General features: G+C 45.5%; 3 protein-coding genes across 6 annotated transcripts; 2 read left to right on the top strand and 1 right to left on the bottom strand.

Annotated features, from left to right (window-relative positions):
* Positions 1-1561: 1561 nt before the first annotated feature.
* On the bottom strand, positions 1562-3607 carry LOC118089149 (leucine-rich repeat-containing protein 52-like). The gene is made up of 2 exons (XM_035123566.1): positions 2968-3607; positions 1562-1818 (listed from the first exon to the last, which is right to left on the bottom strand). Exons 1-2 carry the CDS (start codon positions 3605-3607, stop codon positions 1562-1564), a joined length of 897 nt encoding a protein of 298 aa, XP_034979457.1.
* Positions 3608-6519: 2912 nt separating this feature from the next.
* Positions 6520-71382, top strand: ADCY10 (adenylate cyclase 10). The gene is made up of 31 exons (XM_035123567.3): positions 6520-6722; positions 7267-7371; positions 8865-8903; positions 10201-10344; positions 12056-12261; positions 15065-15161; positions 17678-17766; positions 20106-20297; positions 22760-22881; positions 25508-25584; positions 27491-27680; positions 30526-30581; positions 32206-32359; positions 32660-32852; positions 33653-33739; positions 34152-34435; positions 36712-36848; positions 38968-39084; positions 42081-42362; positions 45133-45511; positions 53061-53292; positions 55056-55163; positions 57334-57509; positions 58930-59089; positions 60718-60922; positions 61001-61097; positions 62691-62806; positions 65236-65353; positions 67917-68112; positions 68977-69165; positions 71054-71382. The coding sequence occupies exons 1-31, from the start codon at positions 6572-6574 to the stop codon at positions 71246-71248; spliced, it is 4893 nt and encodes a 1630-aa protein (XP_034979458.2). The 5' UTR covers positions 6520-6571; the 3' UTR covers positions 71249-71382.
* A 1994-nt stretch (positions 71383-73376) lies between these two features.
* NUF2 (NUF2 component of NDC80 kinetochore complex) lies at positions 73377-92540 on the top strand. Of its 4 annotated transcripts, none has more exons than XM_035122535.3 (14): positions 73377-73960; positions 75268-75408; positions 76784-76858; positions 78792-78868; positions 80151-80212; positions 80880-80977; positions 83116-83189; positions 84762-84858; positions 85626-85688; positions 86614-86751; positions 87193-87333; positions 89756-89931; positions 91218-91356; positions 91992-92540. In XM_035122535.3, exons 2-14 carry the CDS (start codon positions 75286-75288, stop codon positions 92109-92111), a joined length of 1383 nt encoding a protein of 460 aa, XP_034978426.1. In that variant the 5' UTR covers positions 73377-73960; positions 75268-75285; the 3' UTR covers positions 92112-92540. The 4 variants fall into 4 exon arrangements, with proteins under 4 accessions (XP_034978426.1, XP_034978425.1, XP_060132624.1 ...); XM_035122534.3 differs by having other exon boundaries at positions 73407-74006; XM_060276641.2 differs by having other exon boundaries at positions 73759-74006; positions 75273-75408.
* The last annotated feature ends 10892 nt before the right edge of the window (positions 92541-103432 follow it).

Here is a 103432-nt window from a genome sequence, read left to right as displayed (position 1 = left end):
GTGAGAGCCCAGGGGTCTGAAAACTCACCCCCCACCACCACTTTCTGAACACGGCCCAGGAGGAAGGAGCGGAACCACTGTATAACAGTGCCCCCAGCTCCCAAACCCTCTAGACGGTCCAGAAGGATGTTATGGTCGATGGTGTCAAAAGCCGCTGAGAGATCCAGCAGGACTAGGAAACAGCTCTCACCTTTGTCTCTAGCCCGCCGGAGATCATCAACCAGTGCAACCAAGGCAGTTTCAGTCCCATGATGAGGCCTGAACCCTGACTGGAAGGGATCCAAATGGTCTGCTTCTTCCAGGCGTGCCTGGAGTTGTTCAGCAACCACTCGCTCAATCACCTTGCCCAAGAATGGAAGATTTGAGACTGGGCGATAGTAAACTTTAGAGAGTCCAAGACTGAGAAGGCAGGCAGGCCTTGTGTGCGGGAGCTTAATTCAGACGTCTAACCCCCCCCCCAATCTTTTAGAGTCCATTACATTCTTCATTAAATTATCTTTCCATTGATATATAATTTTATGGTATTACTCCCCCCAAAAGTGGTGTTGTGAGCCATCAAACCTCGGAAATACACTTCCCCCAAAAGGTTTCCACAATTTTGGCCACTAGTGTACAATGGAATGGTCTCGGTGGTGGGGAGCACATTTTTATTCTGATTATGACTTTGTCAAAATAAAATAAAAATAATAAAACACACAAGCACATGAGTTTGTGACCTGTTTACATCTGCAAGAGCTCTTCGAAGCACCGAATAGGCAACTTTCAATCTTTCTCCATTTTGGGGAGTTTTCTTGCTGAATGGACAGGATCCCGCCCATTTTCCACCACTATGGTTAGTTTGAGTACTCTCTCTATTTCAGGAATTTATTGGTTTAGTTTAGGACTGTGAATGTAGCAGGTATTAGGGGAAAGGCACTCATGATTTGGTTTCAATTCTTCACCCCATTGATTAACAGGATTCTCCCCTCTCCCTCCCCTGTAAGGAAAGCCATTTAAATTCATGCTCTTGTTGTGGGTATGATTTTCTGGTTTTGGAGCTCTTTTGGACATTTCCCCCCCCCAGCATGGTGGGCAGTTGACCCACATAAAAGATTCCCTTCGTGCAAGTATGTTTGAAGGTCATGCGTGAAGCGCACACAGGTTCCCGGAGACAAATTCAATATCTGACCCCACTCCTCTAAACCAATGGCCTCAGTTATCCTTTGCTTAGGGGCCCTTTCAGAAATGTCCTCAGCTCTTACTGAGCATGTGGGCCACCAAGTGTTGCCTATCACACTCGCCCTCCAGGAACCTCCTTCCCACTTGACTCCTTTGATGCTTCGTGGGCCGAGACTTGCACCTTGGAAGCATCCAATCTCCCATGTCCTTTGCCCTGGCGCTGACACCTGGCAGAGTCAGGCCCCGTTCTATACCGCAAGGTTATACTCGGGCACACACAGGTGGGGGAAAGTGAGACCTTCCTCGGAAGGTGGGGAAACGCCCGCAAATGGATTTTGCAGTGAAACAGAAGGGCTACAAGGCATTAGCCATTGACACTTCTCAGAGCTCCAAAACAGCAGGTCTAAATCGGGCTGTATTCCTCCTCCTCCAATTCCTCGTCCACCTTCGTTACGGGGTGGTAATATATCACTGCGAATACACCAACCAGCCAGGCCACCAGAGTTCCTCCAAAAAAGATGAAGATGGCAAGCAGACCCAAGAAGGCAAAATCTTGGAAGTCTAAATGCACAAGGCAGTGGTAGTGGAGCTTCGTTTCGGCCACATTGATTGTCAGACCCTTGAGAAGTTCTGGTTTGTTGCAAATCATTTCCTCAGCGTCTGAAGGAGGGGGAAAAACAAACAAATTTAAGAGGAGTTACAGTCAGTATTTTAAATTGTGGCTGGTAAATGTATAATAGGACTACACCTTAACAGACCAAGGACAAGCAAAAAACGAATATTTGCGGCAAGAATGTTACTTGCCCAAAAATGGAAATAAAAAGTCCCAGCAAAGGAAGAAGGATACAAAAATGTATGTAACTGCAGAAAGAGGGGGAAAGAAGTCAGGTTTTAAAATGTCAAAAAGATTGTAAAATCAGTGAAATGTATAATGTGGTTCCCTAAATTTATTTTTAATATTTTCTGAATAACCAAAATAACTTAATTTGCTCATTTATTCATCTACTTTAAATATATACTCTTATGAAGTGGCAGGTTATTACAATAATCCTGCCAATATTCCTGTCTTTTTACAATTTATCTGTAAATATTCAATAAACCATTTCCATTCTTTTATAAAAAGTTTGTTATCTTGATTTCTTATTCTTCCGGTAAGTTTTGCCATTTCTGCATATTCCATAAGTTTTTGTATCCATTCTTCCTTTGTTGGGACTTCTGCTTCATTCCATTTTGGGGAGAAAAACATTCTTGCTGCTGTAGTAGCATACATTAATAAATTTCTATAGTTTAGGTAGTTCTGTCCCTATAATTCCCAAAAGAAAAGTTTCTGGGTTGTTTTTTTTTTACAAACGTTATTTTAAACATCCTTTTCAATTCATTATATATCATTTCCCAGTAAGCTTTAACCTTACTACAAAATCACCAAATATGATGAAAAGAACTTTCTTTCTCTTTACATTTCCAACACTTATTTGATTTAGACTTATACATTTTGGCCAATTTACTCGGTGTTAGATACCATCAATATATTATTTTCATATCATTTTCTCTTAGACCATAACATGCTGTAATTTTATATCCCACAATCGTTCCCATGCTTCCATGTCTATATTATGACCAATATCTATTGTCCAATGTATCATTGAGTATTTTACTTGCTCATCCTTTGTCTCCCATTTTCCCATGCTTAGCTTCCTCTTCCTCCTTGGTATCGCTTCTCGGGGTGCCTCGTCCTCGGTGGGCCGGCCCTGAGTGCCTGCAAAGAGGAGAAGGCGCCCCACAGAATTCACACCTGGGGAAAGGTCTCACCTGGATACACAACATCAGTTTTCTTCAACCAGTTGCAAAACTCCAAGAAACTGCAGTCGCAATTCCAGGGGTTCCCCTTCAGTTTCAAAGTATGAAGGTTGCGCAGATCTCTGAATAATTCGCCGCCAATGTACGTCAAGCCACAGTCGCTCATATCCACGAATCTCAGAAGGGGGTTGCTGTCAAAGGATCTGTCCTTCACTTCCACCAACAACGGGTTGTTTGAGAGATTCAGCAGCACCAGTCTGTTGAGTTGCGAGAAAGTGTGAGGGGTTACAAAAGAGATTCTATTGAAACTGAGGTCTAGGTATGTCAACTTGACTATACCAGGGAAGGTGAAATCCAGGCCCATTTCTAACAGGTTGTGGCTGCAGTCCAGATAGACCAGTTCGTTCAGATAGCTCATCTCTAATATTGGCAACGTGACGAGTTTGTTGTCGGACAGAATCAACTCCCTGGTGGTCAGCGGAATTGAGACCGGAACTTTGTCTAAAGACTTCCTGCTGCAGTCCACTGAGTTTTCTACACAGCTGCACGTTGCTGGACAGCTAAGGCCCTTTCCTGTCCATTTTATTACAATGAGAACGGCTATCCACAAGGGTGTGGAAGCACCGAAAGATGGCAGAAGAAGACGGCCCATCCTATGCACCTTAAACGGAAGAAGGGTTTCCCTTCAGCACTAAAGGAGAAGTGCTTCCTGCTGCTGGAGCAGCTCCCCTGTCATCCCAGTTGGTACCAGTTGTCTTTATGACATCACCAGTTTGGCCCACAAATCTGGAGTTATGATGTATCAAGGAGTTACTGCCTAGGTCATATATTCTTGTTTTTTTTTTAAATTGCATTTTCAAAAACAGGAACAAAGAGCATATTTAACCCCCTCCCCTCCCCCTGTCCCACTTACAACGTCATACCAAATACGGCATGTATACATATACCACAGGCATGTCCAACAGGTAGATCGTGATCTACTGGTAGATCACTGGATGTCTGTGGTAGATCACTGTCTCCCCCCAAAGCAGCTCAGCAACTTTGGCTCCCTCTACATCTTTGCCCTGAAGCTCCCAAAACAGGGCTTTCCTTCCTTAAAAAAAAGAGCTCAACTTTGACCCGAACCCCACAAAACATGGATGTCTTTCCTTCCTAAAAAAAAGCTCAACAACCTCGACCTGAACCCCTCCAAAAGGGGGTAGATCACTGCCAGTTTTTAACTCTGTGAGTAGATCACAGTCTCTTGGAAGTTGGCCACCCCTTGTATACCGTATGACTTCCCTTCCATCCTTTTCCTGGTTCCTTTTGCTTTTCTACTGCTCCACGTAATCCACAACTTTTTAATCATCCAATTTGTTATCTATAAAAAACTCTACCTGCTGGATTCAGGTAGGTAGTACTGTTGGTGTGATGCAGTCGAAATATATAAAAAAAATAAAAAAATTGTCCAGTAGCACCTTAGAGACCAACTAAGTATGAGCTTTCGTGTGCATGCACACTTCTTCAGATACACTGAAACAGAAATCACCAGACCCTTATATATAGGGGGAGGGTGGGGTGGGGTTTTTCTCAGGAAGGTAGTAGGAGATGGGTGATTGACTCAATGGGTATGGTAAACCTGTTGACGACTGTTAACAACTGCAATTAGTCCTACAGGAAAAAACAAGGGATAGTATGCAGATGATTAGCATATGTAATGAGACAGGAATCTAATATTCAGACCAGGTCTCTCTATAGTTTTCAGTTTAGTGATAAGTTGTACGGTAATTCAGCAACTTCTCTTTCAAGTCTGTTTCTGAAATTCTTTTGCAATATATATATATATATATATATATATATATATATATATATGTGTGTGTGTGTGTGTGTGTGTGTGTGTCTGGTGACTTCTGTTTCAGTGTATCTACACCATAAGCCAATATTCTTGTCTACACCATAAGCCAATATTGGTCTTATGCAAGTTTACCCAGCAAGGCTTCCCACCAAATATCCCAGGAATTCTAACTGGGGTGTGGGGCATGAGGCATCCCTCCAGAGCGCCAGTTCCCAAGTTTCCTGGGGAGAGGGAAGGACAGTAAAGCTACTTTAAGTCTGTGCTATAGATTTGCCCTTGGAAGGGTAAAAGGGTGAAATAGTATTGGGAAATGATCTATAATGAATTGGAAAAAAATGTTTAAAATACTTCACCCCCCCCCCCAAAAAAAAACCCAGAGTCCTTTCTGTTGGGGATAATTCAGACTGAAATTCCCAGGTGTCAAGAAAGGTTATATATGTATGTCACTACTGCGGCCCGTGTTTTGTTAGCCCCCAAATGGAAAATGAGCAAGGTCCCAACTAAAGAAGAATGGCAACTTAAGTTGACAGAATATGCGCAGCTTGCAGAGTTAACATACAGAATAAGAGATCAAGAAGAACATACGTTTAGAGAAGATTGGAAAACGTTTATTCTATATATGGGAAATCATTGTGTACAGCTGAAAACGCTGGCAGCATTAAGATAAATTCAATAGTTCTGATGGATGTAATGATGGAATACTGAATGGGTATAGTCTCCGTGAAATATGCAGGGATTTATGATATGTAAAATGAACCATGGAAAGAGAAGAACGGAAGTCATTGCTACTTTAAGGATGTAAAATGGTTTCTTCCTGCCCTGCCTAGAGGGAGGGAGGGGGCTGGGCTGAGCTGGCTGAGTGCCATTTTGGGCAGCCCCTCTCCAGACCCATCCCTTTTGCACCATTCATTTTCCCTCCGCCACCGCCATCACCACCCTGGTGCTCCTGTGGGCCAGAGAGCAGTGTGGATGAGCTCGCTTTGCCTACCCATGAGAAGCAGCGGTGGCGGTGGTGGCAGCCCCTGGGAAGCTAAGTGGCCAGCACCGAGGGCCTTCTGGCGGTTCCCTCATTGCGAGAAGTGAGGTTACAGGGAACCAGACAGAGGGCCTTCTTGGTAGTGGCACCCGTCCTGTGGAACGCCCTCCCAGCAGATGTCAAGGCAATAAGTAACTATTTTACTTTTAGAAGACAACTGAAGGCGGCCCTGTTTAGGGAAGTTTTTAATGTTTAATGCTGTACTGTTTTAATATTCAGTTGGAAGCCGCCCAGAGTGGCTGGGGAAACCCAGCCAGATGGGCGGGGTATAAATAATAAATTAATAATATTATTATTATAGTGGAGCGGTTGCGGCTGGGGGTTGGGGGTTGGAGAGGAGGACTACTTGCCCCCCTCGTCTCTTCTTCCAGCTCCCCCCCCCCGAGTGCTGCTTCTCCGTCCCGCCACAGGGTCTGAGGGACAGTGGACTGGCCAGCGGCTAAAAAGATTTGCCGACCCCTGAGCTGGGTGGGGGCATGCAGTGGCCCTTGGCCCAGTAGGTTCCTTGGCAAAATGAGTACGTTTAGCCTAGCAACCGTTGTTAGGAAGGAAACACCTTTAAGTAACTGCTATTGGAGAAGAGCCCGCTGTCACTTCATTGTGACATGCGGCTGACCCAAGAGATGCTGCTGACGACGCAGGTGTGGGAAGGAGCCACCCCTCCCGGTCCCAAGGCGCCAGGGAAGAAGTCCTAATGCCTCTCTTCGCCAGCTCTGAGACAGAGTCTCCATAAATGCTCAGCAAGAATGACCAGTGACGACAAGAAGCAGATTGAGATCTCAAACCTCGGCAAAGTAGCTGCTCATGTCCCCGACCTCATAGTGTATGGCGATTTCTCCCAGGAAGTGCCTTTCATCGAGAGCTTCGATGGCGTGCTGCTCTTTGTGGACATTTCAGGTAGGCCAAGGGAGATCGGGGTCAGGAGTCAGGGGAGCAGATTTTGGAGGCACCTCAAAGAAAGAAAGAAAGAAAGAAAGAAAGAAAGAGTTGAGAGACTTCAAATTGTTGTCCCGATGGGTAAAGGATGCGCAACCCCCTCCGTACTGAAAATAAATCCAGCTTCTCAGGCATTCATATCATTTCATGCCACCCCAATCTCCTCAGCAGGGCGAGAATCCAGGGGTTCCAGTGCTTACGCAGAGTTTGGAAAGGCGGCACAGCAGAGACTGTGGTGTCTTTATGACATATGGGTGATTTACACAGAGCCTGATGGGGAGGAGTTCAAAGCCTTGCACCCCGAGAGGGTCTCTCGCTTCTCTCATAGGTTTGGATCCAAAACAGAAACCAGCATAATAAAATATTGGGGGGGGGGAAGAGAAGGAAGGAAAGAAACCCTCTCCCAAAGTGATGTGAAACCTTCCGCCTGCCTTTCCCACTTCCATACTCTTGGCTGTAACTCAAGATGTGTCTGGTTAATAGCAAGTGCTTACATATCTTACAGGATTCACGGCGCTGACTGAAAAGTTCAGCATGACCACCAACCTCGACCGCAGTGCCGATGAGCTAACACTGGCCCTTAATAACTATGTGGGAGACATTGTGGAAGGTAAGTAGGGCAACTTGAGTGCCAAGACCCCATAACCCCGCAGTTCCTTAGTAGATAATGAGCACACGTACACCATTATTTTGGTTTATGGGTTGAAATAGGCCACAACCTTATTGGTTACAGATGCAAGTGGTTTGGTGAAGCCAGGCTATATCTGGACTCCTGCCCATCTGCAGGGCGTCCAACTAAGGGTAAACCACCAATAGAGCCCTATGACTTACATCAAATAGGGGCACCCCGAGGGGTCCCCGTTGGGGTTGTGGCATGGCCCAAGCCATACCTGCCAAGTTGCTGTCGGAGAAATAAGGGACTGGGCAGAAAGTAGCAGACTGGAAGTAGTGCTGCCGCCATTTTGGAACTGGGCGGAGCATGCTCAGAAGTGACTTTTGATGCTGCTTTGCCCAGTTCCAAAATGGCCACCGCGCCAGAAGTCGCACTGCAGCCATTTTGGAACTGGGCAGAGCAGCATCAAAATTGCTTCTGAGCATGCTCCGCCCAGTTCCAAAATGGCCGCCACGCCAGAATAAACCGGGGGAAAACAAAAAAAACCATTTTTTCAGCTAGGAACAGCTGGAAAAACTGGGATTTCCCGGGGAATACGGGAGACTTGGCAGCTATGGCCCAAGCCCATGTCTGGGCATCAGACAGGATCCACACCCCTGAATCCCTTGAACAGGATACCTTTGACAAGGAGGGGCAGGCGGAGGCTACAACCTCCCCTCATAGCCCTTGCATTGGTTCCAGAGATATTCTATCATCCCGACACTCAGACAGTGCCGGGAAGTGCCGGGCGAACCATGCAAGGGCTAAAATATGACCAGGACCAATTTTGAGCTGACCTAAGTCCTAGGTAGAAAATGAAAGATCAGAGGTTGGAATGGGCTTCAGTCGCTGCCACCTTTGTTCAAAGGATTTATGATGGCAGGGCTAGAAGAGACTCCGGCCGAAATGGATGGGGCTTTGTTGACGCTGTCAGTCACGATAGGCAGTCGAGGGCCAGATGGACCAAGAGCTGGACTCCAGGAGTCCAGAAATGGGGGAGCAAGTGGAGGGCACCCCCTTTTGGCACTGCCCCGTGGCTAAGCCCAAGTTCAGAGCACTCTCTTGATTGGATCAAGGTTCAAATCTCAGATCATCTTGAACTCTCCTGAGGGCTCAAGCCTGGATTTTAAACCGGGAATTGTGGCGCACCAGCACTCACAGTTGCTATAAGGGCGATTGATACCGGTGGACTAAAGTAACAGCCTTTAATTAATGTCCACAGAGAGGAAAAGCAGCAGAAAGTGGCAGTGCCCTTTCTGAGTTCTAACTGTAGCTTTCTTTCCTTTTTCCTCCTGGTAGGGGCTGAGGTGTTGAAGTAAATGACCCCAGTTTAAAACTTTATACCCTTGCCTGTCTTCCTAAGGTATTTAGAGCACACAGAGAGTTAGAAGAACTGTGGAAGCAGTGGAAGATTCTTCTGTAACCCTTCTCCCTTTCTCTTTCCCTTGCAGAGGTGTTGGTGTTCGGAGGAGATGTCTTGAAATTTGCAGGTAGGACCCTTCTGTGGGTGGGCGTCGCACCTGTGTGTGTATGTGTGTGTGCTTTCAATTGTATGTTCCACAAATCCAAGTCTTTCTTCTTTTTTTGTATATAATTTTTAATAAATTTTCTGTTTTACGATTTAAAACACCCTTAAGATATCAATGATTTCCTTTCTTCCCTTTCCATGGTTCATTTGACATATCATAAATCCCTGCATATTTTCAAAAAACTATACCATTCAGTATTCCATTACTGCTTCCATCAAACTTATTTACACTTTTGAATTCCTCTTAATGCTGCCAGCGTTTTTAACTGTACACAACTTAATATATTCGCTCGTTTTCCATTTGGGGGCTAACGAAACACGGGCCGCAGTAGTGGCATACATAAATAACCTTTCCTGACACCTGGGAATTTCAGTAACAAATCCAAGTCTTTCTGAAGGAACATCTCCACCCTCATCGTTCTGCCTGGACACTGAGGTCCAGCTCCGAGGGCCTTCTGGCAGTTCCCTCACTGCGAGAAGTGAGGTTACAGGGAACCAGGCAGAGGGCCTTCTCGGTAGTGGCGCCCGCCCTGTGGAATGCCCTCCTGTGAGGGATAAGAGATACCGGGAGCCCCCTCCCATCCTGAATACCAGCTCCTCCCCCAGTGGGGAGGGGGAGACTTCGAGTGGCGATTCAGGAAGTGGAAACAGGAGCTCGAGTACCTTAGCGGAGCACAGGCACCAGCAGGGAAAGGAACAGGGAAGCAGGGAGACGGTGGGAAGGAGGCCGATCCCAGCTACTCCGGAATTGCGTAAAAAGCGCAGGGGGCGGAGATTCAGCATGCCTAGATTACTTTGCTGGGGGAAAACGCGCGAATCGCCATTCGGAGGTACTGTGGAAGACTGACAGGATGTACCACTATCTGTAAATAACACTGCTTTCAGCACTGTAAATACACAGCACCAATAAAAGGATAAAATGCAGAGCTGTGTGGAGTCGTTACTCTGAAGTAGCCCACCCAGGCCACTGTGACAGCTCCCATCCGATGTCAAGGAAATAATCTGAATTTTATAAGACATCTGAAGGCAGCCCTGTTGAGGAAAGTTTTTAATGTTTGGTGTTTTATTGTTTATTGTTTATTATTATTATTATTATTATTATTATTATTATTATTATTATTAATGTTCTGTTGGGAGCTGCCCAGAGTGGCTGAGGAAACCCAGCCAGATGGGTAGGATATAAATAAATATATTATTATTATTATTATTATTATTATTATTATTATTATTATTACTATTACTATCTCTGGCTTCTGTAGGGGATGCATTGCTGGCACTCTGGAAGGTGGAGCGATGCCATATAAATGATATCATCACTCTGGCTCTGAAATGTAGCTTCAGCATCCAGCAAGAGTACGGGGTTCGCGATACGGAGGTGGGACTGGAGCTGCGCGTTAAGATAGGTACTGCATCCTCCCCTACCTGGAGCTCAGAGCCGGTGATGCGTGGAAAGTCAAAATGTGTGCCTGTGCCTGAGAGAGACCAGAGGACAGGCTGGCACAGCAAGGCAGGAACACACTCAGGGTCCTTGCTATAATTCCCCCCCTGGTTCTTCTTCTTTAGCGATCACTCGTAGCCAAGTAAGATTGTCTTCCATGAACATGGTCTTAACAGTGAGTCCATAAGTGACCGTGGAGGCCAATTCTGGATCCACACGTCCTTCCACAGTGGGGACATAGGTTTCTGGGTGGGAGTTGATCATGGTGAGGGTTTGCCAAGCATGCCTTCCTCTTAGCACATTTCGCCCTTTCATCCCGAGTTCGAGCGCTTTCACAGTCCATCGCACCTTTGGTAAAGGCTGTTCTCCAATTGGAGCACTCGCAGTCCAGTGTTTCCCAGTTGTCGGCGTTTATACTACATTTTTTAAAGATTTGCTTTGAGAGAGTCTTTAAACCCTTCTGTTGACCACCAGCATTACGCTTTCCATTTTAAAGTTTGGAATAGAGTAGCTGCTTTGGAAGACGATAACCAGGCATCCGCACAACATGACCAGTCCAACGAAGTTGATGTTGAAGAATCATTGCTTTGACACTGGGGATCTTTGCTTCTTCCCTAACCCTAACCCTAACCCTAACCCTGTCTTCCCAAGGGATGCGTAAAATTTTTCAGAGACACCGTTGATGGAATTAACCCCTTGTTCTAGCCAGCAGGCAATCCCTCTCACTTAACAGCCATGCATTACACAATCTCTTCTATTCCTCCCATGGTCTGCCAGGGCTCATCCACAGTCCTGCTTGTCCTGCTGCTTGCCCCCAGGAAAACCAGCTCTTTCCTGCGGAATCAGAGCAAACATCCGTCAGGTTTCCCACACATTGGCATGGGCTCCAATTCAGTGCTACGGAGTGGCTTTCCCCAGGGAAAGAGGCAGGGCAAAGTCAAAACTGCACGGGGCACGTAGAAAACCTCATGGACCCCTGCAAGGTGTCGATGAGCCCTTAGTTAACTGTTCCTTTCACAAAGTAGCTCCTTGTTCTCCCCAACTGTAAGGAGATAAAAGGAGGAAACGGTGGGCTCCCATACTTCTGGAATTTCCCAGACATACCTGGGAATTGGCCGTTGGAAACAGTGTCTGGGCGGTAATCGCTGAAATGTCTAGGAGAATCCGGACATATGACAGCCCATGTCAGGAATGTAGATTCTCGGGTGAATGTCCTTAAAATTGCTCAACAACTTTTATTTCCGGATTTTCACTTTTTGAAATATGGCAAGCCTAAGGGAAGGGCCAAGTCAGAAAAGAGACAATAGTTTGATAGACTTAAATACCCCTTACCCTTAAGACCATTAAGTCCCAGCTTAACAACCGACTAGAGGGTATGCTATGGTCCTGGATATGGTGGGAATTATTTCCATGCAAAATGAGAACTATTGAATTCATTTCCATTGCCATGTATGATTTCATGTTATACCTGGGATGCTTAACAAACGTCTTTTGCTTCAGCAAATATTATTTCAATCCCCAACTACTAAATAAATGCTCTTGGACAATTAATCAGGAATCTTGCCTGATTTTTGTTTTGTTTATATGTTTTCATTCATTCATGCATTCTCTCCTTTGTTAATCTAGCCATTTCTGTGATGTGTTCAAATGGATTACGATGTTGTACCTTTCTCCAGGACTATCTGCAGGTCACATCTCAAAAGTTGTGGTCGGAGACAACAGGCACCAGTATTTCCTGGTAATCGGTCGGGCAGTGGATGAAGTGCGGTTGGCCCAGAACTTGGCGAAAGCAAGTGAAATTATCCTGTCGCCAAACTGCTGGGAGCTCTGCGACCGGAAATTAATTGAGGTGGAAAAAATCAAAGATGAGCGAGCTGTCAAGGTGGGTAGGTGCCGGTGGTGGACGACACGCTTGCTGCTGCCTGTTGTGGCATCCTTTCTCTCTACCCAAAGTTTAAACTTCTGGTGGAGGAAATAGAACATGGCTGAGTTCAAGATCCTTGACCCTCCTAGGTTAGCACTGTTTGCTAGAAAAGGCAGCTGCTCTCTGTGGTCTTGGGGTTTATCGACACTTAGTTTTGGCTCCACTCTTTCCAGGCAGAGGTCCACACTTTAATACTCTGTGACCAAGCATTTGTTGTTGTTGTTGTTGTTGTTGTTGTTGTTGTTGTTGTTGTTGTTGCTGCTGCTGCTTGCCCTGAGCTTTTCCTGCACAATCCCGTTCTTTAAAGCTGAATCGGAACAAATGTCAAGTCGGGTTTCCCACAGATTGCTGTTTGCTCCGTTTGTGCTTTAAAGAGCAGATTATCATGGGGGAAGATCCAGAGCAGAAAAAGGGCACTTAGACACGGAGCTTTAAATCACAGAGCATGCCTGGAAAGAGCAGAGGAAAGGTTAGTGTGGGTAAGCCCTTCGTCTAGGGTCTTTCCCACACCAATGAAGCTGGAGAGTGAACCCGGGACCTTCTGGATTCAGGGCATTGTGCTCTTCCGCATATATGGGGAATGACTTCTCTGCTGAATGCAACTCTTGAAAAAATGGAGGATTCCATGCACAGAATCAGAAGGAGAATTTTTCACTAGCAGTAGCAATTCCTCCCATCACAGTGTAATGTTTTATTTCTGTGTGCAACTGGGGGAGGAGAATGTATTGCGTGGACAGGCGGAGTCCCCCAAACCCCCAGGTGACCCCCTGAGCAGAATAAAGACGCAGGACAACATGCTATGGGATTCAAATTGGCCACAACTTTATTAAGATTCAGATGTAGGGAGACCTTGGCTCAGGCATTGGGCGTTATCCTTCCCAGTCCCCAGCCGGGGTTCTGGGAGGCTTCGGGGTTATCCACATGTATGGGGGTTGGGGCTGGCTCTGGAGAACATATGTTCAAGCAGAGAGAGCCCGCCCCCTGTTCACTGCCGCTGGAAGGGGGAAGTGAAGACGCCTATTGGCATGGTCAAGGCTTCCCCCAATACCCTGATCTTGTTGCCGCAAAAGGTTAGCCTGCAAAAGAACTTGAATGAGGGTGTGGAGGGTGGGAGAAGCTCTGGAACCAACTGGTGCTTGGAGGTAAGATTCAAATTCTATTGTGTGAGCTGGACAGTCCCTCCCTTTACCTGGCCATCCCCTGGTAACACCTTCCCAGGCAGGATTGGATGCTGGGCTTGGGTAGGCGGAGACCCCTGGCATCCTACCTGGGAAGGCGGTGCCAGCCCCAAACTACCAGGGAGTCGCCTCCGGGATCAGGGGGCTGCGCACGACCACGCAAAAGTCGCCCCCCATTGATGTGTGGAGTGGTCATTCTCCAGGGAGGGATGAAAAGAGGTCAGGATTTATAGCATCACCGTGGTCAGCCTTGCAAGGCTACCCAGAGAGTTGATGGTCCTGGTGCAGGTGTGATGTTGAAGCTCTGCAATTCCTCACCTGTTCTTCCTCCTAGCCCTGGGATCAAGAAGAACCATAGAGGGCGCTTCATACAGGAACAGGGATTGTGTTGTCCTTCTCCCAATCCCAACCCCCTCCTGGCAGAGCTTATTTCTGCTCCCCAGGGCTCAGCCTCGCGAGTCTTCTGGTTGTGGCTTTCCCCACTAACTCAGAAGGGAAGTATTCATCCCTTAGCTAGGGTTGCCACCTCTGGTCAGGCAAGATAGAGGACAGGTTGGGCAAAATATGGGACAGGTCTGTGGGGGAAATTGGGGGGCTGGAATTACTTTACGTGGTGCAGAAATGACGTCAAAGCAATGCATTACAGTGACACACAAAGTTTGCAGTGATTTATTCAAGGGGAAAAAACCACCAAAAGCATTTATGATTTGCAACTGTAAGAAAAATACTGCCTATTACATGTTTTTTAAAAAAAGGTAAAGGACCCCTGACAGTTAAGTCCAGCGGCGAATGACTCTGGCGTTGTGGCGCTCATCTCGCTTTACTGGCCGAGGGAGCTGACGTTTCTCCGCAGACAGTTTTTCCCGGGTCATTTTGCCAGCGTGACTAAGCCGCTTCTGGTGAAACCAGAGCAGTGCATGGAAATGTCATTTACCTTCCCGCCGGAGTGGTACCTATTTATCTACAGTGGTACCTCTACTTACGAATTTAATGCGTTCCGAACACACATTTGTAAGTCGAAAAAAATTGTAAGTCGAATCCCATAGGAATGCATTGGGAGAAAAAATTCGTAAGTAGAAGCAACCCTATCTAAAAATTCGTAAGTAGAAAAAATCCTATCTAAACTGCATCCAAGATGGCGGACGGAGCTCCATCCGTAAGTAGAAACATTCGTAAGTAGAGTTATTCGTAAGTAGAGGTACCACTGTACTTGCCATTTGACGTGCTTTCAAACTGCTAGGTTGGCAGGAGCTGGGACCAAGCAACGGGAGCTCACCCTGTCGCGGGGATTCGAACCACCGACCTTGTGATCGGCAAGCCCTAGGCTCAGTGATTTCGACCACAGCGCCACCCGCGTTCCTATTACGTGTATAGCTGGGTTTAAAAATCATACTGGTGCTGAACAGGGCTGGGACATGAGGAGACAGATAAGGGGGAAATGTGATGGCAATTTGCATCCAAGGAAATGTGCTTGGGGTGTCGTGGTGGGGGGAGAGATTAACATTGGGAAGTTGACTGACAAAGGTCATATCTGGCAGAAACAGGGGCGAAGATGGCTAAACAGCTGTAATTCTCTTTGCCAGTTTCGATACATTAGAAATACCCTGGATTTTGACGCTGAGGAGTTCTTTGATAGATGCACACAGCACCTGTACCAAAATCGCATCTGTGACAATTTTGGTGAGTTCTTTGGCTATTCTAAGATGTCTAGAAAGAGGTCCATAGATGTCCCTTGAAGAGGTACTGGGCTGGGGCAAGTCATATGGTAGAGGTTCCCCTTCTCCTTTTCTACGGGTGAATTCTGCCTCCCAATGTGAACCAGAAGGCAAAGGCACCAATAATAGGGAAGAGCCCTAAAATACTTTAAATAAGTGCTACGGAGCGAACCTGAAACTATATGCACACAAAGCACATGTCATATCATTGTCAAGTACTTTTAAAATCTGCATACATCACACGCACACAAAACCATTAGGATGTTTCGGATTGCATTATTCCCGCTGTTTCTAAGGGTTTATCCACCCTTCAGGATTATCCACACCTCTTTCCCCCGGGGAAAACTGTTCTTTTAGGGCTCAATCGAAGCAAATAGCAAATTGGGTTTTCTGCAGATTGATTTAAAGCTAAAGAGCGGGGCTTTAGGGGGGAAACTGCTTGGACTCATGCCTAGAAAGTGTGGGCCAATCTGAAAACTGCTTGAAACTGTGCTTCCTAGGCATGGGAACAGAAGCAGAAGTGTAGACGAGCCGTAAGGCAAGACAGAACTATTGTCCCATTTTGTTCTGCCTGTTACACAGAATCTGGGAAAGGCCTTCCTTGTCTATGTGTTCATAAATCCTCTGCAGTACCAAACAGTACTACCGGTATTCACACACGGTAAAACTCAGACCAGGCTATCTAACTACCTAACATTTAGAAGACATCTGAAGGCAGCCCTGTTCAGGGACGTTTTTAATGTGTGACATTTTAATGTATTTTAATTTTTTGTTGGAAGCCGCCCAGAGTGGCTGGGGAAACCCAGCCAGATGGGCGGGGTATAAATATATTATTATTATTATTATTATTATTATTATTATTATTATTATTATTATCATCATCATCATCATTATCTGAGGGCACAGCTCAAAAGTGCCCACAGCTACCCCGATGACAAGAGCACAACATATAAAGGATGTCTGTAGGGCCCTCCACCCTACAAATATTATTATTATTATTTACAGGTAGGTAGCCGTGTTGGTCTGACGTAGTCGAAACAAAATAAAAAAATTCCTTCCAGCAGCACCTTAAAGACCAACTAAGTTTTTATTTTGGTATGAGTTTTCGTGTGCATGCACACTTCTTCAGATACCTTCTGGTCTTTAAGGTGCTTCTGGAAGGAATATTATTACATTATTATTATTATTATTATTATTATTATTATTATTATTATTATTATTATTTACCTGCACTACAAATAACAAAGGCAGCAAATGGCCTTCATAAAGAGCAGAACTATCAAGCAAGGAGCCAAGCCACAGGTTCAAGTCATACCACCCATCAAATGCCTCATGCAATAAATTGCAAATGTAGAAGATTTCCTAGGAAACACATGCCCGGTTTTGAGATAGGGGTACAAAGTACCAGTGCTTGAAAGATGGCAACACAGAGAGCCTCTTTCTTTCACACGCACAGACGGAGCTCATGCAATATTTTTTGCCCTTGTCAAGGAAAAGAAAGGGCCTCCCACCATAAGGAAGCCCTAAGGCATTCTCCTAAAAAACTAAATCTCCTCAAACACACTCAGACCCAGGGGTGGAGGAAGGGGGTGCGGTGGGGGCAGTCTGCCCTGGGTGTCACCACTGAGGGGGTGACAAAATGCTGGGCGGCACTCCCACATCCTGGGAGTGACACGGTGGCTTGGGTGCCCGCAGGCTCCGCGCTGCCCCAAACGGTCCGCCCGCTGCCTCCCCCCAGCTGTAGCGTGGCTGAGTGGGAGGAGGCAGGCAGATTCCTCGGAGGCACCGTGGAGCGTCCTGCCCTGGCTTGCCCCGCCCCATGGGTGGCTGGCCCCACCCTTGGGCGCAGGGAACGTGTACCACCCCAGGTGCCCGATCAGCTTGCTCCGCCGCTGCTCAGACAGACCAAGAAACTCTTAACTCACTCACTTCTTCCATGTGTTCACAGAACAACTCATTTAGTCCAAGATATTGCAGAGGGACCCAGGTGGTGCTGTGGGTTAAACCACTGAGCCTAGGGCTTGCTGATCAGAAGGTCAGCGGTTCAAATCCCTGTGACGGGGTGAGCTCCCGTTACTCAGTCCCAGCTCCTGCCAACCTAGCAGTTCGAAAGCACGTCAAGATGCAAGTAGATAAATAGGAACCGCTACAGCGGGAAGGTAAACAGCGTTTCCATGTGCTGCTCTGGTTTGCCAGAAGCAGCTTAGTCTTGCTGCCCACATGACCTGGAAACTGTACGCCGGCTCCCTCGGCCAATAATGCGAGATGAGCGCGCAACCCCAGAGTCGGTCACGACTGGACCTAATGGTCAGGGGTCCCTTTACCTTTAACTGGCCCCCATACATTTTGCGCAGCCCTGCACAAATACACAAGTGGGTGCATGGGTGCTGCGCATATCAGGAGAAGCTTCCGTCCTGTTCTAAACTTTCCTAATCACGTCTTTCTTTCCTCAATGAAAATGCTCTCACCTTCCCTCCCTAGAGATTTTGAGAAACGCCTCTGTCTTGCCTCCAAATGACAAACTTGAGAAGTGTTTGAGAAAATACGTGATGAGGAATATCCTAAAGAAGGTACTGCAGTGCTTGACCATTGCCTTCTGATTACCGTACTGTTACGTGGCGTGTAGTGCTAGTCATTCTCTGTGTTCGTTTGTTTTTAAAAATTAAGGTAATGTGCGTGTTTCATTCATGTATGAAGCCTCCCGAGTCACTGAACAAAGGAACTTCAAAGGGAGTCTCCAACACAAAACCGCTAAATTGCACCTCATCCTTACCTTCCAAGTCCCGGACTGCAGAATCCGGTACTGGCAGCCATGTGACACCGGAAGTTGCGTCGATGTAACTTCCGGTGTCGCTTTGCCCTTCTATGGGCACCAAAAATGGCCGCCACCGGCTTCGAAAGTCGCTTGTAAGCATGTCAGGAAGTGCGTCAACGCAACTTCCGGTGTCGCTCCGCCCATCTATGGGCACCAAAAATGGCTGCCGCCGACACCGGAAGTCTCGTCTATGCACTGCCGGACATGCGTACAAGCGACTTTCGAAGCCAGCGGCGGCCATTTTTGGTGCCCATAGGAGGGCAAATCAGGAAGAAAAAAAATGGCCGCCGGCAGGAGAAAATAACAGAGAAAAACGGGAGACGAAGTGATATGGGGGACCACTGGGAAAAGGTAAGTAAAATCGGGGTTTTCCCTGAGAATACGGGGTACTTGGCAGCTATGACCTCATCAATAAGTCCAGTTCTATCCCAATGGTCTGAATTGAGATAATGTCTATCATCAGCTTATCAATTCTGTGTTGTTTGTGTTATCACCAGCCTGGTTAGTGAAGGATCACTGGGGCAATTTTACATATTGTTCAACACCACCCTGATCTCTGAGCCATGTAAGATTCCAGGGGTTTTTTTGTGCTTCCCAGGGTTGGGTTTCCTCAGACTGGGGCACAGAGGAGACTTTGGTGTCTTCAGGATACATGGTTTATTTACACATATATGCAACCTGAGCCTACGATGGAGGGGTTCACAGCATCAGCACCGCAAGAGGGTCTTGCTTCTCTCATAGCCACAGCCTCGGATTCCAAAAGAAATCAAGCATGGCTCTGTCACTCAGCTGCCCAGCTTCTAACTCCTAGCCTAAACTCTGCCTTTTTGTCTTTCTAACTAACAGGCAGTTGAGGGAGGGCCCCCCCCTGCTCATTTGTCATCCGGCACAGAGCCACTTCCTTCCTTTTTGTCTTCTGATATTTTATTAATTTATTTATACTTTTCAAGTTTATACATTTCACTAATTTTACACATTTCACTGATTTTACAATCATTTTGACATTTCATAACGTGACTTCCTTTCCCCTCTTTCTGCGGTTCCTTAAATTTGTTTTTAATATCTTCTTTTGCATATCCAAATTAACTTAATTTGCTCATTTATTCATTTTTAAATATATTCTCACAACACGGCGGGTTATTACAATAATCCTGCCAATGTTCTCATTATTGATTTCTTATTCTTCCAGTAAGTTTCACCATTACTGCATATTTCATAAGTTTTTGCATCCATTCTTCCTTTGTTGGGACTTCTTCTTCTTTCCATTTTTGGGCAAGTAACATTTCTGCCGCTGTAGTAGCATACATGAATAAGTTTCTATACATTTTAGGTAGTTCTGCCCTTATAATTCCCAAAAGGAAAGCATCAAACTCATCAAAATAAAAATTCCATCAAAGAAGTATATACAGTGGTACCTTGACTTACGAAGACGATCCGTTCCGCGGCTGTCTCCGTAAGTCGAAGTCTTTGGTTGTCGAAGCGCCGCTTTTGCACATGCACGAAGCGCGATTTTGTGCTTCTGCGTGTGCGCTGACCGCGTGCGCCGCTTCGCACAGGTGCAGAATGCGCACGCGAAAATACTTCCGGGGTTGTCAACTTTGGAAGTCGAAACCTTCGGAAGTTGAATCGTTTGGATGTCGAGGTACCACTGTATCTTCATAAATCTGATTTCCCGTCCTTCTCAACATCTTTTCACTCTAATAAACCTATTACCTAAGTTTATCAGCAAAATCATAATAAAATACGAATATGCATCTATGTATCTATTTTAACCCATTTAACCTTTATTTACAGAGCTTATTCAAAAGCTGCTACCGAATTCAGATTGCAACACTTACTTTTAAAGTTCTGTAACTCTTTAGAGATTTCCAGTTATCAACGAACTCTTTTAACTCGGGGTCTCAAATTTCAGTTGTGACACCAAAATCCAGCACCTCCCATGCTCCGTTCTAAATCATGGTTGTGGCATCCCCTGTGGCTCCACACCCAGAGCGACCCAACCCAAATGGTCTTGCTCCCTTAGATCTGCTTCTGCCTCCCCCGCATCACTTACAACTTCATGGAAAAGTCATCGCAGTCCGTCCTGTTTTTCAGATTGATGACAACCAGCCCCTGGAATACTTATCAGAGCTTCGACCCGTGACGATCGTCTTTGTGAATTTGCAGTTTGACGAAAGCGCCAACACTCACCATCTCTGTAAGGCCATCCAGGATGCCAACACGAAGATTGCGGCGATCATATACCCGCTCAGTGGCAAGATTAACAAGGTCTTCATGTTTGACAAAGTGAGTCTCCTGCAGGCATGGTCCTTATCAGCAAAGCATGGCAAGAGTTGGGGTTGGCACGGGTCACTGTAGGATGAAGGGTCCTACAGACATCCTTTATATGATGTGCTCATGTCACCGGGGTAGCTGTGGGCACTTTTGAGCTGTGCCCTCAAATAATAATAATAATAATAATAATAATAATAATAATAATAATAATAACAATATATTTATACCCCGCCCATCTGGATGGGTTTCCCCAGCCACTCTGGGCGGCTCCCGATAGAATATTAAAAACACAATAAAACATCAAACATTAACAACTTCTCTAAACAGGGCTGCCTTCAGATGTCTTCTAAAAGTCAGGTAGTTGTTTATTTCCTCGACATCTGATGGGAGGGCGTTCCACAGGGTGGACGCGACTACCGAGAAGGTCCTCTGCCTGGTTCCCTGTAACCTCATTTTACGCAGTGAGGGAACTGCCAGGAGGCCCTCGGAACTGGACCTCAGTGTCCGGGCTGAATGATGGGGGTGGAGACGCTCCTTCAGGTATACTGGACCGAGGCTGTTTAAGGCTTCAAAGGTCAGCACCAGCACTTTGAATTGTGCTTGGAAACGTACTGAGAGCCAGTGTAGGTCTTTCAGAAATTTTGTTGCAGTCATGTGGTGTGAGTAGCAGGTGATGAAAGGTGGCAACCCGGTGGGTGCACCTCCTGCCCCCAACACGGACACAGTAGCTAAAGTTACACCTGGAATTATGAGAGATCTTGCAAGCGCACAAGATCGTGTGTAATTTGGGCATGCGGCAATATTGGCAGCATTTCTCTGCCAGCGGCAAAGGCGGCAGAGCAGGAGGAGAAGTGGCGCTGGTGGCAACAGATAGGGTGGCAGCGGCGGGGGAAGTGGTACTTCCTGTATCGTCCAAGCAGTGAAACAGGATGCCCCAACTCTGCTTCTGGGGGTGGCAGAGGTGTCAATGGCAATCCTAACCAAATGTGCCTCAGATTCACTCCCTGCTCCAGATTCTGCAACGGTTAACAGTGCATTGTTGTTGTTGTTGTTGCTGCTGCTGCTGTTGTTGTTATATTTGTATATTTTATTTATGATTTTCAATTGTATACATTTCAATAATTTTACAATCCTTTTAACATTTCAAAACTCGACTTCCTTCCCCCACTTTCTGCGGTTCCTTAAATTTATTTTTAATATCTTCTGTTTATGTAAATTAACTTAATTTGCTCATTTATTGATCTACTTTAAATATATATCATAAGAGTATATTTTTAAAGTAGATGAATAAATGAGCAAATTAAGTTAATTTTATAAAACTGCAGGTTATTACAAATAATCCCTCCAATGTTCTTATCTATTTACAGTTTGTTTGCAAACATTCAATAAACCATTATCATTCTTTTATAAAAAGTTTGCTATCTTGATTTCTTATTTTTTCCAGTAAGTTTCGCCATTTCTGCATATTCCCTAAGTTTTTTTATCCGTTCTTCCTTTGCTGGGACGACTTCTTTTCATTTTTGGGCAAGTACGGTAACATTCTTGCCGCTGTAGTCGCAGACATGAATATATTTTTATACAGTACAGTTTGGGTAGTTCTGTCCCTATAATTCCCAAAAGGAATTAATACAGTGCAGTATTAATTAACACATTTACTAACCCACTTTTCTTCCAAGAAAATAAGAACCACCTTTCTTCCTCCCTCTCAGTTTATCCTCCCCAAAACTCTACAAGGTAGGCTGAGAGGCAGCGATTGGCCAACATTACCCAGTGAGCTCCACGAATGAGCCAGGATTTAAATCGTGGCAACATCTCCCTCAGACCTGGACGATGGCCAGTCGGCGTTAAGACATCCTCACTGCAAACCCTCTCTGTCAGAACAACAACAACAACAACAACAACAACAACAACAACAACAATTTATTATTTATACCCCACCCATCTGGCTGAGTTTCCCCAGCCACTCTGGGCAGCTCACAATCGAGTGTTAAAAACAATACAGCACTAAATATTAAAAACTTCCCTAAACAGCCTTCAGATGTCTTTTAAAAATAGGATAGATGCTTATTTCCTTGATGGGAGGGTGTGGCATAGGGAGGGCGCCACTACCGAGAAGGCCCTCTGCCTGGTTCCCTGTAACCTTGCTATGAGGGAAAGAATCACCCGAAGGCCCTTGGCACTTGATCTCAGTGATGGGGGGTGGAACTAAACGCCAGTGCTGAAAACATAGTGTTCTTCTATTTTATTGTCTGGTTTCCTTGACTTTTAGGGTTTCCTACTCCTTAGCTTTGTTCCATGTATTATTTTCATGGGACAATTATTTTAGAATTTTATATGGCTGGTTTGGGAGACCATAGCCTGAAAATCTGCACACAGAAACCCTACATGCATACAGTAAATATCTTCATTTTGCAAATGGCAATAAGTTGCTCTTATAACAACTTCTCCGATATTCTTGCCTCTACCCCCATAAGGGTTGCACGTTGCTTTGCATCTTTGGCCTCCCTGGGGATAAACAGTCTGACGAAGGTGCAAATGCCCTGGACAGTGCCAATAAAATCCATGCTTTCTGTTCCACGGCACTCATGAAAGTAAGGTAAGTGACTGAGTGGGCCGGGGATGATGATGATGATAATAATAATAATAATAATTTATTATTTATACCCCGCCCATCTGGCTGGGTTTCCCCAGCCACTCTGGGCGGCTTCCAACAGAAATATTAAAATACACTAATTTCTTAAAGATTAAAAGCTTCCCTAAACAGGGCTGCCTTCAGATGTCCTCTAAAAGTCTGGTAGTTGTTTTTCTTTTTGACATCTGGTGGGAGGGCGTTCCACAGGGCGGGTGCCACTACCGAGAAGGCCCTCTGCCTGGTTCCCTGTAACTTGGCTTCTCGCAGCGAGGGAACAGCCAGAAGGCCCTTGGCACCGGACCTCAGTGTCCGGGCAGAGCGATGGAGGTAGAGACGCTCCTTCAGGTATACTGGACCGAGGCCGTTTAGGGCTTTAAAGGTCAACACCAACACTTTTAATTGTGCTCGGAAACGTACTGGGAGCCAATGCAGGTCTTTCAAGACTGGTGTTATGTGGTCCCGGCGGCCGCTCCCAGTCACCAGTCTAGCTGCCGCATTCTGGATTAATTGTAGTTTCCGGGTCACCTTCAAAGGTAGCCCCACATAGAGCGCATTGCAGTAGTCCAAGCGAGAGATAACTAGAGCATGCACCACTCTGGCGAGACAGTCCGCAGGCAGGTAGGGTTTCAGCCTGCGTACCAGATGGATATGTCTTTGGCAAGGTTATAGCTGCTGCTCACAACAGAATCACCACCCAACGGGACTGTCGAAAGTCCCACCCTTTTACTGCTTCCTGGCAATGCTTGTGCCTCAGCCCTCGTTGAGCATTGTAAGAAACATGGTGGCTGGGGTGTGGGTTCAATGCAACAGAGAAAGGTACTGGGAAATTAAGGCCCATCCAGTTTTGTGGAAGTGTCTGGCATGTCCACCTTCTACCATGCCCTAGATGGCAGCGGGCAGTGGGTGCCCCTTGTCTCCCACTCCTCTATCACAGTACTATTTGCTTCTAGTGGAAAGAGGTGGAAGTGTAGATGTGGGTGAGGAGGAGAGGCCCCAGCCCTCAGCCCAGTCATGTCACTCAGTGCTGGGGGGGGGGGGGAGAACTGTGCTAGGGGAAGGGACGCAAACCAGCTGAGCAGCCCTGAGGAGTTTTGGCGGTTGGGTGTGGGTGGCCGGTCTCTTTCCGCTCCAAAGGGAAGGGGACTGTCTGTTTTCCAAAAGGCATTCCAATGAGGAGCATGACAACATCGCTGGATCCTGGTGTAAGCTTAAAGGTAAAGGTAAAGGAGCCCCTGACCATCAGGTCCAGTCATGTCCGACTCTGGGGTTGCGGCGCTCACCTCGCTCTATAGGCCAAGGGAGCCGGTGTTTGTCCGCAGACAGCTTCTGGGTCATGTGGCCAGCATGACAAAGCTGCTTCTGGTGAACCAGAGCTGCACACGGAAATGCCGTTTACCTTCCCACTGGAGCAGTCCCTATTTATCTACTTGCACTTTGATGTGCTTTTGAACTGCTAGGTGGGCAGGAGCCGGGACCGAGCAATGGGAGCTCACCCCGTTGCAGGGATTCGAACTGCCGGCCTTCTGATCAGCAAGCCCTAGACTCTGTCAGCAAGACGACTATGCCGGCCTTCTGATCAGCAAGCCCTAGACCCACAGCGCCACCTGGATCCTTGGTGTAAGCTTAGTTGGATATAATAGGAAGCCAGTATACGGTAATAAGGCATACAGCCAAAATTGCCAGTTGACTCTTGAAACTGATTTTTGCCAATTCCCCCACCCCACCCCACCCCAATGATGCTTGTAATTGCTGAGCCAGTTCCAAACCGAGTTTCTGTTATGATTTAAGAAAAAGTGGGTCTCAGAGGTCCAGGAAAGGTGTTGGCTCTCTGATACCATAGCCCGCAGGGTCAACTCTAATCCTGTCTTTAGAATTTGAAAAAGCTAAAGGTGGGAGTCAACATCACACTGTTACGAATGTTTCATCTATGTAATTGTATTCATTCGCCCAGATAGCAAGAAGGCAGAGGACAAGACCTGCTCTGGACAGGTAGAGATGGTTTCATTGGGGGAGGTTCTTGGGGTTCCTGGCTTTACGCAGTTTTGCATTTCTGTGTGGACCCCCCAGAAATTGAACCCTTGCACATAAGCTGCAAGTTCTCTGTAGGTGCAATCATGCATACTGCAGGAATGCTAAGCACTCGCCAGAGACAAAAGCTTCGCACAATGCTACAGAACTGGGCTGGGGAGCACATCACACAGGTGGACGCGGGTGGCGCTGTGGTCTAAACCACTGAGCCTCTTGGGCTTGCCAATCAGAAGGTCGGAGGTTCGAATCCCTGCAACGGAGTGAGCTCCCGTTGCTCTGTCCCAGCTCCTGCCAACCTAGCAGTTGGAAAGCACACCAGTGCAAGTAGATAAATAGATAAACGGCGTTTCCGTGCGCTGCTCTGGTTTCCTTCATGGTGTCCTGTTGTGCCAGAAGCGGTTTAGTCCTGCTGGCCACATGATCCGGAAAGCTGTCTGTGGACAAATGCCGGCTCCCTCGGCCTGAAAGCGAGATGAGCGCCGCAACCCCATAGTCGCCTTTGACTGGACTTAACCGCCCAGGGCTCCTTTACCTCACCTTTTGCTCTCTCTTGTGCTTTCAGGCTTGTCTCCATTGGAGTCACCAGTGGGCCTGTTTTCTGTGGGGTAGTTGGCCATCGTTTGAGACATGAATACACAGGTATTGTGACTGTAGTCTCTTGTACCTTCCCTGTGTTCAAGGCCAGTTTTATGAATGTGGGCAGTAAGTGAAAGATTCACTCCCACCTCAGTGCTTTCCAGCAGTGCCTCCTTGTTTGCCCCTTCATGTCCTGTGCTTTGGCAAACTCCCAGCACTGGCTTCCTTCACCTGCAAACTCCTGCTCCTTTTCCCGCTGCCTGGAGCCTTTGCCTTGCTGCTCAACCCAACTATTGTTCCATCTCTTGGTGGGTTGCCTTCTCCAGGTTGCTGCTTCTAAGGATTCTCCCGTACCACACAACTGGGCAGAAATCTTGCTGCTTACGATGGGGTGGAAAGTTCGCATGCTATGAAGGACTTGCTCACAGATTAATTGACAGCTACATGAATTATGATAGCTAGGAAGTGGAAGGGGCTAGCAGAATATAAAATGGAAGAATGGTCTAAAGAGGTGTGGGATATAGTTATTAATGATAAATTAACTTGTTCCATTAAGGTAAAACAGTGATTATGCAGGAGAAATGATTTTGAAGGGTATTTGTACTGTTAAAATGGAAAGGGGTCAAACCATGGTAAGAGGTGCTGCAATTTTGGGAGGTTGGATAGTTACAATGGAATTGTCTTGGGGGTGGGGTGCATATTTTATTCTTATTTATGTATGATTATTACTTTGTCAAAATAATATATATAAATTAATAATAATAATAATTAAAAAACTGCTGAAATCCTTTTGGCTTATAGCATTGGCTTTTCCCATGTTGTCCTTATCCATTTATGCAAATGTTTAAGCCTCCAAAGTAGCTTACATTAAAAGAAACATATCGTAGCAACAAAACAGTTCAATAATAATAATAATAAACCAAATAAGGTGTTAGAATGCACAGCAACATTGAAGAAACAACAAGATACAGTGCTCATCCACACTTCTGTTCACCCTGCTGCTTCCTCCTGGGTAAATCTCGTGGTTTAGCACTGAATTTAGGCAAACAGCAACTGGGTTTTCCACAAATTGCCATTTGCTCTGATTTAGTGCTAAAGAGTGGTGGGTTTTCTGTGGGGAAGCTGCGTCGCAAAGGCAAAACTACTACTGGAAAAGCTGGAAATCACTTGGCCCCTGTGCTTTCTAAGCAAGGGACACACAGAAGAATCATACCTGCCAAGTTGCTGTCAGAGAAATAAGGGACCGGGCCGGAAATAGCAGACCGGAAGTAGCGCTGCCGCCATTTTGGAACTGGGCGGAGCATGCTCAGAAGTGACTTTTGATGCTGCTTTGCCCAGTTCTAAAATGGTCGCTGCACCAGAAGTCACACTGCAGCCATTTTGGAACTGGGCAGAGCAGCATCAAAAGTTGCTTCTGAGCATGCTCCGCCCAGTTCCAAAATGTGCTGTCACGCCAGAATAAACCGGGGGGGGGGGGGAATCCATTTTTTCAGCTAGGAAAAGCTGGAAAAACGGGGATTTCCTGGGGAAAACGGGAGACTTGGCAGCTATGACAGAAGTATGGGCGAGCCCTGAGACACCCTGAGTAGGCAGCCACAAGTAAAGATACTCGGTGCCCTATCAGCCAGACCACACCTCTAAATCGCCCTGCTGCCACTTCTACACAGATTGTTTGGCACTACAGACACTCCCCCCCAGAGAGAGTCCCCCATCAGGTCTTGTTGAGACCTGGTGCTGTGAACGGAGGGAATCAAGCAAGTTTCCATGAGATGGGCCTGGGGGTCATTTATTTGCCCGCTGCTGCTGTGCCACAGGAAGTTCCATCTTTTGGCCTGGCGGAAGTGTTGTCCGGCGCAAGGTGGTGCTTGAGGTGGCCCAGACGTAACACCGCTCCTGTTTCTCTCTGTTAAGAGACCAGCTAGAAGAAAGACAAAGTATGTTTTGTCGTCGTTTTTTCCCCATGACACAGTCATCGGCCGGAAAGTGAACCTTGCGGCCCGGATGATGATGTATTATCCCGGGGTAGTGACCTGCGATGCCGTCACTTGCGTCAAATCCAAGTTGCCATCCTATTTCTTTGAAGAGCTCCCGTTAATTGAGATGAAAGGTGTTCTGAACCCTGGAACAGTCTATAAATTTCTTGGGGTCACGGAGAAAACGTAAGTATTTCCTCCATGTGCAGCTGGGCAATAAAAAGGTTTGGTTTTTTGTCACAATGGGCTACTAAAACCTTGGCGTGGGACACTTTTGAATGAAGAATGGGCTCAGGGAACGAAAGCCACTCCCAATAGATTCCACTCCTCATGCTCAACAGGTAAAAAAAAAGTAAAGGTAAAGGACCCCAGGACGATTAAGTCCAGTCAAAGGCGACTATGGAGTGCAGCGCTCATCTCGCTTTCAGGCCGAGGGAGCTGGCGTTTGTCCACAGACAGCTTTCTGGGTCATGTGGCCAGCAGGACTAAACTGCTTCTGGTGCAACATGACGGAAACCAGAGCGCACAGTTTACCTTCCTGCTGCAGCGGTACCTATTTATCTACTTGCACTCGTGTGCTTTTGAACTGCTAGGTTGGCAGGAGCTGGGACAGAGAGCAATGGGAGCTCACCCTGTTGTGGGGATTCAAACCGCCAACCTTCTCATTGGCAAGCCCAAGAGGCTCAGTGGTTTAGCCCACAGGTTTAGCCCACAGTGCCACCCGCCACCTTTACCTTCATACTCAGCACAGCTGTCTCAGCAACGGAGGCAGCTGGAACCTTGCACTGCTTGGGCCCATTCTGATGGAGTGCTGCTCATCTCTTTTCCTGAAAAGTAAAGACAGGATGCTTGCTTCAGTGACTGCCTCTAAAGCAGGCATCCCCAAACTTCGGCCCTCCAGATGTTTTGGACTACAATTCCCATCTTCCCCGACCACTGGTCCTGTTAGCTAGGGATCATGGGAGTTGTAGGCCAAAACATCTGGAGGGCCGCAGTTTGGGGATGCCTTCTCTAAAGACTATGTTGGTTACACCAAAGAGGATTGTGAGTTTTCGTTGTTCTCCCTCTCAGGCCCAGCAAACCTGCCCAAAATCCAATAGGCTAGATCATGGGTAGGCAACTTAAGGCCCGGGGGCTGGATCCAGCCCCATTGCCTTTTAAATCTGGCCCACGGACAGTCCAGGAATCAGAGTGTTTTTACAGGAGTAGATTGTGTCCTTTTATTTAGAATGCATCTCTGGGTTATTTGTGGGGCCTGCCTGGCATTTTTTTTACATAAGTAGAATGTGTGCTTTTATTCAAAATGCACCTCTGAGTTATTTGTGGGGCATAGGAATTCGTTCATATTTTTTTCCATCAAAATATAGTCCGGCCCCCCACAAGGTCTGAGGGACAGTGGACCAGCCCCCTGCTTAAAAAGTTTGCTGACCCCTGGGTTAGATATTAGACACAACACAATTAATAAGAAAGAACAGCCAGCATCTTATTGAAGCAAACAGCATATCTTTTTTCCTTTGAACAACACAAGAACCCTCCATTTTGCCTCCAAATGCAGCCGTTCATTCTGCATGTATATGGTTTTCAGGTATGACAGGAAACCTACAGTTTGAGCCGATATAATAAGCCCACACTGGTGGCGCTGTGGGTTAAACCACAGAGCCTAGGGCTTGCCAATCAGAAGGTCGGCAGTTCGAATCCCACGGTCCCTGCTCCTGCCAACCTAGCAGTTTGAAAGCATGCAGTGCAAGTAGATAAATAGGTACTGCTCCAGCGGGAAGGTAAATGGCATTTCCATGAGCTGCTCTGGTTTCGCCAGAAGCGGCTTAGTCATGTTGGCCACATGACCCGGAGGCTGTCTGCGGACAAACGCTGGCTCCCTCAGACAGTAAAGCGAGATGAGCGCCACAACCCCAGAGTCGTCTGCAACTGGACCTAAAGGTCAGAGGTCCCTTTACCTTTAATAAGCTAAAAGCAAATGTCATCTACTTATCTCCATCCAAAGACTCCCCAAAGACTTTGGTACTTTTCTCTCTCCAGTTTTCCTTCAAATAATACTTAATAATTATTTTATGATTTGTACCCTGCCCATCGGACTGGGTTGCCCTAGCTCTTGGCGCTGGACCTCAGTGTCCGGGCTGGACGATGGAGGTGGAGACGTATAGTGGGCTGAGACTGTTTAGGGCTTTAAAGGTCAGCACCAACACTTTGAATTGTGCTTGGGAACGTATTGGGAGCCAATGTAGGTATTTCCGGACCGGTGCTATATCGTCTCGGCAGATGTTCACCGTCACCAGCCTATTGAATCTAAGCAATATATTTGTGGCTTACATGAACTAAATTTGCTGCTAGGACTTTAACATGCCAGTTCCTTGCAAGTTCCCCTTTGTGCTCACCTCTCTGGCTTCGGGCTTCCTAAGAACAGCCAGTACAGCAACACCCATGGGAGCTAGAAGGGCCCCTAGATCTCATCTTGCCAGTATTTATTTCTCTGTAGAGCCTGTTATCGCTACCTATCTGGCTCATAGAGGGAATATTTTTCTTTGGATATTTGAGCATCATCATATGGTACTTGCAGTCGTCTAATTGTCCTTGAGAGTCCCATGGGCTGCAAGAAGATCAAACCTATCCATTCTGAAGGAAATCAGCTCTGAGTGAGTGCTCACTGGAAGGACAGATCCTGAATCTGAGGCTCCAATACTTTGTCCACATGAGAAGAGAAGACTTCCTGGAAAAGACCCTGATGTTGGGAAAGATGGAGGGCACTAGGAGAAGGGGATGACAGAGGACGAGATGGTTGGACAGTGTTCTCGGAGCTACCAACATGAGTGTAACCAAACTGCGGGAGGCAGTGGAAGACTGGCGTGCTCTGGTCCATGGAGTCACGAAGACTCGGACACGACTAAATGACTAAACAACAACAACAAATTCTCCTTTTGTCTCTTTGTCTGGCTCACAGTTGTATGTGATTGCGAATAGATGATTTGAGTTGAAGAACTTACGAGGTTTCCTTTTCTTGTCCTCATTCCTTTAGAATGATTTACAAAGCATATCTGAGCAGAGAGAGATGTGAATATTACCCTTTGCTAGGTAGGTGACATATCCTTCATTCAGTGACATTGATGATGATCATTTATTGGAGCAAGAGAGAGAAAATGCTATGGATCTGTGGCATTCAAATGCTTACGTATTATAATCAGCTTTATTATTGATGTTCAGGTGCAATTGTGTTGCCTTTGTAGCCCAAAGAGCACCACCCATGCAGAAAGAGATACCAGTAGGGTTGAGGTGGGGACCCAAGGTTTGCAGACATAACCCCTCTCCCCCCCAAAGAAATCTTAAGAGGGGAACTTTCAAAAGCCGCAACGCCCTAGAGCAGCGATGGCCAAACTTGGCCCTCCAGCTGTTTTGGGACTACAACTCCCATCATCCCTAGCTAACAGGACCAGTGGTCAGGGATGATGGGAATTGTAGTCCAAAAACAGCTGGAGGGCCAAGTTTGGCCATCACTGCCCTAGAGGATCAAATTATATCATTGAGTACCAAGAATACAATCCAGCCAGATTTCAGAGAGGGAGCCATGAACCTGTAGAAACCAGACCAGACCAGACCAGACCAGACCAGACCAGATCAGACCAGACCAGAGACATCTTAATCAAGTGAGAGTTAAAAGATTTTAAAACCCCACTATGCTTAACTCTCCCACTGAGTAAAGGGGCTGCCACATGCTTAAACCTTGGCTTGATTATGTCTTTCATGTAAAACGGCTTATTTTTAAAATCTGGCAGCATTTATTTATATACAGTATGCTCGCATCTTATGTGGGACTTTCGTTCTGGGGATAGCATGTTGAAATAGCGTGTCATCAGAAAACCAGGAAAAGGTCCATAAAGAACAGACTTCATAATATCCTGCCACGTCCTCAGCATATTTTTCTCTGCCTCTCTGCTCTCCACCCTCCCATCTCCTTTCTCGGCTCCTGGGTCCTTCCCAACACAAGCTTCTTAAAGCACAGACTTGCAGCTAACAGCACATAAGAAGTGGGTTATGGGTTTAACAAACAAACAAACAAACAAACAAACAAACAAACAAACAAACAGAATTTTCTGTTTCAGAAATAGACTGGAAAGAGAAGTTGCTGAATTACAACTTATCACCAAGCTCAAAACCATGGAGGGACCTGGTTTGAACAGAGATATCGGATTCTTATCTCATTATACATGATAAGCGATCTTCAGCCATCTCAACCCTTGCTTTTTCATGCAAAACCATTTGCAGTCGTTTTCGGTCATCAACAGCTATCAGTCAGTCAATCACCCACTTCCACCACCCTTCTGAGTGATCCCCCCCTCCCCTCCCCCTCCCCACCCCTCCCCACCCCTTCTCTACATAAGTGCCTGGGGACTTCTATTTCACTGTATCTGAAGAAGTGTGCATGCACACGAAAGCTCATACCAAAATAAAAACTTAGTTGGTCTTTAAGGTGCTACTGAAGGAATTTTTTTATTAAACAAACAAACAAACACTCAACAACTCAGGTGTAGGATAGCACTGAAATGTTAGCACTGGTGGAAGTTTTTTGCATCCAGAACACAAATGTAAGTTTTGAATTCAAAATCTGAACAATTTTATGAATATTTGTTTGAGTTGTGCGAGGCTTCCTCTTCCTCTTTTGAAGACGTCCCGCCCCAGCGGTTTTATTTGCTTCCCCTAGGCCGCAAGAAGGAGACGGACCTCTTTGAAAACTTGCTGGACGATTTTAAAGTCAAGAGGAAAAGCCATATTATCATCTATGAAGGCCTCATGGGATATGGAAAAAGCCAGCTGTTGGCTGAGATTGCCTTCTTAGGACAGGAAGCAGGCCACAGGTTAATGCTTTTAACCGTACTTTGCTGTAGATTCCCAGCTCTCTTGGCTCAAGGCTGGGCAGCAAGAGTCTTTCACCCCAGAAACACTTCCCTGTCCCTCGTGTTAGCAGGATCCATTCCAGAAGCCCTTCCCAGATGTTCTGGTGGGCAACAGCTACCTGTGCCCTTGTACGTTAGGGCAGAGGAGGCTACCCCCCCCCCCAGATCAAGGGTCTTCCCCCACCCAGCAGCAAATGTTTCTCCATCGGTCGTGGAAGAGGCAGTGAAACCTTTTCACCAATAGTTCTTTTCATCAAGCAGGGTTGTGGCGATGGAGCTCACAAAGATCAATGTGTGGCAGAACTTCTTTGTCATCCGGACCCTCATGGCTATGTTTCTGGGGATTGATACTTGCAAGACCTACGATGCGAGACAGTATATCCTTGTGACCAAAATCCGAGGAATAGTTAAGGAAGAGTATTTCTGCCTTCTCAACAATCTCTATCACGTTAAGGTAAAGATGCAAGCAGGCAAGACCTTTATCTCTTCTGAATTCATTTTCCTGGTGCTTGGTGGTTTGTTTGTTTGTTTGTTTTACGGATTCCAATAGCACAACTAATATAAAATACATTGACATAGCGTAAAAAAAGTTGCAAAAATGTATCTAAGCTAAAGAATCCAGAACAGATGCCCATGGAAACTGAAATCCTAGGTCATTTACCTTCCCGCCACAGCGGTACCTATTTATCTACTTGCACTGGCGTGCTTTCGAACTGGTAGGTTGGCAGGAGCTGGGACAGAGCAACGGGAGCTCACCCCATTGCATGGATTCGAACCGCCAACCTTCCGATCGGCAAACCCAAGAGGCTCGGCAGTTTAGACCACAGCGCCGCCAGCATCCCAAAAACGGTAAACGGCGTTTCCGTGTGCTCTGGTTTCCACCACGGTGTCCCGTTGCGCCAGAAGCGGTTTATTCATGCTGGCCACATGACCCGGAAAGCTGTCTGTGGACAAACGCTGGCTCCCTTGGCCTGAAAGTGAGATGAGCGCCACAACCCCATAGTCACCTTTGATTGGACTTAACCTTCCAGGGGTCGTTTACCTTTACCTATGTTGCGTATACAACACATACAAAATGCTTTTTCTTTATCGGTCTGGCTGAGTCCCAAGTTCACAGGGTGGGAAACCAACACCTTGAGGTTTCAAATGAATTTCAGGTTGCTTCTTACCATAGGCACTTCTGGCAAGGAATGTAGAGCTCTCTGTTGCTAACAAAAGCACTGTGTGATTTCTTTGTTTGGTTTCTCTGGTCAGTTCCCCACATCAGAAGAGGTTTCCAAAATGAGCAATGACACAAAGAATGAAAAGCTGGAAGAAATTCTCTTCAAGATTCTAAAGAATGTAAGTGATACTTTTCATCACACAGTACTGCAGGGTGGGCAGTAGTTATTATGTTCTTAGCAGCTCCCAATAAACTGGCTGGGTGATATGCAACTAGGTCCTACTCAAAGTAGGCTCAATGAAATCAATGGGCCTAAGTATGTCCATTGATTTCATTGGGTCTGCTCCAAGAATGACTAACACCCATTGCAGGGTTTCCCAAACTCGGGTCTCCAGCTGTTTTGGGACTGCCATTCCCATCATCCCTGAACACTGGTCCTGCTAGCTAGGGATGATGGTAGTTGTAGTCCAAAAACAGCTGGCGACCCAAGTTCAGGTAAGGCTGAGGTCCCAACCAAAGAAGAGTTAAAAAGTATAGCGCCCTGCAGGAGGTATCACTTCATTTTTTGTGTGGGGTTTGTTGTCATTTTAGGGAGTGATGAAAGAAGTTCTCATTTTTGTCATTGATGAAGCTCAGTTCATGGATCCGGCCTCGTGGGACTTCCTGGAGAACTTGCTAAGGAATATCGGTATCTTTGTGGTCATGTCGCTGTCTCCAACAACCCGCAGGGGGAGACTGCCTTGCGCTGCCGCAGCGCGGCTCATGAGCAGCGAAGACACCACCTACGTTCAGCTAAGGGAGTTGACTCCTTCAGTCATTGTTCAGAAGGCCTGCCAAGATCTTGGGGTGGTCAGCATTGCCAGGGAGCTTGAGACGTAAGTGGGAAGTCCTTGTCCAGTGGATCTTTTCCTCTTAAAGTTAAACCATAGTAAAGGTAAAGGGACGCCTGGCCATTAGGTCCAGTCGTGACCGACTCTGGGGTTGCGGCGCTCATCTCGCATTATTGGCCGAGGGAGCCGGCGTACAGCTTCCAGGTCATGTGGCCAGCATGACAAAGCCACTTTTGGCGAACCAGAGCAGCACACGGAAACGCCGTTTACCTTCCCGCTGTAGCGGTCCCTATTTATCTACTTGCACTTGACGTGCTTTCGAACTGCTAGGTTGGCAGGAGCTGGGACCGAGCAATGGGAGCTCACCCCATCGCAGGGATTCGAACCGCCGACCTTCTGATCAGCAAGCCCTAGGCTCTGTGGTTTAACCCACAGCGCCACCTGCGTCCCTAAAGTTTAACCATAACATGCTGTAAATTATATATCCATATTCCATAGTCGTTCTCATGCTTCCATATATAGATGTGTCATGATTGAACCCAGGGGTTGTCAACCTGGTCCCTCCCGCCCACTAGTGGGCGTTTCAGGATTCTAGATGGGCAGTAGGGGGTTCTATGGCACAAGCTGAATCCTCCTTCCATCGAGCACTGGTGGGCGATAAGGAAATTTTACAATCAAGAAAGATGCATTAGTGGGCGGTAGGTATAAAAAGGTTGACTATCCCTGATCTAACCCTTGCTTGCAAACCTAAGGAGAAAGTCTGTAGTCCTACAGCCTATTAAGGATTCCTATCTACAGCAGTAAATACGGTAAGTGCTTTTCACAGATATCTGTGCAGAACAATGTGGAGAAGTGGCTTTGTGGATTATAACCTTTGTGCTTTACATGTGTAAGCTGTTCTGAGTCGCTGTGATGATATTTCAATAATCTTTCCTTTCCAGCTATTGTCTACAAGGGATAACAATTAGAAAGGGGCTATGATCTGAAATATTGGGACAGATTGCACAGTAACACTAGTTATTAACCAATTAATTTCTGGCGACACTGCTGCAAATGAACTGGCTCGTGTGTTGGGGGGGGGAATAAAAGACCGCTCTCGTTTTCAAATTGAAGATTATGGTCTAGTCAAAGCTGTTCTCTAAGACATAGCATGAGTTTATGCCTTCAAATGTTCTCAAATATCTGTCACAGTCATTTTACAATGAAGCTTTCCTGTGCTGTTATATAACAATACAGTGGTACCTTGGTTCTCGAATGGCTTGGCTCCCAAACAAATCAGCTCCCAAACGCCGCAAACCGGGAAGTAAATGTCCCGGTTTGCGAACTTTTTTTTGGAAGCTGAACATCCAATCTGGCTTCCGCTTGAGTGCAGGAAGCTCCTGCAGCCAATCGGAAGCCGCGCCTTGCTTTTTGAACTGTTTCAGGAGTTGAATGGACTCCCGGAACGGATTAAGTTTGACAACCAAGGTACCACAGTACATTAATAAAATGTGTGGCGATTCAAAAAGAAGAAGCCCCAGCTGTCCGCCCAGGGGTGGAGGAAGGGGGTGTGGTGGGGGCGGATCGCCCCAGGTGTCTTCACTGAGGGGGGTGACATTTGGCGCGCCGCCTGCCTGAGACTCCCAAGCCTACCCCGAGCCGTCGGGGGAAGGGGGGAGCTCGCCACTTTGCCGGCAGCATTCCCCCCCCCTTCATTTTGACAGCTGGGGGAGGCTTAGGAGTTGCAGGTGAGCAGTGTGCCGAATGTCCGCCATCAGCGGCTTGCTCTGCCCCCGTGGGTGGCTCGCTCCACCCCCATCTGCAAGGCGCACACACTGCTCCATGCATCTGAGTGGCTATCCCACGCCTGGGAGGGCACCCTCCACGCCCCGCCCCCCTTGGGAGCGCGCCCGCCCTGGGCAGCATGGGCATATGCTCTGCCCCTGTGTCCGCCAGGCGCCGAACCATTTTAAATTGGCTCTGGTGCACCGACAAACTTTCTGCTTTCTGCTGCACTGACAAACACTGCAGCACTACAGCAGCCAGTCAAACATCAGGAAGCTGCAAGTGAATGTGGTCTTCAAGAAAAAATGCATGGAGCAGCGGACACTTCTCAACAGCCACTGCCAAGAGCAGTCTTCATATTTCCTGGCCCAACTCTGGGCGCTCCTGGCTTGTGCACATCTGGTCAGAGACAGTAGCGTTGCCAGATGTTGCACAGCTACTGAGCTGTAGATTTTCCTGGAGCCCAAGCATGCCTGGAGTGTGCTACGAATCAACACAATGTTGTCCACAAGTTGCGCCTTAAATCTTGGCATTCCCTTGTGACTCTCTGCCCCCAGGTTCTTAATACAAAGAAGCCACGGGAACCCATTGTACTGCGAGGAGCTTCTGCGCAACCTCCACTTAAACAACGTGCTTCAGTTCCACATGCTAGAGGATGACGAAGAGAGAGAAGACGAGTGGGACAACCTTTTCAGTAAGCGGACGCTCATTAACTGCCGTGGGTTTCTGTGCCACGTCTTCTGTAGGACGACCTGCGCCCGGCGCTAGCGATGGCTCTCCCATTTTGGCATCTCCTTTACGAAAGGCTCAGTGACACACAGCTGGCCTGCAACGGCAGCAGGAGCCGGCCGTGCGACAAGACACAGACCAGCAGATTTTGCAGGGGTCACTGTCATCCCAGAGGCAGGAAGGTCTAGCTTCCCATTTTAGGGAAGTTTTTAATGTTTGGTGTTTTACCGTGTTTTTAATACTGTATTCTGTTGGGAGCTGCCCAGAGTGGCTGGGGAAACCCAGGCAGATGGGCGGGGTATAAATAATAAAATTATTATTACAGTGGTACCTCTGGGTACGAACTCAATTAGTTCTGGAGGTCTGTTCTTAACCTGAAACTGTTCTTAACCTGAGGTACCACTTTAGCTAATGGGGCCTCCCGCCGCCGCCATGCCGCCGCAGCACGATTTCTGTTCTCATCCTGAGGCAAAGTTCTTAACCCGAAGTACTACTTCCAGATTAGCGGAGTCTGTAACCCAAAGTGTTTGTAACCTGAGGTGTTTGTAACCCTAGGTACCACTGAAATAATAATAATAATAATAATAATAATAATAATAATAATAATAATAATAATAATAATAAAAAATACCCTGCTTAGTCGTGACAAAGCTTTTATATCCATTCTTCCTTTGCTGGGACTTCTGCTTCTTTCCATTTTGGGGAGAGTAACATTCTTGCCGCTGTAGTCACATACATGAATAAGTTTCTTTAGGTAGCTCTGTCCCTATAATTCCCAGTAGAAAAGCTTCTAGTTTTTTTTTACAAACGTTAATTTAAACATCCTTTTCAATCTATATATATAAAAATGTAAACTGGGTATGTTCCTTCGTCTCCAATGTTCAACAAAACCACTTGACCGATAGCGTTGAAATTTGAACACAAAGTCAAATGTGACTACGCGAGTGACCCCATACCGTTTTTAAAGACAGATGTCACACCTGTGCAACGTAAAAAAAAACCAAATCCTGTGTTTCAGAACACACTGATCAGATAAAAGTGCATGCTGGGAAATAGAAAGGAGAAGCAGTGTCTCCATTGGCATACAATCGGTGGCAGACAAAATTCCACGGCAACCAACTGAAAATAGGCCTTTTGCAGCAACAAGACCCATCATTGCCCAACTGATTGACTAGGCCGCAGCATTGCCCAACTGGGAGAACTGACTAGGCCGCAGCATTGCCCAGCCAGGAGAACTGACTAGACCGCAGGCCACAACCATTTGAATATGGGCCTTTTACAGGGCTGTGCCTTTGAGTAGGATAAATGTGTCAGGGTGGGGTGGGGGGATTTCACACAACACGCGTGGGTAGTACCCTGGTACTGCACCTATAAAACCTTCCCTCTCAACAGCACCTTGGCTCCCATTTACTAGGCTGAAGCCTTTACAGACTAAGCCAAATGGAGGTACTGACTTGCCTGGGTGGGGGTGGGGGGGAGGAGGGGATGGAATAGGTCAGGACATGGTGGGGCCACTCACAGGGATGAGCCGGGGGCTGGGGGGAGAAGGGGGCATGATACGTCATGGGTCGGGACAGAGGGGGGGAATCACAGGGATAAGCCACAGCAATGCGTGGCAGGGCCAGCTAGTTCATTATATATCATTTCCCGGTAAGCTTTAACCTTACTATAAGACCACCCCATATGCTAAAAAGAACCTTCTTTCTCTTTAAATTTCCAACACTTATTTGATTGAGATTTATACATATTTGCTCATTTACTTGGTGTTGGATACCATCGATATATCATTTTCATATATATATATATTCTTAGATTGTAATATGCTATAAATTTTATATCCCTATTCCACAACCGTCCCCATGCTTCTATGTCTATATTATGACCAATATTTTATTGCCCAATGTTTCATTGAGGATTTTACTTGCTCATCCTTTGTCTCCCATTCCCATAATATTTTACACATTTTAGGCAGCACTTTTACATTACATTCCAACAGGTCTCTCTCCGGTCGTGATATTTGTTCCCCAAATCCTCAAAAACATGGTATTTAAACCCTGCTATCTCGTTGTTCTTTCTCCGTGTAGCTGTTACTGCTCTCAAGACTCAAACCTCCAAAACCTCCAGGGAGTCGGATTCGTACATTTGCACCATCACACAGAACGTGAAGATGCACAATATAATGCTCCCTCCGACATTAAAAGGTGAGGCATTGGGCCTGTGTCTGTGAAATCCTTCCTCCTGAAGTACAGCCATAGCTGCCAAGTTTCCCGTTTCCCCCGGGAAATCCCCGTTTTTCCAGCTGTTCTTAGCTGAAAAAAACGGATTTTTTTGTTTTTCCCTGGTTTATTCTGGCGCGGTGGCCATTTTGGAACTGGGCGGAGCAGCATCAAAAGTCACTTCTGAGCATGCTCCGCCCAGTTCCAAAATGGCGGCAGCGCTACTCCTGGTCTGCTACTTCCAGCCCGGTCCCTTATTTCTCGGACAGCAACTTGGCAGGTATGTGTCACGCATGAAACTTAGAATGGCGTATTATCGGCAGTAAGTACAGAAGCAGAATCTCCTTCACTTGGAAGTGTTCACCCCTCCCAGCATTCTTATATTTTGCATATAGGTCACATGTGAATGTAGTTCCTTCTTGATTGATTGATTGATTCTTGACCCCTTTCTTGGTTGATTCTTGATTGATTCTTAACCCCTTTCCATGGAGGTGCAGGTTGCAGCAACAGCCAAGTCGACATTTCTCCATCTTCACCTATCAAGCAGTTGGTCCTTTACCTTTCCCACTCCGACCTGGCCACAGTGATCCATGCGACGGTCACCTCCAGGCTTGACTACTGTAACTCGCTCTATGTGGGGCTGCTCTTGAAACTGTATCAGAAACTCCAGCGGGTGCAGAATGCTGCAGCGAGGCTCCTCACGGGATCCTTGCCATGGAAGAATATTCACCCAGTGTTCTACCAGCTGCACTGGCTCCCAGTGGAGTTTAGGGTCAGGTTTAAGGTGCTGGTTTTGACCTTTAAAGCCCTGTGCAGCCTAGGACGCTCATACTTATGGGACCACCTCTCCTGGTATGTCCCGCAGAGGACCATAAGGTCCATGAATAATAATAGCTTAAAGGTCCCAGGCCCTAAGGAAGCCAGACTATCCTCCACCAGGGCCAGGGCCTTTTCAGTGACGGCTCTGACCTGGTGGAATGCTCTGTCCCATGAAACTAGAGCCCTGCAGGACTTGATTTCCTTCCGCAGGGCCTGTAAGACAGAGCTATTCCGCCTGGCTTTAAATTTGAATTAGCCTGATCCTCTATTCCAGGCTTTCCCAAACTACGGCCCGAGGCTCATTTATGTGGCCCGTGATGACGCCCGCTGCCGCCGCCCATACCGGTGCAGTGCAGCACGGCTGCCCACTTCCGGGTCAGAAAAGCACCGGAAATAGCTTCCGCACATGCTATCAGGAGGCCAGTGTGCATGCGCACAAGCTATTTCCGTCACTTTTCTGACCTGGAAGTGCGCCGGAAATAGCGTGTGCGCATTCACATGGGTGCGTGCCTGCGCGCTCCCCCGCCCTCCAGCCCGCCGTGCGATCGGCACAGTGGGACCTGCCCAAAGTTGGGTAGGTTTGGGGACCCCTGCTCTATTCCCTTTTCCCTTTCTTCTTTCCCTGATGTTGGGAAAGATTGAGGGCACAAGGAGAAGGGGATGACAGAGGATGAGATGGTTGGACAGTGTTCTCAAAGCTACCAACATGAGTTTGACCAAACTGCAGGAGGCAGTGGAGGACAGGAGTGCCTGGCGTGCTATGGTCCATGGGGTCACAAAGAGTCGACACGACTAAACAACTAAACAACAACAAATTGTTAATCATTTCTCCCTACCTGTTTTATGATAATCCAAAACCTTTTACCTCTCCACAGTGTCCGAAATTCACCATTAAACTACAGGTGATATTTCAATCCTACTAATTGTAAACATTGTGTGCACATGTCGTTTCTCAGAAAGTCCAAGATAGTCGGAGGACCCAACCTCAGTTATAATAAAGTGACACATCCCTAACCATTATTACCTCTCACTTGGGCACGCCCCATAGTTTGACAAGCAGAGAGATAACGTTAAAAATAAGAATGCTAGCAAGCTCATGGCAGTAGGATTACTCGTGAAACAGTATAAGGAAGCTCTCTATGTTGCATTGTTTCTTTAGCAAAAATCATTTCAGGACTGGGGATTAGGAAAGGGAGAGCAGATGTGTCGGACAGGGGCGGACGAAGGCGTTGTGACACCCAGGGTGGGGCGTCGCTATGTAAGGCGCATGCACATGCACTGCACATGCGCTGTACATAGTGGTTTGCTGCCTCTCCAGCACCATATGGACGGTGCCAGGATCCTCTGCTTGCGGCTGTAGCGGCGATGGAGGGATCCCACCGCCGTCCGTACAGCGCTCAAGCGATGCCGGCAGCAAACTGCTATGTACAGCGCATGTGCGCCGCCGTTATGTACAGCGCATGCGTGTGACGCAGCACATGTGCTGTACATAATTGTTTGCTGCCAGTGCCGGGATCTTACCTTCCAAGTCCCGGACTGCAGAACCCGGGACCGGCAGCCGTGTGACACTGGAAGTTGCGTTGACGTAACTTCCGGTGTCGCTTCGCCCTTCTATGGGCACCAAAAATGGCCGCTGCCGGCTTCGAAAGTCGCTTGTATGCACGTCAGGAAGTGCATCGACGCAACTTCCGGTGTCGCTCCGCCCATCTATGGGCACCAAAAATGGCCGCCGCCGACACCGGAAGTCGTGTCTATGCACTTCCGGACATGGGTAGATGTGACTTTTGAAGCTGGCGGCGGCCATTTTTGGTGCCCATAGAAGGGCAAATCGGAAAGAAAAAAATGGCCGCCGGCAGGAGAAAAACGGGAGACGAAGTGATACGGGGGACCACCGAGAAAAGGTAAGTAAAATCGGGGTTTTCCCGGAGAAAACGGGGTACTTGGCAGCTATGGCCGGGATCCTCCACATGCGGCTGTGGCTGCGTGATGGCTGTTTGCGCCGCTGCAAGCCCCCGTGGCGTACCTTCTTGTCACCCCCCCAGAAGATCCAGCTTTCCTCTCTGATAAAGCTGACATTTGATTGTGCTATTCCTCCTTCGGTGGCATTTTTAATGTTGACCTGTTTTATCACTTCATGACTTAATTTTTTTTTTCCTGTCTAGGGATTGCTCTGGCTGAGTTGGACAACATGAACCCTTCTGAGCAGATGGTGGTGAAATGTGCAGCTATTATTGGTGCGACCTTCTCTACAGAGTTGCTGTTTCACATCCTCCCTGAATGGACCAAAATGAAGATGAACCAGACCTTGGCAGCCCTGGTGGAATCTCACATCTTCAAGTGTTTTGATGAAAGGAAAGAAATGAACGCTAACCAAATTCAGGACGATCTTTCCAATGAGCTCTGCCTCTCCATCAAAGCTGTGAAATCAATGGGACAAGAGTCCGGTAAGCACATTCCTAGGAAACTGATGCTATCCAGAATTGGTTACTCAAAAGGAAAAGGATGATTTCGCAAGATCTTGGGTGTTTCTTTATGTGTATTTCATGTCCAACTGGTAATGTATATGTATTTAAGGAGTCCTAAGCTCTGTATGTATTAGTGGCTTAAAACACAGTGAGGTTGCTTTCCCTTGCTGTGTTTCAAAATGCATTTTCCTGTTGCAGCATACACCAGAGAGGGAGCAGAAATGAGAGCAGGGATGTCTTCACAATACCTGATTCTCTGAACCTGAAAGACACACTCACACAGACAATTCCTATTCTGTGAACCTGCTGTATGCTAAATGATTTAGATTTATACATTTTTTTGCCAATTTACTCGGTGTTAGATACCAGCTTTTAATATCTTAATCAATCATGGGTTTAGCTGGTCCTGTTGAAATTCTAGCTGCGGCAGTTTTGTGTGGAAGGGATTCTGTGCTTTGATAAGAGCTGAGAGCACATGGAACCTTTGTTGTTGTTTAGTCGTTTAGTCGTGTCCGACTCCTCATGACCCCATGGACCAGAGCACGCCAGGCACTCCTGTCTTCCACTGCCTCCCACAGTTTGGTCAAACTCATGTTTGTAGCTTCGAGAACACTGTCTAACCATCTCATCTTCTGTCATCCTCTTCTCCTTGTGCCCTCAGTCTTTCCCAACATCAGGGTCTTTTCCAGGAAGTCTTCTCTTCTCATGAGGTGGCCAAAGTATTGGAGCCTCGGCTTCAGGATCTGTCCTTGCAGTGAGCACTCAGGGCTGATTTCCTTCAGAATTGATAGGTTTGGTCTTCTCGCAGTCCATGGGACTCTCAAGAGTCTCCTCCAGCACCAAAATTCAAAAGCATCAATTCTTCGGCGATCAGCCTTCTTCATGGTCCAGCTCTCACTTCCATACATCACTATTGGGAAAACCATAGCTTTAACTATACGGACCTTTGTCGGCAAGGTGATGTCTCTGCTTTTTAAGGTGCTGTCTAGGTTTGTCATTGCTTTTCTCCCAAGAAGCAGGCGTCTCTTAATTTCGTCACTGCTGCCACCTTATGAAAGGACAATACGAGTGGAGTCTCCGTGCCTTTATACCACGGGCAAAAAGACTGATACTGATGAATGGGGAAAATAGAAGGGCGACTCCCTTCTACGATTGGATTGAAGACTTAAACAAACTCACAACATATGAACAACTTGCATATAAACGCAGACTTGCCATGGACAAATTCAATGATATTTGGAACTCATTCTTACAAATACTGTAATGGGTTAAGATCTGGTGAAGTACAATAATAACCTTGTAAAATATACAGTTTTGAGTATTCTTCAACTCCCCCCTTTATTTTCCCTTCTACATGGGTTCTGTTTCTCTTTTTCTGTCTTTTATTTACGTCTCGCAATGTTTAGTGCACATATAATTATGTACTTTTGAACTTTCAATAAAGATGTTTTAATAATAATAATAAATTAATTTTGATGGAAAAGTTAACAGAAAGGGTACATGAAAGAAAACAATGTGAGAAGCTACATAACTTTTACATAACGTGGTCCTCCTTTATTACATATGCATCAAAGAAAGAACATGCATTTTAAACCACCTAAGACACATGGGAGCATCTCAAAGCAATGTCAAGTGTTAAAAAGACTTTAAGAAAATTTATGTATTAACATGGTTAATATTCCAACTTGGCATATTCACAAAATAAGAAACAAAAATTGTACTTGGAAAATGAAAAATACAACGATAAATAAGGAAGACTGTAAGAAACAGCAGAAGAATGAAGGGAAGTCACAGATAATTTTATTTTTTTCTTATTTTTTATTTTTTATTATTTTTTTCTCCTTTTTTCTCCCAGGTTTGTTCTAGAATTGTGATATATTTGTACATTATATATATAGATTACGAAATTATATAGGTTATTATATATATTACAAGAAACAATTGAAAATGATAATTATGAATCGATTGTAAAAGTGTCTGTTTTATAAAGTTAATAAAGATTATGTTGCAAAAAAAAGACACATGGGAGCATGTGGAATGATATTTTTTAAACCAGCAACTGTAGAAATATTTTTTTATTTGATTATATTACTAATGTAATTACCTGGACGTAGTTGGGGCTGGTTTTTTTGGGGGGGGGTGTAAGGGGGGAAATTGTATTTGATTGCTTGTATTTGATTATATTTAATAATAATAATAAAAATTTATTTATACTCCGCCCTCCCCAGTCAAAAACCGGGCTCAGGGCGGCTCACACGAACATAATTACAATAAAACTTAAAAACAATTAATTAAAATACAGATTAAAATACAGTATTAAAATTTAAAGTGCAGCCTCATTTCAAGTAGTCCATAAATCCATGAGGGAGGAAAACACAGGGGTCAGGCTGAGTCTAACCCAAAGGCCAGGCGGAACAGCTCTGTCTTGCAGGCCCTGCAGAAAGATGACAAATCCCGCAGGGCCCTGGTCTCCTGGGAAAGAGCGTTCCACCAGGTTGGGGCCAGTACTGAAAAGGCCCTGGCTCTAGTAGAGGCCAATCTAGCCATCTTATGACTCGGGATCTCCAGAATATTGTTGTTTGTGGACCTTAAGGTCCCTCCGCGGGGCATACCAGGAGAGGCGGTCCCGTAGGTACGAGGGTCCCAAGCCGCATAGGGCTTTAAAGGTCAAAACCTGTTCTTATATTCAGCTAACAGAATATGCAATAATAATAAAAGAGCTGAGAGCAAACCCTGCCTTGCTTTTCAGATCTTGGACTGGTTGTTGCCAACAGGCTCCAGCAAGAAGAGTCCGTGATGCAGTGTAAGGTTATGGGGTTTTGCACACCCCTGCTGCAAGAAGCAGCCTACGAGCTGTGGCTGAAGAGCCAGAAGAGAGCCCTGCACCTCAAATGCGCCAGCTACCTGGAGTCCCAGGCTCACCGATGCCTGTGCTGTGGAGGAGGAGACTTCATCCCCTTCCACCGCTATGCCGTGGAAGGCATGCTGCGCAACATAGACCTGCAGAGCACACAAAAAAAGAGCAGCAAGGAAAGCATCCTGAACGAGGCCGCCATGGTCCTCGTTTCCGAAACATTGAAAAAACTGGAGCAAGCAGATCAAGGAGGTAAAAGTCATGCCCTTAGCAGGTGCGAAACTCTGGGGGCGCTTCAAAGACACAGGAGTGTTTGGGTGCGAGTGTAGTCGCTTTGCAGAGAGCCCAGAGGGCAGGGAGCAATCTGTAACGGATGGAAACCCAAGGGATCAGTTGACGTCACTGAGAGCACTGTTGTCAGGGACTGGGCAGAGGAGGAATGCTGGAGGCCGCCTCCCCATCCTGACCCTTCCAGGGAGGAGGAAGAGGAAGAAGACAGTATAGATTTACAACAGGGGTTTGAGGGAGGTCGCAGCTCAGAGGCGGATGAGGGGAAAAGCTGGGAAATCATGGGAGAGGCTCTCCATCTCCCAGAACTTGGCAAGCCTTAAAAGTAGGAGAGCAAAAAGCTCAAAGACAGAGGGCACGTAGCAGACCCATAGAGGACAGGATGAGAATGAGGAATGAGGAACTGGGGGGGACCGGGGCGGGGGCGGGGCGATTCACTCGGGACAACACCATTATCCAAGAGGTTGGGTTCTTTAGCCTCTCTCTGTAATATTGAAATAAAAAAGGACGGTAAGAAACATTCCCTTGTCTTGATACTTTCCTGGGCAACCAGCCGGGAGCTGCTGACAGCATCTTGACAACTGTAGATGAAAGGTAAAGATAGAAACAAAACTAGAAAATAGGATGTTCAAAGGCATGTAGGCATGTAGTCCATCTCCATTAACTGTGTTACATTGTTTATAAGCTGCTTAATATATTAAACATATCTATGTGCTGTGTGATATATATACCTATTATCTATGCTTTGTGCTGTGGCCCTGCTTCACCCACCACTGGTATACAGCCCCCTCATGGGGACATGGTCCCCCAAGGAGCAAAAGGTTCCCCATCCCTCTGTAGCATAACATGTGTAGCCCAGAGTGTGTACTGATGCTAAATACAAATGCAAGAAGTGTTCACATCAGCTCCTGATTCCCTTTGGCAGCGGGTATGAATGAAGATGCCTCAATGTTTGTTCCATTCAGTTCTTCAGGATCTTCCCCAACATCAGAAACAGGTAAAACTCCTTCTGGAAGTTTTATATTGATTGGAGGGTGAATGGGATTGCACGATGTAAGAATTTGGGGTTTGGTTTTTGCTGCCCAACACCCCATGGGGCTCTGAATCCCCTAAGTCCATGATCGGTCAGAGAAGAATGGATGGAGGCAGGATCCTGTGGAAAGCAAGGCAGATACTTATTTTTCTGTTGCAACAGAGTTCCCTTCCCTCCTTCCAAGGAGGGAGAGACCCTGAACAAAAGTGTGCAGGAACCTTTAAAGTAGGCATCCCCAAACTGCAGCCCTCCAGATGTTTTGGCCTACAACTCCCATGATCCCTAGCTAGCAGGACCAGTGGTCAGGGAAGATGGGAATTGTAGTCCAAAACATCTGGAGGGCTGAAGTTTGGGGGTGCCTGCTTTAAAGGCTTTGGACATTGCCCAACCTGCTTAGCCAAAGACCACTCCAAAATCATCATATGTGCATCACAGGAGGCATGGGTCTGCAGCAGAAATCCTGTCTGCCAAGATACCTAATAATGGTCACTGATTGCATTACGTGGGCAGCCTGGCCATTCTTTGGTGATGGTTAATATGTCAGTTCCTGAATCCCGATCACAGGTTCACCCTATTCATGCACAAATATGCCCTTAAGACAGGATTTGTAAGCGAAAAGACAATGAGAAGGCTTTCCCCATTTGCCTCCCTTACTGCAGAGGAATATTTGAGGTCATTGGGAGAGACAAAATGTTTTCAGGACTGCTCTCCTGCACTATTTCATGGTTTATATATTTAGATATGTGTGCATTTATGAATATTTATTCTATATTTGAGACCTTAAAATTATTGTAACAGCAGATGGAATGCCGGATGATGGGAACATAAAAGATAACTGATCTTATTAAACAGTGGGCTCACACAACCTGTCGAGTATAGTAATGTCACTATTTTCAATCTCTCCCTTACGGAGAAGAGTACAAGATTCTCAGTCCCTCTGCTGAGCAACTTGAGAATTTTCAACAGCTTGGAACATGTCAGCTGCCCCAACCAGCGTCCCTGATACTGGCACAGACTAAATGTCTCAGATGACCATGTTCTTACTAAGCTCTGCTGAGCAACTAAGGACAGGTGGCTGGGCACAAAAGTGTTGGCTTATAATCTCCAAATGGAGAAATAATTCGCCCTCAGTGCATGCAAACTAAGAAATTGGATCTTTGATCAGGATGCCAACCAAGATAGAGCATTCATTATGGCTGCCCATTTTTTCTGTTTGGTACCCCCAAATCAAGATCAACCACTTAAACTCCCATTACCTTAAGACACGTGACTTTCCTGCAGCTGCGTAGGGCGTTTGTTGAATTAAGGTTCCAACAGATGCCTTTGATGTATTTAGAGGGGAAATACCCGGGAATTGCCCATATGGAACGCAAGTGCATTTATGGATGCAATCAGGTTAAGGATGCCGTGCTTTTACCTGCTGCTTTGCCCATTATATTCAATGCCCAGAGAACATTTTTTATCCCCTGTTCTTGACTGTCTCTTACCCCAGGAGGGGACCCTTGAGCTCCTAGCTGATTAAAAACCTACAGATTGCACATCTGGTAGCCAAATTTGCTCTGGCACCTAAGAAGCTCCGTTCTGGATATGTTAATGGTCTCCAATGTTAAAGTTTTATGCTGTAAACTTTTTATAGGGTATATCATAGGGTATATTTTTAATAGGGTATAAGTGTTGGTGCTGACCTTTAAAGCCCTAAATGGCCTCGGTCCAGTATACCTGAAGGAGCGTCTCCACCCCCATCGTTCTGCCCGGACACTGAGGTCCAGTACCGAGGGCCTTCTGGCGGTTCCCTCGTTGCGAGAAGCCAAGTTGCAGGGAACCAGGCAGAGGGCCTTCTCGGTGGTGGCGCCCTCCCATCAGATGTCAAAGAAAAAAACAGCTACCAGATTTTTAGAAGACATCTGAAGGCAGCCCTGTTTAGGGAGGCTTTTAATGTTTAATAGATTATTTTATTTTATTTTTCTGTTGTAAGCCGCCCAGAGTGGCTGGGAAACCCAGCCAGATGGGCGGGGTATAAATAATAAATTATCATCATCATCATCATCATCATCATCATCATCATCATCATCATGCGATTTCAGAGAGAAGCCTTGCCTTGCCCTCTGCTATTGCATTGTAGCAGTCTTTGGTTATGCACAATAAACTGATTGAAAACCAGTGTCCCATAACCAAGAAACAGTGAAGTTAATGCAGGTACCGCGAGATGCTAGTAGGCTTAACACTGGACTTATTTTTGAATTTTGTTTGCTTTACAGCACGCCAACACAGCATTAAACATTCTGCTTCAGAACACTTTCATGGATCAAGTAACGGTAAACGGATTTCACCCAAACCCCAGATATACACAATTACAGTAACCGCTTTCTTGAATGATGGAATCATATCAGATGCATCTTTCTTTGCTTTCTTTTCCTCCCTCAGAACTTCTTGTTTCTGACAGCTGGAACCAAAGTAGAATCGCAAGACGCGTTCTTTGCAAAGGTAGGCTCATCCGTGTTTAACAGTTCATGACTGAAAAATCTCCAAATGATGCTTACACACACACACACACACACACACACACACACACCAATCCAAATGAATGCCTGGTTTAGTCTCATTTATACCTATGAATTCCATTCCTTTTCTTACTTAACAAGAAACCATAATGTGTGCAGCAATGCATTTCTCATCCTTCCCTTCCCTTTCTTTTCTAGAAGACCTTCAGTGGAGACTCAGTGTGCAAGATTCCGTTAGGTTCGATGAAAAGAACTTCTATATTCCTTGGCATTCTGCTATGACTGGGGCACGTTAAGGGTCTAAGGGTCTCTCTTATATGAAATCAGAGTAATAGTTCCTCTTGCCCAGTACTAAAACGTTGGCTGGTATTTGTTACTATATCCGGTTGATCAACTGGGGGTCTTTTTCAGCTCTGTTAACCTGAGAGCCCTTAGCTTAGAGATAACAGGGGTGGCCAACTCCCAAGAGACTGCGATCTACTCACAGAGTTAAAAACTGGCAGTGATCTACCCCCTTTTTGGGAGTTCAGGTCAAGGTTGTTGAGCTTTTTTTTAGGAAAAAGGAAGGCCCATTTGGGGGGTGGGTGGGCCAAAGTTGTTGAGTTTTTCCAGGGAGGAGGTAAAAGTTTGAGCTTTTTTTAAGGAGAGCCACAGTTGTTCAGCTTCTTTGGGAGGAGCCAGTGATCTACCACAGACGTCCAGTGATCTACCGGTAGATCACGATCTACCTGTTGGACATGCCCGATGTAGGGGATGAACTAAGAAGCCCACTGCTTCAACTCTGGCAAAAACGATGGGTTGTCACAGAGGTTGTCTACTAAGAGTCAGAAAATAGAGAGCTTTACAGGCAGGGCTTTTGCCATCCATGAATCCATATTTGATGTATCTTGGCAGATTTAGTACCGGCTGTAGTTTTCCAAGAAATTCTTCATTTTTCTTGACTGCATTTCACCACCCTTTCTCCAAAGAGTACAAAGTAGCTTAGGGCAGAACTAAAGATCTGGGAGACACAGGGTAGCCTGCTCCCCATGGGGAAACTCGTGATATGATTATGTCATCATAAATATGGCACAGTGAGATTCCCTGGAGGTTAGAATTGGGGGCTCAGCTCTTTTCAACGAAATTGCTCTGAGGTCCGGTTTTATATTTTTACCCAAAAGATGGTTCAGTCACAATATAGTAAAATATTTTGCTGACTTTTCAATTCCATGTTTTCTTTTAAAGCCATTCTCTATTAATCAGCTTTATTCTTCATAACTCCAAAATACACTCCTCTCTCTTCACAAGTTTCTTTTGAACCCCACTGCCCTCTTTCCTTCCTTCTCTCCCTTCCCTAGCATGCTTTATCTTCCCTGATAGTTCTGTACTTTTTCACTTTTTCACCTCCTCATCTCTCCCCCCCCCTTACCACATTTCTTCATGGTTTCCCTGATACCCCATTTCTCAGTCGCTCCCTCTTTTTCTCTGTATCTGTGACAGTTAATTAACTCCCTGCTCTGCTCCAAAGCAGTCGTGTGGATTGGAGTGTTGCAGGGTTCTGTCCTGGGGCCGTTGTTATTTCAACGTCTTTATAAATGACTTGGATGAAGGAATTGTGGGGACAGTCATCAAAGTTGCAGATGACACCCAACTGGGCAGGGTAGCTAATGGAGCAGAAGACAGAATCGGGATTCAAAAGGACTTCAACAGACTAGAGAACTGGGCCACAATGAATCTGAGTAGGGACAAAGGTCAGATTCTGAACTTAAGATAGGAAGAACCAGATGCACAAATATAGGATGGGGGACACCTGGCTTACCAGCAGTACATGTGAAAAGGATCTAGGGGTCTTGGTGGATGACAAGCTTAAAATGCGTTAACAGAGTGATGCAGCAGCAAAAAAGCTAATGCCATTCTAGGTTGCATCAACAGAAGTCTAGTGTCTAGGTCAAGGGAAGTAATAGTGGTCTTCTGCCTTGGTCAGACCACACTTGGGAGTCCTGTGTCCAATTCTGGGCATCACAGTTTAAGAAGGAAGTTGACAAGCTGGAATGTGTGCAGAGGAGGGCTGCTAAGATGATCACGGGTCTGGAACTAAGCCTTATGAGGAACGGTTGAAGGAGCTGGATATATTAGTGCAAGTATCACACAGAAATGTGTATATTAGGCAAAAGCACAAATAAGAATGTTGATTAGGAGAAATTTGCACATGAAGGCTGATGAATTTTCACGAGATTCTTTTAACTGGAGGAAACAGCAACTTGGATTTTCCACGGATTGCTGTTTGCTCCAACTCAGTGGTAAAGAGCTGATTTTCATTGGGGCAAAAAAAGGGGGTGGGAGTCTCAGACCTGGACCTAGAAAGCCTGGACTTGTACCTAGAAATGAGGAGCAAAGGTTTTATTTATATATTTAATTTTCAAAAAGTTCAATAAGTACATAGTTATATGTGGAACTAAACATGATGAGATGTAAATGGGGGGGGGGGACATCACCTGTGTAGAGGGAAATAAAGGGAGCAGGGGGGGGCCCAAAACTGTATACTTTACAAAGTTGTTATTGTATTTCGCCAGATCTCAACCTATTACAGTATTTGTAAGAGTGGTGCCAGGAGATTTATTGCATACAAGCAATTAGCCTCTGGCCGCTCTCTCTCAGAGCATCCATAAATCACAATCAAGTTGAGTCTTCTGAAGAATACTTCCGGCTCCTGCAGAATATCCTGAACTTTCTCCGCTTACGTTTATTGGTTTTCCTTCTGTCTTTGACCTGTCCCATTCATCTAATTTTTGGACTGACAGGTTCAACTAACTACTCTTCCAGTGAGGAATTCGTCTTCCCCCCTTGTGCCGTGAGAGATTGAGATTCTTCAGAGAGCTGGCTTTCACCCAGCCCGCTTTCGCTTCAGTTTTGGTTACCTTCTGCCAAAAATCTTTCCATATAGGACAATGAAAAGACATCTATTTTAGAGAAGCATTATCCCTATTGCATATCCAACAGTTAGATACCGTAGATCAGTGGTGTCCAAACTTTTTTCAAAGAGGGCCAGATTTGATGAAGTGAAGGGCCGTGAGGGCTGACCAAAGGGCCAACCAAGATTGTTGACCTTTTTTAAGATTGGGGTTGTTGAGCTTTTTTTAGGGTTGAAATTGTGAAGGGTTTTTTAGGATTTCACCCCAGGAAATAAACTGCCACAGGGGCCAGATTAAACCAAATGGCGGGCCGGGTTAGGCCCCCAAAATGGACTTTGGGCATGCCTGCTTTTGTTGTTCAGTTGTTTAGTCATGTTTGACTCTTCATGACCCCATGGACCAGAGCACGCCAGGCACTCCTGTCTTGCACTGCCTCCCGCAGTTTGGTCAGACTCATGTTGGTAGCTTCAAGAACACTGTCCAACCAACACTCATCCTCTGTTGTCCCCTTCTCCTTGTGCCCTCAATCTTGCCCAACATCAGGGTCTTTTCCAGGAAGTCTTCTCTACTCATGAGGTGGCCAAAGTATTGGAACCTCAGCTTCAGGATCTGTCCTTCCAGTGAGCACCCAGGGCTGATTTCCTAAGAATGGATATTTCCTAAGAATGGATATCAATTCATTTCCTAATGAATGAATTGATCTTCCTGCAGTCCATGGGACTCTACTTACGAATGTTTCTACTTACAAATGGAGCTCCGTCCGCCATCTTGGATGCGGTTTAGATAGGATTTTTTCTACTTACGAATTTTTAGATAGGGTTGCTTCGACTTACAAATTTTTTCTCCCAATGCATTCCTATGGGATTCGACTTACAATTTTTTTTCGACTTACGAATGTGCTTTCGGAATGCATTAAATTCGTAAGTAAAGGTACCACTGTAATTAGTCCTTTTTAAAACAAACGTAATGGGGTCCAGTATATTCTAAATATCAGAAATCAGGAGTGAAGGTAGGTGTGGATGAGCCTTAAGTCTTTCTGTCCTGGGTTGAGGAGCCAAGCATACGTTAGGAGTTGCTGAGATTTCCCCCCTACTGTCCCTATTTGGTCAGAGCGGAAGATACAGAAATGAAGTTTTTAGAGAGGATGGATGAAATCATCATGCTTACTGAGATGGGCAAGAAAAGAATCAAGAACTTGAGCTCCTGTGAATGTGAAGAGATTGTGGAGTACATCACCATCCCTTTGTCTCAACACTGCGTTGCTGTGGAAGATACTGCTCGGGCCCTTTATTATTTGTTGGAGTCTGCATGTGGTTATGTCCACCTTTCCAACAATTATATGGTGAGTAAGACCTACTCCATCTTCCCCACTCCAGCTGCACATGTCCTTCATGCCTCTCTCCTTCTCCACAGTCAGAGGCTACCCTAAATGCACAACATTGCATGTGTCAAGTTTTTGTGAAAGCCCAAGCCGCAGGATAGTGATAGGGCAAAGCTGTGTATGATAGAAGTTTGTACTCTTATCTGTAGCACCATGTGGGGAACAGATCTGTTGCTAGTTTTATTTTACTCTGCTACAGGACAGTTTCCCATGCACGGTGAGTTTTCTCCCTCTCTTCTGTTGGTTGAGTGGGTGAGAGGGTCAGTTTTGTCAATGGACCAAAAAGGCTTGGGCTTGGGCAACTATTCGAGCCTTGCAGGACCAAGCACCGGGCTCCCCATACCCCAACCCATATAAATAAGAGACCAATAAGACCAATAAGATTGGTCGAATCCCCGTGACGGGGTGAGCTCCTGTTGCTCGGTCCCTGCTCCTGCCAACCTAGCAGTTTGAAAGCACGTCGAAGTGCAAGTAGATAAATAGGTACTGCTCCAGCAGGAAGATAAACGGCATTTCCGTGCGCTGCTCTGGTTTGCAGAAGTGGCTTAGTCATGCTGGCCACATGACCCGGAAGCTGTACGCCCGCTCCCTCGGCCAGTAAAGCGAGATGAGCGCCGCAACCCCAGAATTGTCTGCAACTGGACCTAACAGTCAGGGGTCCCTTTACCTTTTAAGACTGGTTTTGGGTCAAAACAGGCCACAACATTATTGAATACAGATGAAAGAGGTTTGGCATGGGCATGGGGCAATCTAAATACTTCTAGCCCGCTCACCAGAAGTGATGCGTGGTCAATCCAGGCGGGGGTTCCTAAGACTTGCGTCCAATAGGGTGACCCCAGCGCCCAAGCAGCTCTTGCTGGTCCCGCGGTGCGCGCGCTGGTGGCGAAACTTGACTGAACAGAACCCAGCGCTGGGGAAATGAGAAGGAGGCGCAGCGCAGAGTCCTCGGAGGTGGCCTTCCGCTGCTGCCGTGGTCCGCTTGGCACTCCCGGGCCCTTGGAGAGGCTCTGGAGGGGGGCACTGGAGGGACCTAGCGCCAGGGCGCTGGATGGGCTTAAGACGCCCTGATGGCCACTCCCCCTGGATCCCCCAGCGTTTGGAGGGGCAGGCGGAGACTACAACTACCCCTCCATCCAAAACAAAGGATTGCCCCAGTGCCCAATCAGTTGTGATGATTGCTATGAGGTAGGCAAAACCACCGGGCCAATTAGCTCAGTGGGCAAATTCCTACCCGGCCCTATAAAGTGGCGATGACTGTAACCACAGCAAAATCATTGACTATCAGCTTAAACCGAGGGTGGGCGAGTTGGTGGCGGAACCTGGCGAATGAACAAACAGGTGTAGGCTGCTTAAATGGGCAAGGGGCAGACCCGAGGGAAGCCCACTCCGTCAGCTCTGCTCCCTGGCACAGCCCAAATCTCTGCCTGCAGCTTCATTCGCCAAAGCAGGATGCAGGCTAGGATCTGGTTTCCGATGGGCGGCAGGGGCTTATGCTCCCTCCGCCTATCAGGAAGGGCACTGAAGTTCCAGTTCCTGGGGTGAGCGGACTTGACAGAAAGGCAAAGAGAAAATCTTGCCCCCTCGCCCGTCTCCCCGTACTCCTCTGATGAATGGAGAGTGTGTGCACCGAGCACAACCCCAGATGCACTGGAATATGGGCAAGGGATGGGTGTAAACAGGGATCAAGGAAGTAAACATTCTATTCTGTGTTGTCCTTCTTTGAGGCTTTTACGTATCTGAACACAGCAGAGCTCCTGCTGAAATCTGTGAGTCCCAAGCAAAGAAACATTAGCTTGTTTGAGGAGTCAGTATTGCACAGCCTCAAGGGAGAGGTAAGAGGACCTGCTGGATTTGGTTGATACGGGGAGGGTGGAGATTTTGAAGTACGAAGCCCTACATGGCTTGGGTCCAGGCTTTCTGGAAGACTGTATTCCTTCATAGGAACCTCCCTGGGCTCTGAGATTTTCAGGCGAGACCTGTCTCTTGGTCCCGCCACCCTCACAAGCACCCTGGGGTGGGGGGGCCTTCTCGGTGGCTACTCCCAGACTCTTGAACTCCCTCCCTAGAGATGCCCGACTGGTTCCTTCCTTGTTGTCGCTTCAGCTTCACCAGCCGGCAAAGACCTCCTTCTTCCAACAGTCTTTTGGGAGCTGACTGCTTTTAATGAGGGGGCTGATGCTGTGCTTTCTAAATTGCATTTATTTGTGTCGCTTTAATAGATCTTACACACATGACAATTCTATTATATTAGTTTTTAATGGCTGCTCTGCATATAGAACTAACAATGTGCACCTTATCACTTGGTGCACACATGCCTATAGAGATGGCCTGAGGGCTAGAGCTATGGGGCTTCCCTTTCTTCTCAAGTATGACCCCCCCCTTCCCCACATTTCTGTTTTTAAATCAATCCATCATTTCCTACCCAGTTGCTCGTTCAGAAGTCTTGTGCAGGCCGAGATGTAAATTCCACTCAAGTTATTTGTTAAAATTGAAATGGCTATTCATTAAGCAGTGAAGGGTTTTTAAAATACCAACCTTCTCAATTCTTAAAAATCAAATGGGTTAATACTGGACAGTATGGGATGACCGGTGAGGGTGGCTTAACCTTTTTGCTCCTCCCACAAGCTGTTTCTCCACCCCCATAGGAACTAATGGAGCCACTAATTTACATGGAGGCAGGGAAAAGACCCTGCAATCATAGAATTGTAGAGTTGGAAGGGGGCATGAGGATCATCTAGTCCAACCCCCTGCAATGCAGGAATATTTTGTCCAATGCAGGGCTCAAACCCACGACCCTGAGATTAAGACTTTTGTGCTCCACCAACTGATCTATCCCTCCGGGGGGGGGGGGTTGAGGGTAACCCATCTCTTGGGCATTCCACACTGGGATAACCTCCAGCTCCCACCCCTTGAATAAGCTCCTTCTTTTTCTCACCCCCTCTGGGAAAGCTGGCTACAATAGTTCCTACAGAAGTCGTTGCTGCTGTGTGGTGAACAGAGCTGCTGGACACCCCACGATTTTGTTTGCAAAAATTAAGTAGTGGTATTCACTTTTATGAGCAACTTCACTCTGCTTCTTCCAGCAGCCCCTCTTGTAGTCACATACTCGCAACCGCTGCGTAGGCAACATGGATGATCATGGCCAAACATTATTTCCGTTGGAGTCTTGCTGCACAAATGCAATACTCCTTGCCCCATATCAACCCACCCCCATGAAAAGATGTGCCCAAGAGGCTCTCTTGCAGGTCCATGCGTTAAACAAGGTGTCTGGGATTCAGGGGGAGGTCAGTGAAGGCGGTCAAGGTCCTGTGTGAGTGTCTGGAGGTGGTTGGAGGATGGATGGCAGCTATCAGATTGAGGTTGAATACCAACAAGACAGAAGTACTGTTCTGGGGGGACAGGGGGGTGGGTGGGTGTGGGGGACTCCCTGGTCCTGAACGGGGTAACCATGCCCCGGAAAGACCTGGTGCGCAGCCTGGGAGTCATTTTAGACTCACAGCTGTCCATGGAGATGCAAGTTAATTCTGTGTCCAGGGCAGCTGTCTACTAGCTCCATCTGGTACGCTGGCTGAGACCCTGCCTGCCCACAGACTGTCTTGCCAGAGTAGTGCATGCTCTGGTTATCTCCCACTTGGACTACTGCAACATGGCTACCTTTGAAGGTGATCCAGAAACTACCACTAATCCAGAATGTGGCAGCTAGACAGGTGACTGGGTGCAACCACCGGGACTATATAATACTGGTCCTGAAAGACCTACATTGGCTCCCAGTATGTTTCCGAGGACAGTTCAAAGTGTTGGTGCCAACCTTTACAGCCCTAGAACGGCCTCAGCCCAGTATACCTGAAGGAGCGTCTCCACCCTCATCATCCAGCCCGGACACTGAGGTCCAGCTCCGAGGGCCTTTTGCTGGTTACCTCACTGCGAGAAGCAAAGTTATCAGGTGATACGAAAGAACTCGCCAATAGCCATTGCATTGTTGTCTCTTGCACGTCTCTGTAGGTCTCTTACAACATGGGTCAAATCAATCTGGCAAAAAAACTGATGAAGAAGGCTTTGAGTTTATTGAAGACACGCTTCCCAATAACCATTGTGGGAGCCTTTATCAAGTCCATGGTGGAAACGTCCAAACACAGGTCTCATCAGAAGAAGCCGGTTTCTTGGCAAATGTCCAGTGGGTATGGTGATTCTGGCAAGTTGTTTTTAGAAGGTGGAGTGGATGTGCTGCTGAGTTATAGAATTGAAAGGGGTATTGTGGATCAACGGGTCCACCGGCGAGATCTCATGTAACCTACAGTTGGGTGCCTGTCAAGCCTCTACTAGTAGGAAGCTTCTCAAGTCGAGGAATTGTTTCAACTCTGTCCCCCTCTAGGCAGCATATTGTACTGCTCAACTGCTGTTTGGGCCATAAACTTTTCTCTTAGCTGAGACCTACCTTAGAGTAAGGTGTTGGATTGGGTTTTATCCCAGTCACTGTGCATAGGATGGACAATTGTTCCTCATCTTCTTAGAGAGGATGCGAAATACAGTAGCACCTTGGCTTATGCTACCCTTGGGTAACGTAAACTTTGGGTTGCGACAGCGGCAAACCCAGAAGCGTTTCACCGCACGCGCATGCACAGAAGCAGTCTGCCGCTGTGCGTGCATGTGGAGAAGCGGTCCCTCTGGGAGCTCCGGAACGGATCCCACCCACAACTGGAGGTACCACTGTACATTTTCCTCTGCATCTGCACCTATGTTTGTGCTCCCACATCGCCTGGTGCAAGACAGGTCAGCTTGCACCCTTGTAACTCCAACCTGTCCCATCGGCTATGATGCATAAGTCAATCCAGGTGGGGGTTCCTAAGACTTACATCAAATAGGGTGACCCCCCAGAGGGACCGCTGTCTGGGGAAGTGCCTTTGCCCCTGGTCCTGCCTGGGCACGCGGACATGTCCACTCCCCCCAGATCCCTTTAACGGGATACCCCAGCATTTGGAGGGGCAGGCGGAGACTACAACCTCCTCTCCACCCAAGGCAAAGGATTGCCCCAATGCCCAACCGGTTGTGATGGTTGCTATGAGGTAGGCAAAACCACCAGGTCAGAACCAATTAGCCCGGTGGACAAATTCCTACCCTGCCCCACAAAACGCCGGCCGCTGTAGCCACAGCAAAGTCCTTGACTAACAGCTTAAACCGAGGGTAGGTGGGTGGGCAGGGGAACCTGATGAAGGAAAGTAGGCACGGCCCTGGGTGAGGGCTATTTAAATGGCCAGGGGGCGGACCCAAGGGAAACCTTCCTGCTCCGCCAGCTCCGCCCCCTGGCACAGCCCGTGTCCGAGCCTGCATCCCCATTCGCCAAAGCGGGATGCAGGCTAGGATCTGGCTCCTGATAGGTGGTGGAGGCCATCAAGAAGGGAGCATTGAGGCCATGCCTCTCTCGTTGGGGTCCTGGGTGAGCCTCTGCCACCCTGAGATGCTGCCACACCAAAAGAGGTAAGCGGGCTTGTTGCACCAGTAAATTTCCTGGATTATCTCAAAGATAATAAGGGGGATTGTGAGGAGAGCGGGCAGCTGGAGGCTTTCTGATCCTCTGTACTCCTGTGGTATCTTTTATAGCAGGGAGAAGAAACTAGCTGTTCTGTACCAGCAAGGGCACTGCCTTTCCCTGCTGTGGCAGCTCTTCAGCTTGGATCTTGCCACCAGCAGCAAAAAGTTCTCCCGCTTAGCAGCTCTCATGAATGTGAACTGCGCAGAGGAATCTCAAGACGAGTCCCAGGTACAGAAAGCTTTTCGCTCCTGGCTTTTTACCGGCTGCTCCTTCACGGGAAAATTTGCCCGTGGGGTGTGCAGCAGCACTTGCCACCGACTGAAACTTCCGAATCATCTTCACTGGCAGCTCACTTTAGAAGGCATTGCAATGATCAAACTTGGTCAATATGGGAGTAAGGACCAGCATAGCAAAATCTAAGCTGTCTAAAAGAGGGGAAAGCCTCCTGGACAATTAGAGGCCCAAAAGGACACACCTAGCTCTATGTTTCTCCAAAAGCAATGCACCCTCTAGTCCAGTGTTTCCCAACCTTGTGCCTCCAGCTGTTTTCGGACTACAATTCCCATCATTCCTGACCACTGGTCTTGCTAGCTAGGGATGATGGGAGTTGTAGTCCCAAAACATCTGGAGGCACAAGGTTGGGAAACACTGCTCTAGTCAAATAAGGTCACACTGACCACATCATTCAGAAGTACAGTGGTACCTCTACTTACGAATGTTTCTACTTACGAATGGAGCTCCGTCCGCCATCTTGGATGCGGTTTAGATAGGATTTTTTCTACTTACGAATTTTTAGATAGGGTTGCTTCTACTTATGAATTTTTTCTCCCAATGCATTCCTATGGGATTCGACTTACAATTTTCTTCGACTTACAAATGTGCGTTCGGAACGCATTAAATTCGTATGTAGAGGTACCACTGTAGGCTTATCACCTTTAAATGTCAGGGAATAGCAGGGCTCTGAGGAGTGGCAGGATTAGCTGAGGGGGGCAGGAGGCCGATGTGGGGGAAGGGGGTAGAGATTTATGGGGTTTTGTGCCAGAGATGAAAGATGGGGAAGGGTATGTGCTACACCGTCAGACGAGGGTACTTGATTTTGGAGTGTAGATGTTGCCCTAACCACTGAGCCTCTTGGGCTTGCCGATCAGGTCAGCGGTTTGAATCCCCATGACAGAGTGAGCACCCGTTGCTCTGTCCCAGCTCCTGCCAACCTAGCAGTTGGAAAGCACGCCAGTGCAAGTAGATAAATAGGTACCGCTGCGGCAGGAAGGTAAACGGCGTTTCCGGGCGCTCTGCTTTCTGTCATGGTGTTCCGCTGCGCCAGAAGTGATTTAGTCCTGCTGGCCTCGTGACCCGGAAAGCTGTCTGTGGACAAACGTTGGCTCCCTCGGCCTGAAAGCGAGATGAGCGCCACAACCCCATAGTCGCCTTTGACTGGACTTAACTGTCCAGGGGTCCTTTACCTTTACCTTACCAACAAGTCCAGGGAGGGGCACCAGCTGCCCAGCCACCAGAAGTGTGTGTGTATGTGTTAGGCATTTACAGCTCCTCAGCAGCTCCCTGAGGTTCATGCTTTGTCACTGGCCCTTTGTCCTCCTTGGGCTGGGTGTGCACAGGACCCTAAACTTGGGCCATCTCCAGACAAATGTTACTCACCTACCAGGGCCACTGATTCCCCCCTTGGCCCTCTCCCTGGGGTGGAAGTCAGAATGAAAAGGGTCAAGGGAAGAACAGCATCAATTCAGAGGGCTTCTGGTCTATCAAGGTGCTTCCTCAAATCCATTTCGAGTGCTCTCTGATCGAGAGCTCTCAACAGATGACGAAGTTCACTTGTCTTATTGTTTGCATCGCCATAGATAATCTCCTCCTACATGGAATTCTCACTCTGCTGTCAGCTGATGGGCCACCAGCATGAATGGATGAAATATGAGTTAATGGCTATCCGGCGTAGCACACACCTTCGAGTTGTTGGAGAAGAGCTCTTAATCATAGCTAAGCTGGCAATGTCACTAGCCTACATGAAGCTCTGCTTGGGGAACTTGCCTTTAGCTGTCCAGCTTGGTAAGTCAGCCGGCCGGCTCCCAAATGTGACTTTCGGGATCGAAAGAGTGGCAATTTTATGCATTGCTTTCTTTTCAGGTTATCGGGCACATGAGCTGTGTGTGCAACTGAAGAAGCCCAAACTCGACTGCATTGTTCTCAACGACCTTTTCAATGCTCTTTTTCTCAGGACAAGGTACTTTGCCTAATGCATCTCCCACTGTTGACTAAATATCTTGCCAAATGTACAGTGGTTCTTTTAAAATGAGATTCAGAAGTAATATAAAGCACAAGTGAGTGAGAAGATTAAAGATTTTATTCTAAACAGCAAGCAGTATACAGTCGTACCTTGAAAGTCGAACTGAATCCGTTCCGGAAGTCCATTCGACTTTGAAAACCGAAGCGTGGCATCTGATTGGCTGCAGGAAGCTCCTGCAGCCAATTGGAAGCCACGTCGGATTTTCGGCTTCCAAAAATAGTTTGCAAATCGTAACACTCACTCCCAGGTTTGTGGCGTTCGGGAGCCAAAACGTTCGAGAACTAAGTTGTTCAAAAACTAAGCAAGCACTTCAATCTGCCAGTTGGAAGCTCCCTGAGGTAGCCTCAGTTTACACAGCCGCCATACATGAGCTTCTAAAAACTCTGCCCCAAACCATCTAATTTATAGCTAGCTAGCTTGTGTGGCTTGCCCAACTGGTTACATGCAGATCATTCCTTACTGGTTACATGCAGATTGTTCATTAGCTTGCTGTTGTTGTTGTTTAGTCGTGTCTGACTCTTCGTGACCCCATGGACCAGAGCATGCCAGGCACCCCTGTCTTCCACTGCCTCCCACAGCTTGGTCAAACTCATGTTTGTAGCTTCGAGAACACTGTCCAACCATCTCGTCCTCTGTCATCCCCTTCTCCTTGTGCCCTCAATCCTTCCCAACATCAGGGTCTTTTCCAGGGAGTCTTCTCTTCTCATGAGGTGGCCAAAGTATTGGAGCCTCAGCTTCAGGATCTGTCCTTCCAGTGAGCACTCAGGGCTGATCCCGTCCGTAACATGAGGTACCACTGTAATTTATGGACCTAATAGGTATCTTAAGTCATTTGGACATAACAAATACGATTACCGGTAAGTTTGAGAACCAAGGTACCACTGTATATAGAAATGAGCAAACCAGTGATATTTGAGGGAGCAGGCTAGCAGGCGCGGCCCATGACTTACATCAGGCATCCCCAAACTGCGGCCCTCCAGATGTTTAGGCCTACAACTCCCATGATCCCTAGCTAACAGGACCAATGGTCAGGGATGATGGGAATTGTAGTCCAAAACATCTGGAGGGCTGAAGTTTGGGGATGCTTGACTTACATCATAGGAGCCTACACAACACAAAACACTGTTGCTGTATGTAGGTTTTATTTTATTTGTTTTTTATCTTATATTTTGGAAATGTACATCTAGTGGGTTTTTTCCTTTATTTTTTTGGGGGCCCCCAAGAGAATGGGGCCCTAAGCTATAGCTTGTTTAGCTTATACGTAAAGCCGGCACTGGGTTCAAGTCACCTTTAAGCCCATCACATTCTATTTCTTGTGAATGGCATTGCAAGGAGGACAACACAGCTTTTGCATTCTCACAAAAAAGCGCTCCGGGCAACAGTTTGGAAAGCCTACATGAAGTGCACAGCTATGATAAGTCAGTGGCTGCATAGTATGATGGACAACAAACCAAGCCAGCCTTGGGAAGAACTGCAGTACCTTACCAGAATTGCCTGGAGAGACTTTCCCTCCCTTGTGCTTCTCCCTAGATACCAGGACTCTGTGCATGTGCTGAGCTGGCTGGGGGAGTTATCCACCCGAGATGATAATGTCATTGGGCAGGCCCTCTTTGTGACCGGCTGTCTCGATGTCATGCTTTATGCTGGTAAGAACTGTGCACTTATCACAATGTGGCTGGCATGCCAAGGCTTTTTTTTTTCCCCAGCCAGAACTCACTGGAATTCATTTCCGACACCTCTCTGGTGAGCGCCATTGAAATCCATAAGTTCAGTGCTTTTTTTTCTAAAGTAATATCTTTAGGGGTACAGTACTCTCATTTTCCTACTCATATTGAAATACTGCCCCTCAATGAGGCTAAACTTAAATTCACAAAATGTTTAGGGGTATACGTCCCCCTGTGTCCCCCCAGAAAAAAGCACTGCGTACGTTTATTTCATTCCTCGTGAGACTGTATGTATAGGAGGGGCCCTGTGTTACCCGTTGTTGTTTTTATTTGTTTGTTTTTAATTTTATTTATGATTTTCAGGTTTATACATTTCAATATTTTTACAGTCATTTTAAGATTTCAAAACTTCCTTCCCCCTCTTTCTGCAGTTCCTTAATTTTATTTTCTGCATATCCAAATTAACCTTAATTTGTTCATTTATTTATCTGCTTTAAATATATACCCTTACGAAACTGCAGGTTATTATAAGAATCCTGCCAATGTTCTTATCTGTTTGCAATTTGTTTGTCAATATTCAATAAACCATTTTCATTCTTTTACAAAAAGTTTGTTATCTTGCTTTCTTATTTTTCTGGCAAGTTTCTGCATAAGTTTTTGTACCCATTATTCTTTTGCTGGGACATTTCCTTCTTTCCATTTTTGGGCAAGTAACATTCTTGCTGCTGTAGTCACATACATGAATAAATTTCTATATACAGTTTGGGTAGTTCTCAACTAAAGGACACAGTGCAAACTTAGCTGCTTAGAAATCAAAGAGTAGGTTTTGTCTTCATCTAACTTTTAAGTTAACCTGACGTGTAAAGGTAAAGGTAAAGGGACCCCTGACCATTAGGTCCAGTCGTGACCGACTTTGGGGTTGCGCGCTCATCTCGCATTATTGGCCGAGGGAGCCGGCATATAGCTTCCAGGTCATGTGGCCAGCATGACAAAGCCGCTTCTGGCAAACCAGAGCAGCACATGGAAACGCCGTTTACCTTCCCGCTGTAGCGGTTCCTATTTATCTACTTGCATTTTGACGTGCTTTCGAACTGCTAGGTTGGCAGGAGCTGGGACCAAGCAACGGGAGCTCACCCCGTCACAGGGATTCGAACCGCCAACATTCTGATCAGCAAGCCCTAGGTTCAGTGGTTTAACCACAGCGCCACCTGGGTCCCTTAACCTGACGTGTAGTTATAGAAAACTGTAGTTTTTGTATGACCCGTTTGAGCCAAAAATATGTGTGTTTTCCCATTAAACCAGAAGACTGCACACTCTGCAATATACAATTTAGCCACTATGGATTGGAATAACACTTGCAGTTTAATGGTGAATTTTGGATATAATGGAGATGTAAAAAGATTTGGATTATTATAAAAGGTGCCAGAGGAAAAGACTAACAATAGGATCCACAAAGGGGAGGAGGGAAGTCCAGGAGATTCTATGGAATCTTGTTTTTATGATGTATGTTGGATATGTGATTGTAAAACTTTAATTTGAAAAACCAAATACCGTAAATATTTTCTTTTTTAAAAAATATAAAATTTAGCCATTGCAACAAACACATGCAAACACACACATCTGTGAGAAGGGGTGACAGGTCAGCAGGTAGGCATGCTCCAAACATGTATTGCAATTACTGTGGGAATGTTCAGGGAGGCAGGAGAGGATACATTGTTTAATAATATCCTTCCTAACTTGCGTTAGCAAGTCCCTTTTTCTTAACAGAGTGCATTCCCCCTTTTAAACACACAGCGGATAGCTTGTTGCAAGCTTATTTAAACTTCTCAGTATAGGATTCCTGGTAATCTCCTTATCTCCCCCTTAAAAAGAATAGACACGACACAATCTTGTGTAAAGTATTATAAGTTTACTCACACATTCAGTTCACAGATGGATCCCTAAAGGCAGACTTAGGTTACAAAGTATATAAATGTGGAACTACCCCATATCGGAGTTAGTCCCAGTGACTGCAGACAGGCGGTCACTGCTGCTCACATGGTGGGGGAAAAATGGAGAAAAGAGAGAGTGGTGCCTGCCTTGCCCTTTTGTCATCTGGGCAGGTAAGGTCACACCCACCTCTAGTCACATGCAGAGGAAGTTTGTCCCAGCTGAGGAGGAAACAGGAAGTTTTCTATTGGCTGGAGCAATCATCCCCTTTCATGTCCACTCTAGGAATGTTGTACTTGACTGCTATCTCATCCCACAATTACAGATAATCAATACATATTGTTAGCTCCCATGGGAAGCCATCAACAACCAGTCCAGCTGAGTCCTTCTCCAAACTAGTTGTCTTCCAATTCTTTTGTCATAACCTTTGGGCATTTGATCAGAGGCAGGCTGCCTGTTTACGGGTGTCTTTCCTTTTGCAGGTTTTGCCTGTAAGTCCTTTGACTACTGCCTGGACTTTGTTTTGAACAATCACATGAACTGCATACTTATGTCTCAAAACAGCATCATGCTTGGCCTGTATTCTTCTCTGGCGATTTGGTAAAGTTTAGCACTCATTGTTTCTCATCTCAACATTAAGACTGCATGTGGTGGACTTGTAAAAGGGTAAAAGAGTATTGGGAAATAATCCATAATGAATTGGGGGGGGGAGTTTTAAAGTACTTTTCAAAAAACCCAAAAAAACTAGAGTCCTTTTTGTTGGGGTAATTCAGACTGAAATTCCCAGGTGTCAGAAAAGGTTTTTTTATGTATGCTGCTACTGTGGCCCATGTTTTGTTAGCCCCAAAACGGAAAATGAGCAAGGTCCCAACTAAAGAAGAATGGCAACTTAAACTGATGGAATATGCGCAGCTTGGGGACCTAACATATAGAATAAGAGAACAAGAAGAACATACGTTTAGAGAAGATTATAAAATTTAATAAAAAATTATTTTAAAAAAAAGAAAAAAGAAAACGTTTACTGAATATATGGGAGGAAACTGTGTACACTTCAAAATGTTGGCAGCATTAAGATAAATTCAACAGTGTAAATAAGTTTTGATGGACGCAGTAATGGAATACGGAATGGTATAGTTTTTGTAAAATATGCAGGGATTTATGATATGCAAAATACCGTGGAAAGAGAAGAAGAGAAGTCATTGATATTTGAAGGATGTAAAACGAGCTTTTTAATTGCAAAACAGAAAATCAAATAAAAATTAGAGAGAGAGAAAGAATTGGGGGGGGGGCCTGCCCCGGAAAATGGCGTCACTTGCCTAGTTTCTTAGAAAGAAAGAAAATGTCATGGGCGAAAAAGGCTGAAAAATATTTAAGCAACACACACTAATTTCCATGTTGTTAGCCATTTATTCCAGGGGCAATACAGTACTATGTTTACTTGCCACTCTGTTTGGAGGGGGCGGTGTTTGAGGTTGGGCTTTTCAGTTGCACAGATGTACTTGAAGGTAATGTGAGGCGCTTGCAACCTTTGAAATTTCAAAGCATCACTTCCGCTCGTGCCCGTCGGGAGAAATGGCTGACCCGTAACATCTCTCCTGACTCCCACAGGGAAATATGGCGGCTGCTTTGGGTAGTAGGCAGTCTCCCCACCCTCCCGGGATGATGGGAGGGGCCGCTGGTCCGCAGATGCCCCTTAACCCACTCCGACCCTTCGGGGGGGGTTGGGGGGCCTGGGCCGAGCACCCGTGGGGGGCAGAACTCCTGGAGGCCACCCTGTTCGTGCATGAGCCCATGATTTAAGAGGAATAATTGGATTTAAATTAGTGGACATGCTTCAAGAAAGAAAATACTACGTTGGACCGAACAGAAAGGGAAGTGAACTTTTTACTTTTATGTTTCAAAATTACACTTAACACCTTCCCTGGATGGACTGTCTAAAGTTCCTAGAACAAGCGAGAAGTTATAAAAGTATAAACTGTGTGGACATTGAAATATATACAATAGAGGATTTATTTGAATTTGTTTAGATAAGCCTGTAAGGTGAAAGCTTCCCTAAGGTGGTTATATCAATTCTGTTAAAATTCTTTGTGGATGGTTTTAAGAAGATTTATGACTCGTGACACACTTTTAATTGAGCTCGCTAAAAATGGAGGCCGGGGAGTGGAAAGCAGTCAAAGGGCGGGGGAAGCCATGGGTTTGTGTTAATATCTGGATTTGGCTGACCCTGCCTGGAAAGACTGTGAATCCACGACCGGAGGAATTAACGAACAGAAGCCTGGACATGACTTATTGGATCTTTAAGATGAGGTCTGTCTGTGATAAGCGGTGGAGCTTGGAAAACATCCCAATTTAGAAAAAAGAATGCAAGGATTTATGGGGAAGCTGGACAGAAAAATCTTCACAGAAACACAGGCTTTGTGGTAAATCTCGCCTGAAAATATTTCAAAGGCTGTTGGAAAAGATCTGGACTATGTTGAATTAAAAGGATTGGAAAGAACTTGGAACGTTGATTAGAATGGCAGCAATTATCGATATTCAGAACCCTCAGAATTTGAAGCATGGGGAAGCAAAATTTTTTATAATTTGGCATAATATTTGGTTTAATAGATATATATTTGTATAATTTGGAATAATTGGTTTGATATGATGGATTTGTAAGTGAAAATCTAATAAAAATTGATTTTTTTTAGAAACAGAAATATCACAGCATCAAGGGTGGACCTTGATAATAGGGCATCCTCTGCAAGGCCAAAATCTAATGTGTCCCTTACCCACTGCCTCCCCAAAGCACAGTAAGCAGGGCGCTGGGCTTTGGGTAGGAGGCACAGGGGCTCTAGGAGGGTCTTAGAGCCACCCCAGCTCCTTCCCTAAGCTGGGCAGGCACATACAGGACTCTGGGAAGCAGGAGGGAGGATTCTAGGACATGTCAGCACCCTCACACTGTAGCCCCCTTCCCAAAGCAAGTGCTTACTAACCTTTGGGAAGAGGGCGGGAAGGCGTCCACTTGGCCCTTGAACCCTTTGTGGAGAATCTGGTCGCGTTGTCCTAAATCCACCTCTGACAGCCTTTTAGGTCTGTTGTCCTTTTGTGAGCTGGAAATTGGAACTTAGAGTCTACAGCTTTAGAAAGAAGACTCTCCACTTGACACCGCTCCATCTTACAGGTTTGGCAGACTTCAAGAGTGGGATGACTTCATCGAGCTGTTTGAACAGGCGAGAAGGTTGGTGAGGAGAACGAGTGCTTCGCTTTATGCTAACCATGGATTCTGCAAGTTTGTGGAGTGTGAGGCTCTGCTGCTGAGAAAATATATCGAGGAAAGGCCCGAGAAGGCTCCTGAGATGCGCAACAAGATCATAAAAGTAAGGAGCTTGGAGGTGGGCTCTGGAAATTTCCTCTGTCTCAAGTACCGGAATTAAGAGTCCCCTACAGTGTGCCAATTAGGGATGCAGGTGGGGCTGTGGGTTAAACCACAGAGCCTAGGGCTTGCTGATCAGAAGGTTGGCGGTTCGAATCCCTGCGACGGGGTGAGCTCCCGTTGCTCGGTCCCAGCTCCTGCCAACCTAGCAGTTCGAAAGCACGTCTAAGTGCAAGTAGATAAATAGGTACTGCTCCAAGCGGGAAGGTAAATGGTGTTTCCATGTGCTGCTCTGGTTTGCCAGAAGCGGCTTGTCATGCTGGCCACATGACCTGGCAGCTGTACGCCGGCTCCCTTGGCCAATAATGCGAGATGAGCGCCGCAACCCCAGAGTCGGTCACAATTGGACCTAATGGTCAGGGGTCCCTTTACCTTTACAGTGCGCCAAAAGATAGGAGTCACAGCATGTATTGTCTCCCTTAGCTTCTTGAGACTACACTTTTGCAACACGTTAAATACAAGATAATGGCCACCAAATAGCTGATTCTGAGATTGGCTATGTTGCTTCTCCTTGGGTCTTTTTGCTCCTCACCATACTGAGTTAAGCCAAGGTTTATTGCCTGAGCTTGACCTGCAGTTACGCTATCTCCTGAGCTACAGCCAAGAACAAACCTTAGCTACAGTTTGTCTTTAGTGAGGTGAGGGCTTCATCGCAAGCCACGGTTTGGAAAGCAGTTTGGCTCCCTGTGTTGTGCGAACTAAAAAGGGAGAAGTCATGTTTTGTCTTTGCTTCCTAACCTTCTTCTCCTATTCAACCTCGTTGTCCTTCTGACTCTGCCTGGCATGATTCTCCTATTGCTCCCATTAGAATTTGGAACAAGCAAGTACTCAGTGCTCCACAAGCCCCATCTACTATTCCAGGGTTTACCATATGAAGGCCTACGTCCAACTGATGCTTGGGCAGGATGAAAACAGCCAAAGCTTCCTTGAGAAGGCATTTGAGGACAGCGAGGTGTATGGAAACCATTTGGAGCAATCCTGGCTGGAAATTACCAAGGTAAAGTCTTGAGATCACCAGTCAGTAAAAAATATTTCTCCAGGGACAATGGACAGTGCAGAGGGCCTTCTTGGTAGTGCCGCCCTCCCTGTGGAATGCCTCCCTTCAGATGTCAAGGAAATAAACAACTATCTGACTTTTAGAAGACATCTGAAGGCAGCCCTGTTTTAAGGATGTTTTCATTATGTTTTTAGATACGTTGTAAGCCGCCCAAAGTGGCCGGGAAAGCCAGCCAGATGGGTGGGGTATAAATAATAAAATTATTATTATTATTATTATTATTATTATTATTATTATTATTATTGATGCCCAAGAATAACATGGTGGTATGTAGCAGATTGGGAATAAATGAAATAGGCCTGAGATTGGGCCAATATTCCTGGGAGACGACTAGATACAGTATGGCATGGCTGGTGCAGAATTTTGACTGATCTGTATTTCTTAATAAAAAGGCAACAACTTTAAAAAACCTCAATTGCACATGATTAAACATCAGAGTGGCTTCATATCTTGTGCAGCCTGCTCTTTTCCATGTGGTATGCTCAGAACTTTTCTTTAGCTGGAACTCAGTTCCAGCAAGGAAGGAATTCATGGTGAGTTCTCACACCTATTTCCCTAGAAAAACAGCACCGGGTATGTTCCTTGTCAATTCCCACCAAGCAGAGTGGTGTGCTGGCCAGAAAGTGGCTCTTTCACAACTGTGTAACGATTCCAGTGTGCAGCCCATGACAGGTAACAATAACAACAACAATAATAATTTTTTATTTATACCCCGCCCTCCCCAGCCAAAGCTGGGCTCAGAGTGGCTAACACCAAATATAAAACAACTAGTTAAAATACAACTCAACAACAAGACTAAATACATTAAAATTAAAAATTAAAAATGCAGCCTTATACAAAAGGGAAAAAGAAAGGGAAAGTGGGGGAGGGGATCAGGTTGGCTCCAGGCCAAATGCTAGGTCTCTGTCTTAGAGGCCCTGCGGAAAGAAATCAGGTCCCACAGGGCCCTGGTCTCAGGAGACAGAGCGTTCCACCAGGTTGGGGGCCAGTGTTGAGAAGGCCTTGGTTCTAGTTGAGGCTAATCTGATTTCTTTTGGGCCCAGGACCTCTAAGGTATTACTGTTTATGGACCTTAAGGTCTTCCGCGGGGCATACCGGGAGAGACGGTCCTGTAAGTACGAGGGTCCTAGGCTGTAAAGGGCTTTAAAGGTCAAAACCAGCACCTTAAATCTGACCCTGTACTCCATCGGGAGCCAGTGCAGCTGGAAAAGCACTGGGTGAATATGCTCCCATGGCAGGGACCCCGTGAGGAGCCTCGCTGCAGCATTCTGCATCCACTGGAGTTTCTGGGACAGCTTCAAGGGCAGCCCCATGTAGAGCGAATTACAGTAGTCCAGCCTGGAGGTGACCGACGCATGGATCACTGTGGCTAGGTTGGGGCGGGAAAGGTAAGGGAGCAACTGCTTAATGTGGCGAAGGTGAAAAAATGTTGCCTTAGCTGTTGTAGTAACCTGCGCCTCCATAGAAAGGGAGGCGTCGAGGATTACACCCAAACTCTTAACAGAAGGCAATGGCACTAATTGGGCCCCCGCAAGAGAAGGGAGTTGGTCCCTCATCCCCATGCCATCCCGACCCATCCGGATGACCTTTGTGTTCGAAGGATTTAGTTTCAGTCGGCTCCCACGGAACCATCCAGCCACAGCCTCCAAGCATCTGGTCAGTGTGTCCGGGGCCGAATCGGTATGGCCATCCATCAACAGATAGAGCTGTAGAGGTAGAGATAGTACCAGGCAAAAGACGAATGGATTCCTCTCTGCTCCTCTCTCTCTCCCAAACGGACTCTCTCAAGTAACATTCTGAGCAGTTCCTGTTTCCTTATTTCTCCTAGGAGTGGTGGTTCACTGGAAAATGTCCCATGGAAGACTACTGGTTAAAGACGGCTCCTAATTTTCCCATATGGGAAGTAGGAAGGGCAGAGAAAGACATGGGAGCCTTCCATAAAAACAAGTATCTGCTGAATGTGCCAGAGCTGGACATAGACAATCCATTCCCATCCTCAGTGAGTGAGGAAGAGATAAGCTGAGAGAATTCTCAAGTGCACCAACTCTTTTCAGCAAATCCTTTCCTCCTTTGCTAAACTCTAATATTTAGCCTGTCCATCCCATTTCCTCGTCACTTTATCTTTTCAAATAGATAGCATCCCATAAAACCTTGCAACAGAACACTGAAATTCAGCTTCTGCAATGTTGATTTCAGTAAAACTTTGAAATGAGAAAATGATTTCTATTTAAGCATATTTTCATGCTTTCATTCCACAAAACCCCAAACCTACATATACTGCTTGCCCTTGGTTGAGGGTGCTTCTGAACAAACTTATTGTTCAGATTCCATTTCCCCCCAGTCCTGTAGATTTTTTCAGGTATACAGGGCTGAGGCCCATTTAGGGCTTTAAATGTCAGCAGCAACACTTTGAATTGTGCTCGGAATCATACTGGATGCCAATGTAGGTCTTTCAGGACCGGTGTTATACGGTCTCAGCGGCCGCTCCCAGTCACCAGTCTAGCTGCCGCATTCTGGATTAGTTGTAGTTTCTGAGTCACCTTCAAAGGTAGCCCCATGTAGAGTGCATTGCTGTAGTCCAAGCAGGAGATAACCAAAGCATGTACCACTCTGGCGTGACAGTCTGCAGGCAGGCAGGGTCACAGCCTGCGTACCAGATGGAGCTGGTAGACAGCTGCCTTGGACACAGAATTGACCTGCACCTCCATGGACAACTGTGAGTCCAAAATTATTCCCAGGCTGTGCACCTGGTCTTTCAGGGACAGTTACCCCATTCAGGATCAGGGAATCCCCCACACCCACCCACACCATGTCCAAGAAAAGTACTTCTGTCTTGTCAGGATTCAACTTTAGTTTGCCGCCATCCATCCTCCAACCGCCTCCAGACAAGACATATGCAAGACATATACAACAGGGCATTGTTCCCTGTGGCTCCAAATCTTATACTGAAATGGTACCAGAAGTCGTAGAGATTCCCCTGAGTGGATTCTTTAGCGATCACTCGTAGTTGAGTAAGATTGTCTTCCGTGAACATGGTCTTAACAGCGAGTCTGTAAGTGACTGTGGAGGCCAATTCTGGATGCACATGTCCTTCCACAGTGGGGACATAGATTTCTGGGCGGAAGTTGATCACGGTGAGGGTTTGCCAAACATGCCTTCCTCTTAGCACATTTCTCCCTTTTGTCCTGAGTTTGAGCGTCTTCAAAATCCACAACACCTTTGGTAAAGGCTGTTCTCCAATTGGAGCGCTTGCAGGACACTGTTTCCCAGTTGTCAGTGTTTATACTACCGTACATTTTTAAAGATTTGCCTTGAGAGAGTTTTTCAACATCTTTTGTTGACCACCAGCATCACACTTTCAATTTTTAAGTTTGAAATAAAATAGTTGCTTTGGAAGACGATCATCAGGCATCCGCACATGTCCAGTTCAACAAAGTTGATGTTGAAGAATCATTGCTTCAACACTAATCTTTGCTTCTTCCAGCACACTGGCATTACTGTAGTTTGCCAGTCTTCCCAAATGCCATGTGGACAGACACTGAATAAATACAACAGTGACACCCTGTGGCTGTAGCATCCTAAATCTAGCCTTGTTTTGGAATATTTGGAATATTTTCCCCAGGTAAGTAGACAGGGAGCCAGCACAGTGTGGTGCTCAGTGTGTTGGGACTGGGACTTGCGGAAATCAGGGCTCGAATCCCCGCTCGGCCATGAAGCTCACTTGGCGACTTTGGGCCACTGACCCCCTCTCAGCCTAATCTACATCTCAGGGTTGTGGGAATTAAATAAGGAAGGGGAGAAATGCCCCCCCCCAAAAAAACAGGAGGTGGGAAAGGCATTCCCAAGGTTAACAATCACAGTTACAGCAACTATTATATTCATATAAAAATCAGAGGAGATCTATCTGACTTACAGAAGACATCAGAGGGCAACCCTGTATCGGGAAATTTTTAATGTCTAACGTTCTACAATTTCTTATGCTCCCCAAGGTTGCTCGGCAGGGTATAAATAATAAAATTATTATTAAATTTTGTTTGTTTGTTGTTGTTGTTGTTCCCCGCGAGGTGGGAGATAAAATAAATGAAAACAGGAAGGGAATTCAGCGTTCAGGGCGCTGCTCTCTCCCCTTTGACCTTGTCACTCTACGCTGTGAGTTCCCGCCGCCATGACACCAGAGGCAAGAGAGGTAGAAACCCTCCAGGCAGCTGAGTAGAATAAATACAGCTCCGTCAGGAGAATAGAGAGCGGAGCTCTTTCCCCCACTCCTTTCCCCCCTTTCTCTCGTAACCCCCACTCTTTTTAACTTGTGTTTTTTTAAAAAACTTTTTTAAATCTGAGGGCGGTCAACAGAAATCCTGACACGTGTTACCTTCAAGGACCACATAGCGGGGGGTGGGGCGGGTGGAGGAGAGAAGGTAAGCGAGAAAACAAAAGGCTTCTCGGCAGCCGATTGGGCCTAACGTAAAGGGCAAGACGCAAACGCACGCGAGAGCGAGGGAGCGAGCGGGACGACGGGTGCCGGGCCGTTGATTGGACGTGACGTCATCCGAGACGCCCGGCTGCTGTGCCGGCATGCGCGTGCGCGAGGCTTTACGCGCCAAATTCCAACGGCCGAAGAGGCTTCGGTTCTTCCGGGCTTGAAGAAGGGAGGCTTCAGCGCCGAGGAGGCCGCGGCTTCCCGAGAGGAGCTTCCGCTGCCGCATCTGTTGAGGCGTCTCTCCGCTGCTCGGCTACGGTAAACAGACAGGCGAGGATAAAACGGCGACTTCATAGGCCTCTGGGTAGGAATGTTTCTCGGCAGGAGCCAGAAAGACCCCCCCCCCCAAAAAAACCATGGATTATTATTAGTATTGTTATTATTATAGCTCCCCACCGCGAGCATAGTTTATTGCTGCTGCTGCTATATTGGGTTTATTATTATTATTATTATTACTGTACTTATTATTCCGGTGAAGCTCTTTTTTCTTTTTTAAGTGTTTAATGGTGTTAAAGTGCTGTTATGAAGCAGAACCATGGGCTAATATTTAAACACAATTCCACTGCACTGCTAAATGAGGTTACCTTGTTTTTTTATTTTTGCTTTTTTGTCGCCCAGCCCTATCTACAGAATAATAAAATAAAAATCTACAGGACTGAAATTAACCCCATAATTATAATTGGCAATGAGTTATGAATTTTATAAGCATTTCTCTCTCACTCCCCCCCCCTTAGTAATTATGGGGTAGGGAAATTATTTAGTCTCAAGCAAGTGTCATAGATGAGGTCTCTCAAAAAAGTTTAAACTTGATAAAGGAGCAATAATAAAAATCCTTGTAGTTAAAAACTTAAAAGAGAAAGCAGAGACGACCTCAAAGTGCAGGGGAAACTTAATGGCGAAATTTACCAGAAAAATAAGAAATCAAGATAAACTTTTTATGAAAGGATGGAAATGGTTTATGGAGTATTTACAGATGAATTGTAAACAGATAAGAACATTGGCAGGATTATTGTAATAACCTGCAGCATCATAAGAGTATATATTTAAAGTAGACGGATAAATGAAAAGATTAAGTTAATACATGGATATGCAGAAGATATTAAAAATAAATTTAAGGAACTGCAGAAAGAGGGAGAAGGAAGTCAAGTTTTCAGATGTTAAAATGACTGTAAAATTATTGAAATGTATAAACCTGAGAATTATAAATAAATTATTATTATTATTATTAGTTAAATTCACAGGCAGCCCTTGGTCCCAAGATCGCAGTGTAAAAATTCAAAAAAAAAGAAAAGCAAAGAAACACACAACATGGGCAAAATAAGCAGGCGGGAGGGGAACCTATAATGCTCCCCTCCTCAAACACTCAAAATAGCTCCCACTTCCAAGAACCCCTGATATTAAAAAATAAGCAATCACCTGTTCGGTATCAACCCCCTTGCGCACACACATTTCACAAAGGTTGGTGAGAGAATTGGGACGGGGACTGCAGAAACTAGTCGTTGATCCCTCCCCCCCCCCCTCACCAGGCAGTGGTTTAAAAGCTGTACTTGACTTTTTCTTTTTAGGGCAGACTGCCTTACAGAATGGATAACCTCACCTTTCCGAGGTACAGTGAGAATGACATCATCATGCACATCCGCAACTGCTTGCTCGTAGCAAGTGAGGCCAAAAGCTTCTCCAAGGGTGACTTATTTCCAAACGTCAAGGTAAGTGCTGTAAGAGAGCGGATTTATGGCACAGAATCAAAGTGCAGCACTGCGGTGGGTAAAATTTGCATTTGATTTTCCCCTGTGTACGGAGCCAGAATTGGTGAATTTAGCCAAAGTAGCTGTTTGCATATGTCGCTTTAACTCACCGCTATGCTGGCGTTGCGTATGACTGTATAGCAAAACAGACTCAGCTCAGTGGGTGGAATCGTAGAATTGTAGAGTTGGAAGGTATTCCCGAGGGTCCAACCCCCTGCAATGCGAGAATCTTAACTAAAGCAGCCGTGGCAGGTGGCCATCCATCCTCTGCTCAAAAGCCTCCAAGGAAGGAGTCCAGCAACTTCTTAAAGTGTCCTTTCCTTTGTTGAATAGCTCTCATTGTCTAAAAGATCTCCCTGATGTTTAGTTGGAATCTCCTTTCTTGTTACTTGAATCTCTTTGTTCGTGTTCTAGCCTCTGGATCAGGAAAAAATAAGTTTGCTCCATCTTCCATATGGCTAGTGTAATATCAATGAGATGCAGAAAGTATTGGACTGGGCCCCCAATCCCATTTCCCACCCTTTTGCTCTGTGTTTTGCTCTGTTTGTTTAACTGTAGCTTGTTGCATCATCTGGACCAACAAACTGGTTCATGCTAATACTTGCTACTTCAAAACCAACCAGCGTCAGACTGGATTACGAAGTTGACTTCCAACTAGCCATACAGTGGAACCTCGGTTTATAAACACCTCGGTTTACGAATTTTCGGTTTACGAACGCCGCGGACCCATCTGGAATGGATTAATTCACTTTCCATTACTTTCAATGGGAAAGTTCGCTTCAGTTTATGAATGCTTCAATTTATGAACAGACTTCCGGAACCAATTACATCCATGCTTCGGGTTAAGTACGCTTCAGGTTGAGTACTCCACGGACCCGTCTGGAACGGATTAATCCACTTTCCATTACTTTCAATGGGAAAGTTCGCTTCAGTTTATGAACGCTTCAGTTTAAATACTCCGCGGACCATCTGGAACAGATTAATCCACGTTCCATTACTTTTAATGGGAAAGTTCGCTTCAGTTTATGAACATACTTCCGGAACCAATTGTGTTCATAAACCGAGGTACCACTGTAGTTAAGATCTGTGGCTATTTTTAGTTTCTTATGTTCTATTTTTGTACTGGTCATGAGGGTGAAGTGTGAACCTGAGGCTTCCTGTAGCTCATTCCCCATGGTTTAGTGTGGCATTCAAATGTTGCTATTGTGCAGAAACATACTATTATTAATATATGCATTTGTTTAAAAAAAAGTGCCTCTGGCAGTGGAAAGTGAAATAAATAAATTCTTAACTTGGTCTGGTTTGCCATTGCAAATAAAATTTCGCCCCTTCATAGCCTGAAGTGCTGCAGATGATCTTTATGAGAGCCTTGCAAGTTGTGTATGGAACCCGCCTGGAACACTTTTATATGGTAAGTATATAAACAGGACATGGGGAAAAGTGCAATGAATCCAGAGTATAATGGAACTGTAGAGTTTGGGGCACCTTAAAAAACAACAATTTTATTCGCTATATTTCGCAGTCGTGGTAAACCATAAATCATTGTTTAGCACTCACAAGCAAATTGTGCTCATTTAGCTTCTCCTTTTTCACGTTGGAGGAAAAGCAAGCCACAATCTGGACATAGTGGACACAGATGCGGACAAACGTTGGCTCCCTCGGCCAGTAAAGCGAGATGAGCGCCGCAACTCCAGAGTCATTCACGACTGGACTTAACTGTCAGGGGTCATTTACATTTTCATAGCAGACATCTACAACTGGCCTTGGTAGTGAAGCCAAAAACTGCAATCACCAGTGCCTAAAACTTGCTGATGAGGTGGAGGCAACAGCCTCTGCCCATGCCCAAACTGTAAAGGGAGTATTCCACCACCAGCTTTTGGGCCGAAAAGGCAGGCAGGATGGGACTCTGCAAATTAAGCAGTGTGATAGTAGATGATGGAGGTGTGGTCTTTGACAAGTAGATGTTTTAGAATTGTAGAACTGGAAGGGACCTTGAGGGTCAACTACATGAGCTATAATTGGTAGCACTGCCCATTAATAAAAACCCTTTTGGGAACATGGTGAGCAGGATACCTGCTGCTTCTCCAACATTTACCATTCAGCACTATGTCAAAATATAATTAGCTCTTAGGCAAATCAAGAATGGTCCTGATTTCCAGCAGGATTTTAGAATGCTACTTAATTGCTATTTGAAGACTGACTCTTACCTTGAGTCTTGCAGCTGCCCTATGGATTTATTTTGTTTTTAATGTTATTAAGGTGTTAGACCAGGCACCCCCAAACTTCGGCCCTCCAGATGTTTTGGACTACAATTCCCATCATCCCTGACCACTGGGTCCTGTTAGCTAGGGATCATGGGAGTTGTAGGCCAAAACATCTGGAGGGCCCCAGTTTGGGGATGCCTGTGTTAGACACTGTTTTGAGCACTTCACAAACAAGTGCTCTTTGTGCGCCTTGGTGCCATGAACATCAGGACATCTCAGTAACCCAAAAACCACAGGCTGCATTTTATGGGTTAAAATTGGTCCACAACTTTATTGATTACAAATGTCAGTGAGTTTGGCATGGCACTGGGTCAGTCACCATCAAGCAGGCGGGCTGGAGGGATACCGGGGTCTAGGCTGAATCTAGGATTGACCCATGACATACATCAAGTGGGTGCAACCCCCACGGTCTTGCTGCGTTGTGTAGTGCTGTGGCCCTCAGCCCCTTCCTGGGCTTATGGACAGAAGCCCCTTCCCTGGGATTCCTTTAATGGGATACCCCACCACCCGCAGGGGGAAGCAGAGGCTCCCAGTTCCCCCTTTGCCAATGATTCAGAACCAACCCAAATGTCATATCTACCGGTGTTATGACGATTGCTATGAGGAAGGCAAAACCCACAGACGGGCCCAATTTGTCTGATGGGAGAAATTCCTGTCTGGACCCAAATAGAGTGACAGTAATGACCACAGCAAAGTCCATAAAGGTGCAAGGCAATTGAAAAACAGAACATTATAAACCATAAATATAGGTTTTTAGTGAAGGCCATTCTGGCTTTTAAATGCTGGGAGTCCTGAAGACTCAGGCCCACATGCTCTGTCCGCACATGATTGGACAAATCACAGGCAGGAATTTTGAATTCCAGCAGCCATCAGGAGAGGGGAATTTGTCTCCTGTTGGTTGCCAGAAGCAAGACCCACAGTGGTATGGCAGATGGTGGCAGTAAAGGCACTGGGCCGCAAATGCTGCGTCACCCCAGGAGAGGGTGAGCGGATAATAATGCTATAAAAATTTTTTCCAGGATTGTCTGAAGAATTAAGTAAAGAAATTGCATCTCTTTACTGATTCTGTTATGTTCTTAGATGCCAGTGTCCTTTGAAACTCCATATCCCCAGATTTTTGATGGCTTCCTGCCAATAGTGAATCTCTTTATTAACATGTGAGTATGATGAAATCACATTCTGTACACTAATTTTTATCCTTTGAATTTGATCTGCGAATGTATTTTGTATGGTTTGATTGAACTTTTTTCATTGTGTTCATCTTTTATTCTAGTAAGACATTAAATGTGTTGCAGATGCTGTGAGTTCAGGTAATTCGATATTGTGGCTGTGCCTGGGTTATGGAGTTGCCTAATCTAGCCCAGGCATCTCCAAACTTCGGCCCTCCAGATGTTTTGGACTACAATTCTCATCTTCCCCAACCACTGGTCCTGTTAGCTAGGGATCATGGGAGTTGTAGGCCAAAACATCTGGAGGGCTGCAGTTTGGGGATGCCTGATCTAGCCCCTCTCTCCCGAGGCTTAAAAAACAATAACTTTTCTTTGTTCCAGCAGGCTGGAGCTGATGAGTTTTTAATAACTTAATGATCCCTTGTCCTCAGTGTGTGAAGGCAGCCCTGTTTAGGGAAGCTTTTAATGTTTAATAGATTATTGTATTTTAATGTCTGTTGAAAGCCGCCCAGAGTGGCTGGGGAAACCCAGCCAGATGGGCAGGGTATAAATAATAAATTACAGTGGTACTTCGACTTACGAATATCTCGACTAACAAATGTTTCGAGTTACGAACGGAGCTCCGTCTGCCATTTTGGATGCGGTTTAGATAGGATTTTTTTCGACTTACGAATCCCCCCCATTGGCTTCTACTTACAATTTTTTCGACTTACGAAGGTCTGTTTGGAACGGATTAAATTTGTAAATCGAGGGACCACTGTATCTGTTGTGCCCATCTCTTGCTTTTATTGTATTGTTTTCATGTATCATTTTTGTAATAATTTTAAATTTTCTTGAAGCTACACTGAGCATTGTATTAGGGAATAGCATGGCATACATTTTCTCAAATGCATAAATCTTGTGTAATGGCTGATCTTGTTCTGCTAAATTTGCAAGCTGAGTTCAAAGTTCTAGTCAGCTGGGCTTTGCACCACAGCTTTTTCAAAGTGCTGTGTCACATGCAATGTGTTTCATAGAGTTAAGCACATGTTTCTGCTAGATTTCTTTTATTTAAAAAACAAAAACAAATTTTAATTCTTCTGATTCAGAGCACTAAGATAAAATCTGCAATCCTAAACATGTTTACTAGGGGGTAACCCCGTTAAAAGATTGCATTATAAATACTTCTACTGGTATATCTGTCAGGTTCTAATCGTTTGCCCTAATAATAAGTCTATAAGTATACGTATAATCTATTTTTAAAATGCTTAATGTTTTGTACAATTGACAGGGAACGATTTTTCTCACTCTGCCGTGTCAATGACTTCCAGATTGTTGACATTCTAAATCCAAGTAAGCTTTTAACATCTATTGTGTGTTCTAATGTGTTGTGTCTTAGACAATTCTCAGTTTGATCTTGAGGGAATTGCCACAGAGGGATCATTTATTGCCGTTTGGTTGGGGTTCTGTTTTGCAGACGCAGTGTTCCCCACAGCAAGGGTTCATCTGGGGGAATTTCCACACTAGCAGGATGTGTTGTACAGTCTGGGTGATTTTCAGTACGTTATCAAGATTGCACGATAATAGTAAAAACTGACCCACCCACCCCACCTCCCACAATTTTAAGGCTGTTGAATTGGGATACTGGGAGCGGTGAAAGTTGTGATGAATTTTTGTGTGAAAGTTCGGTTTTCCAGTTCTTATTGCAGTTTCCAACAACAGCATTCGGATAAAGTATGCAAAAATAATTGCAGAACTACATGTACAGTTCCTGATAATATTCCATTAGACATGCTGTAGCCAGCTCAAAGGGGATCTCTTTTCTGAAACTTTACAATTAACTCCCTTGATTGAACCCCCCCCCCAACAATATTCATGGATTCCAGAGTTTTTATGTATCATTTGTATGTGGTAGATTCCATCTATTGTGGGTTTAAACTTCAGGCAGCTTTTTGAATTTGAAAAATTGTATGCCCCATAAGTCTTACAAAAGCATTTCCTCTTTATGTTGCTCTTCTAGAAGCCAAGAGGACAGCTCGTTTTTTGAGTGGCCTCATTAACTTCCTTTTCTTCCGTGACTCGTGTCGTGAGGCCTACCTGGAAATTCAGAGCACGTTTGTAAGATTAATTACAGGGTTTGGGGTTTCTAGACTTTACATGTCAGAACACAAAGATCACTCCGTAGTAGCATTTCATAGAATTGTAGACTTGTACTGACAAAATGAAGCTGTGGGCCAGGCATCCCCAAACTTCGGCCCTCCAGATGTTTTGGACTACAATTCCCATCTTCCCCGACCACTGGTCCTGTTAGCTAGGGATCATGGGAGTTGTAGGCCAAAACATCTGGAGGGCCGCAGTTTGGGGATGCCTGCTGTGGGCAATAGGATATATGCAGTCTTTCAGTTTCTTTTTAGTAAAGTCAGTTTGGCAGAAAGTGGGACAGCAGGAGGCAAGGTAAAATGGCTAAGGGTAGTCAATCTCATTGGGAAAATATCCCAGTTTAGGAAGTCGATCCTACTTCCTTTAGTTTGCCCAACTCCCTACCAGCTCTTTGTTCTACAGGACGCCTCAAACCTTCCTTTCGACAGCAACTATGAAAAACAGTGGGTGGTGGAGGCATGGGTTTCAACAAAAGGCAGGTCACGGAGGGGAAGATAATTCAGACAGAGGTAGGAGGGGTAATAGGTGACAGCAGAAAGGGACTTCAGAGGCAAAGTTTAGGGACTTGGTGGTTGTGGGGGTAGGAAGCCAAGGGGGATATAGGATTGCCAGGTGGGTTCTTGTTCCTTTGGAATGCCACCTATTTATTTATTGCCAGAACTAAGAGAAAACTCGACACCTAATGAAATTATTCCCTTTTAAACAACCTTTAAGTTAAGATACAGGACTCTGGATATAAAGACTAACAAGTGTGGCAAAACCCAAAAGGCAGGGAAGGATATGGGGATCTGAATTTCACAGACTGGTGATTAACCAGTTGGTTCTCTCTCAGAACAGGAGGAGGAGATCCAGTGTGAGTTCTTACATCAGTCACTGGAGACAGGGCTTAGTAGAATTGGTAGTAGGCCTGGGCGATGTATCGGTGCATCGCCCAGGACCGGTATCGCAGGTGAAACTGACGCTGCTCCTGAGTCCCTCTGCTACCAGTGCTTCTTTCAACATCAGGCTGCTGGTAGCAGAGGGACTTAGCAGTGGTTTCACCTGCGATGTACCTCTGGGTGAAGCAACCATTGCGCTGCCCTTCGTACTGGAGAAGGAGGAGCAAGCTGTATCGCCAGGCCCATGCAGTTTGCTCCTCGCTCTGCTTCTTTAAACGGCTCCCATCCCCCAGCTGAGCGAGCCCCAATGCCACAGACGCAAGCTGGAATGGCATGGGGCTCGCTTTGCTGCGGAACCCTCCCTCCCTCCAGTGAGAGTTGTGGCAGTTTCACCTCGCAAGCTGGGGCCCATGCAGCTCGTTGTTTCAACATTGCGACGTATTGCCAGACCGCAGTTTGGCTGTTGATGCATCACAATGTTGAAAACCAGACATCCCCCCCAGCCCTAGTTGGCAGCAGAAGTTTCCTCCCAGTTCTTGTACCTAGAGGTACCACACTCCAGGGCCTTTCATTTACTTCTTCCTCCGCGTGGTCCTGCACAATATGCCTACCACGATGTGGTCTGATGCGGCTGAAGGGCCACTTTGCTGAAGCGAAGTGGGTCTGGGTGCAGTTGGTGGCCGGGTCCATGAATGTCTGGGAAGTCCTTGCAGGCCACCTTGGGTCCCATGGTGGAAGAAAGGCAGTATATAAATGTAAGAAAGTGAATAAATCTTTCCCACACCTGTCTTGCCTTCAGACAATTAGTCCTCTTACCATTAGGGAGAAGGAATAATGTGTGGTACGTTTGGAATTCCAATCTACTCTGGGGGCTGGAACACCTTACTTTTGTAGCAGCAGCAGCAGCCGTGACTCCCCCTCTTTGGAAAGTGCTCCTATTTCCACTGTGGGAGTTGGGAAGAGCCACCCATGGTTTTGCCTCCCCCAGCATGATAGGCCTCTAGGTTAATGAACCTTGCAGACATTCATCACTCTATATGACATTCAACTGTCTTCAGAAAGTAGTGGAATCTAAAAACAGTCACTGCTTCAGTGGGACCTAAGCATAGGTCCAGTTAATATGAAAGTTCTCTGGCCTGCAAGATCAAACTGTTTTGTAGACTTAGGTGTACATTTTGAGTTGCATGCAATGCAAACCGTTCTCTTTTTTTTGTGCAGAAATCAGCTGTGGAAAAAGAGCAACAACTTCAGACAGCAATTCAAGAGGGAACATTGAAGTTGAAGAAACTTGAGTAAGTCAGCTAAGGGTTGGGTACCTCAATTTAAAGCAACCTATGGAATTTAAGGGACAGTTCATAGTGCTCCAAAGTATGGAAATACATGAATTACGCCTCAAGACATGCATGCCTTTCCATACAATCTGTAGTCTTACTTGGAGCTGGCAAGAATAAACAGTGCTTATCTGTGCAATCTCTTCCCTGCATTCTACTGTGGCTGGGCGCTAAACCTTAGATGGAATTGTGCTGAACATTAACTCTAGATTGCCAATGCGTGCTTGAATATACAAACTTTAAGGAAATTGTAACTGTCTTTTTCTCTGGTAGGGAGTAACGGACAGCATTTTCAGGGGGTGCTGTAAGACTGAATCATTTTACTTTTATCCCAGAGAAGTCAGCCCCTGCCTGCATGAGAGTAAAGTGAAGCCTGTAATCTCCAGCTCATTTTTGGACCCTTCTGTTTTGTCCTTGTCCATAAATATTTCTATCTTGTAAGTGGGAGGGAATTTATATGCAGTATCAGAGGAATCTGTAGCACCTTGCAGATGGGAATTCACTAGAGAAGAGAACACATTCTTTTTTCCCTTTTGCCTCCTGCTATCCCCAAACGTAATTTCTCGCCCTACGGTTCCTCTCAGTGGGAGGCTCCATCCCCCTATTTGTGCCTTACAGTGGGTAACAGCCATTTGAGGTTGGGATGGCTTGCCATTCCAAAGTGGGTTTATGAGGCAGAGGTCGGCTGACCATGCTAATAGGTTACCATGCTGGCCAGCACTGGGACATATGCTTTTAAACTTGTTTATAAATGACCTAGAGTTACAGGTGAACAGTGACATGGCCAAGTTTGCTGATGATACTAAATTGTTCAGGGTCATTAAAAAAAAGACTTTGAAGAGCTTCAAAACCTCTCTAAACTGAGTGAATGGGTGGTAATAATAATAATAATAATTTTATTATTTATACCCCACCCATCTGGCTGGTTTCCCCCAGCCACTCTGGGCAGCTGATAGCATATATAAAGCACAATAAAATATCAGACATTAAAAACTTCCCTATAGAGGGCTGCCTTCAGATAACTTCTAAAAGTTGTGTAGTTCTTTATCTCCTTGACATCTGACGGGAGGAAGTTCCACAGGGAGGGCGCCACTACTGAGAAGACTGGACAGCTCATATGCAGCAGGACTACATTTGGTTTAGACAAGTCTTTTAAGCAAATCTATCTGTTAGAGATGTTAGTTGAGAGAATGCTTCACATTTATACGCTTAAAAAAAATCCTAAATTTAGCAGCATCTTGTATGTTGTGAAAATTGGGGGTGACTCCAGTGAAGTCACTTGTAAACTTGCACTTGTAAACTTCTGCTCACCCACCGGAACTTCCTTTCTCTCCTCTCCAGCATTGCTCTTCCCCCCACCAAATATAGGGAATGAGCAAGAAAAAGCTCAGCTGCGTGCAGAGCCTTTGGTGGGATACCACCCCAAAGATTGTAAGGCAATTACATTAAAGTGAGCTTTTGAACTAAGTGAAAATAAGTAGATCTTTGTGAACGTATACGGCAAGTACAAATACCCTTTCTCTGTATGTGCAGTACTGTCCCTGCAGATCAAGAGGCAGAGTTCAAGGAGCTCTCTCAGGATATTCAAGAGCTGGAGCAAAAGCTGAACCATGAATATCGGCAGAAAACGGTGTGTGTTCCTTCTCACAGAAGTCAGCTGGAGATCCAAAGTTGCTTTGATATTAAAATTTGCTATTAGATAATACTTGGGGTTTTTGTTAGTTTTTGTCTTTGTTGGAGAGTGTTGAACACCTTGTCCTTTAAATTTCTCTTGTTACCATTTGTAGAACATTAAAGTCAGTGGCATGAGCAGTTGCCTCTCTTTTTGGGGGTGCATTTGGAATTTCAAGATGATGGGCACCAGTCACAAAATGGCTGTTGCTAGGGGTGCCACTGAGCAAAATGGTTGCCACCTCCAAAATAACCGAAAAAGAGATGGGAACATAAAATGGTACAAATATGGAAAAATCTATTCACTTTTTAATTAACAAAATATGTTTGAAAAATCTTGCTTCTTTTCTGCGCACTTGCTCATTTTGCTGTGCTGCTGTAGATAAGAGCAAGAAAATAAAAGATACCGTAACTGATTCCAGGAATAATTCTGAATTACTCGAGCCAGCCATAGAAACATGCTGGTATTTCTCTCATCTGAGTGGGGGCTTATGAAAGCCCTGTGCAGGAACAATATGAGAGAGAGAAAGAGACCAGCTGACTTGCATTGGGCATTTATCTACAGCCATTATTTCATCTTTGGTCCTGTGGGTATGTTATTCCCCTAGCTTTCTACAAAATGGCTCTATAACCTGAAGGACTAAAAGTCTAGGTTCTTCTAGAGTTCAGAATGAGCCCCTTCGAATTTCATTTCTTAACTAGCAAGTGATTGTTCTTTCGTACTAGGCTATTTTGCAAGAAGAGATCTCCCAGAAGAAATCAGAAGTTGCAGAAAAACTACAGAAGCTGGTAAGTAGAGCTCAGTGGGGAGCTGGAATGGTAGTCTTGAAGAAATAACCAGCATATGTTTATCAACAACTAGCTATATTTGATACGGGAATCCTTAGTTTTTTTAAAAAGAGTCTTCAAAAATGCCTGTCACTGAAATTTTCATTTGAGAGGTTTTTGTTATTTGCAACAACAAATTTGCTGAAAAATGGAGTAAATTCTGTCCTAAGCATTTACAAATTTGCATACCCCCTCCCCCCAAAAAATATTCATGTGATGTTTGTGATAGAGCAGTAGCATGGCTCACCCCCCAGACAAAGTGTAGCAGCAAAGAGAGGAGTTTATGTGTCTGGCATTAAGCCACATGTTTCTTCTCTAGACATTGTGCTCTCAACATTCCACAAGTCCTGAAATATCTCATGGTTTTGGTTTCTACTTTTGTTCTTCTGAGTGACCCAGATTCACATGAGGTAGTTTTGTGCCTGATACACAGCAGCAGCCTTTTTAATCTAGGCGGTTATATTTTAAAATAGCATGTGATCATGGACACTACAATACAAATACCTTTTATTAGTTTGTAAAGTAAAACTTTGATAAACTCTGTATTCAGCTGTTTACAATTCTTTATAGTGTTGAATAAGGCATCTTCTCTACTTTAAGGCAGAATTACCTGCCTTCTCCTTGTAGAACAGGTTGCAAAAATTTGGAAATTCAGAAATGGCTGCATGTTGCACTCCTTGTGCTGCTCTCCAAAATATGTGCATGGAAATGAAAGCCTTGACTACTTAAATAAAGTGAAATGGCTTTGTTTTGTTTTGTTTGAAAGCAAAAAAGTCTAATTGTCACTAACTTCAGTCCAGTAAAAGATGTGCTTAAAAACAGTTGTTCAATATCTAATTTAAACCTGTGGTAACATTAAGAATATTTATATTCTTTTGCTAATTAGAATGAGCAAAAACTAATCCTATGTAATCTAAAAGAAGAACAAAAACAACTAAAGTCCAAAATCGCAGAGGATCCAGAGGAGCTGGCTAATCGTAAAGAACAACTTCAGCAGATGGTGGAAAAACTCAAGAAAGACAAGGTGGGTCCTCTTGCTATCCTGTCTTTCCCCCCTTTGTATTATGTATCAGCATCAATTAAGCCCGCTGGACAAGTGAGCAAAAACAACTTTCCTCTTGCTTGTTGTATGCTTCATATGCAGGAAATCTTCTTTTTCTGCAGCCTTCAAAAAAAATATAATAGAATATCTACCTAGAATATCTAGAATGCTGATGTGTTTTTATAGCTTATTGCGGTTTTAATTTTTTGAATCTTTTAATGGCATTTGCTAATAATTTCATTTTGTTCTTTTCCCTTTTATCTATAAATTATTATTAAGTAAATAATAAATGCATACAAATCCTTCAGAAAATTTTGCTAAGTTCTTGAAAGTGGCCAGGTATGTTAGGTTTTCTGAAAAATATTGCTATACAAAGTGCATGGGATGCTAAAATTCTGCTCAATTTTTCAAAAAATTATAAAGCAAGAAGTGATTAAGAAGTATGAAAGCTACAGAGACCTGGTAGAAATCTTACCACCGTGCAAGCAGGAGATCCAGTTGTACCAGAAGAAAATGGAAACCCAAGTAGCCAATGTGACTAAACTGTCAAATATATTTGCAGAGGTATGTATTACGAATTTCTCTCCCTTACATTTTAGGTATGGAACTATTTTTTGGGGTATTAGCACAACTCTGAGGTTAATTCCTAGTAGGTTCCTGGTATCAAGACGGCAGACTGGATGGGGAAATGAGAAAAATAAGACCCATCATGTGGCAGTCCCTGTGTGTGTGCAGAGGAAGGGGAAAGTCAAAAAGGGGCTGTGGACTTACAGCAATCTTTGCAGCGCACAACCATATAATTCTGACATAAGGAAATAAGGAGAACCTGCTGGGCCAGCAACCTTCTCACAGTGGCCAACCCTGTGCTTATGAGACCCCCTCAAGCAGAACCAGAGTGCAGCAGTGCTCTCCCCTCTTGCAATTCTCTGGTATTTAGATGTGAAATGCAGGTGGCTTGCCAATTAGGAGGTCAGCAATTCGAATCCCTGCGACGGGGTGAGCTCCCGTTGCTCTGTCCTAGCTCCTGTCAACGTAGCAGTTCGAAAGCACGGCAGTGCAAGTAGATAAATAGGTACCGCTGCGGTGGGAAGGTGAACAGCATTTCTGTACGCTCTGGTTTCTGTCACGGTGTCCTGTTGCACCAGAAGCGTTTTAGTCATGCTGGCCATATGACCCGGACAAACGTCGGCTCCCTCGGCCTGAAAACAAGATGAACGCCACAACCCGAAAGTCGCCTTTGACTGGACTTATGTGTCCAGGGGGCCTTTGCCTTATTCAGATCCCTTTGAGACTGGAGGTAGAACTTGGTCATTGAAGCTAGTAGCCATTGATAGTCTTGTCCGCTGTGATTTTGTCTTTTAAAGCCATCCAAGTTAGTGACCATCACTACATATTGTGGGAGCAAATGTAGTTTTTATGAAGCATTGTGGAAAAAGTACTTCCTTTTGACTTTCTTGAATCTTCCAACATTCAGTTTAATTAATGCCGCCAGAATTCTAGTATTACGTCGGGATTCAACCTCAATCTGTTGACCGCCATCTCTCCTCCAACCGCATCCAGAAACTGACACAGGGCGTTCACTGCCTTCACTGGTTCCAATTTAAATGTGAGGTTGAGCTGGGTATCATCTGCATACTGGTCCAGCCCATAATGGTCCCTCATCACCCTGTGACAAGTGGAATGCCGCAGGGTTTTGTCCTGGGCCTGTTGTTGTGCAATGTCTTGATAAACGACTTGGACAAAGGAATTATGCACAAGAGGCCCTCATCAAATTTGCAGATGACACCAAACTGGGAAGGGCAGCTAATGCCAACAAAGACCTTAACAGATTAGAGAACTAGGCCCAAACTAGCAAAATGAATTTCAATAGGGATAAAGCTTCTACAGTTAGGCCGGGAGAACCAGATGCACAAATGTAAGATGGGGGACATATGGCTTGCCAGTAGTACATGTGAAAAGGATCTGGGGGTCTTAGTAGACCACAAGCTTAACATGAGTCAACAATGTGATGTTGCAGCAAGAAAGGCTGGCGTTATTACAGGCTGCATCAACAGAAGTATAGTGTCCAGATCAAGAGGAGCAAATTCCACACTATTCTTCCTTGATCAGACCACACCTGGAGTCCTGTGTCCAATTCTGGGCATCACAATTTAAGAAGGATATTGACAAGCTGGAGCATGTGCAAAGGAGGATGAAGATGATCAAGGCTCTGGGAATCCAGGCTTATGAGTGACGGTTGAGGGAATTGGGTATGTTTAGCCTTGCATAAGAGGAGATATGATAGCCATCTTCAAATATCTCAAGGGCTGTCACATGGACACAGACTTGTTTTCCCCTGCTCCAGAGGGTAGGACACGAACTCATGGGTTCAAGTTTCAAGGAAGAAGATTCCAACTAAACATCAGGGAGAACTTTCTGACAATAAGAGCTGTTCAACAGTGGAACGGTCTGAGGAGGTCGTGGACTCCTTCCTTGCAGGTGTTAAAGCAGAGGTTGGACAGCCATCTTTCTTGGATGCTTTATTTGAGATTCTTGCATTGCAGGGGATTGGTCTAGACTCTGACACTTGCACCCCCTTCCAACTCTACTGTTCTAGGATCAGAACGTCTACTTTAGCTAAGCTTATTACTATAGAGGCATTTTCCCCCTGTCTGAGAATAAGAAATGTGAATGTAATTGGGAACTAACATTTCTGTTGTGGCTCTCCACCAAATTCAGTTTAGCTTGGGTTAATATCTCTAAACTGGGGAAGAATTATTCCCCTCTCACCCCCAGCAAGACAAGAAACATTTCTGTGCAATGAACTGAGCTATTTACTGATTTGACCATAAATAGCTTGGCTTATATCTTAGCCAATCTGATGTGAGTGGGGGCAGGTACACTCATCTCTTAAAAAAACAAACAAACAAACCCCAAACATAATTCAGTAGCTCAACAATACTGTGAAGTGACTATATAACCGCTGTTTGTATTTTTTGCAAATCAGATCCGAACCTTAGACGACCAGATAGAGAGCAACAAAAGTGAATTAAAGAGTGCCAAGATGGAGGAAATAACTTTGAAGAGACTAGTGACTGTTAAGCGGGAGAAACTCAACACTGCTGAAATCAAACTTAAAAAGACATGTGAGGATATTGAACAGCGCAAGCAAGCAATAACTCAGTAAGAATGTGTTAATATTTCTGCTCTTATTTTGCTTGGTATCTTAAAACATCATAATACAGTTTCAAAATTTGCATTCTGACGAAAGCATACATGTTTATGACACCCTTTGGGAAGGGGTTGTGCTACTTCGTGAAGACAGTTTTGCTTCTGGCAGGAGGTTTGTTGCAATGCAAGTTGACTTTGAGCACAGTCCTCATTAAAGGCTTCTTTCTTTCATTATCTTGAAAACCACAAAGGCTCGCTCGAAAGTCCGTTTGCCTTTCATGAATCTTTCATAATTTTCTGCCTCTTCTGGTTATCAAAAATCTCGAGACCTGTAGGGAATTTTTGTGCTTGTTTCCAAAACAGATGCAACACACCTTGTTTGTTTGTTTGTTTGTCTGTTCTTTCTGCTGTAGCAGATTCACATGGCAACACTTGCCACATCACAGTTCCAATCCCCTCCAAGGAATTAGGACTTTGACGCAGCTTAGCTGCTGAGTTACTTAGAATGCAAGGCCCATTCTTATTTCTCCATCTTGGCCCTTAAGGCAGAAAAGGGATTGGAGGCTCAAGTTGAGCAGTAGGTCTTTCTGCAGGCCATTCTAATCTTCAGAGGAGACACTGGTGTGGAACGTGGGAGATGAATATTCTCCTAGGTGCCTCAGTCCTGAAGGGGAGGAAAGTCCAGCAATTGTGAGGACTCTATCCTCTGCTAAATCACCAGTGACAGGAATGGCAGAGAGTATGCTCATGCCCTCATTAATTTGGTTTGTCATGTTTACATCCTGGCTTTTTTGTCAGGATCTCAAGGTAGCTCACAAAATGCGATGTCCGAATTAGCATGAGAAACACGCAAATGGAAAGTGCCTCGTGTCTTCTCCCTTTGTCAGCTGCTGTGCTTCTATTGTTGAGATGTTCCTGCTACTATGTCATTGGTAAATTTGGGCAGTAATGACAGGGAGAGCTCATGGAGGGACAGAATAGGAGAAGCAAGAGTAAATCCTTAGAACTGCTCTCTTTGGAAAAGGAACTTTTAAAAAAAGATAGATATGATTTAAAAAAATAATTTTGGTAGCTCTATTGCCATGCCAATAGAAGTGAATTCAAGCAAAACGTCTCCCAAAATTATTTTCAAATCTTCAGAAACAATTGACATCATTTGTCTTATTTTAAGATAAAGCACGAAAAAAAACAGATGTAGAGAATCACTGGGATGTGAACTGACATTTGCTGCTAGTACAATTTTTATCTGTGGTTTTATTTAAGATCAGTGCTACAATAACTAGTTAATTATTTTCTAGGTACTGCTGCCACAAATTTCAGGAGAAGAGAGAGGCTGTCTGTGAGAAGTTAACAGCAACTCATGCAAAAATCAAGCAGCTCAAAAGTGCTATTCGGCAGCTAAATGACAATGCAGAGAAAGAGAAGTTGAAAGTTCAGGTGAGTGCAAAGATTAGACAGGAAGCAGACATGTGCACAAGTGGAATAGGTCAAACTTCACAGAAGCCAAGTGGAACATTTTGATAGAGGTTTCTTTCTCTCTCTGCTTGAAATCGACACATCCTCCTACCTATGCATGAACACGCAACACACACGCCAATGGCCCTGAACATCTTTATGTTCCCAATATAAAACATTGTAATCCAAGATGGTAAAATGGTGAAACCTTTGCCAAGAAAAATGACCGGGTTATGCGCATATAATTTCGGGAAATGTCATTGAAGCACTAGGACCCAGCCCAGAAAGCCTGGTGCAGTTTGTATAGAATTCCATAATGGCCAGCAACAAAACACTGGCTGTCATTTGCAGAGCTTCACTATGCATCATGTGCTAAGGGTCATATAAAGTCCTTGCATGGCCCTTGAATGGATGTGGCAGAGATGAGATGAGGCTGCAGATGATACTGTTATATGAAATGCTTTAAAGACAGCGGTCCAGTTTTGTGCTGCTCTGATCAGCTTAGCAGCATAGATTATAGCAGAGGGATATTGACACCTATAGATAGGTTTGTCAAGCATGTTTTTTTTCCTCGCTTGTAACAAGTAATTATACCTATTCCCCCCCCCCCCCCAAAGGAGATGTGCCTTAACCTGAGGGTTGGCTTGGATAAATACCATGAACATCTGGCAAGTATAGTGGAAAAGACGACATCTGGAAGAGAAGAGAAGATCGCCGAGATAACTAAACTGCTTTGAGTTCATATTTCTTCAACTGATTTGTACATATTTTGTTCTGTCTCGTTCATCTTTAAGGTTGTATTTCAGCTGCATGTAAATAATGGTAAAATAAGCATTCTTTTGGCCTTGATTGGCGAGGGAGGGGAGCAAGACTAGACCTAGCTGTACTAGCTAATATCCTGTTGAAGTGCTTTGTTCAGCCCACCTGTACTTTATTTCTGTTTGCTGTTTCATTTTGTCCCTATGCTACAACCTTTCTAGCATTTGCAGATCTTTAGTGGTAGGCTTCGTCTTCTCTAAGGAATGTCAGAAAATGCATGTTCGTGTCAATTTCTGCTAGTAAGCTTTGGAGACTTCCCACAACTTGAAAATGGAAGCATGTGATTTTGTCGCTACAACTGGGAACCATGATTTTTTTTTTATGCAATAAAAGTGAATACACATGGAGATAATGAGTTTTCTTTATTACAGTACAGTAAATCTGAAACCGTTTCCCCCAATATTTTCTTGACGCAGGCACATGTTCACTAAATCTGGTATAAGCCACCTCAGTTTTTCACGTGTCCAGCAACAATGAGTATCATTTTAATGGTTTTGTTTATTGTTACAGGCTAAAAGGGCAGGTAAAGGACCTGTGGATGGTTAAGTCCAGTCCAAGGCGACTGGGGTTTTGGCGCTCATCTCGCTTTTCAGGCCGCAGGAGCTGGCATTTGTCCACAGACAACTTTTCTGGGTCATGTGGCCAGCAGGATTAAACAGCTCCTGCCACCATGACGAGTGCCATTTACCTTCCCACTGCAGGGAAGGTAACCTAATACAGTACTTGCCCATTAATTTGCCCATTACCTTATTGTTACAAAGGTCACCCAATACGTGCTCAATACAGTGGTACCTCTACTTACGAATGTTTCTACTTACGAACGGAGCTCCGTCCGCCATCTTGGATGCGGTTTAGATAGGATTTTTTCTACTTACGATTTTTTTCTCCCAATGCATTCCTATGGGATTCGACTTACATTTTTTTTCTACTTACAAATGTGCGTTTGGAACACATTAAATTCGTAAGTAGAGGTACCACTGTACTTGGATTTTTAAACCGATTGTAATGATCCTTTAAAGAGAAATGATTTCTTACCGACCATAAGCATTCCAAAATATGCACTTGAATATTATGTTCTGTGCTTGTTTCATTTCACATTTTAGAGTTTGTGTGTAAGGGAGCTTAAGGCTTGTGTGTAGCATGGGTTGCACAAAAGAAGACGGGAAGCATAGAAATGGGCTTGGTGAAAATGAGTGCAGAGCAAGGCTGAAGAAGGGAAGCGACTTCAGAAAGGTTCAGAAGGTGAAAAACAAGCTTAGATGCCTGTGAGGGGAGCTTTAGGGGACTAACGGAGGAAAGGCAGTGGGGTTGGTGAGTGGGGCAAGCAGGGTGCAGCCCCTCGTAATTAGAAATACAAAAATGTGCTTGTGGGTATTTAGGAAGCAGTGCCAGTGGTTGGCAAGGAGTACCTGGCCTTGGCTATCAGTGGGTCTGGCTGCATGTGCCATATACTGTTGGGAAGAAAGAGTCCTAGAGGCAAGACATCTTTGGCAAAATGCAAAAGCGGGCAGGATATGTGACAGTGGCAGGTCAGCCACACTTTGCAGCAGAAGTCTTCCTTTCCTCTGCTGAGCTGCATGAGGCCCTTCTGGCCCCCTTCTGTGGTTGAGGTGGAGGGAGGGGAAAATGTTGGTCACTTCTCCTACCTGGGCAGTTACCAAGGGCCAACATGGATGCCACAATCCAGCATCGCCTGAGCTCTGCCAATTGGAGTCCAGAGTGCTTGAGGACCAGGGAAACCAAAATGCTTGTTTACAAAGCTATTGTACTACCAACCTTGTGAAACATGGACCATTCATAAACGCTACCTCCAACTCCTAGAAAGATTCCATCAACGGTGTCTCTGAAAGATTATACACATCAATTGGGAAGACAAGCAAATTAATGCCAGTGTACTGGACGAAGCAAAGATTCCCAGTGTCAAAGCAATGATTCTTCCACATCAACTTCGTTGGAGTGGTCATGTTTTTCGGATGCCTGATGATCGCCTTCCAAAGCAACTACTCTATTCCGAACTTTAAAATGGAAAGCGTAATGCTGGTGGTCAACAAAAGAGGTTTAAAGACCCTCTCAAGGCAAATCTTTAAAAACTAGTATAAACACGGACAACTGGGAAATACTGGCCCGCAAGTGCTCCAATTGGAGAACAGCCTTTACTAAAGGTGTCATGGGTTTTGAAGATGCTTGAACTCAGGACGAAAGGGAGAAATGCGCTAAGAGAAAGGCACTCTTGGCAAAACCCCGCCGTGATCAACTCCCGCCTGGAAACCTATGTCCCCACTGTGGAAGGATGTGTGGATACGGAATTGGCCTCCACTGTCACTTTCTGACTCACTGTTGAGACTGCGTTCATAGAAGACAATCTTACTCAGCTATGAGTGATTGCCGAAGGAGAAAGTTGAGGTGGAGGGGGGCTTGGCTGCATGTGGCAACGGGTGTGCCTTCCCACTGTTTGGAGGACACTGTTCGTTGCTTTGGGGAGAGATGCGTTAGACCAGCACACTTTCACAGCATTCACATGTAACACAGAGATGGGGTTGGGGGGAATATAGGAGAGGGGGTTGCAGTGGTTATCCCATAAGGCTTGTGTTCCCCCTTACCTGTGCAGAGTGCTCTGTCCTAGCATTCCCAGGGGTTTGGCTGTGTTGGAGTCAACAAACGTAGCTGTTAGGATTCTAGGCTTCTCTGTGTTGTGACTGAGATCAGGCTATTCTGTGCAAATTGCACTTTCCGCAGACTATCTCACCAGGCTTTTCCCATTAATGTAGAAAGAAAAGGGGTGTTCAGCTTTTGCTGACCAACTCCCCATGGGACACTGAGTCCCCTAAGTCCATGATTGGTCCGAGATGAGTGGATAGAGGCAGGATGCAGTGAAAGCAATGATTTGGGGGGTGCCAGGCCAGGCGGAGGTGAGGCCATTGCTCGCCCCTGGGGGCCGCGGTGGAGGCCGGGCGGGGACAGCTTGAGCCCAGCCGGGCAGCAGCGGGAGGACAAGGAGGGCACTGCTGCTGGGTCCCGCTGGCTCGGGGCGCTCGGCACTCTCCTTCCGGGGCTTTGTCGGTGCTGCAGCAGCAGCAGCCGGTTCCGGGTGCCTGCCTCCTCCTGCCGCAGCCGGCGTTGCTGCTGCTGGGTCCCGCTGGGTCCTACTTGCGCGCCTATCACTATGTCTTATTTTCAGGGTATGGCTTATATTGAGCAAATGCTTAAAAATCCTGCTACGGCTTATTTTATGACTATGTCTTATTTTAGCGGAAACACAGTAGTTCCAGACACAGTTTATACAAAACATTAGCATTCAATAAGACATCCCTCAGTGCAGAGCATCTAGGCAAACAACGATAATTAATACCAAGGAGGTTCATAGATATAGGAGAGGAATCCCTTCAGGAACTCCCCCTGACTGCTATCTGTCTGCGGCATTCTCAGGCAAGGGGGATTAAGGAGGCAGAGGAAATATTGAGAGTTTAGGAGAGCCAAGATGCCTTTTGGGTTGCTCTCCTGTACTACTTTAGACAGGCAGTGACAGATTTTCCCTTCTTGGGCTCCATGATCACGGTAGATGGTGACAGCGGTCACAAAATTAAAAGACGCCTGCTTCTTGAGAGAAAAGCAATGATAAACCTAGACAGCATCTTAAAAAGCAGAGACATTACCTTGTTGACAAAGGTCCGTATAGTTAAAGCTATGGTTTTCCCAGTAGCGATGAATGGAAGTGAGAGCTGGACCACAAAGAAGGCTGATCACCGAAGAGTTGATGCTTTTGAATTATGGTGCTGGAGGAGACTCTTGAGAGTCCCATGGACTGCAAGAAGATCAAACCTATCCATTCTGAAGGAAATCAGCCCTGAGTGCTCACTGGAAGGACAGATCCGAAAGTTGAGGCTCCAATACCGGTACTTGGGCTACCTCACGAGAAGAGAAGACTCCCTGGAAAAGACCCTGATGTTGGGTAAGATTGAGGGCACAAGGAGAAGAGGATGAGATGGTTGGACAGTGACCAACATCAATTTGATGAAACTTTGGGAGGCAGTGGAAGACAGGAGTGCCTGGTGTGCTCTGGTCCATGGGGGTCACGAAGAGTCGGAAATGACTAAACGACAACTATTTTAGACATGTGGGTTATATACTTACCGTATATATGTTTGTTTACCTTGTGCAATTATCAACATTTATTCTATATTTGAGATCTTAGAATTCCTATAACACCATAAAAGAGAGCCTAAGTCCCTCATCTGCAAGAGAGGGGCTGTTATAAGATTACTGTAATGCTTATTTGTGGAGTGCATGTAATTCACAGAAAATACAATATTAATGCTATATATTATTATTCTAAATCTATTCAATGGTGAAGATAGAATTTGTATTTTGGAATTAATTTATTGCTGTGAAGTAGGTCACTTGTGCTATTAAGAATGTTGCGTTATCATATTTTGTTGGGATGCCCAATTTTTTATGTTTGTGGTATCCCACATCCCTTTGCATTTTCTAGAATAGATAGAATAAGGAAGTGTGCTTGTACAAAAAAGTTCCATTTGTGTCCACTGGGTGACACTGTTGCACCCTGAAATTTATATTCGGCTAGAGCTAAACAAATCTTTATTTCCAACCTCCAGAACAAAGGTGAATCCTCTTGCCAGCCCCTCAAAAAGAAGCTTCGAACACTGCTAGACCTGCATGTCACGGTAATTGCTCCAAAAAGCCTGCATGCTTCCGTTGCCCATTTATATGCTCTTGCGGGTGATCCAGAGGGGTTTAGTCAAAATGCCTATGGCCAATTTCTTACATTAAGATGCAGAAGCAGAGCAAAAAGGATGCTGGGTTATAGTTGATGCAAACTTTGAATTGCTACCTGGATTTTTCTTAAACTGAAAAACAGTATCGAGTTTGAATGGGGCAAGGTGAGGATAAAGAGGGCAAGAGACAAACGGCCTTGGGGAATATCCCAAGAGTTTATAGGAAGCGCTGATTTCTTACAGCCAGGAAAATGGGCTTTCTTTTCTTTTCTTTTAAATCTTTTTCATTTGATTTTACAAATTAAATTTATAACAAAAGCAAATACATTCCCATATAAAGAGATTTCTCTGAATCTCGAGACCTCCCCCCCCCCCAATCCCCTCCGTGGGTCCTAGTGTCATTGTTTTCAACTGCATATTATATTTTATATCTATCATATTATCCATAGTTACAGGTAGGTAGCCGTGTTGGTCTGAGTCGAAGCAAAATAATAAAAAATCTTCAGTAGCACCTTAAAGACCAACTAAGTTTTTTGCAGTAATCAGCAGTCGTTAACAGCCATCAACAGGTTTACCACTCTTACAGCCCATCACCCATTCCCATCACCCCCCACCCACCCTCTGAATATATATAAGGGTCTGGTTGCTTCTGTTTCAAGTGTATCTGAAGAAGTGTGCATGCACACGAAAGCTCATACCAAAATAAAAACTTAGTTGGTCTTTAAGGTGCTACTGAAGAATTTATATTATCCATAGTATTTGTTACATTACATGTGAGATTAAAATCCTGCTAATGTTTTCATCTACTTACAGTGGTCTCCTAAATAAATTATAAGCTTTTCCCATTCTTTCTTGAAGTTTTTGTCCTCTTGCTTCCTGAGCTTTCCGGTCAGTTTTGCCATTTTGGCATAGTCCATCAGCTTGGTTTGCCATTCCTCTCTGCTAGCGACTCCTCCCTCTTTCCATCTCTGGGCTAGTAGCAGCTGTGTGGCTGTTGTCGCATACATAAAAAGTCTTTTCTGCTCCTTTGGGATATCAGCACTTAGAATTCCGAATGAAAAAGCTGGGTTTTTTTGTTTTGTTTTTTGTTTGCAAAAGTTACTTTAAACATTTTTTTCTCCAGTTCGTGATATATAGTTGAAACTCGGAAAATTAGAATATCGTCGAAAAGTGCATTTATTTCAGTAATGCAACTTAAAAGGTGAAACCAATATATACGAGATAGATGCATGACATGCAAAGCAAGATATGTCAAGCCTTTCTTTGTTGTAATTGTAATTATTTGTCGTTAGGCGGGTCAATTATAAATGGAATGTAATTAATGAAATGTAATAGCGATGTTTATTTTTGTATTATTGTAACTATTTGTTTTGGGACCCAGGTGGCGCTGTGGGTTAAACCACAGAGTCTAGGGCTTGCTGATCAGAAGGTTGGCGGTTCGAATCCCTGCAACGGGGTGAGCTCCCGTTGCTTGGTCCCAGCTCCTGCCCACCTACCTAGCAGTTCGAAAGCACATCAAAGTGCAAGTAGATAAATAGGGACCGCTCCGGCGGGAAGGTAAATGGCGTTTCTGTGCACTGCTCTGGTTCGCCAGAAGCAGCTTTGTCACATGACCCAGAAGCTGTCTGCAGACAAACGCTGGCTCCCTCGGCCTATAGAGTGAGATGAGCGCCGCAACCCCAGAGTCGGACACGACTGGACCTGATGGTCAGGGGCCCCTTTACCTTTACCTTTAACTATTTGTTTTATTACTGTGGAATTTCCAAAAGAAAGCATTTGTAGAAATTAAAAGAAAAACAAAAAAAATAAGTTGCATTACTGAAATAAATGCACTTTTCGACGATATTCTAATTTCCCGAGTTTCACCTGTATCATTTCCCAGAAAGCTTTGATTACCTCACACGACCACCGCATATGATAAAAGGTACATTCTTTCTCTTTACATTTCCAGCAGATATTTGTACTTGTTCTAGGACAGGCATGTCCAAAGTCTGGCCCGCGGCCCGGTTTAAAACGGCCCCACAGGCAATTTGGAAATAAATAAATCTGTTGCTGCCCCCGAGTGCCTGCTGCACTGCTTGCTCTCCCCTGGAGCCAACGCTCTGCCAAGGAAGGTTAGAGGCGGGCAGGGCGGTCTGCGATTGGTGGTCTCCGGCGGTGGTGGTGCATGATTGGTCACTTGGGCGGTGCTGCTCTTGCTGCACCGTTCGTCGGGAGCTCAGTGCGCAGGTGCAACGCGGAAGAAGCAGGGAAGGCGCAGCGAGAGGGGAATTCTGCAGCAGCAGCTCAGCAGCTACCACCCGCGATGATCGGGGGCGGAAGCCCCTGGAGCCTCGTTCCCCTTCCCGTGCGCAGCCATTCACCTTAGATCACTGCCTGCTCACTCTCCCGCCCGCTGTTCATCTCTCACTCCCGCCTGTTGTTCGGCTGTCTGTTCTGCCTGTGAACCTAGTTTCCGCTATTCCAAAAGGTAGTTCCTAAGAATTGTGAGACCCTGCACAATCCTTTAAAAAAGGCCAACAACTTAGGGGGAGCAATCAAATAATGTCAGGCAAGATGGTTGGCCCTCACATATGTGCACTTCATCAAATCTGGCCCTGGAAGAAGAAGAAGAAGAAGAAGAAGAAGAAGAAGAAGAAGAAGAAGAAGAAGAAGAAGAAGAAGAAGAAGAAGAAGAGTAGTTTGGATTTGATATCCCGCTTTATCACTACCCGAAGGAGTCTCAAAGCGGCTAACAATCTCCTTTCCCCTCCTCCCCCACAACAGACACCCTTTGAGGTAGGTGGGGCTGAGAGACTTCAAAGAAGTGTGACTAGCCCAAGGTCACCCAGCAGCTGCATGTGGAGGAGCGGAGACGCGAACCCGGCTTCCCAGATTACGAGTCTACCGCTCTTAACCACTACACCACACTGGCTCTCAAGAAGAGGAGGAGGAGGAGTTTGGATTTGATATCCCGCTTTATCACTACCCTAGGAAAAGGTAAAGGGGCCCCTGACCATCAGGTCCAGTCGGGTCCGACTCTGGGGTTGCGGCGCTCATCTCGCTCTATAGGCCGAGGGAGCCGGCGTTTGTCTGCAGACAGCTTCCAGGTCATGTGGCCAGCATGACAAAGCTGCTTCTGGCGAACCAGAGCAGCGCACGGAAACGGCGTTTACCTTCCCGCCGGAGCGGTCCCTATTTATCTACTTGCACTTTGATGTGCTTTCAAACTGCTAGGAGGACAGGAGCTGGGACCGAGCAACGGGAGCTCACCCTGTTGCAGGGATTCGAACCGCTGACCTGATCAGCAAGCCCTAGACTCTGTGGTTTAACCCACAGCGCCACCTGGGTCCCTTTATCACTACCCGAAGGAGTCTCAAAGCAGCTAACATTCTCCTTTCCCTTCCTCTCCCACCACAAACACTCTGTGTGGTGAGAGAGGCTGAGAGACTTCAGAGAAGTGTGACTAGCCCAAGGTTACCCAGCAGCTGCATGTGGAGGAGCGGGGAAGCGAACCCGGTTCACCAGATTACGAGTCCACTGCTCTTAACCACTATACCACACTGGCTCTCTGGACACCGCTGTTCTAGGAAGATGGGCTTTCCTGGGAGGGGAGCTGTATGCTACTGTCTCACGTAGGAAGACTCCCAGAACTTCCAGCAAAGGGGCTAGCAAGATTTGAAATTCTGCTGAATCCCCCACCTGAAAAGGCAGCTTTTCAAAAGGAAGTACGGTATTTTGCATCCTGCATGTCTCAAATGGGAAGAGCCCTCAAGTCAATTAATTTTCGTTTAAACTAGAAGTTCCTGTGCCACGTAGCTGCTTCCAAGTGAAACTTAATTTGCCCTAGCCAAAGGCCATCCAAAGTCTTAAAGTTCCCACAACAGTTCAATTTATTTTTATTATAATTTCTAAGTAATTATGGGTCTAATTGATATTGCACCATTGATATGCACAGTGCTCTACAGGAGTAACAAGCTACAGGCAGGGGGAGCTTGCAGAATAAATTCCTAGAGGAGGAGAAAACAGGACGGGGGGGGGGGGGAGGAAGGAAGGAAGTTAGAAGCCGTTGGGCCGTCAACAGATTCTGATGAAAACCAGGTTCTGGGGTTCTGGTGTAATGTCATCTAGATGGGCATTTTTAAAAAAGCACAGGGGGCTGAGAAGCTGGTGCAATGCTATTTTGATTTCTGTTTTGACACCTTGTGATTTTAAAGCAAGATCAAGTGTATACTTCAATACAAACCTTCAGTCCACACACCCTGTGCCAGAAATGCGCACACAAGCGTCTGAACTCGCACTCGCACCTTTTTGTGAACAGCCTCTTTGCATCCCTTTCCCATGGCAAATGGTGTAACCAGCCGAAATTATCAGCACAGCAGAAGTGTTTGCTTCAAACAGCTTCTTGGCCACATTTTGAAGACATTTTGCTGTCTTTGGCATTCTGGGAGGAGTTTGAATTCTTGACTCGCTTTTCAGCTTTGTTTTACCAATCCCCTCATTTTTAGATGTTTCCTCATTTGAAGTCAAATGTTGACTGTTGGTTTCCCTCCCCCCTCTTTTTGTATGTAATTTTTATTAATGTTTCTGTTTTACAATTTAAAATACTCAATTTACTGGTGAAACTCGGAAAATTAGAATATCGTTGAAAAGTGCATTTATTTCAGTAATGCAACTTTAAAAGTGAAACCAATATATGAGATAGATGCATGACATGCAAAGCAAGATATGTCAAGCCTTTATTTGTTGTAATTGTATTTATTTGTTGTTAGGCGGGTCAATTATAAATGGAATGTAATTAATGAAATGTAATGGCGATGTTTATTTTTGTGTACTTTTGTATTTTGTAACTATTTGTTTTATTACTGTGGAATTTGTAGGGAAGAAGATCAAACCTATCCATTCTGAAGGAAATCACCCCCGAGTGCTCACTGGAAGGACAGATCCTGAAGCTGAGGCTCCAATACTTTGGCCACCTCATGAGAAGAGAAGACTCCCTGGAAAAGACCCTGATTTTGGGAAAGATGGAGGGCACTAGGAGAAGGGGACGGCAGAGGATGCGATGGTTGGACAGTGTTCTCGAAGCTACAAACATGAGTTTGACCAAACTGCGGGAGGCATTGGAAGACAGGAGGGCCTGGCGTGCTCTGGCCCATGGGGTCACGAAGAGTCGGACACGACTAAACGACAACAACAACAACAGCTCCTGCCTGCTGCTTCCTTCCCCTGGTTACCATTATAGTTATTTGTGCTTCCTTGCATTTCTCAACATCTACCAGTTCAATTCCCTAACCTGTTTGTAGAAATCAGAACACCTGTCCAAAGGGTATGCACACATTTGCAAACTTCAGTTCAGTAGGTATTAAGTAAATTATTTCTTTAAGATCATATGGCATATCTATAATTAATTAAACCTCTCCACAATATTGGCACAAGATGGTGTAGCCTTTCTGAAAAGGTGTGTGTAATTTGCCAATGTAGTATTCGGGAATGCATGCCCCAGAATCAATTCCTTTAGTTTCCAGAGAATAGAAATGAGAAGCAATCTCATTTTAATTATATCTCTTTATTGCTAACAAAGGAATGATTTATGCAATTAAATTAACTGGCTAGAAAATTTTCCTCAGCTGGGCTGTCCTAATTCTTTGCTTTTTGAATTGCAGGCTCTCGTGCTTTTCTATGGAGATTAATTTTTCTGATAATGCAAACAATGTTCCTTGTGTGCAGTTTGAACACTTTTAATTCAGCTCCCCTTCTCTTCACGCAAATGACATGAGTAATATTTGTGAACTGCTGGGTTGCGAGTCGGTTTTTTTTTTAAATGTAGGAAGTAGAAGGGGGAAGAGGGGAAGCATTTTCTCTTCAATCTCATTATTGCGAGCACAGAGAATGGCATTCAAGTAATTTTATCTATTGCAAAGGAACATGAATAAATTGCAGATATACAAAAGAGGCAGACTTCTAAGCAAAACACATTAAAGACTAGAAGGAAAGGGCAGCCTTCTAGAGCCAGAGTCAAAAACACACCCAACTTTACTCTGCCCTCTTCTCATGGTCAAGGGATGTGTGGACCCTGCCCAGGAATCTCACTGGTCGTAACAAATCATTTTTCTTTTTTGCATTGCTCAAAAATCCTTGGAATTCCCATCAAACAAAAACCTCTAAATTCATCTCAAAATTCTGCTTTAACAGAAATTCAACCGTAAAGCCAGTGCCTGCCTGCCTGCCAGCCACCTAACTTGCCCACCTTCTCTAAAACTCTGCTGTCTTCGCAGAAGCTTACGAAAAACTTGGCCTGTCACTCAACATCCAAAAAACCAAAGCGCTGCATCAATAAGCACAAAATAACCCCTCTGCAGTGCCACAAATCCAACTCAATGGTGTAACTTTTTTTTTTTAAGTTTATTGTTACGGTTCTCGACCAGCATACAGTGGTCCCTCGGTTTATGAACACAATTGGTTCCGGAAGTCTGTTAATAAACTGAAGCGTTCATAAACTGAAGCGAACTTTCCCATTGAAAGTAATG

Source organism: Zootoca vivipara, chromosome 7, assembly GCF_965207765.1.
Source record: "Zootoca vivipara chromosome 7, rZooViv2.hap1.1, whole genome shotgun sequence".
Lineage (NCBI taxonomy): Eukaryota > Metazoa > Chordata > Lepidosauria > Squamata > Lacertidae > Zootoca > Zootoca vivipara.
The sequence above is the reverse complement of the archived record's forward strand: the minus strand, read 5'-3'. Positions and strand labels throughout refer to the sequence as shown.

Bases quoted from the DNA above. Each gene is read 5' to 3' on its own strand.
- LOC118089149 (XM_035123566.1), bottom strand. From the start codon at position 3,607: ATGGGCCGTCTTCTTCTGCCATCTTTCGGTGCTTCCACACCCTTGTGG. The intron at 1,819-2,967 runs GTGAGACCTTTC...CCCCTCCTTCAG, and splicing joins AACTGATGTTGTGTATCCAG to ACGCTGAGGAAATGATTTGC.
- ADCY10 (XM_035123567.3), top strand. From the start codon at position 6,572: ATGACCAGTGACGACAAGAAGCAGATTGAGATCTCAAACCTCGGCAAA. The intron at 22,882-25,507 runs GTAAGTGACTGA...TTGTGCTTTCAG, and splicing joins ACGGCACTCATGAAAGTAAG to GCTTGTCTCCATTGGAGTCA. The intron at 27,681-30,525 runs GTAAGTATTTCC...TCATTCCTTTAG, and splicing joins CTTGGGGTCACGGAGAAAAC to AATGATTTACAAAGCATATC.
- NUF2 (XM_035122535.3), top strand. From the start codon at position 75,286: ATGGATAACCTCACCTTTCCGAGGTACAGTGAGAATGACATCATCATG. The intron at 80,213-80,879 runs GTAAGCTTTTAA...TTGCTCTTCTAG, and splicing joins TGTTGACATTCTAAATCCAA to AAGCCAAGAGGACAGCTCGT. The intron at 83,190-84,761 runs GTAAGTCAGCTA...CTGTATGTGCAG, and splicing joins TTGAAGTTGAAGAAACTTGA to TACTGTCCCTGCAGATCAAG.